General features: G+C 35.6%; 13 protein-coding genes and 4 long non-coding RNA genes across 22 annotated transcripts in view; 5 read left to right on the forward strand and 12 right to left on the reverse strand.

Moving 5' to 3' along the window:
* Positions 1 to 9,916: 9,916 nt before the first annotated feature.
* Positions 9,917 to 11,363, reverse strand: LOC140038616 (uncharacterized). The gene is made up of 3 exons (XR_011842190.1): positions 11,291 to 11,363; positions 10,043 to 10,106; positions 9,917 to 9,966 (listed from the first exon to the last, which is right to left on the reverse strand). It is a non-coding gene; the product is annotated as an uncharacterized lncRNA (long non-coding RNA).
* A 4,536-nt stretch (positions 11,364 to 15,899) lies between these two features.
* LOC140038617 (uncharacterized) lies at positions 15,900 to 16,299 on the forward strand. The gene is made up of 2 exons (XR_011842191.1): positions 15,900 to 15,972; positions 16,204 to 16,299. It is a non-coding gene; the product is annotated as an uncharacterized lncRNA (long non-coding RNA).
* Positions 16,300 to 20,078: 3,779 nt separating this feature from the next.
* On the reverse strand, positions 20,079 to 21,934 carry LOC140038929 (uncharacterized). Its single transcript, XR_011842432.1, has 2 exons — positions 21,142 to 21,934; positions 20,079 to 20,355 (listed from the first exon to the last, which is right to left on the reverse strand). It is a non-coding gene; the product is annotated as an uncharacterized lncRNA (long non-coding RNA).
* A 361-nt stretch (positions 21,935 to 22,295) lies between these two features.
* On the forward strand, positions 22,296 to 33,779 carry LOC113736267 (protein ROOT HAIR DEFECTIVE 3). Of its 3 annotated transcripts, none has more exons than XM_072084592.1 (18): positions 22,296 to 22,460; positions 22,663 to 22,794; positions 22,886 to 22,952; positions 23,114 to 23,219; positions 23,356 to 23,426; positions 24,595 to 24,658; positions 25,130 to 25,198; positions 25,285 to 25,332; positions 25,413 to 25,475; positions 26,251 to 26,307; positions 26,443 to 26,580; positions 26,760 to 26,828; positions 26,914 to 27,041; positions 27,640 to 27,718; positions 30,655 to 30,811; positions 31,416 to 31,537; positions 32,266 to 32,496; positions 32,836 to 33,779. In XM_072084592.1, exons 1-17 carry the CDS (start codon positions 22,451 to 22,453, stop codon positions 32,491 to 32,493), a joined length of 1,608 nt encoding a protein of 535 aa, XP_071940693.1. In that variant the 5' UTR covers positions 22,296 to 22,450; the 3' UTR covers positions 32,494 to 32,496; positions 32,836 to 33,779. The 3 variants fall into 3 exon arrangements, with proteins under 3 accessions (XP_071940693.1, XP_027118960.1, XP_071940694.1); XM_027263159.2 differs by having other exon boundaries at positions 32,906 to 33,779; XM_072084593.1 differs by lacking the exon at positions 32,836 to 33,779 and having other exon boundaries at positions 32,270 to 32,493.
* Positions 33,780 to 41,628: 7,849 nt separating this feature from the next.
* Positions 41,629 to 43,885, forward strand: LOC113736268 (GATA transcription factor 1-like). The gene is made up of 2 exons (XM_027263161.2): positions 41,629 to 42,026; positions 43,011 to 43,885. The coding sequence occupies exons 1-2, from the start codon at positions 41,808 to 41,810 to the stop codon at positions 43,665 to 43,667; spliced, it is 876 nt and encodes a 291-aa protein (XP_027118962.1). The 5' UTR covers positions 41,629 to 41,807; the 3' UTR covers positions 43,668 to 43,885.
* An 11,518-nt stretch (positions 43,886 to 55,403) lies between these two features.
* On the forward strand, positions 55,404 to 61,955 carry LOC113736269 (uncharacterized). Its single transcript, XM_027263162.2, has 3 exons — positions 55,404 to 59,206; positions 60,409 to 60,790; positions 61,653 to 61,955. Exons 1-2 carry the CDS (start codon positions 56,263 to 56,265, stop codon positions 60,786 to 60,788), a joined length of 3,324 nt encoding a protein of 1,107 aa, XP_027118963.2. The 5' UTR covers positions 55,404 to 56,262; the 3' UTR covers positions 60,789 to 60,790; positions 61,653 to 61,955.
* A 4,903-nt stretch (positions 61,956 to 66,858) lies between these two features.
* On the reverse strand, positions 66,859 to 68,127 carry LOC113737970 (F-box/kelch-repeat protein At3g23880-like). Its single transcript, XM_027265102.2, has one exon. It carries the CDS (start codon positions 68,125 to 68,127, stop codon positions 66,859 to 66,861), a length of 1,269 nt encoding a protein of 422 aa, XP_027120903.2.
* An 8,917-nt stretch (positions 68,128 to 77,044) lies between these two features.
* Positions 77,045 to 78,250, reverse strand: LOC113737971 (F-box/kelch-repeat protein At3g23880-like). Its single transcript, XM_027265103.1, has one exon. The coding sequence runs from the start codon at positions 78,248 to 78,250 to the stop codon at positions 77,045 to 77,047; it is 1,206 nt and encodes a 401-aa protein (XP_027120904.1).
* Positions 78,251 to 78,912: 662 nt separating this feature from the next.
* Positions 78,913 to 79,569, reverse strand: LOC113737972 (F-box/kelch-repeat protein At3g23880-like). The gene has a single exon (XM_027265104.1). The coding sequence runs from the start codon at positions 79,567 to 79,569 to the stop codon at positions 78,913 to 78,915; it is 657 nt and encodes a 218-aa protein (XP_027120905.1).
* Positions 79,570 to 82,207: 2,638 nt separating this feature from the next.
* On the reverse strand, positions 82,208 to 83,491 carry LOC113737973 (F-box/kelch-repeat protein At3g23880-like). Its single transcript, XM_027265106.1, has one exon. It carries the CDS (start codon positions 83,489 to 83,491, stop codon positions 82,208 to 82,210), a length of 1,284 nt encoding a protein of 427 aa, XP_027120907.1.
* Positions 83,492 to 87,204: 3,713 nt separating this feature from the next.
* LOC113737102 (uncharacterized) lies at positions 87,205 to 94,460 on the reverse strand. 2 transcript variants are annotated; one of them, XM_027264352.2, is made up of 7 exons: positions 93,802 to 94,460; positions 92,444 to 92,536; positions 91,841 to 91,962; positions 91,631 to 91,720; positions 90,606 to 90,755; positions 88,558 to 90,146; positions 87,205 to 88,323 (listed from the first exon to the last, which is right to left on the reverse strand). In XM_027264352.2, exons 4-7 carry the CDS (start codon positions 91,688 to 91,690, stop codon positions 87,417 to 87,419), a joined length of 2,706 nt encoding a protein of 901 aa, XP_027120153.1. In that variant the 5' UTR covers positions 91,691 to 91,720; positions 91,841 to 91,962; positions 92,444 to 92,536; positions 93,802 to 94,460; the 3' UTR covers positions 87,205 to 87,416. The 2 variants fall into 2 exon arrangements, with proteins under 2 accessions (XP_027120153.1, XP_071940695.1); XM_072084594.1 differs by having other exon boundaries at positions 91,841 to 92,536.
* A 4,172-nt stretch (positions 94,461 to 98,632) lies between these two features.
* Positions 98,633 to 102,104, reverse strand: LOC113736465 (uncharacterized). Of its 3 annotated transcripts, XR_011842433.1 has the most exons (4): positions 101,850 to 102,104; positions 101,344 to 101,760; positions 99,030 to 99,400; positions 98,633 to 98,918 (listed from the first exon to the last, which is right to left on the reverse strand). It is a non-coding gene; the product is annotated as an uncharacterized lncRNA (long non-coding RNA). The 3 variants fall into 3 exon arrangements; XR_011842434.1 differs by lacking the exon at positions 99,030 to 99,400 and having other exon boundaries at positions 101,344 to 101,775; positions 101,850 to 102,099; XR_003459717.2 differs by lacking the exon at positions 99,030 to 99,400 and having other exon boundaries at positions 101,850 to 102,097.
* Positions 102,105 to 104,769: 2,665 nt separating this feature from the next.
* LOC113738180 (uncharacterized) lies at positions 104,770 to 105,595 on the reverse strand. The gene has a single exon (XM_027265403.2). It carries the CDS (start codon positions 105,455 to 105,457, stop codon positions 104,966 to 104,968), a length of 492 nt encoding a protein of 163 aa, XP_027121204.1. The 5' UTR covers positions 105,458 to 105,595; the 3' UTR covers positions 104,770 to 104,965.
* Positions 105,596 to 108,390: 2,795 nt separating this feature from the next.
* On the reverse strand, positions 108,391 to 112,038 carry LOC113737974 (putative disease resistance protein At1g50180). Its single transcript, XM_027265107.2, has 2 exons — positions 111,003 to 112,038; positions 108,391 to 110,287 (listed from the first exon to the last, which is right to left on the reverse strand). The coding sequence occupies exons 1-2, from the start codon at positions 112,036 to 112,038 to the stop codon at positions 108,489 to 108,491; spliced, it is 2,835 nt and encodes a 944-aa protein (XP_027120908.1). The 3' UTR covers positions 108,391 to 108,488.
* Positions 112,039 to 118,036: 5,998 nt separating this feature from the next.
* LOC113737975 (uncharacterized) lies at positions 118,037 to 122,730 on the reverse strand. Its single transcript, XM_027265108.2, has 2 exons — positions 118,966 to 122,730; positions 118,037 to 118,758 (listed from the first exon to the last, which is right to left on the reverse strand). Exons 1-2 carry the CDS (start codon positions 121,922 to 121,924, stop codon positions 118,250 to 118,252), a joined length of 3,468 nt encoding a protein of 1,155 aa, XP_027120909.2. The 5' UTR covers positions 121,925 to 122,730; the 3' UTR covers positions 118,037 to 118,249.
* Positions 122,731 to 134,676: 11,946 nt separating this feature from the next.
* LOC113736706 (inosine triphosphate pyrophosphatase) lies at positions 134,677 to 137,750 on the forward strand. Its single transcript, XM_027263781.2, has 8 exons — positions 134,677 to 134,886; positions 134,989 to 135,053; positions 135,439 to 135,502; positions 135,609 to 135,618; positions 136,285 to 136,316; positions 136,430 to 136,542; positions 137,202 to 137,278; positions 137,364 to 137,750. The coding sequence occupies exons 1-8, from the start codon at positions 134,748 to 134,750 to the stop codon at positions 137,488 to 137,490; spliced, it is 627 nt and encodes a 208-aa protein (XP_027119582.1). The 5' UTR covers positions 134,677 to 134,747; the 3' UTR covers positions 137,491 to 137,750.
* Positions 137,751 to 140,862: 3,112 nt separating this feature from the next.
* LOC113736272 (probable pectate lyase 8) overlaps positions 140,863 to 142,910 on the reverse strand; it is a 5,295-nt gene continuing 3,247 nt past the window's right edge. The window contains exons 4-7 of the mRNA XM_027263165.2: positions 142,325 to 142,910; positions 142,121 to 142,224; positions 141,828 to 141,966; positions 140,863 to 141,721 (exon numbers count right to left, since the gene is read on the reverse strand). The exon at positions 142,325 to 142,910 is cut by the window's right edge and continues 57 nt beyond it. Coding sequence (XP_027118966.1) covers positions 141,500 to 141,721; positions 141,828 to 141,966; positions 142,121 to 142,224; positions 142,325 to 142,910 — 1,051 coding nt within the window. The 3' untranslated portion in view covers positions 140,863 to 141,499. The remainder of the gene's footprint in view (positions 141,722 to 141,827; positions 141,967 to 142,120; positions 142,225 to 142,324) is intronic.

The following is a 142,910-nucleotide window of genomic DNA, read 5'->3' on the forward strand; positions in this document are numbered from 1 at the left end:
ACTATGGATCACAATTCACAGACCTCACAAGTTAAGAATTGTCCGATTCAAACTCGTCGATAAAATTCTTTTATGTTTTGTTGTAAAATCATACAAATCGAGTGTAAAGTTGAATTTGTCAACTTATATAACTAAATTTGTATAAAATACAAGATTACACTAAAACTGTACTAATTTATATCCAATGTACTAGTAATTACATAAATCGGTTTGAACTGAACAATTTTACAACTTGTGATCAGACCTTCATCACCGTAACATTCTTGTTGCTGCAATCGTTTATCGAATTCATTAATTGATTCTGCATGATATGCATAAAGATTATATTAAAAGTACAAGTTATATTCGTCATAGTATTTTTTGGCGATTAGCATATATACTTTGTCACAATGTTCTAGGTATGATAAAGAAACTCTAAGATACGACGAAACAATAAGGAATGAAAGAAGAGAGCAGCTGATCGAGAAATTGTTGAAGGTATGCTCTTAAGTGCAAGTGTTTTGCCTATTTGCCTATTTGTGTAACCTCAATAATTCCATTTTACACACAAAATCTTATACCACGTTCTTATTTTATTCTCCAAACTTCAATTTTGAACGCTTTACACCTTAATCTCTCTTAGAATTATCCCATTTACCTAACCGTGCACATAATGTACACCTCATCCACTCTACTAGATGGTAGTGTATTATCATCATCTCATAATCCCTATCAATCATGTAAAAAATGTGTTGTATGCACAGTATGCTATTCCTTTAATTAACCCTATACATTGGTTGAATTTAAGTGAGACAAAGCTAAAAGATTAGCATACGAAGTTAGAATGGCGTACAAGTTTGAACTGCAAAGTAAAATTAGTCCTTAATTTTATACCCTTTCTTTTCTGTTGAATTCTTTTTACAAAGAAGTGGATGCATAGAGATGTTGTTGATTGCTTTATCCTCTTAAAACTATTAGGTTATTAAGCCAACCTACCTGACTACGCTGGAACACATAAGGAACGCAGCTCTAGAAAATTTCAAGCATGCAGATTACACCAATGATTTCCTCGTCCAACTCGATGACAAATTCGCAGGTATTGCTAAATCTTTTATATGTTTGTTCACCTTCTTTGAGTGATTCATTTTTCCATTTTCATCTAGTTTGATTTTGAGGTATACAATCAACATGCACGATTTGCAAGCAACATTCTGATTATTTTTAGTGGGAAGTAAAATAAAGTCCGTGCCAATACCAACTATTTGTTTAAATAATTTATCTTGGATACAATGTCAATTTAGGAATTGGCAACCAACTGTTTGTTTAAATAATTTATCTTGGATACACTGTCAATTTAGGAATTCTTACATCTTTAACATGTATGCACGGTGTAAGTCAACATTTAATTGCAGTCCAAATTTTCTTTTAGTAACAGTAAGCAATAGAAGCCACATTTTTTTTCTGTCTTTGCAGATGTTGCTATTGAGCAAGCTAACTGGAATCACACAGCTAAACAACGTCAAATATTACTGCATGATATGAATGTTTACAAAGACAGGGTTGATGTCAGTGAAATTTTTGACCCCCTAAAGGTACAAAGACAGGTTATAACTGCTCCCTAGTCAAACAATTAGCTTTGCTTCTCTCCAAAAACTCCATATGTGAAACTGGTAAAAGTAAGACATACATCCAAGGTAAGGTCCATTGGTTATTAGATTTTTTTAACAGGCATTGTTAATAAATCTAACTTACCACGTATATATACATATTAACAATTATTACCTTTCCTTGCATTTATATACTTTTTCTATTTAATCTTACCTACCCTTCATTATATTTATTTATTTTCCGTAATTAATCTTACATTTCTGAAAATATGACACCTGAAATATATTTTTGCGAGTACCTTTTAAACAGACCCTTAATTATTGCATTTAAGAATCTACCAAATTGTCTCAAATCTTGTTAAGGTATTTAAAAAAGAAGCCAATTAACTATAATTTATGAATTGTTGTTGTTTACTTTTATGGGGAGAGAAATTCTCTCCCTAGAATCTAGAATAGGCCGATTTTATTTTATTTACTTTATTTATTATTTGGCAAAGAATAGCTCGATTTACTATTTAAGAGTTGATAGGGTAGTAGGAAAATCTACAGTCAATTTTCTTTCATTGCTTAAAGTTTAGCACATCATAGTTCAAGCTAGAAGGGTCATTGAACATGCGACTGACAAGATCTATCAAATGTTTTGGGACCAAACTATCTTATTTTAAATGATGGGACTAATATTTGTCAAAAATACGAGAGAAATGCCATTCTATCCTACTTTTTGAAGTTACTCTATCTGGTATCTGATTAGTGGCAACAAATTTATTTAATATTCTAACTACATTGCTGAAGAAATTAAAAGCTATTTACAAGTTTGCAAATATCATATATCAATCTTGACCACTTCATATATGTTGAAGCAGAGATGAATCAGGTATATATATTTTGCAATTGGCACGCAATAGGCTGAGTTATATCATAAATCTGACTTAAGTAATAAGGTTAAATGACATTATCAATTTGCAATTGCCATATAAATAGGTTGACTGTATTGCCTAATTGGATTCAATTCTCTGACTTTTCAGCTGGGAGCTAAGCAGAAGTTCTCATGGTGGGATCTGGCATTTTCCATGGTTAATTTGCTCTGGTTAGTGAGGTTAACCTTTGCAATACTTCCTGTTATTGGTGAGTTTATCAAGAATTTATTCATGAAAAAATAGTATTATTAATATTTCCAAGAAATGTCTGGAACAAATTTATAGCTTAATTATGATTGTTGTATTTTGCCTATTGTTCTTAGAACAAATAACTTGACATTTTTTCCCATTTGGATACTATTATTGTGCCTAAGCCCATAAAGGGTTCATGTTTCACATAGAAAGATCATCAATTTTTCTTTCTAACTGAGAAGTATCTTGCAAGTTATACTAGCAGTCAAAAGTTTTCTTAATTGAGCCGATCAAGAGACATCGGATGGTATGAGAAGAACAAGAAAACTCTTGGTAAATCTGCCATTCATTCTTCCTAAATGAAATTTCGATTGTAGCAGTGGAATGAGGATCCGCAGTTGGCAGGATTATTCATGAAAGAATTTGGGGGTCATAATTTAATTGAAAAGACAGATTTTAAGAATTCTAGGGGAGGCAATCGTTAAATAATAATAATATTTGTTAAATTGATACATTTTACAATTCTTTGGTTTCAACCAATCATGTTTTCTATATCATCAATAACAATTCGTCTGCTATAACTTTTCTCTTTTATTTTTTCAGAAGGCGATTTCATTTGACCGAAATATTACTATTCCATATGCTGTGTGAATTCTTTTCTTTTGGAGTCCATGATTTCCTTTTTCCCAAGAGGAGTAATTAATTTTTTTTGTATAAATTACATTATCTTATTTTATTGCATCAATACTAATGATCCAAAATACATCAACAATGCCATAAGATATAAACCAAAATACACATAGCAGTGTTATACTCAATGCTTAATCATACTTAATCATCTAAAAGATTAGAGAAGCATAAATAGTCACTTGCCATAAACTTCGGTCTGACAAGTGATAATGTGGGAGACCAAAAAGTGGGGTATATATATTAACAATGAGAGGGAGATCTTAGTCTCAAGCCAAGACCTCCCTCCCTTTGTTTTTATTTTATTTTTGAAGAGATAGAACTAACAAAGAAAATACTAAAGAAAATGAAAAAATAAATTAATAAAAAACTTTAATTTAAAGAATCTCTAAATTTCTTTATTTTTCTCAATATCATGAACAAGATTTAATAATAACATTAATTATTAATGGAACAAACGAGGGGTTAGGTTTGAGGGTCGATTGGGGGTGAGAGAGGTCCCCTTTTTCAAAAAAGGGAGGGGTGCCTCCTCACAAAGGGGTCACAGTGACTAAGCTCGGGCGACTGTTTACCAAAAACATAAGTCTCCGCAAAGTTGTAAGACTATGTATAGGGGCTGACGCTTGCCCAGTGCCGGAAGGTCAAGGAAGTTGGTGACCTGATAACAGGGGAGCCGGTGACCGAAGCCCCGATGAACGGCAGTCGTAACTATAACGGTCCTAAGGTAGTGAAATTCCTTACTTTCATTTGTTTATTCATTCAATTCACAGTCAAAAAGAGACAGAAAGGGAAGGGCTTATATTCGAATCCCCATATAAATTCATAGAAGTATGACAAATGAAATATAGCCTTATTTCATAAATATCCAATCAATATCTAATATCACATATACATGCCTTTATTCCATAATGTAAACCAAGCACCCATCTTAGATTCAATCGAATTCGAGAATCAATTGTCGAAACATCTACAGGAGTTTACTTATTTATAGCCATTCAATTACGTATACCTAACCTATCTGAACCAACCTATTTTTATGAATTCTGTTTTTTGTAAACTCTTTTCCCCCTTCCCCCTTCCCCCTTCTTTATCATTATTCCGCCGGATCCAATTTAAATGGACAAACAAATTGGTTAGTCCAAATCAAAATATTTTAGTGAAAGTTTTTCCTCTTCTAGTATTTATTAGCAAGGGTTTTCCTCTTTTGTAGGGTTATTTAGTGAGAATTTTCTTCCAAACGATATTCTAATGGGATTTTTTTAAAGCGTTTGTCATTTTTTTATTAGATTCAACTGTTTTCTCGTATCTATGTGTAAAAATATATATAAAAACTAGGGCAAATTATATTTTACCCCCTATGATTTAGCATTTTTTTTACATAACCCTCCTATGGTTTCAAAAGCTATACATAACCCCCTCATGATTTTGATTAAAGTGTCAAAGTGACGGAAATAGTCATTCGTAACGAAACTTCTAAAAATGTCGAAATTACCCTTATAAATACATGACACACTAATTCCATATGATTTTTATATTTTACCATAAAATCCTCTTATGGTTTAATACTTTATCATATAACTCCTTTATGGTTTTCAAAATATACACATAACCCCCCTTGGTTAATAAATAATTTTCAACGTTACATAAGGGTATTTTTGGCATTTTAGGTGACTCCGTTACAAATGATCATTTCCGTCACTTTGACACTTTAATCCAAATCATGAGGGGGTTATGTATAACTTTTGTAACAATAGGGAAATTATGTAAAAAAATGCTAAACTACAGGGGGATAAAGTGGAATTTGCCCTAAAAACTATGGAATATATTGAACATTGGGTGATGAATATATAACGCGATCAACTGTTTCTTTTTACCCGTCAGCCATAAGTTATGCATAAATGGAGAAGAAAACTGAATCCAACTTCATACCATCACCGACATGACCAAACCATTACAGTTTTAGAGGTATTCTCCTAATCATATTCAAGGTCCGAATTTTGAACATGATAACTGAGATTAGAAAAGGTGTGGATTAAACTTTTAGAGGGTCTTCACTTAGTCGGATTTAAATTGTAGACTCAATATTTTATGCCCTACCCAGTGGCGGATAGAGGATATGTCCTTCCAGTAGGGCCACAAAGCGACGAACTTGCCCTTCTCAAACCCATCAATGCAATAAGTAGGAAGGGACCTGGCTGGGGCAGAAGTTAGGTCCGTACTTATTGTTTGCCCGCTATATTCAATTATGGAGCAAGTCCCGGAGAAAGACATGGAATGTCCGAATTCTTTGCCCTTGCGCACTCGACTTCAATTTACAAGAACCCCTTTACTTAATTGCTAATTGCAGTTTGCTCATGATAAACTTTTCAATCACCATTTAAACCAGTTCTCAAGCTCTTGTGCGCAAAAGCAGACACAAATTTTTAGCTAAAAAACTGTTCAAGCGCTATACTATTTCTTTCAACATCTATTTTGGTCAAATAGTACATAAAAAATTCTCTATCTAACAACCATAAAATCCATCATAATACTAGTTTCTCCACTAAAAATTACCTGTTACGTGTTGTAATACAAAAAATGATGAACTTAACTTCGATCGAATAGACATTTTAGGCTAATTGAAGTAATTAAATAAGTTTCTACAAGCTATAGAGCTAATTATATATGAATCTGTAACTATTAGCAAAAAGTAAAAATTTAGAAGATTCAAGCAAAAATTGGGATGTAAAACAAATAAAAGATTATGTTCCAATTTTTTAGTAACAAAAGCAGAAAGGAGGAAGTATTAACATGAAAGAATGACTGAAATTTAAAATTAGACCTGAATTAAATATGAGTCTCGGGTCTCATTAGACTCAAACCCGATATAGGTCCGACTCTTAAATTACCTATATATATAATGATATAAATATATATAATATTTATATATTGATATATTGATATTATATATAATAATATATCCAAATATATTATTAATAAATACTAAATATACACAAATTATAAAACACAAAAATACATTTGAAGATTCCTCTACTAGCTTTCTTGAGAGCCAATATTAGTAATGCATAATTGAAACTTCAACTTTTTTTATTGGTTGAGTAAATTTTTGTGTTGCCATAATAATGGTAGATTTCTTTTTTGTCTAGAAATACAAATCATCAAAATATATTTGGATTCAAGTCACAAAGTTATGAAGAAGTTCCAATCTTTGAAAATGTATTGGATTTGAAAAATTCTTAGGTTATATGCTTTTTAAGAACTATTACTTGTTCATGATTAGTTTTAATGTTATTGTCCTATGAATATTAAATTAGTTTTACAACTCAATAGTTGTAGTAATTATATTAAAAAAATTGAAAAGCAATAAGTGAGATTGGACTAAACCTGAATAAGATTCAAAACTAGGATATTTTGTGAACTAAGATGATCATCACATTTATTAACTCAAAACTCACGGCCCGAAACCTGAATGTGTTACAAATTAAATGAATTGAATCTGAACTCATAAAAACGCGGAGCATATGATCCAATTGAGAGGCCTATTCATAGTGGAAGGAAATAAAACAAAACAAAAAATTTACGGCAATTCATAAAAGACCAGAAATTTCCATCAATTCCTAGTACACATTGAACCATTTTCTGAAACTGCTTAGAAACTTGAATTCATCTATCCTTGGTTTCTTAGATTTTCCTAGTTTTGTTTAATTTATTTTATGAGGAAGGTTATGTTGAAATGATTTTGAAACAGAACAAGGATGTTAGAGGATAGGTGGATATAAATATCATGATCCTTCGGTGCTATTCAAATCAAAGTTTGATGAAATTGGTATGCATGAAACGGTGATGAACATCTTGAATGCGAATCATGGTATAGTAAATAACGAGTTTGTCTTGATCTGGCTTTGATCAACATGTTTTTTCTAATTACTCGACGATGTAAAGGGTGGTGAACCTAAAAATGTTTTCTTTTGACGGTTTTTTTTTTATATCAGTGCAAGTTAAAAAATCCGATTTATACTCGTTTCACTGCAAGTATACAGGTCAACTAGTAGTTTAGGGTATATATTGGGTCGATCCCACGAGAAAGATTTAACAATTACCGGTACTACTAAAACTTCTTTATTATTTAGACTATCAATGAATTATAGGAAATGAAACCTACTGAACTTATACAAGAAAATAACAAATGAAAGCTCCTTAGGTTGTGATATCCCTAATTACTCATGCAAGTGCTATATTTGGATCATTGAATACTACTATCTAGGCTAGTTATGGTGTTTCCTTATGCAATGAATCCTACTTTCGTAGTGAATCAACTATACTTATAACTAATCCATACCTATTCTTATGGTTATGAAATTAACTACAAGTTCATTTTTTCAATGAAATTACATGAAATTAATCACCAAAACCACATAAGTGCACCTTTACTCTCGTGAGTGTACTCCCAATGTTTAGCACTTCTTGAACCAGTGTTAAATCTCAATTTTCATTGCAGAAACAACACTTTAGATAATCATTCCTAGATGATTTTTACCTTATGACGTGCGCGGAGTATACATATACAATTAAGCTCATCCTAATCAAGTTTTACATTTATAAACTCCTAAATACCCCACACGCGATTTATCGCAAGTATACGAATCGTGAGCGAGTATAGGGTATTAAGGGTCGATCCCACAAGGAAGATTGCAATTACCGGTACTACTAAAGCTTCTCTATTATTTAGACTATCAATTAATGATAAGAAATTTAACCTACTGCACTTATACAAGAAATTAACAAATGAAAGTTCCTTAGGTTGTGGTATCCCTAACTACTCATGCAAGTGCTATATTTGGATCATTGAGTACTACATTTAGGCTAATTATGGTGTAATTTCCTTATGCATTTGAATCCTACTTTCGTAGTGAATCAATTATACCTATAACTAATCCATACCTATTTTCATGGTTATGAAATTAGCTACAAGTTCATTTCTTCAATGAAATTACATGATATGAATCACCAAAAACCACATAAGTGCACCTCTACTTTCGTGAGTGTACTCCTTATGTTTAGCACTTCTTGAACTAGTGTTAAATCTCAATTTTCATTGCAGAAATAACACCTTAGATCATCACAATCAATGGTACCAGATTAATCATGATTTAAAGAGCTAAAATGCTAAATAACTTGCTCAAATCATAGCAGTCAAATAGCCAAATAATAAGCACTAACAATCATAGAAAGTTCAACCAAACCCAAGGTATAAACTTTAGAAACACATAATGAACACAAAATCCAGAACTTGTATATTAACTAAACATGGAATCAAATACAAAAGATAAAGAGTTTGGAAGGAATACAACCCTTGTCACATGAGCTTTCTTCCTTGCCTTCTTCATCCTCCATCTTCATCCTAATCTAGATAATAAACAAGAATGGAAAGCTACACTACTCTATACTAAGCTAAACTAACACTAGGGAGATGAAAGAGCTACATTTCTGCAACTTCAAGCTTCTCCCGTATGTCTCTCTATTTTTCTGCTATGAACTCCCCATCTCCTTTTTTGCAATGAATTTGGCTATTTTATGATGAAAGGTGGTCAAGAAATGAGGATTACATCTCCCTTTTACAGCTGGGAATGTTTCTCACATGTCTAGCATCCAATGTGAGTTGGTGGAGGTGAAATTGAGTTTTACGCGTACAGAGCAGCCTTTTCTGACCAGTGATCCGAGCTGCTACAGTACCTCGGATCCGTATGGATCCGAGCTCGGATCCACTAACCCAGAAACAACCGAGGGTTCGGATGAATAGTGGATCCGAGTGTGGATCACTTGCTCTGTTTTTGGCCCAACTTCAACCAATCTTTTCTTGATGTTAGAGGTTGAACCAGCTCATGTCTAAAACACGAAAGTTGTAGCCTTTTGAGTTATCTTTCTAATGCATCAAGAATCACCTCATTTGGATCTGTGTAGGCTGAGATATGACTGAAATACCCTTGCCTGCTCATTGCCCTGTTCCAGCTTCGACCAGTAGAAATTTGCTATTGTAATTCGGCATTTTGACCTGGAAAACCTTCAAACTGGATTTAGATGTCTTCACCAAAGTTGTAGATCTATCTCTGATCTTCAAATGGGTTCAAGAATCATCCCAATCCGATCATTGTAACTCAAGTTATAGCCGAAATACGAAAATGTGTCAAAACTGTCAAAATACACAAAATCCAAGTAAAAAGTGATAAAAACCTCATTTAATCACTTAAAAACATTTATTCACCAATTATAGCCAAAATGATTCATATTCTTCCAATAATATAACCAAAGTGACTAAAAATAATATAAAATGTCATACAATTATTACGTAAATTAGTCACTTATCACCTTATACATTCCTTCTTTCAACTGTTCTTCCAACTTATGCAGAGGGCACTAGATTCAAAACAATTTATAAGATGAATTGTTGTGATTAAGCACTAGTTAATCAATCAACGGAATATCAAGAAAATATAAAAGGATTTAATAATCTATACCTTGTTTTTGTCACGGAGAACAAACACTAGATTCACTTTCCGCGGGGTACGTAATTTTCTAATCATTACCTGAGGGGTACAGTGTTATAGAGATAATACTATACCACAAACACCAACAAATTATTGAGCCATGAAAATTGCTTACCTCAAATACAGTTCGTAAGAGTGGCTGATTCCCTCCATTATTAAGATTAACAGTATAACACTTCCTGTTTGATTAACAAAAAGTTGTCTTAATACGCTGTATGAACTATGAAGCACCTCCTTCGATGGGTAGATTTTACGGAGAATATATGTACACAAAAATTAACAACTTCAGCTACATTTAATGAAATTGAATTAGTAATTTAAAAGTATGAACATTTATGATACCTTGAGTTAATTAATCGTATGAAAGCAGTGGACAATTGCTAATAAAATTACTGAATAACGTACTTGAAATTTTGCATAGTGAAACTGTTAAAAATGTGGAGTTAACTTCATTAAAAAAATAATAATAGAGACAACCGTCATCCTGGTTGGGAAGGGAGGATATATATAAGGGTAAATCACATATAACCTCCTGTGATTTCTTCTATTGCCACATGACTTTCTTACATTTCAAAAAATTCATTTTGTGCCCCTATGATTTTATTTAAAATGAAAAATTGATGATAAATAGCCTATGTAATATCTTTAATTGAAATACCAATAGTGTCCTTATTTAAATGTTAAATCAATTAGTAGCTCAACTACTTTGTATAAAAGTATAGAAAGATTACGTGGATAAATAAAAAAATTACAATGGGATAAAGTGGATATTTATACAAATTAAAAGAGATTTACATGGAGATTAAGATGTTAACACATGTATTTTTAGAGCGCATTTGACAAAAATGCTATAACTGATTGTGCATTCCGTCCATTTTTCACTTTACATAAATTCCTAGGAGATTTAATTTGAAACCTTAGTAAGGTTATTTGACATTACGTAAAATCACAGGGGTTATAAGTAATTTATCTTATACATAAGAGTAAAAATTGTCCTATTCTGGATAAGCCATGGAAGTATGTGACTCGATGTGCTTCCGATCCCCTACCTCATTTTAGCATATATATATTTCTCTCAAAAATACGTGTGAACCCTTTAGCTTATGGTAAAGTGTATATCAATCCATACCAATCAACTACCAAATTGCTTTGTTTATTGACCTTAACAAGATAAAAAAAAGGGAGAAGTGATGGATGAATTTTTTAAACTATTCCCTTTTGGATGCTTACCTCTTAAGAATTTCAATAATTTTACTTGATTAGCTTTAACTTTTAAAGCTGTTTATCTTTTCTCAAATTTAGGGACATCATGAGAAGGAAATTTTAAGGTTATGGAGTTGTGGTGTCTCAAAACCAAGCTTACATGTTGACTATGACTGTGTTTGAAACAGCCAAGCAAAATAGTGCAGTTTGTTTCTCAAACTTCGTATCATCCTAAAAAGAGACAAAGGAAAACTGAATCAGAAAGTGAATTCAATCTAATTTGGACAACTTAACCAGCAAAGTACTCTTTCCAGTAATTACTAATTAAGGTACGGTTTTCTAAGACATGTTAACTCTGTCATTTGAAGACAATAAATTTGAAAACTACCCCTCGCTCTGATCCATCACTTCCTTCCGGACAATAATTCAGGACTTCACCTACCCTTTATGTTGTAGTCCACTTGCACTTCCATCCGTTCCCATCCAAAATAAGGGAACAACATTCAAGGCAGCAAAACAAACGCAAGCTTCTCCTTCCACCAGCCATGTGACAGCATAGAAAGCAACTACAGCAACAAGCAACTCGTTCTTATATTATCTTGATGGTTGGAAGCACATGACTCTTGAATGATTTTTGCCCTACCCACTGGTGGAGAGAGAATATGTTCTTCCAGTAAGGCCACAAAATGACGAACTTGTCCTTCTCAAATCCATCAATCCAATAAGTGGAAGGGACCTCATATCCAAGCCCAAAGGGACCTCATAAGTGGAAGTGGAAGGGACCTTGCTGAGTAGAAGTTAGGTCTGTACTTATTGTTTGCGGACTATCAATTATGCAGCAAGTCCTGGAGAAAGACTTGGAATGTTCAAAGTCTTTGCTCTTGCACGCTTGACTTCAATTTACACGAACCCCTTTACTTAATTGCTAATTAGGCACATCAACTCAAACAAAGAAAGTTGATTCGCAATTTAAAAAGACTTCTTAACAAAAAGGAAAAAAAAAGACTTGACTTTCGAACTTGAAAGATACATTGCACCTATTCTGGAAATTCAGTTGACAAACAAAGAACCAGATGAAGTCGGCACTTTATATAGTGTAGTCTCTCGCGTTTTGAGAGCCAAAGGATGAGAAAATAATTATTTGCATGTAGTTTCTATTCATCTACCTTCAAATTTAGAAATCTTGATGTCACTTTCTTGGTTTGGCGTGTATTTTGAGAGATTCTAAAAGTCTAGTTACACAAATTAGCAACATCTAAAAGGAAATGAACATGAAGGTAGAATGTAAGAAAGAAGTTTTATTCTCCTTCTTTTTTTTGAGAGAGAGAGAGAGAGTTTACCTCATGAGTCATGGTTTTCAGTACTCTTGACTCGTACAATTATCATCATTGTGTGGGCCGTTTACTTGGTGAAACCGCAGCCGGCTATGGCCAATATCTCTTTTTGCAAGCACTAAAATAGCATCCAATCATCTAAAAAAACACAAGGGTTACACTATGGAGGAGTATGGAAAAGATGTGAAAATCGTTCAAAAGGGAGAAAAAAGATATAGAAAATTATTAGATAGAGAATATTAGATTGTTTAATTAGATAAGAATTTTGAACATAATTAACAAACAAGGGTAGATTTGGTAGATAAGATAAGGTAATTGAAGTAATTCTATTGATTCTTATCAGAATTAAGCATTCAGTTAGGATTTTTGTGCTGAAAAAAATACACACAAGTTCAGCAAATGGATTTTCATTTATCAAACACTCAAAACATTTGAATGTCAGAAAAAATTCAGATTCAGCATTTTTTTATGTTATCAAATAGACCCTTAGTCCGTAATTGGTTTATTCCCTAAAAAAAGAACGTTTTGTAAACAATGTTTTCAGGGCTCAAACGACAAAGGGAATTTGGATGACAAAATGCCCATCACCAAGGGGTGGCTCTCCAATTCTTGTTATTGACACAAAGGGTAGTGATGGATATGAGCGAGAGGTGATTCCATTCTATTGTCTTGCCAATGAATTTTAGTGTCTAATTTGCGAAAGCCTTAGTAATTATTGGTTATAACTTATGAATGTGATACAAGAGGGTGCATTCCTTTCCTTATTTATTTTGGATCTTTTGCAGGAGGATGTCACATTTGAGAAACAAACAGCGCTTTTTTCCTTGGCTGTCTCAACCACAGTTATAATGAACATGTGAGTTTACTTAAAATTTAAAAGCACATATAATGCTTGGTTTTTACAATATAATAATATGCTTAAAAGAAAACAATAAACCAAATGTGATTGGGGGTTTTCTCTCTTTTTTTTTTTTTTGGTTCTCCATGTTGAATTCTGCCTGCAGAAGTTTTTACCCCCTCCAAATTTATTAGAGTTAAGGGCTCATCTCGAATTATCTTGTTGTATAAAAGCAAATGCATCCACTTTTGTGCATATAAATGAAAGTTTACATATGAACTAAAATTTCTTAGGAAAAAGTAAAGAAAACTACTATTTAATTAGCTGAAATGTCTAATTAATAACTTCCTTACTGGTTACTACTATTTAGCTGGAAGTGCTAATAATAATTTCCTTTCTTCATATTTTGAAGGAAAAAAAAAATCTTTCCTTATGCATTACCTTTTTACCGTATTATCATTCCACAACTTTCTTTCAAGTTATGTGTACAGTAATTTTGGAATTATTAAATTCATCCCACAAAAATGAAAATGAAAATGTTTTTTTTTTTTAACCTTAGGTGGGAGTTTAATTCCCTGACCACTAGCCCCCACGACTAATGGTTCAAAATGAAAGTGTTTACTTGTATCCTCATGAGATTCACACTTTGCCTCCACAAATTTGTGAGTAACCACAGCAAAGTGTTGTCGGCATAGAAGTACCTTTGGATTGCATTTTTTTTAAGAAATATTTGTACAAAAATAATACTCTACCGCATTCATATGTGATGTATATAAAATAAAGAGCTGGTTGGAAGCATGAAAAGGTGATAAACAAACTTTTTTTGAGGATAATCCAATCTTTCTTGTTTTCCACCAAAAATGCCGAATCCAACATAGGCATGTTGGGTTTTTGGCATAAAATGTGAGGGGAAAGGAAGAGGCAAGTGATTGAGGAAAGAAGGATGGTAGTCTTTTGCTTTCCTACTATTAATTGGAACCGTTCTACCCTTAATCAGCAGTCGTAGCAAGCGAAATTGATTTAGAGCATTATTTTGGAGTAGCAAAATACTAATACAAATATTATCAGTCCTGGATCTGGAGCTGGAGGCAACTACACTGAAGAAGACCTGGAGCTAAATACAGCAGACCAATATTCTGGGAGAAGGCGAACTGATCATGATAAGTGGAAATAAAAGGACCGACAAATGCGTCATTATTGATTCTAATCTGACTTGATTAGGACAACAATTTTATCATATTTCATGTTTCTATTCTACGCCTTTTTTTTCCTTCTATTTTTTAAGGTATTTTCTAGCCTATGTTGCTCCAACACTTGTACGAAGTCGATTGCTCTGAAAGTCCAGTTTGAAACTAGCCAAATTAAACAGACATTTTATTTGAATTTTTCATTATTGCAGCAGCCGATCGAGTACTTTATATTATGATATTATTTTGATCTGAAAAAAAAAGGGTTCTGTGGACTATTGTCTGGCATAGCTAACCAAATTAAACTTGAAGTGACCAACATATTAATTGAAGCATTTGCCCGTCAGTGTTTAAATTCTGTGTCTGACAGTTGAGGGTGAAAAGAGTGTGAGCTGATGAAATACATAATTCTTCCAACTAAGTTCACGTTCAAGGATTAACAAATATTACGTGCGTCCGCAAATTTTGGTCAAACTGTGCATTGATCACACCATCACTTTATTCTGGGCTTGTCCTCAATGTCACCGGCAATCCTAACCACTTCTACGGTGATTTTGGCGGTTGGAGAGCACAAATCAACCTGAGCCACTCGACTTGCTTTGCCTAATTCATTGGGTTGGATTGATTCTAAAGTGGGAATTGCACTACCATTGTATAGGGTCCCAATTCTCCAAAGCTGAGGATACTATGCTTGCTAATTGTTGAAGACACAATATCGAAATGAGAACAAGTAATTCTGTATTGATGTAGTTTTTTGACTTTTTGAATCTATTTGATTGTAAAAAGTTGATTGCCAACCTTCTTCTTCTTCCAGTTGATTAGTAATACCAGGTAGCCTCTGTGTCAAGTCTGTACCCAGTCCAAAGTTAAATTTAGATTATCTAAATAAGTGACGAGAGATGGAGGGTGGGATTAAGCATCTCATACATGTGGACTATTATATTCTTCTCTGCAATGCAGGTGGTACCTACGGTGTACACTGATGTAAATGGACACAATATCCAATCAAATTAGGTGTGACTAACTGCAAAGATTTTCAGTTTTATGCTGACATCATTTAATTCATCATGGAATGAGATATAACATCATCTGCCTATTGCAGTTCTCTGTAACTGAACATTTTAAGGGAGCGGAAATAGGCCGTCTTCAGTCTATTCCTGGAGTTTTCTTCTTCTATGACCTTTCACCAATCAAGGTCCGTTATGATGTTGAAAATTGAAAAAAAAAATGATGTATTATTTCTATATAGATGTTGAATTAAGGGCACCCAATCCAAACTCTTCTAAACAATTAGAAAGTCAAAAATCTATCCAGACAATTTGACTGTGTCCAAGGCAGTTTGCCATGGGCTATCTGGAGAAGTAATTCGTGCATGTTTACTCGTGCTTTATTTCCTGCAATTTTTTACTTGTGTAGGTAACTTTCACGGAGCAGCACGTATCATTTTTACACTTCCTCACAAATGTCTGTGCTATAGTTGGAGGTAATTTCCCTTTCCCTTGTCAAAAATCATAATGTTGCAGTATTCACCTTTTCTGATTTACTCTTTCTTTTTTATTTTATTTTTGTCCACAAAGGCTGATGGGATCTAAATCCTTCCTTTCTTTTCACTGGGGACTTGAACCTAAATTCTTCTGCATGTCGTTTTTGGTTGCCATTCTAAATTTCGCTCATCTTTTTATGGTAACGGCCCAAATTCTGGTTATCCTCTCAGGCGTTTTCACGGTTTCGGGGATTATTGATTCTTTCGTTTATCACGGGCAGAAAGCAATAAAGAAGAAGATGGAAATTGGTAAATTCAGCTAGCGAATGATAATGTGTACAGTGCTGTTTGTTGGTGCTGCCTTTCCTTCTATCAATGAAGATGTCTTCTTCAAGAGAGCCAAGCCAAAATCGTGCACTAACTGTGGAAACGGCGTGGTTGGCAGACTCTGTCACATCTGTGGCTCTTCTTTTGTCTGTTTTACAATGGATTAGATTAGTTCAACTAGACTTTTTGTAATGGCCAACTCTTATCCTAGTTTTCCAGCATTGTGTATTTATCAATGATTGGTGCGGTTGTTCCAAAGGTAGTGAGGTTATTTGTCATCTCAGCAGGGAACTTTTGGTACACCTCAGAGAAATTATACTGAGCAGCAGTCCGGACGGGTTAGTAACTTGAAAATTGAAAGCATTTACTTGTAGTGCTGAAGCAGTTGTTCGGCACATCCTCCTCATACTTTTGTTTCGAGCTGTCTCTTTACTTGGCTCTTAGTACACATGAATCGCATGTTTGATTCTTAGCATTTGACCATTGGCGCATTGAATCTGAGACCTCTAGGAATCATGCGTACCTTTTCTCCTGTGGAAACTCGAGAACATATTCCAGTTAAACCTTGGGGGCGTGGGATCATCAAACCAATGGCAGTCTTCCAAAACTCAAATTCAAATATTATGAACTAGCCATGTAATTCCTCTGCTATAAATTGAACCACCCAACCGAAAAAGGAGGTAATTTTTCGCTGAGCTTTCCTTTCACGGCCACCACTTTGGTCTTGTGACTGTTCTAGCCTCTTATTTATTTTTTTTTTCAGACACAGAGGGTATCCGGGTCTTCGGCACGACAAATTCCCCTGTGGCCAGAGAAGGGAGGCCCTATCGCCTCGAACACGGTAGCCTCAGGCAAGACTCGAAACCTGATAAGCGTGACTTGAAGAGGCGCTTGCTACCGGATGAGATAACACAGGGAGGGCCTGTTCTAGCCTCTTGGGTTTTACCATTTAAGTGATACTTTTACGGCGCTCAATTGTGGTCAATCTTTTTAGTTTTTACTTGATATAATTAGCAAATGGATGCCGCTTGCATTTCAGAACCTAGGACGTCTAGGATGGTTCGATCGTGTATATTATGTGGCCGAGAAAGTGCAACTTGTTTACTCCTACTCCCGTTTCAGGGTACTTCCCGTTTCTCTTATTATGCCCATTTCAATGATGCTTGTAACTAGTCAAAAAGGTTACGCTACGATGCATGTTTACTTGTAGACAATGATGGATCTGTTCTGAGCCAAATGTAAGTTAGTGGCTTAGTGCTGGGGTTACTAGCTTTGCCCGCTATAAAGACAAAAAGTAATCCTATCTTGCTTGCTGAGCATTGGTTGACGGGATTCCCCCCTATCGATATCCAATTCCATTGGAAATCATCATGCTGGCTTAGATGGTGACAAAACAATGAGCACTTTCGCTGTTGTTTCCTTGTTTTCACCCTCAATAATTTGTGCGGCCGATTCCTAACTTCTTATCCACAAACCAATTTAAAGAAGACTTTGTTACAAGGACAAAAAAAAAAAAAGAAGAGAATTTCAAGAAATGCTATCCAAATGAAAACAATATTAATAGTTTTCTCTTTTCTTCCTTAGAAAGGATAAAGATTAAGAAAAAATCCCAATCAATTTAATAATACACTATTCCTATAAATGCACTTCAGTTAAGTGCAACCCGAGTGGTTGAACTCTCAATTCCTCCTTTTCTGCGTATTTTCTGATTGCAGTTTGCCACCCAACTAACCAATCAAACATAGTAGTAAGATGCAATTGGAGAGGGGTTCCGTGTTGTAATTTGCAATTGGAGAGAGAGCAGCGACGCGTCGATTGCAATATCAATACCACACTATGACTTGTCTCTCTCACTTTGACTTAGTTCCGCGTTGTAATTTGCTCAAAGTGAGTGAGATTGTAATTGAATTGCTGGAAATAATATATGTTATTGTTGCATATAGTTCTGATATATAGTCCTTATTTCCCAAATTAAAATGACAAAAAAAAAACGACGACAAAAAAAAAGGGTTTAGCTTATTTTGAATTTCCCCAATCTTGATTTCAAGCAAATATGATTGTTATTTCTCTAAAAACGAATAACAAAGATGCGTTCGGATAGCAGATTATTTGAAATTTTTTTTGAAATGATTAGAATAGTAATTTTTGTAATACAATATATATAAAATAAAAAGATAGTTGCTGAAACCAAGGAAAAAAAAAGTAAACGAATAATAATATAATTGTAAAATAATTTTTTTACGATTAATTGTAATTTTATTGATTTAATTAGTAGTTGTAGATGCAACAAACTAAAAAGGATCGAAGTGAAAACAAAAAACTTTTCGAAACTTCATCTCCAACCTCAAGTAATCTTTGTGGGCCAAGGAACACGTTGCATTCCTTTATTTTGTTGGTCGGTGTTCCTCTGGGGCACGCGTTTTCTTGCTTTCATATTGTACTAGGAGGGGAACACCGTGCGATGCGCGGTGTAATTTTCAAGTTTACCCAGAAATATTCAATTATTCAAACTGAGATATTCAATATAAAAAGTTACGTGAAAGTGCATCCAAATGTTTGTGATTATTTTTTGTAATTTTATTAAGCAATGAAGAGAGCCACAATTTCAGTCTGGTTGCTAAATGACAGTCATTTTTGGTATGCTGACTGATTTGGACAGCAATGGCAATGTCATTAGTTTGAAAATAATATAACACTGTGCAATGCTGCCTTATATTTTTTATGTGCACCAAAATCTGTGACTTTGTAGCTCAAAAAAAAAAAAAAAAAGAGAGCAGTGTAGTATTGCAGCAAGGCTTAGCCTTATTTTTAGACTCTGATACAACCAATCCACTATTTTCGTAATTGCATCAAATTAACCCAAAGACTGAAAGAAAGACCCATTACTTTGTAGTACAATAACCAAAATGGCTTCATTAGCTTGTAACTTCAAGAAATCTATGGAAAGCAAAAGAATTGTGCTCGCATATCAACCGTAGTGAGATAAACTGCATTTGACCAAAAATGGAGGAGGATTACCTAATGCAGGTGTATCTTCTCAATACATCAATAGCATAGGGGATGGTCAACTACTCAATACACACAAAAAAAAAAGGAAGTTTCACAGGTCTCGATGCAATTCTACCCTTGATCATTTGATGCATGTCAACAGCCAGAATCCCGTAAAAGGAAAGACAAGCACATGAGATAATGTAAAAGCCTGCATTTATGAAACTTACGACCAGTAGACTGCATTCCAGAGGTTCTCATTACACATCAAAGCTGTTCCAGCTCATAAAGGAATATAAGAAAAAGAAGAAAAAAGAAATGCACAGTCAATGACGGAGCCAAGGGGGGGCAGAGGGGGGCCATGGCCCCCCCTAAGTTTTGAGAATTTTAATTCATAATATGTAAATATGTGTGTAAAATAAAATTGGCCCCCCCTAAATTTTTTCAATTTTAGTTTATATTATGAGAGTTGATATATATATATATATATATATATATATATATATATATATGAATTAGTCATCTTTGAATGGAATTTCAATTTTGGCCCCCCCAAAAAAAAAATCCTGGCTCCGTCACTGTGCACAGTGTAGTATTGCATCAAGCCTTTTCCTTGTTATTAGAATCATACACTTCAAACTAACCGAAAGACCGAAAAATGTATTACTTTGTAGTACAATAACTAAAAGGTTTTCATTAGCATATAACTTCAAGAAATCTAATGAAAAGAAATTGTGCTTACATAACAACCTTAGTGGGATAAATTGCATTTGATCAAAAAAGGAGGAGGATTATTAATATAGGCCATACTTCTATCCTCTCAATACATCAGTAGCAAAAGGGATGGTCAAACTCTTGGCACAAAATAACTCATCCAGTTACACAAGATTTTAAACCAAATAAAAATATTATGATAACACCATCCACGTGAGATATAATGCATCAAGAGCTGACATACATATACAGCATGTAATGCAAAGATCAGATAGCTAGTTAGTGCAAAATCTAGTATCCAGGGTCATATGCTTCAAGGCTTTGATCTTGATAAAGCTTCAAGGGTGGCCGATTCTGCTTCCCACATAAATAAACACGTAGTTTTGTTAATCAAATGGCAAAGGCATTCTTGAGTGGTACTGTAAAAATCCACTTCATACAGTTAAATATTAGTAACAATTACCATATTCTCCAAAAATATATCATAGATTTTTTTCTTTTATCATTGTCACTTCCATTTTAATCTAACTTTTTTCACTTACAGGAACATCAACATTAGCGCCTATCTATGCAATTACCTATATGGCAGACAAGTTTTTTCCATATAATTATCCCTGAAGGCAAAAGTATGGGGCAAAGGATTTTGTACAATTCATAGGTCGGGCCATACTGCACCAGTGTAGCCAAAGAATAAATGAACAATCTTCAATTACAATATAAAACATGCAATAACTACAAATGAACAATTTTCCATTACATTATTATATACACAATATAGACACTGTTGTAAAAAAAAAATTCCATTCATAGAGATGGTTATATTAAACCGAAAGGTGAAAGAAAAAAGGTTAGAATCAGCATCTTAAAAGTAGTAGAAGGCCATTATTTGCTTTATTATATGCCGACAATTTTAATACCTAATTCCATCATGAAGAGCCCGGTATCCATCTAATTTAACACCAAATAAGGACACAAAGAAATGGTTCGCAAGTTAAATAGTAGAAAAGATAATTAACAGAAACTTAATCATTTTCTCATAATTAACAGAAACATAATCAACAGAGACATCTACTAATTATTAGTATACAAGCACATCTATTTGACTAAGATATTTTTTTAAATAAAGTGTAAACAGCTTACTTGTCTAAAGCTGAACTATGCTAAAAGGCCAAAGCTTGGGTTTAGACTGACTGGTACTAAACGAAGCATTACCCCTATAAAATTCAACCCAAAAGTTAACAACAATAAACAGGAGCAAAAATAAATTGTTCATATGCAAAATGGAAACAAGTAGAAAAAAAGAAGGCTATAAAATGTTACACAAAGATAATCACCAAGTTTTTAGCCAAAGACATTGTGCTAAAATTTAAACAACCCATGAATCCAAAACTATATGGTCAAAGAAGGAAAAGAGATCTAAGGATTTTTTCTTCTAAATAATAGGTTTTTTGGTAAACATACACCTTTCGTAACAGCATTTGTGGCCAAAGTGTTATCTACCAACCAATCTAACAAATTTTGCCACTTTAACCTCCTTTCCCACAATTAGTTGAAAATTATTCAAAACTATAATTAAAAACTTCAAACTAAAGTCATCAAAAGATGAAATAAGTTCAATTCCATTGGAAATTGACAATGGCAGAGACATGAAAAAGAAACAAAGAAAATGGACAATTTAAGTTATTTTGAAAATCCCAAGCAACAACTAAACAAGAGCTGGGAAATTTGAGCATATAACATCTCGAGTGATAACCAATGCAATCTTGATTTTGAGCTCCAAGACTCCAAATGATCAAGTAATATAGTACAGCATAAACTGAAAAGCATGAAACTTTTGCACTAAAAGCCAAAGCCAACAGATGAGATAACTTATTTATGGCTTGGTTCCTAAGCTTAAATGACACCACAAATACAGCAATAATAAAAAAGGACCAAATAAAGAACAATAAAAAGGAACAAAGGAACAAAGAAAAGAAAGGAAAAATGGAAGGGGAGAGGAGAGGAGCTCTGGAGAGCAACGAAGCGGCGGAGATGAATGAGGGGAAAGAAAACAAGGGAAGCCCTAAAACAAATTTTTTGGCACGTGAGAAACGCATGAGTGACGACCATCCTCCAACCAATAAACAACAGCCACATCAGCACAACAACCACCATCCTTAACAGATCCGTTCGTGCTTTTACTATATAGGTTGATAAAAGGTTCATGTGCACCTTTTAATCAATCAATCAAATTCCCGCAGGAACCTCTTCCGCCGACTCAAGATGACCTTTCCTTTTTTTTTTTTTTTTTTTGGTCGACGGAGTGGGTGGGTCAAGTCCGTAAAGGCGGCCGGACTAATCCCAAGATGACCTTTTCTTGCTATGAATAGAATTGCTTTGCCATTGAGAATCAAGAGAAAAAACTTGTCTGGTTCTTTCCTCGTCTCTTCTCAGCTGATATCCCCATCTCATGGATATGGGTAAGAACTTGCTTTCTTTCTGTTTGAATATCCAATTTTCACGTAGCTCTAACTTGCTTAATCAAGGAAGGTAGATGTTTAAAGAAAAGGGTTGCTTTTTCTAGCAAAAGATTCTCTTGTAATCTAAAAAGATTCTCTTGTAATCTATTTTTTGACACTCAAAACTTTCACCAATAATTGGAGATGAAAATGCTTTCTACAGAAAGACCCTCTAAGCCGGCTTTGCTCATCAGTAGAAACGGGAATTTCAAAACAGATATTGAGCAGCATCTGAATCTGACCACTGATAGTAGTAAGGCTGCTGTCGTGTCCATCATCGGCATACAAAGTACCGGTAATTTACCTAACATCTTAAGTTTATCTTAGATTCATTTCGCAATTCTATGTTTCCTTTTCTACTAGTTACAAGTTCGTGGTCCATGCAGGAAAGAGTACGCTTTCGAATTGTGTGTTCAAAACTGCCTTTGAAGTGATGGATGAGAACAAGGGAATGTATGAAAATTGAAAACCCCCTAGTCCCCTACACACACACGCTGAGAGAGTTTTTTTTTTTTTTTTCCCTTCATTCTTCTGTTTTGAGCACAGAAACAAGTTTTAGTCCGTAATTGGTTTATTCCCTAAAAAAAAAAACGTTTTGTAAACAATGTTTTCAGGGCTCAAACGACAAAGGGAATTTGGATGACAAAATGCCCATCACCAAGTGGTGGCTCTCCAATTCTTGTTATTGACACAGAGGGTAGTGATGGATGTGAGCGAGAGGTGATTTCCAATCTATTGTCTTGATAATGAATTTTAGTGTCTAATTTGTGAAAGCCTTAGTAATTATTGGTTATAACTTATGAATGTGATACAAGAGGGTCCATTCCTTTCCTTATTTATTTTGGATCTTTTGCAGGAGGATGTCACATTTGAGAAACAAACAGCGCTTTTTTCCTTGGTTGTCTCAAACACAGTTATAATGAACATGTGAGTTTACTTAAAATTTAAAAGCACATATAATGCTTGGTTTTTACAATATAATAATATGCTTAAAAGAAAACAATAAACCAAAAGTGATTGGGGGTTTTCTCTCTCTCTCTCTTTTTGGTTCTCCATGTTGAATTCTGCCTGCAGAAGTTTTTACCCCATTGAAATTTATTAGAGTTAAGGGCTCATCTGGAATTATCTTGTTGTATAAAAGCAAATGCATCCACTTTTGTGCATACAATTGAAAGTTTACCTATGAACTAAAATTTCTTAGGAAAAAGTAAAGAAAACTACTATTTAATTAGCTGAAATGTCTAATTAATAACTTCCTTACTGGTTACTACTATTTAGCTGGAAGTGCTAATAATAATTTCCTTTCTTCATATTTTGAAGGAAAAAAAAATCTTTCCTTATGCATTACCTTTTTACCGTATTATCATTCCACAACTTTCTTTCAAGTTATGTGTACAGTAATTTTGGAATTATTAAATTCATCCCACAAAAATGAAAATGAAAATGTTTTTTTTTTTTAACCTTAGGTGGGAGTTTAATTCCCTGACCACTAGCCCCCACGACTAATGGTTCAAAATGAAAGTGTTTACTTGTATCCTCATGAGATTCACACTTTGCCTCCACAAATTTGTGAGTAACCACAGCAAAGTGTTGTCGGCATAGAAGTACCTTTGGATTGCATTTTTTTTAAGAAATATTTGTACAAAAATAATACTCTACCGCATTCATATGTGATGTATATAAAATAAAGAGCTGGTTGGAAGCATGAAAAGGTGATAAACAAACTTTTTTTGAGGATAATCCAATCTTTCTTGTTTTCCACCAAAAATGCCGAATCCAACATAGGCATGTTGGGTTTTTGGCATAAAATGTGAGGGGAAAGGAAGAGGCAAGTGATTGAGGAAAGAAGGATGGTTTTCTTTTGCTTTCTTACTGTTAAATCACTTGCATGGAGCTCATATGATTTCCGCTTGTTAATAGAACTGCACCGCTGGAGAACATTTTAAAACCTAATGTCTTAGTTTATAAGTTAACCATCTTGTAAAATTCAGGGTCCAGATAGAGTCTTGAGTAGCAGTTATTAAAGTTAAAGAAACTAATGAATTGATTCCCCATATTGGATACCTTTGCTGAGGAACTTCTCTTTACCAAGCAGGAAATGTGACAATGTTAATCTTCATAACGGCGGGGGATGGTCACTTTTACGAACTGTATTCGAGGTACGTTATACACATGACTCGATGATAATTTGCTTTCCGGGAAATTAATTCCAGCGATCTATTCAAATTTGTGTCATTCACTGCTATATATCATATCCTAAAATTAGTATATAAAGCTTTATTATCGATTCTCCTAATTAATTGAATATTGGTAAGTTACCAAAGTTTTCTCCTCATCAGTTTGTGTTCTGTATTGTCCAATTTGATGAATCAACCCCTTAAATTTTCAATAATCTTCCACCGCGAGCGGAAACATTCAACCCGGGAAGACAGCATACAGACTAGAGGAAATTGATCCAAAGATTCCAAACAAACACTAATTAAGAGGGGTAAAGTGGAAATCATGGATTGTTTCCAGGGTGTTATTTGTAATTAATCCTGAAAGATTTTCACAAATTCCTGGCGTTGCATTGCCCTAAAATATGTCTTTTGCACGTATTTGTTTTTCAATATTCATGCTAACCTTTTCAGGTGATGATTCGAAAATGTAAAACTCGAAGAAAAGTGAATCTAGTCTTTGTCCTTCGTGATAAAAACGGGGTATAGATCTCATCTCTATCATCCTATCCTTCTTCCTTGACAAAGTAAATCATAATCACAAGTTTGATTGATTAATATGGAACTAGGTCCCATTGCACGTGTTGGAAAAGCAGTTGGTGGATGGACTTAAAAAGGTAAAACTCATGTTTGATTGTTGTGTCCTCTGACCTGAGTTTTTGAGGATCCTGATGACCCGAATTATATATTCTTGCAGATATGGGAAGAAACGTTCAAGCGCCAAGCTCTACCGAAAGCTGCACTAGAAAAATACTTCCAAGTGAGAGCTACAAGATTATTGCAAATACTTTCTGGGAACCATCTCTTATTTGGTGCTAAATATCGTCTTCTTTCTTTTTAATCCAAACATTTCTCGCAGTTAGGTTTTATCTACAGAAAATTGATTTTACTTCTTCAAAGTTTTTCCCTCCAATATTTAATTGTTAATGAATGCCAATTCATGCTTCCTCCCTTAAAAATTAAAACAAAGTCAATGCATCCATCTTTTTAAAATCAAACATCAATGACTTATTGACTCGAAAGAAACTAAACATCAAAACTTTATCATATACTTTACACCCTTCTTATAGTTAACCTCTTTTTTTTTTTTTGGGGGGGAGGTGGGAGGGCTCTTTTGGTACATTTGTCAGAATAGATTAGAGTCGGACCAAGTTTACAAGTAATCCTCTCACGATTAGGTTCACTTGCTTGTTATAAAAAGTTTGAAAGCAAGATAACCTCAAAATAACAAACAGGCTATTGAGTTGTTGGCCACCACAATGGCTTTTACGTGCCTTTGTAGGATGGGAGATTAAAGATTCGAACTTTATCTCCCATCCATTACTACTAATATGTGGTTTTTACTAAAAATTCAGCAGCTTTACTAAGTACCTGTTTAGTCCGACGGTGGTTCAGTCTCCGTCGACCTAAGAATCCACTTGGACCTATCCCTGTCAGCCCCCACTTGATTTTGAGATGATTAATGTCCCTATAGACCAAGTTCATATTGGGCTTATGTTAAGTGCTACCCTGCTATCTTCTTGGTGATTGCCCAGATTAAAGTGGAAACATTGCCTCATTATGTGCACCAGGAGGATGCGTTCCGTGAAGAGGTATCTATAGTTTGTTTCATATCTAATTACTTCCTATACATTAGGATCTAAGTAAATAATGCACGATTAAAAGTTTGCTGCTTGATTGGTCAAAAGTGTTATCAACGTTAATGATTTGCATTTTCCATTCAAAAGGTGGGTCGCCTTAAAGACCGGATTATGCACTGGACTAGATCTGGTGAGAAGATTCCAGCTTCAGGTTTTGTTGGTCTTGCCCAAAAAATCTGGTGTGACATTAAGCAGGAGAAGGACCTTGACTTACCACAACTCAGAGTAAAAAAAAAAAAATCTAGTCATCTATATATTCCATTTACCCCCTTTACCTGTTATTGACATATTGTCGACATTCCATTCTATCCATATAACATATATTCACTCTGTTGTTTTCTTGCAAACATGACTATTTCGTTTTTTTTTTCCTTTGCCTCCAATCCACCCCAACAAATTTGTAGATCATGGTTTCTGGAGTACGCTGCGAAGAAATTGCTGACGAGAAGTATAAGAGTTTTCGTAAGGATGAGGTAACCGACTGGATGATTCTTGCAATTTGGAAGTGATAGAAATGACAATCCTGTTCATATTCATTTCACTTCAAAATCAACGCAGTCCTGGACTAAGATAAAGGAGCAGGTTGAAGAGAGGACTAAGATAGAGAAGCAGGTTGGAGTGTCTCCTGAACTCGAACTACACTTTGGAAAGAATGTCAGTAAAATTTGGATGAAGTATTTATCCAAGTAAGTATATCAAAAATTATATAAAGTCTCAGCTTTTAGTTAGTTACTGGTAAGTGATACCCTTGTCTCATAGGTGATGGCTGTGATGAAAATTTTTAGTATTATTCCAGAACTGGTTTGTCCTGAGCCTCATTAGTTAATAGTTATTAGATAACTGTAAATTAAGTCGAACCAGTTAACCCAAAATCTACTGGCTAGCTGGGACTTACTCTAAACTGTTTTCATCCAATTGATAAATATTCAAAAGGGTCAATTTAACGGGTGCCCAATAAGATTATATTTTAGATGTCATATTTTTTAACATGTAAAATTAATTAGGAAAAATAAATAAGTATAAGGGAGGGTAGGTAAGGTTAGATAGAGAAAGTAGATAAAAATGATAATAATTATTAGTATATATACACATCTACATGGCAAATTATGTGAATTTTAAGTGTGTTAACAAATGTCCAATAGGCACTCGTTGGAAAAATCCATACTCAAAGTGTTTACTAAAATACTGGATAGCTATGTCTTTCACAAGAAGGATTGCTGATTATACCTTGTTTATATATCACAAGAATGATTGCTGATTATACCTTCTTCTTCTTTTTTTAAGGTATGATGCTGATACTCAACATTATCATCAAACTAAAAGGGATGAATATAAGCGGCGACTGACTGACAATTTATTGAAGGTATGTATTGTGATTAAGTTTCTTTATAGAAAATTACCCAACAATTGGATTGGGTTGGTACCCAAGGACTCCAATTGCTCAAGGGAAAACTTCAATTTTATACGTAGAAATCTCTCTCTCTCTTTCTCTCTCTCTCTCTCTCTATATATATATATATATACATATAACAGATGTGCACTCATTGATCGAAAAAAAAATTGCCATAATAATTTGTAGAACGTCTATATTATTAGTAGGATTTTCACAAGTATGATCAGTAATATTAGTAGGAGTTTTACACCTTTGAACTTGTACTACATTATTACTTTACATCTCAACCTTCAACTTGACACACTTTGCACACTAGTCTTTCATTTTGGACTAATTGGGTAAATTTATTTGGTGTCTGAGCACTTAAAAGTTAAAAAGCACATGATTTAAAGTCCAAATGACTGATATATACTACTAACCATGTTTCGTGGTTGCGTCGCGGTCTCGGTTGTTCCACATCCATCGCGGCATATCAGTTGAATATCGGGTGATACACACATTATAGCACATGAAAGTTTCCCAAAATTTTTAAAAATTTACTAAAATTAGAAAATATCAAAAAAGAAACAATTTAAAAAAATAAATATCTGAGTCGACTTCGAGTGGACTAAGATATATCAGCCGATATCATGCATCACGGATTCGAATCGGTCAATATTAGCTGAGTCAAAGCGAGTCGTCGTTGATATGGTAATATCTGCGATTCAGGAATTGGTATCGTACCGATCCCCTCTGTTCCGATTACGACTCGGCCGATACGTATCGATAACGGCTGATATTACGAACCATGCTACTGACCTTGAAAGATACTATTGGACGATTCACGTTCGTTCAATTAAGAGATTGAGAAGAATGAAGGTAGTTTTTTTTTTTTTTGTCCAAAGCAATTATATTTCATTTCTAGCTTGATAATACAAGATTAGTTACAAAAGGTAACTATCCGAATGATCAGTCTGTGCACTCTAATGGAGCCGCATGGGAAAGGCTCCTTCCCAGCTAAAATTTCTAACAAGCTTAACTACAACTTTTACTAACTTATGTGTACATTTGTTTCCTACTCTACTAACAAAAGAGAATGTACATTTCTCAAACAAATCTCTTATTTTCTCAATGTCTTCCAGTATAACTGCTATCTTGGACTCCTTATCACCTTCTTCCCTGAGCACGTCCTATAGTTTTACAGTCAGATTGGATTTCCACTGTATTCCAGTGTGCATCTTAGGCCATCATCATCCCTATTCTTACTGCTGCCGCTTCTTCCACTAGTGGTTCACTTGTTTTCACCTCAGCTTTTGCACTCAGCTTTCAGAATTTTCCCTGTCCAGTCCCTTGCCACTGCTCCCAAACTTGTTCTATCCATTCCTTTTGAGAAGGCCGCATCTGCATTGATCTTTATTACACCTCTATCTGGTGGTGTCCAGATTGCAGTGCTAGGTGCTTGCCTTGTTTGCTGAATGTACCCTCCTTCCCCACTATTATGTGCCTCTATATATTCTGTCCATTCTATCTGTGCTTTTTTTAATGTATTCCATGCTTCCACCATGTCCCCTGAGAATATTCTCCTATTCTTTGCTTTCCATATCTGTCACAAAATATTTACAGTTAATGAAATATGTTCCAGCCCCATCTCTCTCTTTCTTGCTTCTAGTAATCCTTCCCACCATCTCACAAAGTTGCTTCTCATGTCATTTAGGCCATCCCATTGTAGTGGTGTTATTTTCCAAGTGAGTGCAGCACTTGCGCAGAAGAATAGCATATGTTCCACTGTTTCCACCTCCTCTCCACAACAGTCACACATTCCACTTCTTTGGCCTGTTCTTTGATGAATCTGCTCGTTTACTGGTAGGCTGTGCAGCAGGCATCTCCACACAAAATGTTTCAGTTTATGCTTCATTTGTAGGGACCATGAGCTTTTCCAAATTTTTGACTGGTTTTGTGGGTAGCTGGTACTTTCATAGTGTCCCCTTGCTCCTATTCTCTGCTTTTGTTGTCCCTCGTCCTTTTCCACTGCATAAGCTGATTTTATAGTAAACTGGCCAGATTGGTATACTTCCAAAACATTCTGTCCTTAGCTCCCAGTAAGCTCAGAGGAATTGCTAGTATCTTTCCCAAGTCTTCCTTTAGGAACCACCTATTTAGTGGTTCTTGATTCCATTTCCCTTCCCTAATTAGCTCCTCAAGTCTTGCCAGTTTACATTCCTGTTTTCTTATTGTTGTCACTTTCCCATCCTCATATCTTGGTATCCATCTGTCACTCCAAATCTGTATCATTATTCCATCCCCCACTCTATGTCTCATTCCTCTCTTCAATAGCTGTCTTGCACATGGTTCAAAGTCGCGGTCGCGGTCCGAACCGTTCCACATCGGTCTGGGCAAGACGCGAATTTTTGAAATATTTAATATTCTAAAAATTGTAAAAAATATGATAAACAAAAATAATTAAAAAATTAGTAAAAATAATAAAAATTCAAGTTGATTCGGGATAATTTGGAGTAATTCGGTGTGACTCGGCCATTTCAACCCTTTACGGTGACATCTCGATGAGTCAAGTATCTCGGAATCGTATCGTCCCGGTATCGTATCGGAAGGGCCCGAGACGACTCGGCCGAGTCTTTGAACCATGGTCTTGCTCCTATTATGCTTTTCCATACCCAAGAAGCTGTCTTTGGAGGTTCATTGTTCAAGCTCTGTTCTCTATTTAGATACCTGGCTTTTAAAACTCTCCTAACCAGCAAGTTTGGATGAGTGATAATTCTCCAAATCTGCTTAGCTAGCAAGGCTTTATTGAAGGTAGTTAACTAGCCTTATCCTGTAATTACATAATCATATCAGGAAATTCTTTCAGGCATGAAATTGCCTTTGCAGCTGTTTTTCATCAGATAAATTTGTGCTTTGAAATCTGTCAGGAAATTGAGCCAATCTACCAGTCTCTGGTGAAGCACATGTACCAGGCAACTCTACAAATGTTCACGGAAGCCGCTCTAAAAGAGATAGAAAAGACGCATGCCCTGTCTACTCTGCAAGCCCACAATTTCATCACTAAATTCAAGAATCAGCTCAAAGGTATACCTCCATAGATGTATAGATACATAATATTCCACACCTCACAAAATATCAACTAAGACTATGAACAGATACAAATCTGACTTTAGGCCACAATATTCCTCACCTCAAGACACAATCTGATAGGCATACGCTATCTTTCCAGGCACAGCTCTTGCAGACTTGAAAACAACATTATTCCTCAGTCTCCATATGTACTGAACTGTTACTTTCAAATCAATTTTCCTGAATTTTGCTTGAAAGAATACTGCATCCAAGTACAATGACATAACCATTTCTGAATCCTGCTCCTCACTCCAGATCAAAGGGTATTCATAGACGAAACACAACTCCTTTCTCCTCCAAATAGTAGCTGGTATCTGACACTCATGAAAGAGATGGCCATGAGATTTTTCTTTTTGTGCACGAAACACACACACAGTATCTCGAGTCAAAACACGCCAGCTCTTCAATAGATTGGCATTGATTCAGCAATTATCTTCCTCTGCAAAGCAAATCTTGATACAAGAATCCTAGCTCCCCTGATGAAAACCACACCACAAAATTCATTACTTTAGCCTAGAGTGTATCACCAGTTTTACAATCATAATTTTGTCTTTTGCAGATGCTGCCATCAGACCAGCAAACTTGGATTACAAAATCAAACTAGTTGCCGAAATAAAGTCAGAAATGGATAAAAGCATAAGAAGTTTTCAAGCAATTATTGAAATGCTTAAACAGCCAAAGGTAACCAAAACTTTTCGTAGAATACGTTCCTATACTTTGAAGCTTCTTGAAAGCTCAAGTTACAAGTAAGTATTAGAAAAAAACTAAAACTAAAAAAAGAATGAACTTTATTTTTTAATTTTGGGACTCATGATCTGGATTCTACAGTGGTTTTATTTGGTGTATTTTGAAATGCACTAATCAGGTTTTTCAACTAACTTTTTTTCTTACATACAACTCAGTAAATAGTCAAATTTGTGTTTATTAATCCCTAAAAAATTAATATTGACCTAGCATTAGAAAAAGTAACATGTACTACATCGTAAGAGATTTCGTGTTCAAGACCTCAAACTTACCAAAAAAAAAAAAAGTACTTAATGCAAAACGCACGTGCTTGTGTGCTAGTTTACTTAAAAAACTCCTGCATACAATAATTTTAAAAAATAATTTATGCAACTCTCTACAGGTGCACTTGATTTCTCATTTTCCAAGAGTTGATTAACTTTTTTTTTTCGAACATGTATACAACTTTAATTTCTAGTTAATACTAAACCTAATCATAAATCTGTAAAATTTCTTTAATGTTGTTTTAAGATGGCATACATCTTGGCTCCTACATGCATATATTCAGCAATGGTTAGCTTCATGAATCATCATAATAAGGGCGAATGTATCACATATGTATGCTGACTTAGTTCCAAATCTAACTAGATTGATAATTTTCTGTGACTTTTCTTGTATCCAATTAGAAAGACCGACAAAAATTCTGGGAAAAAGTTGTGAAGATTGGGGCTCATACGTTGAATGTTGCCGTCAGCGCAACTGTAATGGCTTTGGTACCTGGAATTGGAACAGCCGTAGGCGTTTCACCACTCAGCGCTTCCGCTTTGTCGATCATTTCAATTCTAATGGGAAAGAATTCAGAGAGCTCAGAAGGTCATGTTACCGCTATGACTTCTACACTGAAAGAAGCATAACAGGTAAGAGGTGCATCGCTTCTATGGCCATTTTGGTCGATTTATAGGTCTGAGAATAATTTGTTACATGAATCTGTCTCCAAATGGATTAGTGCCGCAATCATCCAGTAAAGCATTCTAGTGTATGCTTACTCATGATTAGTGTAGCAAATTAATTAGCTATGAACGTTGCGATTGCAAGTGGGCAAATTCAAAAGATCATATGTATAACGTAAAAGTAATCATTTTATTGAATATAGCATGAAAGTACACAATAGCATAGAGCTACTCCACAAGTGCTCTGTATACAGTATTATGTTCAAGCTGCAACTATCTATTTCTATGAGTTCTATTTTTTTTCAGAGAAATGGTTCGAGGACAAAGCTCATATCCTGAATCTGAATTAAGTTTGCGAATGGGTTTCTTGTGCCAGGTTTGCGACGCCGATTGCTATCCGAGAATGGCCAAGACCATGTTGTGGTTGTCCATCCGCTTGATTTGCTCAGTTTTAAGCTATGTTTTCAGAACCGGACCGGATATCGACTCGGCCGAGGTCAGGGGTCAGGGGTCAATGGGTTCGACCGGGGGTCGATAGGGGTCGAATCGGATGACGTCATAAATAAAAATTATTTAAAAATTAAATTATTGTATATAAAATATCCAATAATATATTGATATTAATAAAGGTATATTCATATATATTTGATATTTCAAATATATTTAACAAGAAAATACAAAGAAATTAGAACAATCAAGTAACAATTTATATTATTTAATAAACATTAGCAAGTTTAGAATTAAAATTATGGATTTAATTGAAAAATAACATCAAATTTTAGGACAATATTTATAAAGTATGAAATATTTGAGGTATATTAATAAATTTTCACAATTTAGGGGGCCAAAATATAATATTAAAAAAGTTTGAACTTTTTTTACAAAAGCTACTGTTGGACCGGTTTTTCCGGTTCTGTACCGGTCAAACCCGGGTTTTGACCGGAGTTGACCGGGTTTTGAATCTTTTCGGTTTTGATGATCAACTCGGACCGGACACTTGACCGGTTCCCGGTTCAACCGGTCGGACCGGCCGGTCCGGTCCAAGTTTGAAAACACAGGTTTTAAGTACTACTTACTTTTCAAGACATCGACATTCTTGGTTTTGACTAGTTTGGGAAGTTGGGCAATACAGGAGAGTTTGAACTAGCTTTTGCTATTATTCAGGCTGTACATTTATTTCCTGATTATGTCCATTTGTTCTTCGGTTCAATGCAAACCACACGAGACAATTAAACTTGCAATTATTTTGAGTCCAGTGTGTTTGGATTGTAAATTATTTGAGATATTTTTACTATAGCACTTTTTGTGATGTGATGTATGTGAAATAAAAAAATATATTGAAAATTGTAATGATAATGTAAGCAAATAAATTTGGGCGAATAATCTCCTATCCAAACACACTGAATTCTTAGGCAGACATTTGAATGATTAGGCGACAGACCAAAACCTAGTGATTTGATGTAATTAAAAATAAAAAAGAGAGTCGTTGAGAAAAATAGGAAGGTTACACCGAATTTGAAAGTTACGTACTATGGTCAGCCATTAATTTTTTTCGATTATATAGCTATTCTATCATAAAATAATAGGAATGTTACACTCGTCGTGATTTTGAAGGTTAAAATTGCGAGTAGTTTATTGTTATTCTTTTGCTTTATCCTGTATTTCAAATATTTCATCCCACCCGCGATTTTATGAATACATTCACGAATCTTTAGAATTCCAAATGATATAAAATCAATTGAGAGAGTTTTAGTATATTTGCAACTTTGAAATTTACAATATCCATAACGCTGTTTGAATCCTGTAATTTATATTGTAATAAAAGCACAAATTGCTCTCAAAAAATTTGAATTACCATTATGACTATTTTTTTTTTCCAACAACGATAACAATTGTATAACGTATTCTATCCTAATTTATAGGAGAGGAGAGCCTAAGGAGACTTGTGTGTTAGGAACTAATAGATATGCAAATCTGACTAGATCAAGGAGATACTATGGCATCATTCTTGAATTTTTTTTTTGCTGTAAGTGAAATTTGAACCCTCATCTATAACCCAAGGAGGGACTTAAATCTCTTCCCCGTGGCCACTGAGCTCAGTGGTTCCACCATTATGACTATTCTCATTCTGCAAAAATTTGAATAACCATAATGAGATGCTTAAAATGTGGCATAAGGAACCAGAATGACTATTCTCATTCTGCAAAACGAACCTATATAACAAAACTTCCAACCATAAGCTTATGCATAAGGATATAACTTATACCAAAACTTGCAACAATAACCGGTATTCTAAAGAGCCATAAGCTTTCATACGAAGGTTCTGAACTTGATTTCAATGTAAGCTTCTCATTTTGATCACTACACCATGGTCTCCAACAAGCTTTTCACCTGGTAAATTATAAGTTAATTAATTGTGTAAGCAAAAAAAATGTAGAATAATATGAAAAATCCATACTATAATCACACACCAATCACGTGTGTAAAAATGTCATTAACTTGATTCATAGTGAATTATTCCGAAACAAGTTTACCAAGGGATTTTTCACAAAAAAAATTCTATGTTTTCTATGAACACATTTTCCAATCATCTTTTTATCTCACATATATAAAATCCCTACAGTACATTTTCTTCAAAAAAAATTGCAATCCAAACACATATTTTATATGTGCATGTACCTCTATCGATTACAATACTATTTTCTTTTCTTCTTTTATGAGTCTCTCGGCATTTTTGCAGTTCAAACTCTTTTTGTTCCTCAATCAGTAAAGCATACTTTTACCATGCTTTTGCATCATGTTGCTCCTCCAACTTGCTTGCTTTATTTTAGTGTGGTCATTTTAGACTACGATAACCAGAGATCCTAACCAATCACCTGAGAATAAAATTATTTTCATAGTGTTTGCTAACATAATTCAGAATTGGCTTTAACCATTCAATCATGCATAACCTACTCAATTAGTTCCACTAAAAAACTAATCAAATATACAAACTAATATGTCAATCGATCAATCAACTTTCTTAGAAGGTGAAATAATAGATAGATAAAGAAGCAACTACCACCAAAATCAATTATGCTACTAAATACATGTATATCAAACAATCTATAATATTCAACACTAATAATGAAGAGTTGCACATGTTATTCCAAATACTCCCAGTAAATCTTCTTTTTTTTTTTTAACAGATGCCTCGTCCCTATTCAAGCAAAACCATACAATTTAAATTATAAAAACTAACTTAGTTTGTTCAGAAACAGTAATTTAGAACTTAAATTAGAGTAAAATATCACATGTGGTTTGGAATGAAAGGATACAATCTAGAACAAAAACTATGCTTTAACAAAATAAATCATATCAGAAACCAAAAAAAAAATGGGGAAGAAAATGCACATCAATGTGAACAACCAAGCATAGATTAGGCCAAACATGGTGAGACAGGGAGTAAAGCAATAACAATAAAAAAAAACTGCACATATACTGGAAGCCGAAAAGAACCTAACAGAAAAAAGCAAGAATGTGCTGTTGGGACATAAAACTTATATTAATTAAATCACTAATTTTCCTACCAAGAAACAAAATAATAATTGCTAGTTTAACTCCTCCTCCTTATACAAAATGACCCCACAATGTTTAATTGAATCAAAAGACTTTTGAGTAATTATAGCAAAACTAAAGCTCTAAATAGTAATACTCTCTGAACATTCTCACATTCTCAAAATACCTGTAAAGGAACATCGATTATTTGGTCAAGCACACGTGGCCAATTGAAGAAGCCCAATTGAAGCTCAGTTCAGTGGATCCAGTCTCTGAAAGGTTTTATTGATAGGCCCAAGGGCTTAATAGGAAATGAAACTCACTGATGTCGCTCTCAGCATGAACGTATAAAGAAAGGCTTCCAACTGGTCTCAACTCTAAGCTCACTCTCAGCTCTTGCAGTCTCCTTCATATTGTGGGACGTATGATTTGCGGGCTTGGGTTCAATTGGGTAATGGGTCACTCTATACAGCTAGACTGATCTTCTCCAAAAATTCCTAATTTCTAGCGAAGGTATCTGAAAATTAGTACCCAGAAATGATTAAGGCTCATTTTTTTACTTTTTTTTTTAAAGAGTAAATCTTATATACACTGACAGTGTATACATTATCACCATTTGATTCATGACATGTGTGCAAATATTGAACTTCAAATTCAATTTGTGTAGTTATCATTCATCCAATGCTGATAGTGTATACACTGTGTCAGTGTAGGAAAGATTAATCCTTTTTTTAATAGTTTTCACTCACTGACTTACTAATGACAATTCGATCTAGTGACGAGAGGAGGGTCGTTAAAGGCTTCCGTTACTATCAAATTCAATGTTTAAATTCAATATCTAACTGTTGGAGATAGAAAACTTGTAAACAAAGATAAGAGAGTTAAAAAATAAATGATAATGCATGCCGAGTGTGGTGGGAGAGGGGGAACATTTTGATATGATCACAAAATTAGATCACAAAGTTAGCGTCCAATACATGATCAAATCTAAAATTCTTGCTTTTTGGCTTATTGCAGGCGAAAATAAGATGCAGTTCTTGCTCTTAGTAGTGTTTTCTCAAGCAGAAGCGATTTAATGTTTTAAGACAATATCACTATCTCAATATTCGGCCTTATGGAAGTAACAATTGGCCTTATAAATCTACTATTTTGGTCTGACTTGGCTTCGTTTGTACTGTCAGCAAATCCTAACAATTTCATGATTTGTTAAAAAACTGACGATGGCATTGTAAACAAGGGTTAGCATCTTTGTCAATCTGATTATTTTCCCCTATTTTATTGCTAAAAAGATAGATGTTAAGGGACATGATCTCCCCGTTTCAGGAGAATCCAAGAAAATTGTTTCTCAAAGCCTAATCGGGGAAACAATTCTGCATCTCCACGATATGAAATTTGATCGTTTTGATGTCAAAACTTTTACATAGTCAAATGAGGCTGTAGTTCACCTAATTTAGTGGAAATTAAGGATATTCACTCATTGTTTCTTCAATCATTAACAAATCATCGCTCAACATGTCCAAATTGTATTGGAGGGAGGAAAAACTGATTGCATATGAACACGGCACAGGGCACATGTCAACGAATATAATCAGTCCGAATTCTCACACCAAAACCTTGTAAAATTGTGCGTAGATGATTGACTTGGATGGTAAAATGTGAGAGATTGTAAAAAAGAGATTCTGAATTCAAGATTTCTACTTATTAGAAAAAAAAAACCTTGTAAAACCCTTTTTTTTTTTATTGTGTGTTGGGTTGATACACATCAACAGCCTCGTAAAACCCTATTTTTTAACCTTACATTTAAATGTGATTTTGGATCTGTCGAAGGCGAAAGCAAGCAAACAAGCCGATTACGTAGATTGGACCAAGTGCAATGAAATGTACACATGCATCGATATTGCAAGATTTTGCGCAATCACATTTAGGTAACATGAATGCCAACTCTTGTACTCTGGTGAAAACCACACATTCAAGAATCCCAGCATTAAGCTTTTATGTGTTACCTGTGTGAACCAATGACTAGATTTATACATAATGGGATTAGGCACATTGCAAGTATCCAATTCCAATTACGAACAGGATCATTTCCTTCAATTATACTGGCTTTAGATAGCTTTTGAAACTATTAAACATGATGTTCAAGCTTCAGCACCTTCTCAAGTGCTCCAAGTTTTCTCTCTGTCGCCAAATTTAGCAAATAAATGAGTTAAGAAAGTGGTAATAGAAATAGGGCAGTGCCGTCCCATTATTGATTTTCTTTTTCTCTATTTTTAAACAGAAAAGGATGAACATGAAAAGAATTGTGACTTAAATATGCTCAATTTTTTCAGAACTTAATTCCTTCGAGCCTCAACCCGTGGACAAGTTCTTTCTTTCCCGATCTGCTTTAGAAGGAATCTATACTAGGGGTGCAACTCAATCGAGAAGTTTGACTCGAGCTCACGAGTAGCTTAGTCAACTACTTGATTTGAATTATAAGCTCGACTTACTCAAGTGAGTTTTTGAATCAAACTCGAGTATGTATATCATACACTCAAAAAGCTCGTGGAGCTTTGTCAAATACTTAATATAATATCTAATTAATATATTATAAATAGTTAAATTACTCGAGCACGTAATATTTACTACCCTAATCATTTGTTGGGTTCGACTATCAAAGTCGCCGACTTTCTCGAACTCTATTGAGTAGAATTTGAGTCCTCCTAATATTATGTCAAATCGAGCTCGAGTTTCATTCAAGCAACTCGCTCGAGTTCGAGTATTGTCACTAGACATCATACTCAAACTCAACTCGGTATCACCGCTATCCTATACTTTATATTTGAGAAAAAAGGTTATTAAAAAAAGGAACAAGTAAACAAAGGAAAAAAAAAAGTTGCTTGAGTGATTATGTAGCCTACACTCCGGGCACATGTGCAAACAAGATCTACGTGATTAATCTATAAAGGCAATTGATACAGCCGGTGGAAGAGACCTATTTTGTATCCTTTTCCTTTCTTTTCATCTAGTCACATTTAATAACCATCAACTTTATATACTTTTTCTTTCTAAATTACTTTTTTTTAATAACCATCGACTTTATATACTTTTTCTTTCTAAATTGCTTTTTTCTTCTAAATTTTTCTAACGGGTGTTCAATGGGCACTTGTTAGTATACCTAGATTACACCTAACACATCATATGAATTCAAATATTAACAATTGTTACCCTATTTTGCATTTATATACTTTCTGTAATTAACATTAGTTTTCTAAAAGAGTTCGCCCACAAAAAGCAACACCTAACATATCATATGAATTCAAATGCTAACAATTATTACCCTATTTTGCATTTTATATACTTTTTGTAATTAACATTAGTTTTCCAAAAGAGTCCACCTACAAAAAGAAATTCTAAATCACGATATTTCTAAATGATAGATACAAACATAGGAATCTGTAAAATTAAAGAGGAGGTAGATATATTTCAAAGCGATAGACACAAATATGAGAATTTCTTGGGTTATCCATGGACTCTTTTAAGTGATAGACATAAACATGAAAATTCCTAAAAATTATTTTTTCAAAAGAGTTCGTCTAAAAAAAATGATTCTAAATCACGACATTTAGACACAATCATGAGAATCCTTTAGATTATCCATTAATGTGTTTTGTGTGGCTTGTTTCTATCCCTTAAATCGCATTTCGTTTAATATAGAATTTTCCTTTTAAAAATATAGAGACATAAACTCCATCTTATACACCTCACAAGCACTCCAAACAGTGTATTATATAGTATACTACTTTACACAATACCTTTACTCCTGTTGCATGTGACGGTCACATGCCAATTGGAGTGGTTACAACTTGCAATTGCATCTGCCCCAACCCCAAGCCAGCTAGCAGTCCTCAACTACTTCTCCAACTTGTGACAATACTGAAAACGTGGGTGGACCCAAGCAACATGCGACCCGTGGGCCCCGTCAAAGAGAAAATTCAATTCATGCATTGATGAATAAATACCAGACAAACAAAAGCATCAAAGCAACAAATTAAATCATAAATCTTTTTTTTTTTTTAAATTTTCAAACTTTGCAAAATCACCGCCGCCACGTGCGGTGTCGAGATAGTCAAAGATTATTCAAAACATTTAATGCGTGACACGTGTTGGGAAGTCATTCGTTCGAATGACGTGTGAATTGGGAGTTTTATTGGGAGATGGGGTTTAGCTATTCGCATCGGTGTGGTCGTCCGACCGTTGCGTAAGCGGCCCGCGCCCTCTTTATCGCGTTGGGGACTCCATCAAATTGACGATAATGGCCTCAATATTTTCTCATATTTGCGGTCATACCCTTTAGTATTATACTACTAGCCACTAGGTAGAGATGTTAGATTATACCATTAGGAAGTGTACAGGAAAAATTGGTTTTCACTCTTTTGTTGTACTTCTTTGGTACTCCAAAAAAGTGTAGTTGTCGTTCAAGAGTTTGGTGTTCTTTCACTACCCTTTTCACATCTAGTTTTCTTTTCAATTTTTTTTTGGTGTTCGGTCCCTTGTTGTTTTTTTATGCCCTACCTATATACCAAACCAAAATAAATCATGATGGGTAGGTTTAGAGGTTGATTTGAAGTGAAGTGAAAACATATAAAATCAAGTGGAGGTGCTTAAGGAGAAATAAAATTGAAGGTTGAATACAAAGTACTACACTATCTCCTAATAAAATGAATTTAGGAATTAATTGTGCAAATTATATCGTTCTTGAGGAAGAAAAAACTAATACAAAGAATTATAAATATATTTTTTAATAATTTTTTTCATCTCACGTACATTATATCAAAAAAATGTGTTATAGTATTTTTTTTTCAAAAATTAGCCCAAAAAATTTTTTTATCCGAACACACTTATTCAGCTGAAAAGTCTTCCCTTTAGCTTGTTCAATATTCTCTATTTTCACTATTTTGTTACAAAATTAGTTGACATTTTATGTATTTTGTAATTGTTGAAATGAATTTGTACTTGAAGGAAAAAAAAAAAGAGGAGAAAAATGAATTGGTACTTGTTCTATGGTTACTTATAGAGTAGGTTTTGAGATGTGTTTGATATCATATAATGCAAGGGAATTGGTTGAAATATAACAAAAATTAAATTGAAACCATTAACCTCTATAAACAAAATAGGGCGCAAATGAAATGGTCAATGTAAAATTTTGGTAATCTAACAAATCCAAGTTGGACTCAGATTTTGAAACAAAGGATTAATAATAAATAACATAAAAAATGCACTTATAATTTACTCACCTTTTTTATAAGAATAATTACATTATTTTTTCATGATAAATGTTAAAAAGAAAAGAACAAATAAATATAAACCACCACTTCTCAAGTCCCCCCTATATTCAACAACGTTAAATATCAAGAAAATCCCAAGCCCCAACTTGCTTCCAAAGTACCAAAGCCGTCAACACATTTCCTCGAAGCCCATAAAATAAAACAAAATAAAAAGGAAAAAAAAAGGCCATACCATACTTAGAAAATTACAGCAAAAAAATAAAAGAAAAGGAAGCCCCCAACCCCTCAACAAACCATAGTAAAAACAGAGCCACCCCACCTCTCTCTTTCTCTCTCTCACAATACAAACCTAACTCAAACCAAACTCCTTTGCCCCCATTTGTGGGTATCATCAGTTTCGTTCCATCTTCTCTCCCTATTCTCTGCAAACCCTCAAAGAAAAAATAGAAAAAATCTCCAGAAATTAGAAAAAGAATGGATGCTTTGCACAACCCAGATGTTGCAGGAGCAGCAGCAGGTTGTTTCATGTTGGATGGTGAAGACGACCTTCTCAACTTCTCCTTGGACGACGGTGAAGAAGAGAAAGAAAATAAAAATCCTTCCCCTTTTCTAAAAGACCCTTATTCTTTTTCTCCTTCAAATACCCTCATTAGCCATCAAGATGATGATCTCAGCCGTTCACCTTCCTTCCCTGTAAGTCTTAATTGATGCCTGTGCTATGCTATGCTTTTGTTAAAGGTTATGTTCTTGGAGCCCAGAAAGTCTTTTGCTGAGTTTGCCATGAACTCGGCCGAGTCTGGGCGGTTTGCATGAACTTGGTGCTGGAAATGCTGTGACTCGGTTTTGCCACTGAGTTGACTCGGGCGAGTTTTGACTGAGTTGTATTCCGAGTCTGGCGGTTTTGGACGGCTTCTGTGTATATATATATATGCTCTAAAATACACGAGTGAGTTGAAATGCTTTGAGACGTTAAGGGTATTTTGGTAATTTTGTGAGGTAACGCGTGATGGGGGCTCCTTTGACTGAGAAGAGTCCGAGTTTTTGACTCGGTGGAACTGGAAAATGGGAAACCACGAAATTGGACAAAGGATGGCGGCCAAGGGTATTTTGGTAATTCTGTTTCTGGACGATTTGCCCTTAGAAACCCTGAGCATGGAATTGGACAAAGGATGGCGGCCAAGGGTATTTTGGGAAAGAAATAGTTTTTACGCGTCTTTATTAGTGAAGCATGGGCTGTCACTTGGGATTTTTCTGAGCTGGACTAATTAAATGAGCATATAACCGGACGAATATTTTCGGTGCCTGTTTTAGTATTAAAAGACAACTTTGCCCCCACGGAATATCCTGTCCCCCTGTCTGAGTGAGGGTTACCTTCTTTGGAATTTTTGACGTTGTCGGTACCCTTTACAGAAATTTGATTTCCCATGATAATCAAAATTCCTTAGTAGTGCTGCAACTAAATAAGTGGAAATATAAAAAAAAAAATTTACATAATTTCTGTGAAACTGAAAATCGAAAATTGTTCATTTGTTGGAACCTTTTGATGGATGTATTACACTGAGTTGATTCTGTGGGTTGACTAATGAGCTGACTTAACTTAGTCCTTTTGGGTCTGCTCAGTTTCTTGAGGGATGGAGATGTAGTTCTGATTATATATTGTTGTCCCATTTTATTCAGGAGTTTGAGGAAGAACTGGAATGGTTATCGAACAAGGACGCATTCCCGGCAGTGGAGACATGCTTCGACCTTCTATCTGAGACCCCGGATTTTGATGGATTGAACCACCAGAGCCCGGTATCCGTGCTTGAAAACAGCAGTAGTAGCAGCAATAGCAATGGTAGCAACAGCAGCAATGGCAGCGCGGTAATGAGCTGCTGTGGGAACCTTAAGGTGCCCAGTAGTTTCCCTGTTCGCCCGCGTAGCCAGAGAAGGAGGAGAAAGCGAAGATCAGGTTTTGGGGACTTGCCGAGCCAGGAATGGCAGTGGTGGAATCATGTGAATATTAAGAGTAACAGGCAGGAAGTGGCATTACCACCAGTGCCAGTGAAGGCAAATACTAGTGCTACTATTGGGAGGAGATGCCTGCATTGCCAAGCTGATCAGACCCCACAATGGCGCGCAGGCCCAATGGGGCCGAAAACTCTTTGCAATGCCTGTGGGGTGCGGTATAAGTCCGGGCGTCTTGTGCCTGAGTATCGCCCTGCTAGTAGTCCTACATTTTCGGCTGCATTGCATTCGAATTCTCATAGGAAGATAGTTGAGATGAGGAGGCAGAAGCAACCAGGAATGGGAGGAATCATGGCGAACGGGAGTTGTGGATATAGGGTAGGATAGGGATGGAGTAATGCATTAAATTTTTTTTCTGCTTTCTTCCTTTATTTTTTTTTTAACATATAGTTAGGTTAGAGCTTAGGGTCTGTTGTAATAGCGCTAGACGGTTAGAACCATTTTTATTTTGCTTCCATCAAAATCCAGTAGGGAATTTTGACTTTAGTGTGCTTGGTTATGAATTAGACTAGAAATGAAAATTAAGATGTTATGGTTTTGGTTTTTGCCATAGTTTATACCTTTCATTGGCTTGCTTGCTTGCGTCGAGATCATGAGTAAGTTCTCATTCTCAAGGAATTGGTGATGCTTTAATAGGGAGGAACATGTTTATCAGAATCAACTCCTCAGTCTGTTTTGTAAATTTGCTCGAGGTTATTGATCTTGTTTGCCTTTTGGAAATACTGAATTTAGATAGGCAGTGAAGCTGAAGTTTGTAATTGGTGTCAATTTTGTAGCATGTTTTGTGACTTGAATGATGAATCCTAATACATGTTGTGATAAGTTGATCAAATACTTTTAGTCTTTACCATTCTTAGTAGTCCAGCCTAATGTCAATTTTGGGAGGCTTCTTGCTCATATTATGAATTGTTTCCGACCTTGATAGCTCAGATGATTGTGGTAAATGAGTCTAAGAAACTCTTCCGTCTGTTGCATGGGCATGACTCTCATTCTCAAATCGGCGTTTCAAGTTGAGTTGCCTTACATTTGTTCAGTCTGTTTTTGTAGTATTAGGCTCTGCTGTTCACCGAAACGCCAGGACGAAGGGTTTAGATATTTCCCAGGTTTCCTGCCGCTAGGTAGAAAGTTGTTGATCACTGGATCATGCTGGTGGGATGCACCTCTGTCTTTATCCTTTGCGTCATGCAATGCTTTATGGGTATGCCTGGTTTGACTGCAAAATTGTCGTAGATGATACGTTGATTTGAGTATTGGAACAATTCACCGAGTCATAGAGAGCAAGTCTCATCCACTCTAAGACACATTTTTTATTCTGTAAGAAGAAACAAACATTCAATAATGTGTTGTTGTTATCCTTTTGAACGATTCTTTAAACTCGGACCCGAAAGGTGAATCAAAAGAGCTTGTGGCTTGCGGTTCAATTAGTTCGATCGGTTCAATCTCGGTTTAAAAGGTTTTATCATTTTAAAAATTTTAATAATATTGAAATATTTTTTAAGAATAAACAAGGGTTAAAAACAAAAAAAGGTGATATATCTAATATACAGAAAAGTCTCTTGTGGTTTCAAAACATACAAAACGACATCTCATATTTTGAACTAAATTGTAAACTAACAAAATTCGTTAAAGTTAACGAAAATGACGGTTTTGGCCGTTAAATTTATCGAATTCCGTTAAGTTTACCGGATTCCGTTAAATTTAACGAATTCTGTTAGTTTATAATTTAGTTCAAAACATGAGGTGCCATTTTGTATGTTTTGAAATCATGAGGGGCTTTTCTGTGTATTAGGTATACCGCAAGTGATTTTTTTATTATTAATCCAATAAAAAAATTAGTAAAATTCGAGAGGTTCAAAACCAGAGATATACTTGAATTTTTGACCGTATTTTACTAGAGAGGTTCAAAACCGTATTTTACCGACTCAACTGATTGATTTTGACCAGATTTGATCGATTTGCTTGAATTTTTGAATTGACGATTGAATTAGACCAGAGATATGACCGGTCTTTCAAAACATTACAAATGTATGGAGTCCACTGTGTATGGTTCAATTTTGCCATATTTGAGGAATTTTTTTTTTTTTGTTGTTGCAACAAGTAGCCGGGCTGATGGTTAGATAGGAAAATAATTTGGATAAAGCCAAATTGCATACTACATATGTTCAGATCTAGAAATGGCAATATTGTCTCTAGAGTAGCATTTTCCTCTATCACAGCAATCATATCTACACCTCCAAAGAAGTCATATTTTTAGTCTTTGTCGTAATATACCTAAATAATTAGCAAAAATCTTTATGCCACGAACAAGTGTCCGACGGAAACTTGATAATTTACACCTCCAAAGATTATCCTAATATGGAAGGTCGGCTTGATTGGTTTGTTAAATTGTTTAAATGTGCGATTGCAAAGTGAGGAGATCAGCACTCAGCAGCCGTCCTTGGCATTAAAGTGTGAAACTCTTTTATGCTGAGCCGGTCTTTGTGGCAACAGAACCACTATCAAGAATATAACACTGTGGTAAGTTGTCTTCTTTCTAGCCAAATTGAGGCGATGGGAATCTGTTTCATTGCCAGATTTCAATAATGTTATAATGCAAATCATGTTTTGTTGTTTATGAAGTATCTGTGGTGGTGGGCATTAGGAGTTGGGCCAAGAAAATGCTCAGTGGTCAGTAGTTGATTTACAATCTTCTGAGAATATACTGTGGGTACCATAGGAGACTCAGACAGGCTTGTAGCTTTCTGTCTTAATAATGTGTTTGCTATTGTTGTTCAGACAGATATATTTCAACTTTGTGGGTGGCATATTACACTTGAATCATGGGGTGCTGGGGCTACATTTACGTCCCCATCGTATTTATAAACCTCGATTGTGATATTAGTATATAATCTCTACCTTTCTTCCACCAAATTTACTTCTTCTCTTTAATTTACCCAACAACATGAAACAAACCCTCTTTCTATCATTGTTTGGATGACCTACTTTTAGCCTGTTTTGGAGAAATATTTGTTTAAAACACCATCTACGGACATAGTAACACTCTAAAACATCCATGAGTTAAAAAAAAAAAAGTCAAAAAAAAAAACATTAAATGGGGTACCAATGATGGAGGTGAGTATTGATGGTGAGTGACGGAAGTTGTCGGTGGTGGGTGACGGGTAGTGGGGGAGGGAGAAGGTAGTTTTTTTTTTTTTTGAGAAAATAGAAGATGTTTTCAGTGTTTTAGATAAACACTAGTAATTTTTTTCTCAATATAACTACATTATAAGTTACAGTAAAATTTTAGATAAATATCCAAAAAAAACACATCATCCAAAGGCTTCGTTCTTGAATGACCTGAACTCCTTGGTTGTGAGATCTGATACGGTGCCGGTCCAATAAAATTTTATGTTAACTTCCTTAATACAGCATCTTTTCTTTTTTTGTTTTTTTCAAAAAAAAGATATCCAGGCTTAGGAAAAAGAAAAACAAGAATATTTCTTGAGAGTGGGAAAAATATATACTCACTCAATGCATTTTATTCTCTTGGTTTGTATACTCTATTCACTATTCAGCTCAAAAGAATGCCTTACATGCTTACCTTAGCTTAATGATAAAAGAAACCCTTTTTTGGCAAAAAAAAAAAAAGAAAAAAAAATTACAAATGCCCTTTTAAATACCTTAATTTTGGTTATTTCCACTATAATAGCAACCAAATGATGACCTTTTGCACCTGTGAAAATGCAATATCATGGTGGGAGAAATTTTTGGTAATTGCTGTATTTGTACAAATGCAATATAATAGTCGAAGTCGATTAACCAAAAACGTGCAATCCATGTGGCTTCAACATGGACAGCATATTCAGCACTAGCAAATCGCATCACAAGTTGAAAGATATGAACATTCCCAATTGGCAACTAATCATTTGTACATTGAAATGTTGACGGCACTTATTACAAAATTAAAGGGACGATAATTAGGCCTAATAGCTGCAATGTCTACAAATAATCATGACATGTTAATAAGATTTTAGGAGACAAGTTGTCTCTTTGTTGATTAAAATTTGGAACATTGATACTATTAGCTTTTGAGGGTTAAAACATGGGCCCAAGAGGTTGATATATGGAAAGGTTTACCATGGTAAGATTAGGTATCTCCCAGAGGTTTGTGCTTGCTGTATAATTCAAAATCTTGAAGGTTGCAAAATCACAAGTTTTTTTATGAATTGTATAGCTTTTCAATTTTCATGATGCTTTGTGCATTGTTTCTGCGATTGCTGATTGGTTCCTTTAGCTTCCAATTATCAGACACTAAGCTCTTTGGCATAATCTGAGGGAATGTTTAATTGAAGCCCAAAATGTCTGGAAACATCGTTCAAAATGTTGTCAAATGAATCTTTTCGTTCTTTACTTTTAAAATGTTAATTTTACATCTCTTACAAATTCAAGTCAATAAATTTTAGTTCTAATTAAGGTTTTCAATCACTTTTTACCCTAAATTCATCATATAACTTACATGTGGTCATTTTTAAGAGTAAAAACAATTAGATACCATCTGTAATTAAAAATAGAACCTGACCAGAACTATATTCGTTTTTTTCCTTAAAAAAAGATCTGATCCAATTTATATTTAGCTTTGCACCAAAATCGGTGGGGTCTGACTTTTTTTTTTTAATCTAAAAAATAATTATATGTGAGTTACATGGCGATTTTAAACTAAAAAATGATCAAAAAAACTTAGTTTGGACTAAATTTTGTTGACTTGAATTTGTAAGTGACGTAAAATTAATAATTTAAAAGTGAGGGACGAGAAACATTTGAAAAAATGTAAGGGACGTTTTGAACCTTTTTTTTCCAAAATATTTTACATGTGTATACTTTTAAATCATATTTCTTTGTAATTTTCACTTAGTTTTCAATTTCAAATTATTCTAAAATTCATCTGACAAGATAACTGAAGATTAAAGTTGATGCAGATTTGACCATGAATGCTTAGGCAATTGACTAGTTGAAGACCACGGGTTCCTTGCAATGCAACAATATCTGTTGTTGTTGGTGGATCAGTTGCACCAAGCGTGAGAAAGATCGCAAAGCTCACAGCTTAAAGCATAAGCTTATGACTTTTCGTCATATTTTCCATGGAGATTGTGACTTGATTAGTGCACAAAGATTCATTTGAATCTGCTCCCTCCTAATCCCACAACAGTCAAAATTTCCATTTGGGTCGTACTCAAATTAATTTCTTTTTCGTGAGTACATAAAGAAGATTCTTTTAACAGTTGAGTATTGCTTGTATTTAGTACCTTAATTTGGTGAAGGCCAATAGATCGTATTAACAAAGCTTGGTAAAATAGTGAATTTTGTTTTTTAGTGACAAAGGATAAGACTTTAGGACTTAAAAGAGTTCTTGATTCAAATTCTTCTACCCTTCTTCATTTTCTAAATCCCACATTTCGCCTGCTAGAAATTAAAAAAAAAAAAGTAGCAATTTTCACTTTTGCTTGATCTCAATACAGTTTATCCAAAAACCATGCATTGTAATACACATATGGGATTTATATACATCAGAATATTTATAGCTCTAAGGATTGTCATGATTATATGAGCATCATCTAGCACATTGCTTTAAAGAAAAACCAAAATAGAAATAGAGGAAACTGAACTTGACACATTCTAACTCTACACTTGTGAGAAAAAATTATGCCAGCATAATGTTATGTTGGTCTTTCTCTGGTCGGAAAAGCTGAAGTCATAAACACATGTCCCCTTCAACCTCAAAACCATCAATTAAGAGTTGGAAAAGCCTTGAAATTCGTTGCTTAAAGCGATGGCATTTGCAGGGTTTTCGAGAGAAACTTTTTCCTTTACAAGCAAGGCAGCACACTCCTTTTTCTTGGACTGCAAAGTTTATAGCAACTTTACACAACATGTTCATTGGGCTTCTGAAGCTTCCCATGACCCATTGATAATGTTTCTGGTCTTTTATGAATAACAAAGTCTAAACAATAGAAACGAAAAAGACTCATTGAAAAGTTTCGTGTCCTTAGACCTTTTTCTGCGTCTTGCATCATTCCGCACTAGTAATTCTGGATAATTACAACTTTTCTGAGGTTAGTCATCAATTCTCTGAAAGATTAAGATGTAGATACTTTCCTTAAATCATCCCTTTTGAACTAGTTGATATCTTCCCTGTTCCTATATGTTTTAGATTAGTTTGATTCTAGAGCAGTCGATCCTTTATGTTTATCCTAGGAAATTCATTTTCATTATTTCTAAACCAGATATATTACCAGATATCTTTATACAAATTAGGGGATGAAATTTAGTAGATAGACTGCAGGGGAGAGGAGAAATGGAGGATAAAGAGCAGAATCCGCATCTTTTCTTATCAATTTAGTAGGAAGGTTGTAGTCCTACTTAAAATGCCTTCTACTTTACCATCCAACTCAATCCTTTTCAAGATGGATTGTAGTCGGGTAATCGTAATCTTGTAATTTATCACTTTTCTTGTACTTAAAATGTGTTTTCGATCATGCTTATAGATCAAACAGTTCGAACTGAGTATAAAACATATAACTTGATGATTTAGATGGTTTGACACCATCTTGATACGTGCATCTCAGTTTATGCGTATACATTAATGCATAATTTATGTAAAAATGCCCTTTGAGTGCACGACACTAAAAATCTAGGGCAGCATTCCACAAAAATCTCTCCATTTTGTAGCTTTTGCTTCCAACAACTTTCTTTTCCCCCAAAAAAAAACAAAGAAAAAAAAAAGAAAAAAGTTGCATTTTCTTGATGATATGGTATGACTCACAAGTGGTCCATGTGGGATGGTCCGACTTATTAGGATTTCCACCTTAGCTTTGATTTCTTTAAGGACCACTTGGTCTTGAAGTCATAAACAATTTGGTTCCTTTACACGTAAAGCAGAAAATTTATTGGTGAAATTTATTAGGACAATTTAGCATTCATGAATTTGATCACTTCTATGAGATTTATAATTCTAGAACGAATAAAATAGGTTGAGTTTTGACCAGATTGATACAGTACATCTTGATCTGTGTGTTGAGGATTGACGGTGCAGTCAACAACAGCAGCTGCTCAAATTGGTTATTTTGATCCTTTGATTAGGGTTAATACGTTATTTTATAATCTGACATTTATAGAAAAAAAAAGAAATACATGATGATATATGTTTTATTTGTTCATAAGCACTTTTAACAGGGTTTATTATTTTTATTATAACAAAGTATATATGTTCAATGCACTTGTTCGCAGCATCACACAACATTCTTTTAAAATGACAAGTTGCTCCAATGGATACTTGACTTTTTCTTTTTTTTTTTTTTAGTCTGTTAGGTTGGTTTCCTTTAAAAAAGAAAATTAAATAATTATAAGGGGGAATATATCGTACATAGAGGATAAAATATTTATATCAAGAAGCACAACAATCACAACAACCAACGTTTTATTGATTTCTCAATATAGTGTGTGTATAATGTAATATGACATGAAATCCCAAAAGAAAGAAAGAAAGAAAGAAAGAAATGTCAATTTAATGAGGTTTTAAACAATTTGCCACACTTTTAATTTTTTCATCAAGTTAAAACTAAAAGAGGAAATAAAAGCAACTCTTGCTTTTATTTAGTGGATTTACATTGTTTGATATCCTATTAAAATTAGATTTAAATTCTTTAATATCCTACTGAAATTTAGAAAGGTAATATAAGAATGGATTGCTAAAAGAAAATAATGCCAAGAGATGCTAAAATTACTAATGCTCATTTGCTTTGGATTATCTTCTTCTTCGTCTTCTCATTTGAAGGAATGTCAAGAAGAAAAATCTAAACGAAGAAGCCATCAAGTAGGTCGAACCTAGCCAGTTTTTTCCTTGGCTATGATGGACAATATTCTTCTTGATCTACGTACCGCCTTGTACTACAAGGGTTTTACTTTGATCATTAAACTATGTAGAATTCCTTGATTTGATCATTTAACTTTTTGTTTGTATAAAATAGTCATTCAACTAAATATAGCTTAAATATTTTTGACCAAAAAATATACGTTTTCATTAGTTGAACGAGTAATAAAAGTTCTACGTTGTTTTCATCGATCGAGTGATAAACAATTTATCTCTGATAGAGATAAGTGACCCTTTGACTAGATACAAATATTATTGATAAAATAGGATATTTTAAATAGTTTATTCATGATTTATGCCATTTACTTTGATTCTTCAATTCAAACTTTCGATGGTTAAGTGCATTTTTCCACCAAAAAAGTCTAAACTTATCAATTAATCTTATCTATTGCCTCTTCTCACCCATAAGTCATTATCCTGCTCACAAATTCCACTGCCTTAATATATATAATCCCATTTGAACTCCTCAACATTGCAGCAACCAACTAACAATTTAGACCCATTCAGTTTAATCTTTCTTGAAAAATGAAAAGTGGTTGGCATCTTAATGACAGCTTAGGATTTCAACGTTTGACATTGATATATAGTTGTAGTTTTTCATATTGCCATTTTCAACGAAAAACAAAATGTACAAATTCAACCCCAAAATGTGTACTCGGCCGTACTGGATGACTTGCTGTTTGAATGAGATCAAAATGTACCTTTGTTTGCAATTAAAAGAAAAATTCCACTTGCATTACCATCTTGCTTCATGAGGTCAATTAGATTCTTTTAAGTATTCATAAATTATGATTGGTCTGAAGTAGATGCATAGGAAGATCTATTGAAGAAGGAAGCAATTGTAATTTCACATTTTTAAGGAGTACAATACTCACACATATTTTTCCCAAGTGAATTGTCAATGTTACAACTCTCGTTTCCAAAATTTACTATTTGTGATAAAAGACTCAGATTTTTTTTCCTCTCTTTGTTTGGCTCTTGTTTTCTCTATTTCCTTCCGTTAAAAATGGGTATAACTCACCACGAGAAGATTGAAAAGAAAACACAACTTTTAATTTTACTCCATTATCGAAATAGCGAGTTTTTTTTTTTGTCAAATTTTCAGATGTGCTCAATTAACAACTTTCTTTCGCTGTGAACAAGGGAATCAAGAGAATGCATCGATCCACTTTTGTTTGATCAATCATACAAGTACTTCTCCTTAGTTATCAAAATAGTTTAATTATATGCTCAATTTTATTGTTTAATTTTATTTGATGGGTTCACCATGCATGCATGCAATTTCAATTGATCCATCTTCAAGCTCCCTTAACAATAATATTAAACCGCTACTTCTCAAAATGATCCAGCATTTACAAGTACTTTTGAACCCAATAGCCTCCTATAGGTACAATTTATATAATTTATATCTACTGGCTTTTAAAAACTATGTAACATTCTTGATTTAACAACTTATGTTTAATTTATACCCGACCAGCCAGCCACCTCCACCCTCTACCTCTCCACTAGCTCCCTTCTCCTCTCAGCCCCCACAACACCCCCCACACACAGAGAAAACCCCCCGCCCCCGAGGGGGGGGGGGGTAAGGAGAATGTATGAGACACATTACTTTTCATAGATCAAGTGTGCAAGAAAACTAGCTAGTTTACAATACGGGAAGCCATCAGAAGTTATATTTCAACTCCTTTTGGGACAAAGAATTAACCATATATTAGTTAAGACTCTTAAAATTGGAAGATAGTACTGATATGAATGTCAAAAACTGTAGAAGCTTTAGCCATATGGGAATGGGATAGTGGAGTTGAACCAAACCCAATGAAAATTTCCGCATTGGGTGGGGAACTAGGGCCCCCCCGGGAGGGTTGGGTGTTGAGAGAGGAGTGCTCGGGCGTGCAACCACTAACAAGGTGGGAGAATGTCTACTTCAGAGACACACAAAAATGGAAATCAGACATGGGGTGACAAGTGCTTCCACCCATTTCAACCAACCAATTCTCTAATGTACAGTTTTATATATGGTACATACATATTGAGTTTTCAACTATTTCATTCACCGGGGCTCCACCATATAAGTATACCTTTTTAGGGAGGACTTATATATGTGCCTATCTTTCAAGAACAAATCATTAGTGCTAAGACTAACACCTGCAGGTAGGAATTATTGATTTAGACTGGAACTAAAAACTAAGTGGTTTGGGCAGCTTGGGGAGCTATCAGCTTCTGTGTAAGGGTCCATGGCATTCGAATTGGTGGGGGCAAGTGCTTGATATTGGTAGGCCAACAAGTTGGGTCATTTGAACTTCTTGCCATGTGTTTAAATAGCACGTTCCATTATCGACTTGCCATGATCATGTCAAGAAGAAAGGAGAAAGAAAGTATGGCATAAAGGCAATTGAAAGTATATTTGTTTATGAACCCAAGAATTTGCAGTAATCTGGTTACCGAATCCATAACTTTTTTTGGCTGAATAAACTACTATATCACCTTTTTTTTTTTGTTTTTAATGATAAGATGGCACGTTAGGTATGTTCGTACAAAGTTGTAGATTAGATCAATTTGGTAAAAAGGTGATTTTTCAAGAATTAACTTTGAAAAATATTCTGATTCTAAAGATTCCGCTATTATACTCCTTTTTTGCTTTTAAAGTAAAATTCTCTCGATATTATATATCGCTTATTGATTGTAATTTCTTGTTACAATTAGAGTAGATAAGACAAAGAAAAGATTTATTTCAAGACTTCAGTTTTCACACTTCAACAAATTTCAGTAAGCATAATTATCCACAGTTATCCAAGTGACTATTTTCTTCATTTTAAAGCTTAAGTGCCCTATTCGGAATGAATGAAAGTTCAGCGAAAGAGAATAGATTTTGAAAAGAAGTCTAAGACATTATGCTAATACCTGTTCTTCTTTCTAAATTCTTACCAAAGATTTGTCTATTTTCCTTCAAATTGAAGTTTATCTAAATGCATACCATTGTAAACGAAAGAGGCAAAATTATGCTCTTTCTATTTTTTCATCGGATTTGTTACAGTGTATGCTTTTTCCTCCATTAATTGTATAGGCTTAACTAAGTATAAAATATTTTCTCTTAATATATACAATCATAGCAAGAGGGCCCTGAGGAGAGTTTCACAGTACATTTTGCTACTACTAAGTAGTAACTACATCAGCTATATTTTTTGCCTTCGCCATCAAAACTCTTTAAGCAAAAAAAAAAAAGACAAAGTAACCCAAAATAACAAGCCAAGAAAATATATATTGGTGCTTGTCTATACCTAATTCAAATAAAGAAGAGCAAATATTTATATATGTGTGTTTATACAGACAAATTATGTTCAAAACATAAGAAAAACTTGTATAGATTTGGTCGATAATTCACTTGTAGACCCATTATATATGCAGCAGCAACATGATTATATAGGAGATAACATTCTCATATCCACAATCATAGATGTTGGAAATTTTATGGATTAAAGTCCCTTGGCATTTTCATAATTGGGAAAATTCATACTCTTTTAGATGATAATAAGAGATTATTTGAAAAAAAATTATTAGGAATAATACTATAATATATTTTGTGATATGATATATGTGAGATAAAAAGATAGTTAAAAATTATATTTATGATGCAAGTTAAATAATATTTAGAATTCTTTTGCAAAATCATGCTAACCAAACTGGTCCATTGTAGCTGAGAGAATATAATCCTCTCAAGTAAGAAAGAATGTAGAAGGTAAAATGTTTGGTTCATATAAGACATTATATTTATACAAGGGACAAATTGCAATTTGAATACAGCAAAAGTACAAGAACATAAATTCCAATCTAGCGCACAAACCGACATTTTAAGTTGGCATCATCTGTGACTTCACTATGAATGGATGATATGCATTTCTTGGCACTTACCTACCATATAAACTGTCTCGGTCTAGAGAAATCCCAGTAAGTATTCTCCAAAATAAAATACTGCCAGATGAACTTTTCTAGCTTGGCCAAGACCCAAAAAGGTCACGGTTGCTCATTTTTCATCAAGCACTTAAAAAGAGCAACTTTTTGATGAGAGAGAAAGATGGAAAAGAGATTGAGATGGATAGAGTGAAAGGGAATCTAGATTATATGGCGAGATTCACTCATTTTGTTCTTCCTTTTAAATTAAGTCCAAAAATTCGTAAGCAGTAGTAGAAGAAGAGAGGAGAGAAGAAAAAAAACTAAAGAAAAAGAGAGAGGGATAAATATATTGTGAAAGCATGCTTTGTCTGCCACTAAAGCTTCAATGAGCAATTCATCTCAAGATCCTTTACTATCATTGCCATTCACAAGAACCCTTTTGATAATTTCACCAGAAACCGAGAAGTGGGCTTGTGTTTCTTTTGCTTCCCCAACAATACTTCCATCAATAAAATAAGAGAAACTTTGATTCATTCCATTTGATACTCATTCTAATATCTTTTTTGGCTTCTTTTTCAATGAAGGGTTGAATTTCTTTTTCTTGTTTCCCTCCTGAATCCTTGATTTAGATTGGGAAGATCCCATCTTTGTGGATAAAGTTTGGAACTTTATTGGTTTTCTACTTCTATTCCAGTTCATGAATTCCACGGTTTATGCTGTTTTATCATCCCAAGGAATCACTTGAATTTTGGTGGTTTTGCTGCTCTTTTGCTGAGTAATGGGCTCAAGAGGTATGCCAAAGCTTTGAATCTGTTGTGGGGCTTCTTTCACTGTTTTGGTTATTCATCAATATATTCTGCTCGCTGTTCTTTATTTTCTTGATCATTGCTGCAGTATCCTAATTGTTTTAATGGGATTTTTGGTTCCTTGACTGATTGATTCATCAGTCTCTTGTGTTACAATTTGGAACTCATTAGGCCTTATTGTAATTTATGAGTTCCTACTGAGGTTGACTTTATTAGATCATTGAAGTTGTGGAATCGCTGTTGATTTCCAAGAGTAATTCATAGCGGTGATTCGTTATCAGTTCAAGCTGTAATTTTGGACTTGTTTAAGGTTGAAATCATGTGTGAAGTTGTTGTAGTGTCAAGAAGAGGTTTATGTTTGTGTTGGATAATAACTTTTGCAGCTGTTCTGCTTCTGGTTTGTCCTTCAGAGGGGTTGAATGCAGAAGGCATTCACCTCCTAGAGATTAAGGCAAATATTGTTGATGAGTTTAAAAACCTAGGAAATTGGAATCCTAGTGATCAGACACCGTGTGGATGGGTTGGTGTGAATTGCACGTCTGATTATCATCCAGTTGTGTGGTCTCTTGATTTGAATTCATTTAACCTTTCTGGTACCTTAAGCCCTAGTATTGGTAACCTATCTAACCTTATTTATCTTGACCTTTCTTATAATGGACTCACTGGAAAAATTCCAAAGGAGATTGCAAAGTTATCAAGGTTAAAGTCTCTCTATTTGAACAATAATGAGTTTGAAGGGCCAATTCCAGTTGAAGTAGGAAATCTTTCCTTTTTGATGGAGTTGAATATGTGCAACAACAAAATTTCTGGTAACATACCAGAGGAGTTTGGGAAGCTTTCATCTCTCGTTGAATTTGTTGCTTACACAAACAATATATCAGGCCCCTTGCCTCTGTCCATTGGTAATCTGAAAAATTTGGAAAAGATTCGAGTAGGCCAAAATTCAATTTCAGGAAGCTTACCTGCAGAAATAGGTGGCTGTCAGAACTTGAAATATCTTGGTCTTGCTCAGAATAAATTGGGAGGTAGTCTACCTAAGGAGCTTGGCATGCTTGACCAATTGACAGATGTAATCCTCTGGGACAATCAGTTGACTGGTTCAGTTCCAAAGGAGATTGGCAATTGTACAAATCTTCAAACGCTTGCTTTGTACCAGAACAATCTTGTTGGAGAGATTCCTACTGAAATTGGGAACCTTAAGGCGATGCAGAAGTTATATATTTACCGGAATGGATTGAATGGGACGATTCCAAAGGAGATTGGGAATCTTTCTTTAGCGGTGGAAATTGATTTCTCCGAAAACAATTTGATAGGTGAAATCCCACCTGAGTTGAGCCAAATCAATGGTCTACATTTACTCTACCTGTTTCAGAACCAGCTTACAGGCGTCATACCAACTGTGCTCAGTGACTTGAAAAACTTGACAAAGCTTGATCTTTCAATCAATTTTCTGACAGGCCCTATTCCGTTTGGATTTCAGTATCTACCAGCAATGAGCCAGCTACAGCTTTTCACTAATTCCTTAAGTGGTAGCATCCCTCAAGGACTTGGGCTATATAGTCCACTTTGGGTGGTTGATTTTTCAGACAACTACCTGACGGGTAGAATTCCTCCGCAACTTTGTCGCCTGTCCAATTTGATGTTGCTCAATCTCGAGTCCAATCGACTGCATGGGGAAATTCCAGCTGGTGTCACTAATTGCATTTCCTTAGTGCAACTTCGTCTTGATGATAACGGGCTAACTGGGAGCTTTCCCTCTGATTTGTGCAATCTCGTGAATCTCTCCGCGGTTGAATTGGGTGAGAACATGTTCAGTGGCCCTATTCCTTCACATATTGAAAACTGCCGAAAGTTGCAGAGGCTTGATATCTCAGGCAATTACTTCACGTCTGAGTTGCCAAGGGAGATCGGAAATCTTTCTCAGCTTGTTACTTTTAATGTATCATCTAATTTACTCACGGGACGGATACCAACAGAGATCCTCAATTGTAAGGCGCTACAGCGACTTGATCTCAGCTGGAATAGTTTTACTGGTGCCGTACCAATTGAGCTTGGAACTCTCTCACAGCTTGAACTTCTTATTCTTTCCCAGAATAACTTTTCTGGTAACATACCAGTTGCTTTTGGCAATTTATCTCATTTGACTGAGTTGCAGATGGGGGGAAATCTGCTTTCTGGTGGAATACCGTCGGAGTTGGGTGCACTTACAGGTTTGCAGATTGGACTAAATCTTAGTGACAATAACCTCTCTGGTCCTATACCACCTGAACTTGGAGATCTCATCTTATTAGAATACCTCTTTCTCAATAATAATCATTTAAGCGGTGAAATTCCAAGCACATTTGGCAACTTATCGAGCCTTCTTGGTTGCAACTTCTCATTCAATGACCTTACTGGGCCATTACCAGCTGTGCCATTGTTCCTGAACATGAGTATCAGCAGCTTCATTGGCAACAAAGGGCTCTGTGGTGGCCCTCTTGGTGATTGTAGTGGGTCAACATCACTTAATCCTTATCCTCCTGTGGAATCTGCAACTGCTTCCCGTGGGAAGATTGTCACAGTAGTTGCGGCTGTGGTTGGTGGGATCTCTCTTATTCTTATTGTGGTCATTTTGTATTTTATGAAACAGCGGCCAGATGAGATGATTGCATCCTTGCAAGATAAGGATATGTCATCGCAGGCTTCTGATATATATTTCCCTCCAAAGGAAGGATTCACTTTCCAAGACCTGATGGAGGCTACAAACAATTTTCATGACAGTTATGTTGTTGGAAGGGGAGCTGTTGGGACAGTTTACAAGGCAGTTATGAGATCTGGGCAAACAGTTGCTGTTAAGAAGCTTTCATCTAACAGAGAAGGTAATAGTATTGAGCATAGTTTTCGAGCTGAGATTCTAACTCTAGGGAAGATTAGGCACCGGAATATTGTGAAATTATATGGATTTTGCTATCATCAAGGTTCCAATCTGCTTCTTTATGAGTATATGGAAAAGGGTAGTCTGGGTGAAATGCTTCATGGGGGATCTTGTTGCTTGGAGTGGCCTACACGCTTTACTATTGCAATGGGTGCTGCTCAAGGCCTTGCTTATCTGCATCATGATTGCAAGCCCAGGATCATACACCGCGACATAAAATCCAATAACATCCTGATAGATGAGAAGTTTGAAGCACATGTTGGCGATTTTGGTTTGGCAAAAGTGATTGACATGCCTCAGTCAAAGTCCATGTCTGCAGTTGCTGGATCGTATGGTTATATTGCTCCTGGTGAGTGCTTTCTGCTTTTTGTATCAATATGTACTGTTTGCTTATCATGTTTCCATACTTGCCATGTGCTTGCGTGGTTTATTATCTACAAACATGTCAAGCTATGGGACCAATTTACCTTGACAGCTCATTATAGAACTTTGAAGGTTCTTTGAGAAAATTGCTTATGCAATCACTTCCATAGTTTTCTGTTCTGGTGGCCAGTTCAACGGGAAATTTGACTCTTGTTGTTGGTTGACATTTTTTAATAGTGTACTAGAGCCTATGCTTCTGCATGCAAGTTTCTTGCTGATTAGACGCCAAGTTAATTTTTTGACGAGCCTTCATAGTACTATTGCTCTTGCAACTCTTTTCCCTATGCTAGTTTGTCAAAATCCATGCCCCTAGCATATTGAGGTGAAAGCTGTTTTGAGGTGTTCTTCTATGCTTTTGGCTTAGCTGAAAAAAAGCTGATTTGGTGAAGTAGACTCAGAACAACATTTGGCTTTTCATACATGTTACACCATAAACGAGCTTTCCATTTGTCTAATAGATCTTTCAACATTAACTTTACTTTAAGCAACTTTAAGAAAGTTGAAACAAACGAAACATGCCTCATGTCAATTATTGATATTGGCAAAGGTTTCCAACCGTTACATCTTTGTATAGATTTCAAGTGAGAGCTAACTTGATCTTCATCTATGGATACCAGTTTGTAAAGGTGTTTGAATCCTAACAAAAATACGCTGCATTTTCAGTCTTAAAATTGAACTGGGAATTGCAAAATCAAAAAATTTCCTCGCAACCATTCACATTTGGCACACCAGGACTGGAAGTATCAGCAGTCATCACACAGTCAAAATAATGTATTATATTGTAAATCAAATAAATTATGCAATGCATGCATTTATGAATGTGGTGTGCTGATCTTTAATGCTGCACTTCTTGCATATCCAATTCTACTAGTAACTTGGTTTTAGAATACACACTTGACCATTGTTTTTACATTATGCTGCAAGACTTGCACGACCGTTGAAGCTGATCCTTGTGATCTCTGACTGCTAACATTTGCTCATCTCTTGCCTTCTTAGGCACCTAATACTTGAGAATCTCAGAACAGATTCTGTCTATGTGCTTACATTGGGTAACGGTCAAGAAGACCTTCTGTACACTAATTTACATTATTTTAAATGTGATATCTGATTGTATATTCTTTTTGCCAGAATATGCATACACAATGAAGGTTACAGAAAAATGTGATATTTACAGTTATGGAGTAGTCTTGTTGGAGTTGATAACTGGAAGAACTCCGGTACAGCCATTAGATCATGGAGGTGATCTTGTCACTTGGGCCAGGAATTATATTCGGAACAACTCCCTGACATCTGGGATACTTGATAGCCGAATCGACCTGAAAGATGAAACTACTGTCAACCACATGATAACTGTTTTAAAAATTGCTTTGATCTGCACTAGTACGTCTCCTTCGGAGCGCCCATCAATGCGGGAGGTTGTGCTAATGCTAATTGAGTCCAATGAGAGAGAGGGACACTTCATTTCCTCTCCTGAATATGATTATTCTCAGAAAGATGACAACTTATGAGAGTATGCCCTTGTCTTCTTTACAGAAAGTAGAAATGAAAATTCTTTTACTGCTTATTCTTCTTTGTATTATTTACCATAGGAAGTTATAGAAGTTATCTTGTACATTTCGTCCAAAGAAATATCAGTACTTGCATTCCTCGGGGGAACTTCACTCTCGAACTCACTTTAGTTCTAAAAGAATTCGCGACAGCTTATAGATTTTGAGTCTTGCTGCTGAAAGCATTTTTTGTATATCTTGTGATTAGCTTTGATGTCAGAGGTGATAAATTTACTTCTACTGATGATGGCAACTCTATTCTAAGATTTTTTGTTCCCTACCCCATTTTTATGAGCAGTCTTGCTGCTATCTTCATATTAAACTTGTTTAGGTCTTTCAGAACTAATCACTACGCCATAGTTTCTTTTTTCAACTTGCTCCTTTGAGTTTCATAGTTTGTAATTGACCAGTGATTTCAGAATTATTTGCTTGACCTCCATATCTATGAACTTCAAGGATCTATATCTTTTTGTGTATGTGCATTTATATACTAGAAGATTGACAAGGTCCTGGAACACTTACTGGATAGTCATACAGTTCTGTCAAATCCTCATGTTTTTCGTATGAGTTAATCTTATATGCACTGACAATGTATATATTATTACGGTTTGATGCATGATATATATGCAAAATTTGGGTTTCAAATTCAAATTTAGATTACGTGTCATGAATCTAATAGTGAAAGTGTATATCACAAACTCTTAATATGATTGTTTATCAACTTGTGATGTGAAGACAGATAACATGGTGTAGTTTTAATCTATAACGGATCTTTCAACTTGTAGTTCGGTTTGGTTTTCTAAAGCGTGCATTTTTTTTTTCCAGCTGTTTACGAAGAGAGGTGCTGTCTTTGAGTCTTCTGCAGGTACAGAGAAAACTAACATTTGCAGCTTTTGCTCTAAATTCCAAACTTGGGGATAAAAAAAGAGGAGTGGTTTGTGTTAAAGCAAGTAAACAGCAATGTCATTGCCATACTATTTCATTCCTCCCAGAGAAAGAGTAATTATGGACTGAAGTATTTTTGGTTTCCCTTGTATATGTGTATCACGAATCAAATTTATTGGTTCTATTTGATCCAATTACTCTTAATTGCCTCAAATGAATTGACATTGTCACCTTGGTCTCAAACATATTTTTCACAAATATATATATATATATATATATATATATATATATATATATATATATATATATATATATATTGACGAAATCAAGAAATTTGAATCTTCATCTCTTAATTAAAGCTCCAAAAAAACAAGTAAGAAATTTTTTCCAAGCCAATTAATCCAAATTATTCTTGGTAACTGCTAAACATGGTGGAGGACCGATGACGCTGCATAAAATGCAAGGACAAGTGACAAAAATAAGGTTCCGAGATAACATTGATGGAGCAGTAAGTACATTTTTAAACAAATTGCAAACGAGGACAATCTGTCCAGAAATTCAAGAATTTAAAACAATAGTTTATTTTGCTTGTTCGTTTGTAGATTTTAGGAATTTGAAACAAATTCTGTTACCAAGAGTTTTGTTTACTTGTTGACTTCTTGTAGTTTGATTAGCTATTTGGAGGGATACATATATACATATATATATATATATATATGTAGTGGAAAATAGGAGGTCTTGAATTCTCTTCTTACCCGGTTTCCAGCCGTTTCCCTGAGAGAAGCGTAGGTGCAATAGAGTAGCCCGTTAGCTGAAAAGACAAGCAGTAAGTAATATTTTCTAATTACTGGGCAGAAGGGACTTACATTGTTCATGTGGAATTGCCTGAATCAGAAACTGAGTTTTCCACCTCAAAAGTTCTTCAATGCCTAATGAAGTTCTCGAGAGTTGGTACAATTCTTTTCTCCCAACAACAACAACTGAAAGCTCAAATGAAGCACGTACCTCGAATAATATATCCTTATCACCATGTTTTCAAATGGTTTTGCAGCCAAACTATCAGAGCAGGATGTCAAAGAAATGGAGCAGAAGCCTGCAGGCTTTCTATCCGCTAATCCCCAGAAGGTTCTGTCTCTGCATACCATGCATTCTCCTAGTTTTTTGGAGTTGCATAGGAGTTTGGAATGAATCAAATTATGGTAAGGCTGTGTCATTGTTGGAGTCATACACAGCGGGATACATAACACCGGATCACCGGTCATTTGGTGAAGAAGGAATGCCTGCGCCACCTGCTCAATGCTTATAGGAAGGGAAAGTGCGAGTTCACTACCACAGCATGCAATAACAAATTGATCAGGGCAAGGTCTTTCAGTTATTTGAATGGTGGCGGTGGGAAAGGTGTAGAGGATCATAATGGCCATGGCACTCGATGAAAACTGCTAGCACAGCTGCTCGAAACTTTGGTAAAAGCCTGCAACTCGAGATGTTTCATGAAGAAACTAACGTTGTCTGCAGAACAAACATGGGCTTGATATGCATATGTAAATATCGCCAGCTGGATGGTTTTTTTTTTTTTTTTTTTTTTTTTTTGCTGCTAATATCCTCGCTCTTTTTATGCATATGTAAATGGTTTACCTAATAAGTCTGCAGCACTATATGTAATAAAGAAAGGCAAGAAAATCAAAGTAAGGATTAAAGAAAAATGATCATTTAGGTCCCTTATCTTTGGAGTCTCAGCTAATCTGGTCTCTTAGTTATTAATCTCTCCAATTTAGTTCCTCATCATTATAAAATAAACCTGATGTAGGACTTGTAATGAAAAATTAGAAAATTCTGATGGAATTGATTACATACAGGGCATGTGGACCTTTAAAAATGACAAAGTTAGTCCCTCATCTTGGAGGTCAAATCTAATTTGATCCCTTATATGCCTTCACCTATCAATTTAAACTCCCATTCCTATAAAATAAAGTCTGTGGGACTTTTAATGGAGAATTAGAGACCCTTAAAGGAATTGGTCTTATAACATGGTATAATAGGTATTTGTGCCTTTGATATAAAAAGGTCAGAACCTGAAAAATCATACAAGTCACTATCCTAATTTTGCCATTTTCTCTCTCCCATTTTTTCTTTAAAATCCCTACTTAGAACCTCTAATTCATAGCTTACATCAAATGCCAGTAATGCCAAAATTATGGATGTTTAAATTGTAAAGATAATGAGATAGACAAAAATTGTTTGCTTTTCTATCTCCACAATTAAAATATCCACAATTTTTGTTTACCAGCATGAGATGAAAATCTATGAATAAGTGGGCGAATTTCTAATTAAAAGTTTGAGCTCGGTTTTATTTTATGAAAATGAGGACTTTAAATTAGTAGACGGTGATATATAAATGACCAAATTGGAGTGACTTGAAAATAAGGGATCAAAATGGTAATTTTCCAAGGTCCACATGCCATGCAAGTGACTAGTTGCTTTAATTTTTTTAATTTTTTTCATTTGAGGTCTGTGATTGACTTTAATTTATAGAAATGAGGGTTTCAATCAATAAATTTGATAAATAAGAGACCAAATTGGCTAAAACCCTTAAGCTAAAAGTCATTATTGGTCGTTTTCCCCCAGGATTAAAGCCCCGGACCTTATTGCATAATATACAATATATGACTTTATTGTAGCACCATTTGAAAGCTCATTTCGAGACATATTACTTGACTAATGATCTAATACGTAATTTTAGATTTAAACATACATACATATAGACAGAGAGACGGATATATATATATATATATATATATATATATATATAGTAGGATTTTAAATTTCTACAACTACAGATTTTCTGCAGAAATATAAAAGCAACCGTTTTCATGAATTAAATCTTTTTTTTTTTAAATTTTTTTTCTTTGTGCTGTTGGAACTATTCCCTGTGTACGACGTAGCATGTTCGAGACTTGGGCCTGTAGAGGTAGCCCATGACTAGTTGCCTTCCTGGCTTGCCGTTGTGCCAAGAGTTCGGCCCATCACGGTTGTAAGCCCATTGCTAGATGCGCATGCAAGTTTTCTTTTTGGATGTAAGTCACTAGCCGCTGCAGCATCTAATACGCTATTTTGCTTTTAATCCTCATGAATTTTAAGAAATATAGTACATGCTAATTTTTATATCCTAAATCATTTTTATGTGCTCTACCCATTTCAGTCTACAAAATTGTACACTGATAGTCTATTGCATCTCATCCATTCAACTTTCTAATCACTGTTAAGTTTTAATAACTTAATTAAGAACTTGATATTAAATAGTAAATGAAGACAAGTGACAAAAGGAAAAAATCATATATTTTCTCTTTCTTAGTATCACTTTTTAATTGCTGGTTGAACCTAACTATTACAAGATAATAAATCTCAAAAGAGGTTAATGTAATTTTTAAAATCTAAAAGGAGGCCAGTGAAATAATCAGAAACCTCAAGGGAGATCTCTGAAATTATCCCTTGAATTTTTTCTCTCTTTAGAATTCAACTAGCTTTGAGAGGTTTTCAAAGGGTTTTGTTTTGTTTTTCAAGTCTATCATTATTTTATATGTCTATCTTTTAATCTTTTAGGCTCGATTGTTTAATATCCCAATAGATATAAACAATCGCGAATGTTTTGGTGGAAGATGAAAAACACTTGCAGATATAACAAAGGTCTCTTCATGTTCTATGTTTTATACAGGTCATTTTTTTTTTTGTTTAAACATCTTTAAATCGATGCCCAACAACCACATGGTACTTGAACTCAGTGGAATAGCGATTGCAGAAGGCATATGCGATTCTCCAGCAATTCATATTCTTATTACAGTTTTATTTATTTAAAAAAAAAAGGAAAAACCCTTTGAAAATACTAGGAAATATTCCGTCTTCAGAAGCCATACAGAACTCTCCAAATCTAGCGACGAAGTAGCCAATGAGCTTCAAAGGTGAAATCAATATTGTTCCAACTCATCAAGACTCCTTCTTCAGAAATGAACCAAAATAAAGTGGAGTGGAGTCCATGTTTATGTTTTGCAGGGCAAAAGGCTTCGAATTCAGCTCCATAACGAGTCCAATCTGCGCCGCAAGTATAAACACCCTTGTGGGTGATTTTGATACTCAGCATATCTCCTCCATGCAATTCTTCGCCTTCGAAAATATTCTGTCCGGCAACCATACAATCGAGAAACACCGGTGCGGTGTTGTTCTCCATCATCATCTTAATGTGGACATTGGCATAGGAGTGCTCAGTTATAGTGCTGCTATTTTCAAATGCGGCTGATGAGGAGGCTGCTAAGGTTAGCATGGAGATAAACAGAAGAATGTGGGTAGCGGAGACCGCCATTTCTTAAGCAGATAATGGCTCTATGGTGAAGGGGAGAGACGCTGCACCTGTACCTGTTTTTATAGCCAGCCACTTGGGATCTGGTGATGGAAACATTTGCTGAATTTTTCAACACACGTCAGACCCAGTTCCGGGACTCTAAGATCAAAACCCGTAAAATATACGAGTCGGATCGAAGTCTACTACGTTAAAAGGGGTCTGAATTCGAAATTTTCAAATCCGGCCTAAACTCGACCTGTTATGTAGTTACCGGTGTTTTATTAGTTAATTTCTTGTGATAGTAATTCTTGTCTAGTAAATTATATATGGACCATTAATTGAAAATTCCCTAGAGAGTCTACTGAAGAGTCCAGCTGAGCTGTATTAAAGTCTTTATTGTCATAAGAAATTCTCATTTTTTGAATCGTCAATCAATCTTCTTGTTAAAACATGAGAGTTCAAATTCTATGCTAAATATATGAAATGTCTCTACACAAAAATATGCATATATAGTATCAGAAATGTTTTGAGATATCTACATACAAAACTTAAGGCTGTACCTGGATCAATGTAACAAATCACATGATTCATACTTGGCTGCCCAGACTTGCATATGCAAACACTAGCTTGTATGAAATCGAAAACAGCGTAGGACTTTTGGCCAAATGCACATGAAAAAGCTTAATTGATAACATTATGATAATGCTAACTGATAATTATTCACTAAAACCAAATCCTCTTGCAAATTACAAAAATCAATCCACTTGAATTCTTAGGTACTGAAAGTAAAGCCCCATAAGGCAAGAAGCTATTTTATCCATCATGGCCATCAAGCAAAACTAAACTTTCATCATACATGTCCACCCTAAGATCACCCTCTACATCTGGGAAATTATAATTGATGTCAAGATCCTTGTATGAACCATCTTCTGGATTATAAAGCACTAACCTCGATCCGAGCTTTAGCAATAATTCACTCCCATTTAGTAAGAACACAGGTTGGAAACGAATGTCGAATCGAAATCCACGTCCAGGATCTTCAGGATAGCGAATCAAAAACATTTTTGTCCAAGATTGTCTAATGCCACACTCAGTCAAAATCCAGATATCCACTTCCAGATGCTTCAAGTCATCATGAAGCCAAAGCAGGCCAAGACACCCTTCCCCCAAAACTCCTATATTCCATCCCCAAAAGCTCACCTTCTCCATATGATTTTCTGGCAGTTGAATATCTCCGTAAGTCTCATCAACCAAATCAAAACTAACGATTTTATTTGCAGGACGGTCGTCTCCATACCCGTTAGAGATTGCAGCCCAATAAAGCTTCCCATTTACAAAATGGCCGCCACGAGTATCTTGCAAAGACCAATTGTCTAGGGGTAAATGTTTTTGGAAATCCTCATCCATCTTCCAAGAAGCTGTCCTTTGACTATAAATTCCAACAACTTTTCTTCTCAAATTCTTTCGCAAGTTATTAGATAAAAGTGTGAAAACTTTGTAATCGTCATGCAACCCATCATACCCGAACCCATATGTTACAACACCAGAATATTCCTCGAAGTCAAATCCCCAATGGGGTAGCCTCCTGTATTTCCTGATCGATGGATTCCACAAAAATAAACACATGTCATCTGTAGAATTGAAGAAAGTCCAGCCCCGGGTCTCCCTGATAGCAATGCAAACCAACCCGTTACACGAGCCCACAATTTCAATTGATTTTTGTGCTGGATGTTGAATATTTGTAGCTTCAGTCACGGATGATGCAAAGATTGGATCAGTTATCATGTTAGTTGCCTCAGCCGTTGGTGAATACAACACAGAGTAAAGACTACATTCTGTGAGGCAATCATAGACTGGGGGACAGGAAATAGAGAAAATTAGCTTCCGTTGAGCAGTATCACAGGCGTTGGATGATGTTTTACGATAGTTTTTGATGAATTCCGGGCTTGAGATTAAAGATTTCCAAGCTTTCGACACGCACATGAGTGTCAAAAGGGACTGGATTGGGAGCCGTAGGAGGATATCAAAGACGAGTTCGACAGGGAGTTGATCACAGAAAACCTTGGGAGCGTTGCTTTCCATTATTGGAGGAACTTAAAGTTGGCCGCAACCACAAAAAATATACTTTCAATAATAACACAAAAGCCTCAAAATATTAGAAAAGGTAACAACAGAGGGTGACAGACTGGGGAAGAAGATACAGCGTCAAGGATCGAATAAATTAAGGAGCTAAAACCGAATTCTGATGAAAATTTGGAAACAAGACTGGATCCAGAAAGCCCTATTTGTTTCCTAAACTAATTTAACAACGAAACAAATTATACTAGGGTACGTTTTATCCCGCTTAACTCATTTTTATAGCATCTTACCCCTTTCCTATAAAGTAACTAATACCTTCCTTTTTTTTTGGGCAAAAGATCAGTTTTTATTTCTATTGCCGATAAATTCAATAGCAAAAGAATCAATAAAATTTTTTTGGTAGAAAAAGGGGTTTGAATGGATTTAATTTCGATCATCACCACAGGTCAAGACATACCCCAAATTATGGTAACTTATAGGAATTCTTACAAATAAGCCACAAATACCGTTCTCATATTACACAAAAAAAGGGAAAAAAAAACCGTTTTTTTAAAGAAGTGATTCATCCTTATTAACTGAATGCACTTATATTGACAAAGAATAGGTAGGTTTCGCTAAGAAAAGGCTCCTTGTACATCCACAACTTGGTTAAAGTTTAAAGCATGATTTTTAAAAAGAATAAATCTTATATACATTGACGATATATATATTATTACGATTAGATATACGACACATATGTAAAATTTGAGTTTTAAATTTAAATTTGAATTAGGTGTCATACATATAATGGTGAAAGTGTATATATTGTCAGTGTATAGAAAATTAATCCTTTTAAAAATTCTAAGGCTAAGGAAACTATTCAAAAACTACTTATGTCATAACTAATCTTAATGAGAAAAAAAAAAAACTAAATAGAGCCTTTAACTCAAGTAGCATGTACAAACAGGAGAAAACATGTTATGCATAAGAATCCCTTTAATAGGATTTTTTGTAAAATTTTAATATTATACCCTTGGAAGAGTTATATATAGTTAACTTACAAAATTTATTGTTACATATTTTTAATTTGGTGTGAGCAAAAACCAATGAATCAAGCCATACTACAACTTCATTTGGGATTATAATAATTTATAAAGAAGCACTTTCTGAGAAATTTTTTTTTGAGGATATCGACATACAAAAATAATGCTGTACTAGGAACTTACATGATTTGTACATGACTAGCAACCTTTGCACTAGCAAAAAGTAGCTTGCATTAAATCTAAACATTTTGCTAAAATCACATGACAAAACTCAGTTTGTAACACCTTATAATAATACTAATTGGTAATTATAATCATTCACTAATACTAAATCATCTAGCAAATTACGAAAATCAAGGCACTGGAAATTCCTAATTTAGGCACTCAAAGTAAAGGAACAATAAGCTATTTTATCCATCATGGGCATCCAGCAAAACTAAATTTTCATCATACATATTGATAGGGTATAATTTGTTAGTAATTTTATTATTAATTTCCTCTTTTATCCCTGCCAAATATTGTGTTAATTGTCGATATCTACTTAGATTTGGTATCTGGATTTAATTTCAGGGAATGAAGCAAAAAATTACCAAAAAGGAGGGACTTGCTCCATAAGTGGGAGACTTAAGAAGAAAGTCCCATGGACTTGGCCCACAAGAGGAGACGGATTGCCTTGGTCTTTGCTCCTGGCTGACTAGTAGCCGCGGACCAAGAGTCCTAAAACATCAACGGAGCTTTCTTCTTGTATTTCTTTTAGCTTCCCAATTTCGGTGGGGACCACGAGAGGAGAAAAGGCTTTTTCTTCATTTGGCCTTTAAGAGAAGTAACGTACAGAGATGGGAAACAAGAAGCAATTCGGCAGAGTTTCCTTCTTGGACTTTGACTCTCAATTCGGCGGGATCCACGCACTAGGAGAGGCATTAGTCCTCTTTGGCTTTAAAAACAAGTACACGGATGGAGATCAGGGGATGAATACTTTTTATCTTTAGTTCTTATCGAAGCTTTAGGATAGTTTTAGTTTTTTCGTTTCTTTCTTGGCTCTTTTGATGGCCTGGACCTCAGTGGAATTACTTGAAGATTTTCTCATGAGGCGTGGCTAAGTTTGTCTAGTCAAGAACAACGGAGGATTTGGTTCTACTAAATTTGTGAGATCGAATTAGTTTTTATTTATTCCCATTATTCACTGGTATTTGTCTATCTTCTGCTTTATGTTCATATGGTTGTTTTATTATTCGATTATCCAGGGCCCGGATTCTAGATTAATTCAATAACCTGAAGCCAATTAGGGTAGTTAAATCCGTAATTGTTTAATTATTCTAAACTGGTGGCAACTGGCATGATTGGATTTGTGTCAGGGAGATAGGCAGGCTAACTTAAAGAGACCCTCGTAGCATGTTGATTGGTTAGAATTAGGCTCTTCTAATTATTCATGCAATTAGGGAATTGAACTTCTATAGTCGTACCTAGGGTTATTTCCTGATTAAAGAAATAGTCAACGGTCGTACCTTGGCTATCGACAAATTGAGGAAGAGTTGGTTGTTTATCGCGTGTATGACAACTATAACTAATTTATCAGATAGTAACTGGAATAATCCTTGCATCTGTGATCGAATTAAGTGAACCATCTCCGAAGTTGTCTCTTGGCTAGAGTTCGTCCATTATTATTTTTATTGTGATAATTAGTTATTTGAGTTGTAGTTATTTTATTTTAATTAATTTATTCCAAGTAATTTAGTTACTATCATTTTCAAAACCCCCCCATATCTGGAACTTGAGAAGAAATTAAATTATCCCCAGTCCCTGTGGATTCGACCCTGCTTACCGCTATATACAGAATTTGTATTTTATTTAAGCAGGTATTTATTATTGCACAGGTTTGACGCCTGTCAATTTTTGGCGCCGTTGCCGGGGACTGGTGCCAGATTAAATTGTTTCTTTTTGAGTTCATCTTGTTTTTATTTTTTATTTATTTTTCTCTTATTTTTTTTATTATAGTTTATGGCTTCTAACACTCCGTATTTTGGTGATAGACTGGATTTTGTTTCCGGGGAAGGCGATGAGACTAGTTTTTTTGCTAAGTTTGCATATTCAGTGGCAGTAAACTCTATTAGAGAAAGAATGGCTGCTGCAACCTGTAAAATTTGTTATGCCAGGGATCATTCGACCGGTATGTGCCCCGAATATCAAGATAATCTGAGTGTCCCACTCAATAATTATGGAGATTTTTCACCATGGTCTCAAACGTGGTATAACCCTAATCCAAACGGGTATGATCAAGGATGGTGGGATAACTCCAGTTATAATTATACAACAGGGCCACTAGATTTTCAACAGCTAGAGTCTCAAGAACCGTCATCCATGTCAGGTATGTCTCTTGAAGAAATGGTTGAATTAATAGCTACTAACACATATCAAATTCAACAGGAGGTATATCAACTTCAACAGGAGACACAAAAGATGAGTGAAGAGATGAAAGAAGCAAGGCTTGAATGGGCATTTAAAACGAGCAAATTGATTTCTCCAGTTTTTAAAGAATTGTCCTCACCGACTATTATCGACCATGAGGAAGATGAGAGTGCAATTATTCTGACAAATGACATGGTACTGCAAGAGTCTCGAGAAGAAGAATCTAAAGATGTAGTTGAAAAGAAAGTTGAAGAGCAAGAATTGAGACCCCAACATCAAATGGTTCAAGTGAATGAATCCAGTGAACTATCTCCAAATGCGGTGACATCTCCTCCATTCCTTGATCAATATTTTCCTGACTCTTATTCTTTAATTCTTGTTAGTGAGATTGATTTTATTATACCAGACGATTTTGAATTTCATGCCAGGAATAAATTAAGAGTCATGATGGCAAAATATCTCGAACCAATAAGTGCTCTTGATGGAGGAGTGAGTGAAGATTTAAGATCATCACTTGTTTGTTTGGTGCCATTTACTAGTCCATGGAAGCCCGTAGCTCGTGTGCCCAAGAATTACTCTATTTACGAGGGCTATCAGGATTACATAGAAGATGAAGCACTGAAACGAGCCACAAGATTTTATCCTCCATGAATACACATGAAAATGTCTAGCCAAAAACATTAAAGAAAGGCGCTACTTGGGAGGCAACCCAAGACTATTTGTTTCAGTTTTCATGCATTTTTGAAGTTTTAGTTAGGTGTTGGTAGCAATTAATAGTTTGATGTTTGGTGACAGGGAATTGGCATTTAGGCGTGCCCACGCCAGGTGGTCACGCCTGAGGGAAAGAAATTTTCGTTCAGGATCTGCGAACTCTATAGCAGTTAGACGTGCCCACGCTAGGTGGTCACGCTAACGGTGCGAGAAATTTCGCCGGATGGTCAAAAGATGAGGGAGCGGTTAGGCGTGCCCACGCCTAAGACTGGGTTTCTTTGTAAAAAAAAAAAAAAAAAAAAAAGTTAAAAAATTTCACATTGAGAAAATTCAAAAACTCAAAAAAAAAAAACATTTTTTTCTTTTTTCTTCAAAAATTCAAATTTTGAAATTTCAAATTCGGGAAGAAAATTTGGAAAAAAACATTGAAAAAAAAAACCCAAAAACTATTTTTTTTTTCTCCTTCTTTTCTTTTTCTTTCTTTCTTTCTTTTTTTTTTTTCCTTTCTTTCTTTTCTTTCTTCCTTCTTCCCCGCTACTTTCCCTTTTTCCCTTTTCTTTTCTTCTTCCCCTGCCCACGGCCGTCCACCCACAGCTCGCCGAGCTCCGCCGCGTCTCGCCGTCCGCCACCTTCACACCACCACCGCATCACTCCGCCTCCACGCTCCAAGCTCCAAGCTCCATCAGCCGCCACTCATTTCTCTCCCACAGCCCGTGACCGCCGCTAACCCGCTATCTCCACCAGCGGCTGCAACCTCGCACGCCACCAATTCCACCCTTTCTCTGCTGTCTTGCGCGCACCACCAGGCGCGACAGCCGCGGGCCTCACCTTTCCCCCTACTGTCTACCATCCTCAGCCGCACGCCACAGCCAGCCCATCGCCACGCGCAGCCCAGCGAGCACGCCGTCCGCCGCAGCTTCACAAGCCACCTCCAAGCTCGCCGCGCCTCGGCCGCGTCACCATCCTCAGCCGCCTACCTCCAGCTCGCTTCCACCCCAGCACCAGCTCCAACCCTCTCGCGGCCGTCCACCCCAGCACGTTACCACCTGTCAATTTTTGACAGGTGGAGGTATTGCAATTCCTGCCTCAATTTGTCTTATTCTGAACCCTAAATTGCGAAATTTTGTACCCTTGCTTGGGCTTCTTGTTGGAAAACAGCAGGCAGTGATTTTAGACATTTTCTGGGGTTAATTTTGGGTAGAGCTGAGTTAAACTGCTGCGATATTTGGGGGTACTTTGGGAGTAAGTTGCCCATTGCTTCTGGCTTTAATTTCCGCTCATTTTTTGCGTTGCTGGGTGTTAGAATCCATGTTGTTCACTAGGTTGGTTATTTGCTTTAATTTCTCCCTATACACTCACCAGTGGTACTGGTGATGGTAGTTGTTTAACATCTGCTAATCGTGTGTTCTGGATTGCCTAATAAAGCGAGTTGTGACTACTGGGCATTTATGATTGAGTCGTTCCTGACCACCCTGTGATTGAGTGTTTGGATAAAGCAGGGGGTGAGTTAGGCAATTTCTAGGGTAAAATTTTGGACGGAATTGGGTTTAATTGCTGCCATACGTGGGGATATTTTTCTGATATTTATTGAGTTGCTGCTGTTTGATTTAAATCCTCCCTGTGTGTACACCAGTGGTACTGGTTGCATTGTTGCTTACAGTTTCTTGATCCTTAGTGCTTAAATTGTTTTTCGAATCCTGAACTGTGGTTGCTGGAATTGCCAATTTCTGTGGTCAATTGCTAATTTTAGCAGGTTGAATTGGGTAATTAACTGTCCAATTGGAGACAGTTGTTACGATTTTGGGTCCATTTGTGTCTAAATTGTATAATTTGTGTCGAGTTGTGGGTAATTTGCTACGGCTGTTGGTTAAATTAAGAGGTGCCTGTTACGCTTAAATTTGCTTATTGAAGTGGTTACCTCTAATTGTCTTGCTCAGGAGCATTTTATCCTTTTGGTTTCCTTTACTAAGCTCTTTGGAACACTTGTTGCATTTTGGACTGTCTTGATTCTGAATTTGACTACGTTTGGACCATAGGTGCTTATTGATTGCAATTGCTATAAGTGTTGGGGTATTTGTATGTCCTCTGGGTGGTTGAATTGTGCTTTTTATTCGTTGGGTTGGCTTTAAAATTGTTATTGCTTTGAATTTTCGGCTTCCATTATTTGTTGGCAATTGTAGTCTCTTGTTGCTTAGAGTGATATCTAGAGTCCATGGTGAAGCCACGATTGGCACCAGCTTCAGATGCGAGTTGGTCCACAATTTCCACCTGAACCGCCCCTATTTTGATGACTTCAGGGAAGTGCCGTCGCCCCTCTCCTTCCTTCTGCTTTTACATTATCACATTGAGGGCAATGTGTCACATAGGTGTGGGGAGGGACAGCTGTGGTACAGCTAGTATTTCTAATTTTTAGTTTTTACATGTTTTCCTTTATTTTTGTTATTTGTTCTATTTTTCGTTTATTTTCTTTTCTTTCTTTTTAGTGGTCAGTCTTCATATGAATACCAAGTTTGATGCTGGATTATTATCTCTAAATCTGCTATTGCCAAGTTTATTAATAAAAAGGTATCAAGTTGATGTGGTTGAGCTCAGGAACATCCCTCTGGTGAATATCAGTAATTGCTTGACTTTTCTAATTTTTGGTTAACTTTTCTAGGCATAAAGAATGATAGTTGGCATTTTTCATGTGAATTGGTCCAGTTATTAATTTTAGTTCTCTATATTTGGAAATTTGAGGCTGGCTGCTGTTATTTTTTATTTTTAGTTATTGTGTTGTATGGTTGTAAATAAGAGTTGACTGTACTCCGCTAGTGATTACTACTGAGTAATCGGGAATCTTCACCTAAAGTGTCGATTTTCGCGTCAAAAGGTAGTAGTTGCTATGAGTGTGTGGTCCTGTAGCGATTGGAGCTGAGTAACCGGGCTCTTTCATCTGTCAAATGTTGGAGTTCGCGTCAAAAGGCTCTAAGGGCTATAGACTAAGTCTTTTGTTACTCAAAAAAAAAAAAAAAGAGAAAAAAATAAAATAAAGATTGTGTTAATATGTGAACAAGTCAGCTTGCCGGTTTGTGATCTTAATGTCGAGATTTTGATTAATGGTTGGACCATTTACTGATAGATGTGAGCAACCATTCCTTTTCCTTAGATTAGTTTGCTTTAAATTGGAGGAGTTGGTGATTGGGAAGCTAACCGGGTGGTTTTTCTTTGATTTTAACCTGTGATGCTTGATATATGTTTTTCTGGGTACCTTGGCAATACGGTAATTGGAGCAATAGCCATTATTAAATTTCGGTGTTCAATTGTTGTTCTCATGCTTGAGGGCAAGCATGGTTCAGGTGTGGGGGGAATTGATAGGGTATAATTTGTTAGTAATTTTATTATTAATTTCCTCTTTTATCCCTGCCAAATATTGTGTTAATTGTCGATATCTACTTAGATTTGGTATCTGGATTTAATTTCAGGGAATGAAGCAAAAAATTACCAAAAAGGAGGGACTTGCTCCATAAGTGGGAGACTTAAGAAGAAAGTCCCATGGACTTGGCCCACAAGAGGAGACGGATTGCCTTGGTCTTTGCTCCTGGCTGACTAGTAGCCGCGGACCAAGAGTCCTAAAACATCAACGGAGCTTTCTTCTTGTATTTCTTTTAGCTTCCCAATTTCGGTGGGGACCACGAGAGGAGAAAAGGCTTTTTCTTCATTTGGCCTTTAAGAGAAGTAACGTACAGAGATGGGAAACAAGAAGCAATTCGGCAGAGTTTCCTTCTTGGACTTTGACTCTCAATTCGGCGGGATCCACGCACTAGGAGAGGCATTAGTCCTCTTTGGCTTTAAAAACAAGTACACGGATGGAGATCAGGGGATGAATACTTTTTATCTTTAGTTCTTATCGAAGCTTTAGGATAGTTTTAGTTTTTTCGTTTCTTTCTTGGCTCTTTTGATGGCCTGGACCTCAGTGGAATTACTTGAAGATTTTCTCATGAGGCGTGGCTAAGTTTGTCTAGTCAAGAACAACGGAGGATTTGGTTCTACTAAATTTGTGAGATCGAATTAGTTTTTATTTATTCCCATTATTCACTGGTATTTGTCTATCTTCTGCTTTATGTTCATATGGTTGTTTTATTATTCGATTATCCAGGGCCCGGATTCTAGATTAATTCAATAACCTGAAGCCAATTAGGGTAGTTAAATCCGTAATTGTTTAATTATTCTAAACTGGTGGCAACTGGCATGATTGGGTTTGTGTCAGGGAGATAGGCAGGCTAACTTAAAGAGACCCTCGTAGCGTGTTGATTGGTTAGAATTAGGCTCTTCTAATTATTCATGCAATTAGGGAATTGAACTTCTATGGTCGTACCTAGGGTTATTTCCTGATTAGAGAAATAGTCAACGGTCGTACATTGGCTATCGACAAATTGAGGAAGAGTTGGTTGTTTATCACATGTATGACAACTATAACTAATTTATCAGATAGTAACTGGAATAATCCTTGCATCTGTGATCGAATTAAGTGAACCATCTCCGAAGTTGTCTCTTGGCTAGAGTTCGTCCATTATTATTTTTATTGTGATAATTAGTTATTTGAGTTGTAGTTATTTTATTTTAATTAATTTATTCCAAGTAATTTAGTTACTATCATTTTCAAAACCCCCCCATATCTGGAACTTGAGAAGAAATTAAATTATCCCCAATCCCTGTGCGTGGATTCGACCCTGCTTACCGCTGTATACAGAATTTGTATTTTATTTAAGCAGGTATTTATTATTGCACAGGTTTGACGCCTATCACATATCCACCTTAAGAATACCACGAAAACCCCGCAATTTAGATCTCACTTCGAGAATCTTGTATGCACCATCTTCTAGATTATAAAGTAGTAAAAGGGACTTAACTTTCAGCAATAACTCCCCCCTCTTTGATAAGAACACAGGGTGGACATTAAGGTGGAATCCAAGCCGACATTGAAGATCTTTAGGATAGCGAATCGAGCACATTTTGGTCCAGGATTGTGTAGCTCCATAGTCAGTCATAATCCAGACATCTAGGTCGGGAGTATGAAGCCAAAAGAAAGCAAGGCGTCCTTCCCCTAAAACTCCTATACTCCATCTCAAAGCATTCGACTTTCTCTTATAATTTTCTGGAAGTTCTATCTCCCCATAAGTCTCGTCAGCCAAATCAAAACTAACAATTTTGTATGAAGGATAGTGATCTTCCTCCTCGTGATGAAAGGTTCCGCTCCAATGGAGCTTTCCATCAACAAAATATCCCCCTTGAAATGGCAGAAAGCAATATTTTTTGAAAACCTCATTCGTCTTCCAGGAATTAGTCCTTTGACTATAAATTTCAACATCATAATCCTCAGCAATTTTCTCAGGCGAGCGGACACGTAAAAATGCGATAAATTTGTAATCATCATGCAACTCATCATACCCGAACCCATATGCTGCCACATCAGAATTCTCGAAATCAAAACCAAAACTGCATTGAGGCAGTTTCCTGTATTTCCTGATCGATGGGTTCCATAAAAAAAAACATAGGTCACGGATAGAATCTGAAGCAAACGGATTGAATGTGTATTCCATTGCAATGCAAACCAACCCGTTACATGAACCCACAATATCAATTGATTTTTTCGCGGGATGTTGAATTTTTGTAGCCTCAGTCATGGATGATGCAACCATATGTGTTACCATGTCGGTTGCCTCGATCGTGGGAGAATATAACACAGAGTCAAAATTACATTCTGTGAGGAAATCAAGGACAGGGGAAAAAGTACTAGAGAAAATCAGCTTACGGTGAGCAGTATTGCGGGCGTTAGATGTTTCCTTGAGATGGGTTTTGATGAATTCAGGGCTTGAGATTAAAGAATTCCAAGATTTCGAAACGCACGTGAATCTCAAAAGGGACTTAACTAGGAGCCGTAAGAGGATATCAAAGATGAGTTCAGGAGGGAGATGACCATGGGGAACCTTGGGAGCTGTGCTTTCCATTATTTGAGGAATTGATTTTAGGTTTGCCTGCCACCACACATGTTAAATAAATTAAATAAAACAAAAGTCTCAAAAGATTGGTAAAGGAAGAAACGACAGGGGGCTAAACGGAGAAGAAGAAGATAAATAGTAATGGAGCTAAAATCAAATTTTGATTAAGAAAAATGAGCTAAAAAGCCAATTTCACCAGTTGGAGGTCGGACTAAGAAAGCACTATTTGTTGGTTTCCCAATCTCATTTGACAACAGGTTAAATAATCAGTCCACCTCAAAGTTTTCTCCGTGTTGCATTTTATCCTACTGACCTAACTTATTAGTTCATATGAGGGAATTTTTCTTTGGTTGACTAAAAAAAAAATCGAGCTATTTAGAATTTTAGTAGTGTTAGGAGTTGATTTGTTATTTAAATGAAGCTATTTAGAATTTTAGTGGTTTTAGAAATTGATTTGTTATTTGGTAACTAGAATTAGAATTAGTATCAAAGTTGAATTGGGTTTAGATGTTAATATTGGAATAGGTTGTATTTCTGTTTAAGGGCTTGGAGTTAGATTGAGGTAAAATTAGGAAAACCGTCCGCAAATTTGGAGTTTTGAATATGTGATAGATTAAAAGCTTTAGTTTCTCCTGTACCATACTTTTCTTTGTTGCCATCCTTATTTTATGTTACAATTCTCGACTTTGGCTTATCCTGATTATGACCACAAAACAGGCAAGACACCTTTCTCTAAAACCTCCTATAGTCCATCTATAGAAATGATCCCTTGGATATTTCGGCTGTCCCATATGATCTGTGAGTTCAACCTCCCCAGAGCTCTCATTAGCCAAATCCAAACTAACAATTTCCTTTTCACAACGGTGGTAATAACTGCCTGAATTCGGGGTCCAATGAAGCTTGTCATTTGAAAATGTACCACCAGTTTTAGTAGTTACACGCCAATCTTGTAGAACAAGAATATGTTTGGCACCCTGATTCCTCTCCCAAGAATTAGTCCTTTGAGTAAAAACTTTAACCACTTGCTCACCTGGATCAAGAACCAAGCATAGAACTAAGTTAGCAACAACTTTGTAATCATCGTGCAATTCATCATGCCCAAACCCGTATGTAAGAAGACAGCTATGTACGGCAGTAGAATCCGTGTATCGGAATTCAAGACCAGAATCAGGCAGTCTCTTGTATTTCCTGTTGGATGGGTTCCACAAAAATAAGTGTCGCTTCTGGGTAGCAATGCAAACCCAATACGTTAACTGCTCTTGGATATGTTTCTTCAAATCTTCAGAATTGATTGGTCGAGGTATTGAATCGTAGGTGGAATAATTCATGTTTGTTGCCTCAGTGATGGGTGCGCATGCATAATGCTGAGTTAAGATCACATCCTTCGAGTTCAGGATTGGGTACTATATACATGAAACTAGAGAAAATTAGCTTGTGGGGAGGAAATGATGCTTTGAGATGGGCTTTGATGAATTGTGAGCTTGAGATTAACGAATGCCAAGATTTGGAACCGCATATGAATCTGACAAGGGATTTGACTGGGAGCCATGAGATTATATAGTAAATAAAGTTCAGAAGGGAGTTGATCATTGGGAGCCTTGTTGGTAAGCCTGGCTTTCCATTATTTGCATGATTTGGAGTTGGCTGCTGACACCCAAAAAAGAAACCAGTCAACAGATGCACAAAACTTTGTGTTTCATTGTGCTACTACTTACTCAGGAATTTGCGGCAACCAAAGGAAACATGAAGAACAATTGCAACTTGGACTTTAAGCTTTTTTTTTTTTTTCTGGTACCCAGAAAACATAGGCCATAAAGGCTTAATTGCTTGCCACCGCCTTCAGCTGGTATCCTGAGTGAATTAGATAGATAGTACTAATTTAGTTACTAGAGACTCGAGGATACAAATGCCATAAAATCTGAGGTATGCCTTTTTAGGAAGTAATGCCAAACGCCAGCAATCAAGAACTCTTAATATCCCACAATTTGAGACTTGAGATAGGTTTGGATGAATTTACAATGTTGTACATAGGTCTTGTTCCCAATGGCGTCTGAATTTGTAAAATGCTAATTTTAGAAAATCAGAACAAAAAAAAAAATCCAAGATAGGTGTTTCTTATTAATTTTCAGCTTTTTTTTTACTCAAAAAATTTATTGAGGATTTGAAAATCAATTGAAAACACAACAAAACAGCATTTCTAGAATCTAAAATCAAGTGTTGAAAATTAATTGAGAACAAGATCTTAGATTCAAGCTTTGAAATTATATGTGAGGCAGGTGGGAAAAGTTACTTTTTGATCAAATGACAAAATGGAAAAGCTAATTCAATGTGGTGCCAACTAGGGGTGGCAATTTTCGACACGACCTGAAAACACGACACGAATCTAACACGAAATTAATGGGTTTGGATTGAGGTTTCGGGAATTCGGGTCAGAATCGGGTTGGACCCGATGAACCCGAAAAGAAAACAGGTCGATTTCGGGTCAACCCGTGGTGACCTGATATGACCCGATATGACCCGTTTACGAATTAAAAATAATTTAATAAACATAAAAATAATTTTATCTAACTAAACTAAGTTATTCTTTTTTTCAAAGGCATTAATTACTTAATCGAATTTATTTAATTTGTGTGAAGTTGAAATTATTATATTTGGACAAATAATATATTATATTATTTTTTACTTTTATATTGTTTTAATTTATTTTATATTTTGTTTGGGATAAAACACTTTTACGGTGTTTAATTTATTTTAGATTTGGTTTGAAATTATTTATTTAAATTTTTATTACTTGATTATGTAATTAGTTTTGTGAGAAATTGATTTTATTAGAAATTACAATGATAAATTAATAAATTAAAATTAAATTTCGGGTCATTTCGGGTCGACCCGCCAACCCGTCAACCTGAAATTTTCGGGTTCGGGTCAGCATACCTGACCCGTCACGGGTTGACAGGTCGGGTTCGGGTCAACAGATTTTCTGGCGAGTTGACCCGAACCCGACCCGCCAACCTGATTTGGACCCGAATTGCCACCCCTAGTGCCAACTTTTAGAAATTGTCTCTCATTTTAGACATTCAAAAAGTGGAAATATAAAATTGACTATGGGATGGAGAGAATAATATTCTTACATCAAGCCATTTAATTATCGATTATTTGGTACTCAAAAATTCATGTTTCCAGCTGCACAATTTTCTTTTAACAAATTGTAATTATTCAGTCTCTAATTGTTTCAGAATGAATGATGGAAACAATAACAATCGTTATAGGATAACATTATAATCAACATAGTCGAGAAAGTCTTGATCTAATAGTTAAACCTGACATTCTAGGATTTAGAGATTTTGAATTTAAATCCTCTTTCATCTTCTCGTTTCTTAAATTTCACTCCCCTCCTACTAAAAAAAAAATTAAAACGAATAACATAATCAACATATATAGAGTTAAGACTCAAAAAGAAGCTTTGGTACATGTGATCTTTTTTTTTTTTTTTCAAAGGGAGACTCCGACTCCATATATACGTACAGATAGCAAAAAGAAAATGGAAGCTTTGAGAGTAGAACCATGAATCTTATATAGTTAATTTATACGTACATACATATATACACACACATATATATATATTGAAGTGTGTGCATGTGTGTAAAATGGAAAAGATTCTACTAAATAACATGGAAATTCTTGATGGACATCAAAAAAATTAAAGCCTTATAAGACCAAAAGTTTTACATTGTTTAATAAATAGAAACACATATTTCGTATGGTGCAAACACTACTTTGCATAAGAACAAATACTTTGGCAGAGAGCACAGGACCAAATTACAAACCACGTGTGAATACCATCCACTCCACCAATACAAAATCATGTTGCAAACTACACAAATTCATGAACTCAGTTTTAAACCATTTTGCCCTCAATTGAGTACTCAAAAGTAAGGCGACATAAGATAATCGGATCTTTTAGTTTTATCCATCGTTGGCATCAAGCAAAACCAAACTTTCGTCATAGATATCCACCTTAAGAAAACCTGACTCATCTGGCATGTTACTAATGTGAAGTTCCCTCCAAGAATTATCTTGTGGATTGTAAAGCACCAACTTGGATCCAAGCTTCAGCAAGATTTCACCCTTTTTCGATGAGAACACAGGTTGAACAAGGATGTCGAATTTACACATATATTCACGATATTCAGCATAGCGAACCGAAACCACTTTCTTCCAAGATTGTCTAACTCCATACTCCATCATAATCCAAACATCCAAATCAGTCTTTTCCTGATTATGATCACAAAGCAGAATAAGACACCCTCCCCTTAAACCTCCTATAGTCCATCTATAGAAAGGATCCTCTGGATATATTGGCTGTCCCATATTTTCCGGAAGTTCTACCTCCCCAAATGTCTCAGAAGCCAAATCAAAACTAATTATTTTCTTTTCGGAACGGTGGTAATGACTGCCAAAGGTTGCAGTCCAATGAAGCTTCCCATTTAACAATGTGCCACCGATAATATTATTAACGCACCAATCTTTTAGGGGAAGACAGTTTTTCGAATCCTCAATCCTCTTCCAAGAATTAGTCCTTTGACTATAGACTTTAACCACTTCCTCATCCGGATCCAGAGCCAAGCAGTGACCTAAAATTGCAACAACTTTGTAATCATCATGCAACTCATCATACCCGAATCCATACGCAGGAACACAATTGTAGACACTCTTGGAATCCGAATACTCAAATTCAAGACCAGAATCAGGTAGTTTCTTATATTTTCCAATCGATGGGTTCCACAAAAATAAATCTCGCTCTGGGGTAGCAATGCAAACCAATCCATTACACGAACCCAACACCTTAACTGCTTTTGCCTCGTACATTTCAAAATTTTGCTGGAAATCCTCAGAGTTGGTTGGACTGGGGCAGCAGTTGGTTGGATGAGGAATGGATTCATAGGTGGGATATTCCATGTTGGTTGCCTCAGTCAAGGGTAAATATAATGCAGAGTTAAGATCACATTCTTTGAGTTCAGGATTGAATACTATGTACATGGAAGTAGAGAAAATTAGCCGCTGGTGAGCAGTATCACTTGTTTGGGATGACTTTTGAAGATGACATTTGATGAATTCCCGGCTTGAGATTAACGAATGCCAATATTTCGAGACGCACATGAACCTCACAAGGGATTTGACTGGGAGTCTTGTGAGGATTTCAAAGATCAGTTCAACTGGGAGTTTATCACTGACAGCCTTGGTTTCCATTCTTGGCTGATTTAGAGTTGGCTGCTGAAACCCAAAAATTTATTTGGTCTTTCTGTCCCACTTCTTGTACCAATCTTTTTCTCGCACGAGTGTGAATATCCCCAGCAGTGTATTGACACCTTGCCAGAAAATAAAGGGTGAGATAGAAATTGGCACAACTGATGAATATCTAGAGCCCTCGAAGAACAAGAGAAAGACCAAGCAACAATACTTGGCCTCAGGAACAAAAAGGAAAGAAATGTCACAAGATCAAAGGGAGATGCACAACACTTTTAAGATGCAGAAAGCTTAAATTTCTTTTTTATTTTCAGTAGGAAAAAAAAACACGTAGAAATCGTACTGCTACGTATATAAGAGTAGGACGTGGCTGGAATCAAAGAAAGTAAAAAGCAAGACTAACTAATTCAAACTTAATGACACCAAAGGAAAGTACCGAAAGAAATTTACGAAATTGGTTTGCATTAGTTAAAATAATTCATGGGTTTGGATCAATTTGTGACATGTGACATATCAATGGTGTCATAAGAGGGTGACAACTTTGTAATAATCATGCACTCAACACATCCAAACCTGTAATTTTGTAGACCAGAAATCTGAAACTGAAAACCCCAATTAGGCAGTTTCCTCCCTTTTCTAATCGTGGGGTTTCCAATGCAATCCAACCAGTTACATCGCTTCTGGCTAGAAATGCAAACCAGCCACTTACATGAACCCAAAATTGTCACCTTATGCCCTCTAGGTATCGAATATTGACCTCAATCACCAATAATGCATAGACGAGATATAGTATCACGTTGGTTGTCTCAGTTACAAGTGCATTCAATGCAAAGTTAAGATTACATCCTGTGAGGTGATCAAACAATGAGGGAGGAAAACCAGAGAAGATTAGCTTATGGTGAGCGGTGTCGACGCTGGTTTGAGACGATGTTTTAGGATAGATTTTGATGAATTCTGTGCTTGAGATTGAAGAATCGCAAGATTTCGAAATGCACATGAATTTCATAAGGAAATTTATTAGGAGCTGTGAGAGGATATCATAGATGAGTGGAAGAAGAGAGTAGGTAATAGGAGCCTCCTTTCAATTACTCGAGGAATTTATAGTTGGCTGTCACCATGAAAAAATTATAATGATGATAAATCAAAATGCAATAGTGGCCTCAGAGTTAGCCGAAAAAGGATTAGAAAAAGGAAGAAGAGGAAGAATTTTCGATGTAGGATTTTGCTGCTGTAGCGCCATCATCACCTTACCCGCCAATGAATGGCAGTCGACGAGCACTTTTCCACATTTACCGGACATAATACAACAAATTTGTGTGCTTATTTGAAAAACAAACCAATGGTCTCTTGGGCTGTCGGTCACCACAAAGGTTTCAAATATTCAAATCTTGCCTCTTCCTATCAATTGTCACTAATACGTGACTTCTATTAAAAGATTGTATAATAGTCTACTTATCGATTACACCATTTTGATCTAGAGGTGGGAATTTTTTCCTCTAATCCTCCTAACCCAGTTAGGCCCTCCTTTAGATAAGTTAAAATAGGAGTAGAATTAGTGTCGAAGTTGCCAATTGACAAGGTTGAGAACAAACCAAATAAAAAAAAGAAAAAGAAAGATAGAACACTCATTAAGAGGGGTCACGCTTACCTAGGATATTTCCCTATTGTCACTTTGAGAGTTACTTTTTCTTCTTGTTAAAAATTAGGGTTAATGTCACTTATTCCGCTTTAGTCCTTAAATTATAAAATTATTTCTATTATAGTCCCTAAAGTATATTCACTTAAATAAAAAAGTCTATTCCACCTCCTCAACAATCTTAATTAAATGGAACAAAATTACAGTTTAGAGATTAAAGTGTCTCATTTTAAAATTTAAGGACCAAAGTAAAACTTTTGATATAGTTAAAAGGGTGCAAAGTGGAATTAACCATAAAAAATATTATCCAATTATCACTGAAAACTTCTTTTTTTTTTATCTATTGTTAAAGTTTTGTTTGTGTTGGTAGGTAAGGTTTCAGTAAGTAACAAAAAAGAGTCGGGTCCCAAGAGTAAAGTCATGACTTTTTCTTCAGTCAAATGGAGGCCAAGTTAGACTTCAAAGGAATCAAAGGTTTAATTTTTTATTTTTCACCTAAAAGAATGGGAAAGTCGAAGTGGAAAGGGTAAATAGGATTGTTAAGAATCGAGGAACAAAGATAAACAGCTAACAAAGGATTATTAGCGTACACCAAAAAATTTATTATTGTTTTAGCAAAAAAAAAAAAGAAAAAAAAGGGGAAGGCTATGTTTGTTTTAACAAAATCTTGCTAATATTTAGCAGGAGTTATCTATTTATTTGTAAACCTTACTCCTCTTTTGTTAACAGCAGCCATTAGCAAATTCCATGACTTTCTAGGACAATCTCAATCAGTTATTAGCAAAGTTTAGTATCTTTTAAGCAAACTAATTTAGCACATTAACTCTCTCCAACTTTCATTCTTCATTAATGTCTAACACGCTAATTTGGAGGTAACATAGAGATTGAAATTTGGTTTAATTAACGGGTGCCTAATGGGCACTCATTAAGAGGGACTCGGCAATTACTTGTTTGAAAAAATATAATTAATTTAATAAAGTATCATAATATAAGGCGTGTAATAAATGTGAATATGCATATTTATATGATAACTTAGGTGTGATTTAGGTATCTATATTCATTGAACACTTGTTGAAAAAATCATTAAAATTGAAATTTCATTTTCTGCCTCCGGTTTACGTCAAAAGCCGTAGTATCTCCACAAATAGTCTGAAACAAGGACGAAACTCGTTCAGATGACCACAATCAACTTATAGAAAAACCATGAACTTTCAGATTTTTTGGGTCAACTAAATTCAGATGTAGGAGTTGTTGCCCGAAACAATAATCCTCTTTCTGGTTATTTCTTGCAAGAACAAACATTAGGATTCAAGATATAAAAGACTATACTTGGGACCAAATTTATGGCAATATATTTATGGATAATTAATTAAAATAAGGATTTGTTTAGCGGATATCCATTGGACACTCATTAAAATATATTTTAGATGTCATATTTTTTAAAATATAAAATTGATTAGGAAAAGTGAATAAATATAAGGGAGGGCAGGTATATAAGATTAAATAGAAAAAGTATATAAATATAAGAAAGGGTAATAATTATTAGTATCTATATATACATGATAGGTTAGGTGAATTTTAGGATTAATCTTTCCTACACTGACAATGTATACACGGTCAGATTGGATGAATGACAATTATGTAAAATTTGAATTTATAATTCAATTTTTGCACACATGTCATGAATCAAACGATGACAGTGCAAAATGAGCTTCTGTGTAATGGATTGTGCAAAATTTCCCAACTTGTGATTGTTAATGCTTTGCACTGAGCATGAATATAAGTTCCCTACACACAAAAAAAAATGAATATTATAGTTTCCACCATTACATAAGAATGCAACGCATTTTACTATGTGCTGTGGGGAAACCTTTTTTGCATAACTTATTAGACCAAAGTGATCAAAATTAAAAATACAAGGGACTAAATTAGTTTTTTTTTCCTCTTGAAGTATTTGTTATGAAACCTGGAGGGACTAAATTAGTTTCTTCTCCTAGAGGTATTGTTATGAAACCTCGAGGCGAATTGGTGAGCAAGGCAGCCGTCTCTCAATGATGTCGATGAAAAAAAAAAAAATTTTTTTTTAAACTAGCATTGAGTCCTCCTCATGTGCAGGTCGTATTTCTTTTACCTCACTAGTAAGGGAAAAGTAAGGTACATGTCTAGCTATTCAGTCAAAAGAATGGAACTCTCTTTAACTTATTGGGGCTCGATGCTTCTCTGCAGAGGAAAACATATCACTGCTTTTGCTTCTCAGTAAGAGCTAAAACATCAGTGGAGTATTACGATCTCTCAGGTATCACCAGTTAGTCTAACTAAGTGAGAGATAACATCTTCAAGACGAGAAAAATGTGTCAAAATTTTGTCATGAATTTCTTTCAATCCGGTCTGATTATGCTGCCAATGCGAAAGTCCATCACCCATGACTTTCAAACCGCTCTCCAATAATTCAACTCCTTTGCCTATCTCATCAGGGAATTTCCTTTTCTTATTACCATGGTTGTGTGCATCAACCTCCATGGCATCATCACCAATTGCAGCTTCCTCATTGATGGCCAAGTTTCTGTTAAGCATTTCCTTGAGCTTCAAGCCTTCTTTTAGGAGCATCCCAGTGTGATCAGGGGTAGGCTTTGTTAAAATGGAAGCCGATTCCTTATCTAGAAATCCTTTCAACTCGGCCATGAATCTGTCCTCATCTGCTTCATTTCCTGACTCCAAATCAAATGAAAGAGCCGCATCTTGTGGAACAAATCTCCACAGTTGGACGCAAGGTGTACGAGCAGCGAAATATCCAAATGCTGTCAATGCTAGGTGAATGAAGGCCCAGTGCTGCTCTCTCAATAACATGTGATACAATTCCCAAACGGCTGAAGTCCTTGCATTATCATCACTCTCTGCCAACTCAACATGACCAAGACCAGCCATAAAGTTTGCTAGATTAGGTTTGCATTGAAACAGTAGACTATCTTCTGCTGATAAAGCTGGTTTGGGGATAAAGAGGTTTCTAAGTTCTAGGATGGCTCCCTCTATTCCATCACAGGAGTACAAATGCTTCATGTTAGAGGTGATGGTTAAAACTTCAGTAAGGAGCCTGCAGTAGATGTCCTTCAATTTGCTGTCATTGCATTTTCTGTACTTGTCAATGATAGCAACCAGAAACTTTAAGGTCTTCATTTCTGGATCAGATATGCTAACCTGTCTACAGGACACGTGAACCAGCATAAGGCATATTTTGCTGAACGTAAATGAAGCTGGTACAATAAGCATCTAAATTATATCATTAGGGAAGGACACGGCCACCAAGTAACAACTTCTGAACTCTGGCGTATCATTCCATCCAGACAGGTAATCAACCAAAGAGAATTTGGATATGAAAAAGTAAAAACTACATCAAAATTCTAAACTACGTACTTTAAGAAAAGAAAATACTTACTGAGACAGCAATGTAGCGGATAGAGCATCTACTGGAGCACCATAAATTTCAAAACCACTTGTTTTTGGTAATTCACTACCAAAGCTCTCCACAAAGCAGAAATATTCTGTTAAGACTCTGGCTTTTGCTGTACTTCTTGTCCTTTGTGAAAGTATAGTTAATGGGAAACCTTCCATGAGAAGAGCTGTGTAGATCATTGATGAATCTTGAGATTTGTTATCTCCTGTAACGGCATCGTAAACTTGATCTGCTACTGCTTGTGAACAGCAAGTAACAATTAGACAAATAGACCTTGCTATCTTTCGAAGAGCACTACCAGGACTGAAAACTGCTTCTGGAAAAGCTGTGTACCCTAGTAATGCACAAAGCTTGTCAATAATGTCTTTCACCAAACTGGTCTCAGCATGACGTAGCAGAAAACACCATAATTCAGTAACAATCTCCCAGCAAAGAATGTGTGGGTGCAACAAATTTTCCAGAAGGAAAGATTCTATCTCACCCCATACTGGATTCGAAGACATAACTACCATGAATGTTTCTAGTGAATTGACTATAGTATGAAAAAAAGGCTGGTATATGAACTCCTGGTTTTTACGTGAGACGGGAACTTGCAGGGTAAGACTGGCAGCATATACATGCTCATCGACAAGAATATCCAAAAGCCACTGAAGCTTCCTGGCCATCCAGAATTTGACATCATCTTCAAGATCAGCAGAGCTTTTCAGAAGTTCAAGAAACAGGTTTACTCGACCAAGAAAAAATGTTTGGACTGCCATAGCAGCACAACTTGAAAAGTGGATTCCATCCACTGTATAAGGCAAATTTTCGCCATTAGATACCCTAGGAACAGGATTCAGATTACTTTCATCGCTGAACAACCAGTTCAAAACTTGAAACTTCTCCTCTTGTTTTACTTGGATAGAATTCAGGAGAGAGTTGAGTAAATGGAAGGATGTAGGCTGTAGAATTTCTACCAAAGCTTCAGTTGCAGATTTTAGATGTTCCTCCTTGCTCAAAAAAAATTTTAAGGATGAGATCATAACAACACATCCTACCATCTCCTTGTAAACAGAAAAAGCTTGGGTTGTATATTGAGAGACAATTCTTACTGCATTAATCAGATAAAACTTCACGGGAAGGAAAATCCTTTTAGCTTCTGTCATAGTGAGAGTCTCTTTCAGTTGCAATGACCAAGTCTCAGCTGCACATCGCAAAGATTGCTGGGCAAGTGAAATTAGACTGACAACAACACTTGCTACATCTACCCTTGCAGCTAAAGCACCCTTTCCGAGCTGAAGTAAGGTAACAACTCCTTTCCAAGAGAGATTAAGTACACTTACAAGACTGCCTCCATCATTAGCTGCAAGAATGCCTACTTCACACAGCTTATCTATTGTACATTTTGTTATATTAATAACATGATCTGCATCACTAGCCCCTTCAATAACTAAGACCTTCTTATCCTCGTTCATTTTCAAACTGTCAAAATCCCAATTTACACCATTGCAATATACCTTACATAATCGGATAACAGCATCAAGAACCACTTGAGATTCCTTCTGAACTTCTGAACCAAATCCATGTATCCTCTGTCAAGGAATGACAAAAGCAAATGTCAACAATGATTTAGACATTTCCTTGAGATGATTACTTACTGTGCAAACTGGTTTGAAACTTAATAGAGATTCCTAAAAGCACATAGATAAGAACAAAGATTACATGAGAGAGACACAATTCTTACTGAAAAAAGTCTGAAGAATGACCAAATGCAATTGAGGTGACAAAGACAAAAACGACAAGAGCAATTGCCCAACTTTACAAAAAGTCACCATTACATGCAATAGGAACATTTTGCTATGCCAATTAGTATTATTGCTTCTTCATTTGAAGTGCAATTCAGTAAACACCAGCAGATTTAAACCTATAGAATACCATGCATAGTTAACGAAACAAGACTGATTAAAACTGTAGTGACCAACTATAGCAGAATACCTTTATCTCTGACAGTGCGTCTTTTGTCAAGTTTAGTTGTTCTGAAATAAATATACCTTTATCTCTGACAATGCATCTTTTGTCAAGTTCAGTTGTTCTGAAATAAAATTTTTAATTGTAAGAATGAACTCCTTGCTGCTGGAGATGGGATATCTTGCCATAGCTGAAAAGCTAGCAGCTGAGTAGCTCAGCAAATTCAAGAGCAACTGCAAAAAAGTCAAGAGAGTATAAATAAGGCAACCACAGAATTGGTGGCATCTTGTGTTGTAAGTCAATTCACATTCATGTCAAAGAATTTACAAAAACACAAGGTACATTAAATTACTCTCTTGAAATTATCTAATAGTTGATTTTTACATAGCACAGTACATTTTGTGCAGCAGAAATTGAAGCTAAGTTAAACAAACTATCACAAAAGGTGGAAGTTGTCTGAAATAAAATATATACTTACATATGAACCTATTATCATATGACAAGTTATAGAACCACCACTGACAAGAACTTAGCAACAGAAGCATATGATTGCACCAAATGAAGTTTAGGCAGGCAGATGTATGAGATTTTAGTGTTGCTAAAACATACCAATGCATGATATTCAACATTCAGATGTGATGTAGTCCACACAAGTTATAATCAAGACCATTCACAGGTCAATGGATACCTTCAATAAAACTAAATTTTCAGACAGAATAAAAGAAAATCTCTAACCAATTGAAATAAATCAGATCTTCTGAACAAGCTCTATGAAACTAAAGCCTTTCCAGAACAATCAAGGATTGCTTAACTACTGTATCTTGTACTCACAAAGAGAGTGTATCATCTCTTTTGAATTTGATGAAACTTCTTTTGAATGTGATAGGAAGTTAGGAAAATACTTTCATAAAGCAGAACATAACATAGAATAAGTACAAAGTTGGAATCCAGTCCCCATTCCTCAATCCTATTCAGGACATAAAGACGAATTTCTTGTCGAATTTCATCAATCTAAGTGCTATTTTTGTCACTGAGGAGGATAACTAGCAATGACATATCTCTTTGTGAAAAATCTAACTCACTTGAATTTAACTTGCCAACATGTTACCTCAAAAAACAAGTCGCTGTGTTCTTCTTCTGGAGATTCTTCAGTTGACATTAATGTCATTTTTAGATGCTTGCGACACCATGCACTTGCCTAATGATTACAGAACAAATTAAACACATATATTGTTGGTGAGTTGCAAGAAAATCACCCCTTGTCTAGAAGAATATTATAAATCAAAAACATATTTACAATAAATTGAAGGAAACAAACCTTTATCCCTAGGCCCAGAAACTCTCCTTGGCATCCAGAAATGTCTAGGTCTAGATATTTTGCAGCAATGTTCAATATCGTCTTGTTCAATATGCATTGAGAAATGTCCAAACAAGTAAAGTCTTCCCAGAATACCCAATCAAATGTTAAGGTACATGGCAAATAGACAGTATTGTAACAGATGTGTATTAGAAGTTAACTCGCAAACAGAATAAAAACTCTTGGCTGGAAGGTTGTAAAATGGTCACACGTGGAGTTACCCAGATAAGCTAGCAGAAAAAAATCCAACAACTGGAAGTGGAGCATTGAAGTCTCAATGACATCTTACAGTTGCATACAGAATTGATTCAAGCACAATAAAACTAGAACTGAAGATCAATAAATGCAGAGAAAATTGATTATAATATAGCACTTTAGGTGTGAGCATAGTTTGCTGCTTTTTATGTGCATTTAATGGAAATTAGTCCGCCATTGAGCATGAGGATCTAGAAGACACCAAAACTCATGCAAAATTTGACCCCTCAAACCAAGCCTGTAATAACAAAAGCCATGGATTTTGGTGTATTAGCATGCAGGATAAAATGCAGAAGAATGATAGGATACTGTTAAAGCTTCAATTATTGAAGTCAATTCAGATGTCTCGCTTATAATTAACTTCTTGAGTTCAGTAAGCAGTTGAACACGGTTTTCAACAACCTGCAGACACAATGGCGATAATCCAAGCGTGTGTCAGGTACTGCCTTATGAGACTTATCATTTGAATCATGAAGTCATGATGCAGAATGGAAGAAAAATTGGCAAGAAGCACAGCATCAGCAAGCACAATTGACAAAACAATATGGAAAAACATCCATGATTTTCAGAAAGTTAGTAGAGGAGAAGACAACCACCAAGCTGCTTACTGAGATAAGTATATATCCTTTGGACAAGACCAATAAGATCTGTTGAGCATATTACCCATTTTTCTGTATGGTTTAGCAACTAGTTTTATCAACAACACACAGTAAATAGCCAAATGTGCAAGAAAAACAGCTGAAACAGACAAAAGTAGAATACTGTCAATACAGGGCACAGCATGTGAACCCATTCACGGCTGCTAGTTGACCCATAGAAAGCTGCTAGTGAATGCAGAATACACGTTGCTTCATATCCCAGGACTATCAGCTGATGCTTAATTACTTATTATGTATCCATGCAGCACAGGCAACACAAATCCACAATGCGAGTTCCTTTTTTGACAGTCATTTGACAAAGAAGAGACAAAGTAAATCTTTGAAAAAGAAACAATGTTCAATCATCTGTTCCTGATGTATCGAATAGCTGGTTTTTAGTAATTCTTGTTCTAATCACACATTCTAGATTCAAACTAAAAGAATCAGTATTTTCTTATATTGTTACTTGCTGTCCACAATCGTGCAGGCTAACTTGACCTTCTCAAGGATATTATTTTCTGCTATAAAGCATGTGCAATCTTATCCCTAAGCTCAGAAATCACAACCACAATCTCAACAAACCATGGAATTTTTTTTTCATTGTTTTAAAGGAATGATAGACAAAATGTCATTAATTCACCTAAATGCTTCCCTGTCCCCACAAATGAAAATTCACTAAGTCAAGCTGGAATTTCATTAAATTTCTTAAGCGTCTAAGAAATTGAAGCTCAACAGATGAAAAGCTTGAGCTCAAACATAGAATTTAGTGACAATTATTAACCACTTAATAATGCATATATAACCCTAATCAAACACTAATAAACGGGAACTTAGAGAAATCAAACAAGAAATTCACCAAATTTAGTAGCTTAACTTCATTAAAACTTTAATTAGGAGAGAAAACAGAATTTAAATCGGAAGTTCGTAAAAATTGAACGAAACGAAATGCACAAAAGAATAAATTCTAGAGTCGAAATGAAATCTGCAAGACTTATTTTACCGATTCAAAAATCGAAACAGAAAGCTTACATCAGAAGCTTTAATGGCGGCGAGCAAGCTCTGTAGATCTCTGGTTGAGCTCGATTCCTTCATTTTTGTCTCTCTCTAGAACAAACACCCGAAACACGCACCAGCTACGTGTATTTTTGGTTTCTCTCTTTTTTTTCCCGCCTTTTAAGAAAAGTAGTAGAGGGAAATTTTATATTTGAACAAAATTTCATATATGCCCTTGTAATTTGATTTACATTGGAAAACCACCCAACTAAATTGTGCCTTCTCTTTTTCTTCTTTTTTTCTTTCTTTTTCTATGATTCTATCTCTCTCTCTCTCTCTCTCTTTCTCTTTTTTCCGTTTTCACTTACTTGTTGTTAGTGTTTTATAATGCTGGGAAACGGCTTAATGTACTGTTTCTGCTTTATGATGCTCATAAGTGATCGATTATCAAAAGTTAAAGAAATTTCTCATTTTTACAATGAATTTAATGATATATATTCAATTTGATTTGTTCTTTCTAAAGTAGAGTTATAAGGTAAACTACAACATCATAATCAATTTGGTATGGTGAGTCTCGAAGGACATGTGAAATTTGAGCCCTTTATTATCGAGCAAGACCTTGTCACAAAGTAAAATCTTAAGTGACTTAAAATGTAGCCGTGATCAACATGTTAGAAGATTAAGAATTAAAGCATATCAAACTTGAAGAAATACAACAACACTTTCTTTAGAACAGCACAAGCCACTTCAGCCTGTAAAGGCTTGGATATAAAACATCAAACTCTATAGCTCAAATATACAAATACAATTACTGGAATTGTAAACAAGCGTGTGCGCGCTATATATATTCACACACGCACACACACACACATATATATATTCTGCATTATCTACATAAAGATGATTTTGTACTCCTATTTCAGAATATCTAACGAATTTTGTAAAATCCACGATTTTTGGGCTCATTTTTATCTTGGCCAATTTAATTAAATGGTAATTTATTATGGGTAAAAGCAAAAATAATTGCAGGTTAGGATAAATGGTTAATTAAGGGATAAGATGAGATAAGATAGGGTGAAAGTTCACCATAGTTAAAACTCCTATCTAAACTACCTACTAGTGGGTGGTTATTAGGGTTTAGCATACTTATCAAAACAACAAAGAAAAAAAAAAAACCTATTCCCTACCTTTTATTGTCTGTCTCCCCTTAGAGCAAGAGCCGTTAGAGAGTAGAGAAGGAGAAACAAGCGTCGCCGTCAATCAATCAAACGACTAGGCCCCTAAACCTGTAAGTCTCAAATTCACGTGAAACTTCTCTTTTAAGTTCTAGTAATCGAATTAATTATTCTAAAGATTTTGCGGATATGAATTATGCCATATATATAGAGATATATGATTGTATACGAGGTTTAGGAGGATTCGTATCTAGATTAGTAGGATTGAGGTATTAAATTTTATTATGAAATGAATAGGGTTTACCCAAATCGATTGAAAAGTTATTAAAAGGGAAAAAAAAAGAGGAGAAGAAAAGAACTCGTCGTGGCTGTTCTCTGCCATTGCTGAAGCCAAGCTTCAGCGATGCAAAAAAAAAAAGTCAAAAGTCGCTCGCAAGTGCGGCGACTTTGGTACGGAGGAAAGGTTGGCCGACAATTGAAAAAAAAGAAAAAAAAAAAAGGGTGATGATGTCGCCAGCACTTGCTGGCGACAATAGACATAGGAATTGGTTGGCCTTCTCGGCCAACCGATGGAAGGAATGGGTCGCCAGAAAGGGTCAAGCAAATGGTTGGCCTTTTGGCCAACCATGGGCTCAAGCCGAGAAAGGAAAAAAAAAAGGGGCAATTCAGATGTGGACCAAAATATAGTATAAATTTAGTAAGTGTTTAATAAATAAATTTTAAATATAACTAGTCCATTTTCATAGTATATCGTGAATATTAAAAATTCAAGACTCAATTTAAGGCAATTGTTAGAATGGAAGGGTTATTCATGTAAAGTTATGCTTAGTTAAATTACGTATAAGATATTTTAATGGAGACCTAAAACATCTTAATCTAGCTGTATTAAGTCAAATTAAACGAGGTAAGATAAGTGCTAAATTGTTAAGCGAAATGTTTAAAACCGCAATAATAATAATAATAATAATAATAATAATAATGCTAGTAATAATACCATAAGGATAACAATAATAATAATAAATAATAAGGCTGACGAGAACATTAATAATAATAATAATAAATAATTACCTTCTTTTAAATTAGGAAACGTTACAAAAAGGAGAACCTTCTCAATTAAGAAACTTTCTAAAAATAAAAACTTTCCAAATTAGGAAACTTTCCAAAAATAGAGATCGTTCAATTTGAGGGGAACGCTATTAGGGCTCATATAATAGCCTAGACATGAATCTTCGACTTACTCAGAATTGTATACTATGTACTTATAGGGAATAACAACTAATTAGGAAACCTATGCATTGATAGGTACGGTACCAATTAAGAGACCTAAGGTAGTTCCATTCGAGCAGCTAAACAAAGGTAGGTGGTACTTACCCTTCTGAGATTTCAAATGTGCAAAATGAAATTCTTGTTTTCAATCCTATTTTGTTGTGTTGACTCGAAAGGTGTTTGATTAAATGCTTTACTTGGATACTTATGAAAGCTATATTTTACTATACAAAAGGGGTCATGTGACTTATTTGAAATGTTTTGATATGTTATTATATACAAGATGAGCTGAATCCTTTATGAAAGCAAAGATTTATGTATATGATATATGAAATGAATTTTGACCAGTAAAACTCAGAGCAGTCATGGAATAGACGGTAGGGGCTATAGTCCTGTCTAATCGCCATGGTAGCCTGGTATAAAGTCTGACCGATTGGTAAGGTCATGGTAGCCTGGTATAGAGTCCGGCCGATTGACAAAACCATGGTAGCCTGGTATAAAATCCGGCCGATTGGCAAAGTCATGGTAGTCTGGTATAAAGTCCGGCCGATTGACCCAAGAATGAAATGAGATCAATCGATAGTCGCGAAATCTATTGGTCGCCCACCTAGAAGGGGTTTAATCTCAAGGCTGAGTATTCAGTAGCCGGTCATTGCATGTACTTGTTATGAGCTGATATGGAATGATTTATGAACTGATTTGAAATGAGACTTATGAGCTGATTTGAAATGATCTATGAACTGATATGCAACGTTTTACAGGATCATTTATGAATGGATATGAAGAGACTTATGAATTGTTATAAAGTGATTTATGACATTACAATTTCTCATGTATAATTATCAATAAGATGCCTTTTGAACTGCTTGTCATTTCTTTACTAATGATTGTTTTATAAATGACGTTACTTTCAAAATTATGGATGTGAATGATTTGTAAACGATTTGAGTTGTACTTATATATATATGTATCTATAAAACTAAGAGTGCATGGTCCAACAGAGGGGTAAATATTATCTACTGAGCGATGTGTCGCTCAACCCACTTCTTACCATTTTTGCATATTTGTAGATTCTGAAGAGTATGAATTGGTTTACGTAAAAAGACCCTGAGGATGACTTTTATTAGTTTTAGATGAAAAGAAATTGGCAAGCTAGCTACTTCTAATTGTTAGTTTTATTTACTTTTATTTCCACTGTTTCAATCAGAGAATAAATGTACAAATGCCTTGAACATTTGTAGACTTTCTTTTATACGTGATTTGTACCGCACATTATTTAGTTAAATTATTTAGTACCTTTAAAGTTAAATTAGTTAATGTAGCCTTGTATTCTTAAGTGGGACTTGGGAGTACGGTAGATGTCATGTGACGGGCACGCGCGAGCTCGAGGCGTGACAAATTTAGTACATATCATCTAGGCATAATGTGATTCTTATGAATGTGAATTTAAGTCATCCGTAGCTTTACTTGTGATGCCAAATTAACTTGCCATTACATTTAAAGCACATCTATATGCAATGTGTGATTCCTGTATTTGCTGTCGGATATCTCCTCTGGTTTCATTATTCAAGAGCATCTGGTATGGAAATGTTTTTTAAAGTCTTGAATCGAGGAGACATGTAGTATTATGACTTAGTCCTTAGCAAGTTCCTCTCTAATCTTCCATATAACGAATTTCGCATGTCCAATTCCGTAGGACATAAGATAGCAAAATTTTCACCGTCTATAAAAACATTGGAATGAAAACTAAGAACCTACCGAGGAGAGTTTGATTCATAAAATTCAATATTACAGAAACATGGCTACCATATATTAATGTATGCTTATTTAAAAGAATAAAAGAAACAATTCTCCATGTAAAATACATTCTATTATTTTTTTTGTATGTACTAAATTTGTTCTATGAATCAGAATGTGATGCTTCCACTACAAGAAAATTGCGTTTCTGTGACAGGCGAAAGTCGTCACTAAAAATTCAGAAGTTGTCACAAAAAAAGCTTGTGACGACTTTTACTACTGTCACAGAGCTGTCACTAGTTCTATGTCACAAAAGGGGGTCCATGTGACGACTATTGTAAGTCGTCACAAACGATTTCGCTTTTGTGATGACTCTTGTCGTCACTCATTGTTGTACATTGTGTGACGACTTTTATTGTCACTAAACTGGCTAAATTCTTGTCATAGTCAACCCTTGGAGTTGTCACATTATGCTTCCGTTCAGTGACGACTTTTATTGTCATTGTTTTCCATCCATAAAAAGTGACGACTTTCTAGTGTCACTAGTAAAACTTGTTGGCAGTGACAACTTTTTTATTGTCATTTATTTTTTTGTAAAAAGCAATAAGCTAATGTTAATTACGCAACATAGCTACCAACAATCACAAAACGTTCATTGAGTAGCAAGGAGAAAAAAAAGCCAACCTACGAAAAGAAAACCAACATTCATTTCCAATAGAAGATCAACCGAAATACATATATATATAAATGTTGCCTCAAATGAGTCATAAACCATGCACCATCCAAAATAAGCCATTCAGTTACAATACTAGTGATTTCCCATCCACAATAGAGAGTAGTAAAGTTCTATACAAAAATATGAGCACGATTCCCATCTAGAACAAAACATGAGCACGATAGGCCTTGTAGTCTTCAATTCAAAAACCATCTTCACAGCAATGACTGGCTTCTTCTTCTTGGGAATCGTGTTAGAACCTACACGTTACCAAAATTGAAGCAATGAGCACTGGTGTTAAAACTGGAACTATACTTCTAGATAGGCACCATATTATAAAAACTAATGTACACTGTTCAAATGACACTAACCAAAGAAAAGGTCATCGCCATCTAAAATGCCTTGACAGTACGTTATGGCTAGATTAGTGTTATACCATCAATTCTGGTTTGACATCCTCCTCTCCATCCCCATGTTTAGTACTATCCCCACAATTTTGGTGTCGAAATTGTTCCCCATGGTGTATCCATCTTGTGTAGCTTTTACGAATGCCTTGAGTCAATAAGTGATCCTCCACAACTGTTTTAGTTTGGTTACAAAAATTATTGCATTGTGTACATGGGCATGGGATTTTCTGAGTGTCAACTTTTTGAGAATATGCAAACTTGAGGAAATTTTTGACTCCGAGTTCATAAGCCTTGTCCTTCCTATTGCTAATCTTCATCCAAGTTTTATCCATGTCCTAGATATACACACATCAGCCTTTAGTACAAAATACTTTTCTAATATCAAACTAAAGAGAATAATTTGTTAACTAGCCTTTTCAAAAATTAAGGCTACAAGTCATATGAAAAGCAGCCATAAAAGTAATATGAAAATTCATATGAAAAGCCATGAAATCAGTATCATATATCAAGAAAAGTAATATGTATAGCAGCCACGAAATGAACATGAAATTAACCATGAAAAGCTCGGATTGAATTGAAGCCTGTGGCATTTGTCAGATTACAAATTTCTCAGATAGCAGACGTGGCATATGAAATTGAGGGAGCTACAAATCAACGTATATAGCTTTAGTATACGAGCTAATGCTAGAGTCATGTAGAAAGCTGAAAGAAAAACCCCAAGAGAGCAAGGTCAGCTTCATTCAGAACAAATTTAGCTTGATGATCTAATAGCCTAACAGAATGTATCTGCGACAACAAAGACACTCAGAAGCCACATGCGTGCACTTGCTCATAAACACAAGGCATGAAATTTATCTTGCTATATTAACTAACCAATTGCTTTACCTTTCCTCTCTTTTTTTTTCCTTTTTCCGACAATGAAACCCACACTTCAACTCGGATTCCGGGGGGGAGGGGGGGGAATAGGGATCGATGCATGTTTTCCGCAGACCTCACTTTTTTGCATTAAATGAGAAGTGTCACTTTTGTTTCTTGGGGTTTTACTTATTCAAAGACCAGAAATAAAGGCAGACATACACATTTTATTGCCTGCCCCTTTCTGCTGAAACAGCAGGGCCAATTAATGGGGTAGGAACCGAAAACGAAAAGGAGAACTTAGATCCCAATATGTTAATGCCAGGGAGTCCGGGAATCGACATTGTTGACTTGCACATTTCTTTAGGCAAATGCTAAACAGTAAACACACAGAAGCCACAAACTCTTACCAGTCCACATCTCCAAAGTCCAAACCATTCCTTGCATCCACATTGCACTGGCTTTTAACAAAAAGACTTGGAAGAGGTGAAAGAAAAACATAAAAACTTTCGTGACTTCATCATATGCATTTATGCTTGTGCACCTCCATTCATTGTATTCTAACTACCCAAAATAAATGAAGTAACTAAACACAAGCATTTTTTGTCACTAGTATTGATTCGCATTCTACAGGTGGGACAAAGATTAAGGTGATAGAAACATAAAGACCAAAAGATAAAACATAAATGAGAAAAATAAGAAAGTACTAGAAACTTTAGAGTTGAGATTATGCTGTAACATTTTTTTTATGTGATATATGATAGATAAAAAGATAATTAAAAAAATAAAAAAATAATTAAGAAGAATACATGTGATGAAACGTAAAATTTAAATTTAAAAAAAAAAAAAAAAACAGGACCTATCCAAACATAGTCAATTGTTGAGCATTTCAACGAACAACTTCACATGATACCATACTACTATTAGTAAATAGGACTTGTATTTTTTTCCCCCTCTCATAACATCAATTCGGACTCAAACATAGGGCAGCATAAAAACAGAAAAAGTGCAAAAACCAGCACGTCAGAGCCTCTCAAGACTCTGTTTTCTACCATGAAAAATTAGCTATCATGTTCGGACAAACACTGAACTAGCCGAATGTTCCTTTTTCTCACACGCAAAACGCAAGCAAAATCATCTTCAAGTAGAACTCTCAACTGGGCATTTCATCGAACAGGTCAGGGGTATAAAGAATTTCGCCAATCCTTTGCTCAATTTGAAGTTAATCAGCCCCAAAATTTACAGCATCCCAATCAAATTTCTCACACAACAGAAATTATAGCCCCACATGAATACATAGACGTCAGAAAAGGATAAAAGTTTTACTAAAAAGAAGAAAGGAAGAGAAAATCAGGTCAATACCTCTCATTTTCACCCATCCGCTAACAAAATTAAAGAGAGGAATGGAGAAAGGGAACCTTACCAAGCTTTTGCGGTGAGGACTTGCAGGTGGTGGTGGTGGATTCTGGTGGCAGCAGCGGCAACAGCAACTCCTTGCTGATTCCTTCGATTCTTGGTTTTCCTTTGCTCTGTTTTCTTGTCGAAGCTCTTCCCTTTTTCCACCCCTCTTTTTTCAATTTTTCTTCCGTCTACTCTCTGGCTCTCTCTCTCTCTTTTTGCTCTGTTTTCTTTTTCCTTTCTCCAAACCTCCTCCCTTTTTCCGTTCAGCCGAAGACCTCCTCTCCTTTTTTTCTTTCATCCAACCAAATTAATGCAGTCAAAATATGTTCGCATTTCATAGCTCCTCAAAGAAAGCCGGTTCTGACCATCCCTAACACTGTTAATACTCCAGATCGCAAGTGTTTCGGATGCGATTTGGCCAAGAGTATTATCTTCCCCACTGCTAATTAACAATCTAATTCATAAATTAGTCTTTACAATAGAAGGCTGAGCAGCTTTTGAAAGCAAAAAAAAAAAAAAAACACATACCGCACAATTAGCTGAAAAGGGGGTCGGAGAAAAGTCTAAACTAAAGTCGCGGAACGAGGAGGGAGCTTGGAAGTGTTCTGACTTCGCTTCTTCGGCGAGCTTGACCTGAAGATTGGCACTCGTCAATGGTGCTTTAGAGGAGCATTTTGCGGAAGCAGAAGGTGTTAGAGGTCCAGAGTTTTTCGGTGTTCACCATAGGAAGGAAAGATTGAGAATGAAATTTGTCTAAGTGTTGGAAGAGAGAAGCGGCGAGACTTTTGTTTGTCTGTGAACAACCAAAAACGACGTCTTTTTGTAGAGATTTCAGCCACAAGCTTCGCGACTCTTTCAGATTTCAGACTGGCGCTCTTTTTTTTTTGCATCTAAACACGTCTTTGAGATTCCAGGATTCACGCCTTTAGCTTCATACATCTTTTTTCTTTTTTTTTTTCCCTGGTAAAATTTTTTTTTTCAGGTTTCTTTTTTCATACTTAATCTCTTTTTTTTTTTCTTAATCTCATCTATAAATATCAAATAAATTATTTGATATTGGTTTCTTTTTTGTGCATGTGTATATATGTGTGCTTGTTTGTGTCTATATACATCTTTTTGGGTTTGGACAACTCAATATACAAATTATTTATGAAATTACCTTACAATAAAACTTACACAATAAAATATGTTTCAAAAATTTAACATGCATAGAATTGCTTATATACAGTATAGCACTTCTTACTCATGCTTATCATACTCTTTGTCTATTACTTAGTTTTTATAATAAATTAAAAGAAACATGTAATCAAATATTCTGTTAAATGTGTTACAACTCTCAATCTTATTGCACGACAGATATTTTACTGAATAATTTTAATTTCGTATATACCCATTCCATATGAAAATAATTATTACTTATGATGTATTACACGTTATACTAATCTTTCACAATGCTAACATTAGACTACAAATTATATTCAATTACACTTTTTCAAATTATTTCAGTTATTGATTTTTGGGGGTTGTTATAAGTAATAATAAACAATTCATGAAAAAAATTTTATGCTCAGACATGTCTATTATGTCAACTTAGCAAAAATTACAAATATCTAAAACTAGTTTGTTATTATATCATTTGCATTTTGCTAATACGTAATGAATAGGGGCTAAATTATAAAATTAGGGTGTCATATCTTCTGTGCTTTTGCTCATATAAAAGAATTGGGGGCTAAATAATAAAATTAGGGTGTCATAGTAGAATTAGTGAAATTTGATGAAAATACTATAGAATTGCTTATATACATTATAGCACTTCTTACTCATGCTATCCTACTCTTTGTCTCTTACTTAGTTTTTATAATAAATTAAAAGAAACATGTAATCAAATATTCTGTTAAATGTGTTACAACTCTCAATCTTATTGCACGACAGATATTTTACTGAATAATTTTAATTTCGTATATACCCATTCCATATGAAAATAATTATTACTTATGATGTATTACACGTTATACTAATCTTTCACAGTGCTAACATTAGACTACAAATTATATTCAATTACACTTTTTCAAATTATTTCAGTTATTGATTTTTGGGGGTTGTTATAAGTAATAATAAACAATTCATGAAAAAAATTTTATGCTCAGACATGTCTATTATGTCAACTTAGCAAAAATTACAAATATCTAAAACTAGTTTGTTATTATATCATTTGCATTTTGCTAATACGTAATGAATAGGGGCTAAATTATAAAATTAGGGTGTCATATCTTCTGTGCTTTTGCTCATATAAAAGAATTGGGGGCTAAATAATAAAATTAGGGTGCCATAGTAGAATTAGTGAAATTTGATGAAAATACTATAGAATTGCTTATATACATTATAGCACTTCTTACTCATGCTATCCTACTCTTTGTCTCTTACTTAGTTTTTATAATAAATTAAAAGAAACATGTAATCAAATATTCTGTTAAATGTGTTACAACTCTCAATCTTATTGCACGACAGATATTTTACTGAATAATTTTAATTTCGTATATACCCATTCCATATGAAAATAATTATTACTTATGATGTATTACACGTTATACTAATCTTTCACAGTGCTAACATTAGACTACAAATTATATTCAATTACACTTTTCCAAATTATTTTAGTTATTGATTTTTGGGGGTTGTTATAAGTAATAATAAACAATTCATGAAAAAATTTTTATGCTCAGACATGTCTATTATGTCAACTTAGCAAAAATTACAAATATCTAAAAATAGTTTGTTATTATATCATTTGCATTTTGTTAATACATAATGAATAGGGGTTAAATTATAAAATTAGGGTGTCATATCTTCGGTGATTTTGCTAATATAAAAGAATTGGGGGCTAAAAAATAAAATTAGGGTGTCATAGTAGAATTAGTGAAAGTTGATGAAAATACTGTAGTATACAGTGATGCAAAACGTTGTCACAAAATTGGAACCAGGTAGACTTTCAATGACAACAAGTTATGTTGTCACTGTAGAGAGAGCGTTTGTGACGACTTTACTTGAGTTGTCATAAAATCATTTCCCGCGGCATCAAATGAGATGCGCGCCAACTATTTCGTGACGAGTTGAGAATGACAACTTCCAATGTTGTCACTGATTATGCTTGTGCTGTACTCATCTGTGATGACACCTAATGTCGTCACTGAATTAGGTTATCTGTGACAAGATTTTTGTTGTCACATAAATTTTTGTCACTGAAAAACATATTTCTTGTAGTGTTCATTAATCATTGTGTTGAAGTTTCCAGTATTAGAACTTCATTTTCATTAGCTCCACTTTCTTAAACAAAGTACTGATGATCAAGAGTTAACTTGATCAATAACAATTGTTGTAGCCTTTCTGCTGCAAGATAGTGTAAGCGTCGGATGGCAAGGACAGTTCAAAAGGAATAGAACAAAAAACCTACACTTAAACAAGTTCACTAAATTAGGAAATTAAAGAGGATTACAATGACTTCAAAACAAGCTGAAAAGGACAGCCTATGCAGATTGCATGCTACAAATGACATCCAAGAAACACTAAAACAGTACTTGTTGAACTCAAAGAAAGCCCTAACATTGCAAGATCAGAAGTAAAATAACAACCTAGACTCATCTCATTTAGGGAATAATTTTACCACCTCCAATGCCACCACCAACTCCGACTCCGCCCACTCCTCCTGCACCGCCTACTCCACCAACACCGCCAACACCACCTGCACCACCTCCACCACCAACGCCACCTAGGCCACCAACTCCGCCGAGGCCGCCAAGTCCACCAACACCACCAAGTCCCCCAACCCCACCACCAGCTCCACCAACCCCACCACCAACTCCACCAATGCCACCAAGTGTTGGAATCAAGCCAGCATATCCAACTCCAGCCCATCCCCCAATGCCACCATAGGTGATGAAGTTCTTCTTGTCCTTAACGCCAGCACCACTTGGAGATGGAGCTGCAGCAGTTCTCACATTCAGTGTATTTTCAGTTTGAGTTTCGTTAGGCTTCGCTGTTGTAGCGATAGTAGTACTAGGAATGTTTCTTGCTGCTGCTGCATGCACAAATATTACTGCAGCAAGTACAACCATCACGTACACTATCAACCTGGCCATGACTAGCCCTTTTCCTCCCTCTCTCCCTCACACAAAACCTAACAGAAAAAAGCAGAAAATAAAGAGATGTTATAATCAGGAAGTGGGGTGTTCGTGAATGTGGACAAGAAGGCCTATTTATATTTGGAGAGATTGAGAAACGCAATCCAATTAGCTAAGGTAAAAAATAAAAAGAAAACAAAATTAAAGGAGTACGGTTAGATAGGGGATATTTAAAGAGAATAATAAATGAGGGTTGCATTAAAATTTGCATGCAGAATCTCGAGAGGAGTAGCGGTATATCTATAAGGGGGCAGAGTTAGGTGAATCGAAAGAAGAGAGCATTTAGTTAGAAATGTCAACCCCTCCAGTAAACACTAAAGCCAAACCACAATTGCCTAGTACGCACTACGCAGTAGTAATGTATATCACGCATTCATCACACACACACACACACACACACACAGATGCTACTACAGCCAGATTTCTTGTGTCTTGGATTTTTCTAGGTCATGTACTGTAGTTTTGGGCATTTAAGGTTAAATGGACATAAATATAAGATTTTAAATCACTTCTAAAGCTAAAAGTTGTGAATATTATATGTAGCTTTAGAAGTAAACGTATGATGTAAACTTTATGTAAACTTTATGTGAATATTATGTGAAAATTTTACTTTATGTAAACGTGAACAATGTCTAGGATCAATATTTCGTATGATGTAAATGTATCTATGTGTACAAATATTCAACATCTGGAGAAAAAAGTTTAATAGCGGCGACGAGTCTAAAACTCATGTTACAAACCCCAAAAAAGAACAGAAATTAAAAAAAATTTTAGTAGATGATATACAAACAGATTTTGAGAGTCATATGTTGTTTCCAGATGTTTGTTTCCTCATTGGTACCTGTGTTCAGATTATAGTACACCTCAATTTGGATGGCCCTTTTCAATTTTTGACTTATACAACATATTAATTGAGCATTGGGAAGTGGGAACCGAAGATGCCTGAGCTCTGTATCATCTATCCTTCATCATTATCAGGTCTATGAATTGACTATGAAGAAGAGAGAAGAAAAGAAAAAAAACTAAAGTAGATATGAAGAGTAAAGACTACAAAAGTAGTCTGCAACTGTATACATTGACTCGAAAACTATCGAAGAATTTAAGTCTTGGCCCCTGCATGCTTCACAAATGTATTCTGGGGCAGCTCAAACAATTAACAGATTTATTATGAAGAGTATAACACGCGTAATTGTATATAGATGGGCTTTAATTAATGAAAGGGGAGGTGGTATAGGTTAATCCGCCTTTAGCAAGCCCCTAGAATGTAGGATTGGGCAATACCATCTTGAATTTTGATCATTTTAGTCAATTCCAATTGCCAAGGCTTTGATTTTTGAAAAAGAATACCATATGAGAAATTGCCGTTGCTCCAATCCCTTGCGAGTATCAAGTTTAAAAGGACTGAAGGCGTGAACAAAGATAGGAAAAATCGTAACCCGTCGGAGGAAGGCGTGGTTAATTGTCACCTTTTAGAGTCGGAGAAGACGCGATTGCTGCTGTTTAAAATACCACGACTTTAGAGGCCTAATGAGAGGTCTCAAGAAATTCTACATATGTATAGAAAAAATTCTGCTCTTGCGTTCAATTTCAATTGAAATGGCGTGATTTTTAACAAACCTTCCAAGTCTAAAGGAGTGGAGTCTTGACAGCAAACTTGAAGGCGTGGTAAATGCATAGCTAGAGCTTCATCTTTTGGAATTGAAGAAGGCGTGATTGTTGTTGTTTGAATTTGAACTACAGCGATTTTAAGTGGCCTAATGGAGGAGGTCACAAGAGGTTCTATATGGATGTCAAACATACGTGATTCTCAGTATGATATCTGTAAATGACTTTGCTTTTGAATTTAGTCATTCCAATCCTTTGATGGATTTTATTCCTTTACTTCTTTAATTTCCCCTTATGGCCCTTTTTAAGTAAACTTTGTAAATTCTTGAGACTATTAAAGATCATGCTCTGAAAGAAAACTATATAATGTGTATCAAAAGTGTACAGCATTTGAGAGAAAGACAAGGGAAGATGGATCAAAAAGCTTTCCCACGAAATTCTTGCAATCTAGACTACTTCCACATTTTGCTGCTATCCTCTAAGATTGGCTTGAAGAAATAGCACGGATTTGAAGTTCAGACAGCTTAGCATGAGTCAACCAAAGTAATTTCATTGGTGAGGGCTCGAAATAAATGACTATTTTGTTGTCCTTTAAGAAGTTATCAGCAACTTGCAAGAAAGTGTGATGGAACTCAGAAATTAGCAAACTGGTGGAGATTGATACTTATAACAGAAGAGAGATTGATACTTATAACAGAAGAATTTGAGGGAATGACACAGGAAAACAAAGGAAATGAAAATTGTTCGCTGTATTTTGAGAAAAAGAATTCAAGAATGCTGGAGCAATATTACAGAGCTACACAGCCAGTCAGTCTCTGGAAATGACCCATTGGAGCTAGTAACACTGAAAAGAATTGCTGCAGAAAACATCCAACTTTATTCACACACTTGATTTGTGCAAAAAAAGAAATGTCAATGAAAAAAAAAACTAAAATAGCTGGTAAGTTTACCAAAAGAAATATGAGTATCAGTTCCATTGAAACGTATGCGAGAAAAGAGGAATGCATAGACTAACGTAATGCCCACGAATCAATTTTCTATTAAGCTGAATGATGAAAAAACCAAAAACACAGAAATAATTGGAGGTTTATAAATTTAAATAGCTGCTAAGCCATCCTCTCAACTCAGAAGGATTTGAGAGAATTTCAAATATATCGTCAAACCCTTCAATCCAAATGCAGTCAGAAAGAATCAAGTTACTTAATGATTGCAAAATGCAGTGTAAGAATGAAAACAAGGGCAGTGCTGGAACCACCTCAATATCAAAGGGAAAATTTGAGGGAGACTTGAAAAAAGGAGAAGTTTCTTTGTTAAAAGAATGTAAGGTACCTGATTGCATAATTGCCCGTTAAGCGAAACAAACGATCAATTTTGCCGTGCTGAATCAGCTTATCAAAATGGACGGTACATGGCTTACTTTGTAAAAATCCTCTCCTTCTTGACCATCTATAACTCGAACCCTGTTGTTGAATGTGTCTGGCATTTCCTGAATTACAATTTCTTTCAATGTTGAAATAAACTTCAGACCATCAGGAATCATTTTCAACTCCGTGCATTCTCTGATTCTAAGATGAGAAAGGTGCGGCATGGCACCTTCCTCCACCCTCCAATCTTCTAACCTCTCCATAACATCTAGCCCCAGAAACCTCAGTCGAGGAAATCCCAACGAATGACAAGCCATCTCTGTACGGAAGGAAACATCAATCAGCCAGAGCTTTTGCAAATTGGGTAGCTTTTCTAGTGTTACCATTGGGTCTCTACGGAAACTTGAGTCGCGAAGCGACAGTTCATTGAGGTTTTTAAGGAAGTGGAGTTTGTAATCAGGCAAGACGCCAAAGCATCTATCAAGAGTCAGATGATGGAGATTGCTTTCAAACAACTTTTCTAAAAGATTTGAGCATTTTTCTAGGGTGAGAGAATTATTCTTGGCAAATCTGACGGTTGCCTCCTTCAAGTGCTGTAAACTTGAGATACACTTCATGATTTCTTCACCATCATTCTCCCCAATAACGATTGCTTTTAGCACCTGAAGACTAGTTAACTGTTGCAAATCTCTAACTTCACAATTAAATGCACTAAAGTTCTCCAATATCTCCAGTTTAATTAAACCCGCCAAACGTAACTTACACATGCGATTTATTAACGCCCATTCTTGAGGATTGGGAAGATATAGATGTCTTAGTCGTCTCAACTTCCACAGAACATTGGCAATCCAACCTACATTAAAACGATAGAGATCAAGGGTTTCCAGGTGGTCCAATTTTCCTATAGATGATTGAAGAATAATAGCATCCGAATTTCTCAGACTTAGGTATCGCAAGTGGATATGGCCCTCTATTGTTAATTTGAAAAAATCAAAAAGAATGCAAGTGTTATCCTTGCAGTTATTTCCACCTAAATAACTTAGGCCTTCAATATTCAATACTCTTAACATCCTGAAGTTACTAAACCTTGTCCTTGCCAATCGATGATAGTATGGATGGTCCCTTATGCAAAATGTAAGTGATCGGACATGCCTGATTGTTTTTTTCTTGTGGGGAACATACTTCGGGATTTCATCCCTGCTCAAAGAAATCACAAGCCTATCAGATTTACTTCCAGAAGATGTTGATTCTATTAACTCTAGATTATCATTGTGACGATAATCATTAACCTTCAAAAAATTTTCATCTCTTCCCTTGGCCAAGCATAGATCTCTCATAAGGTCATGAAGGCGACAAGACTCAAATTTTCTGTACCCAGGTTCGTCCTTTAACTTCACTTGGACCATGCACCGTTTCACAAATTCCCCTAAATAACGTTCTGCAACGTCCATCATTGATTCTCCTTCTATTTGATCTTCTTTGGATACCATTCCCTCAGCCATCCATATCTGATACAGACTATCGGTTCTGATGTCATGATCTTCAGGGTATATGCCAAGGTAAAGGAAACAGGGCTTCAATTGGTATGGCAAGTCATAATAGCTCAAAGCTAATATTCTTTGTATTTCTCCTTCTCTTTGTCCAATCCTCTCACCCCTACCAAGATAAAACTTAATATGCTGGTATACAAATTCCCACTCCGAAAAATGGTCCTTTGTTGAAAGAATTCCACCAAGAACAACTACAGCTAGTGGAAGACCGCCACAATGTTTAACCATTTCCATCCCTAACTCTTCCAATTTGACGATATCTTCATTACCTATAAATGAAGCAACAAAATGAGAAAGGTTTGTTCGTTTTATAGGCTACTATTACTGCATTCGTCACAGGCACAAAATGTTTGTGCTCTATAAGGCAACTTGCAAGGAGTTTTTCAGTTTGTTTTAATGGAAGAAGTTTCACGAGTAGATTTAATTTCCAAAAAAAAAAAAAAAAAAAGAAGAAAGAATACGCAACAAAGTTTCAGTTACCTCCTAAGTTCATTTAAGTAGGGAACTGAGCATGCATATTTTCGGCATCTAGCATTGTTTGAAAATTTTCCTCCTTTCTTATGTTCTTCATTCGTTTGTAAGTTTTCCTTATTCCTCATGTTTTTCTATATCTTGAATTTAACATTAGATTCCCAGCTATCAGTTCCCTAAAATCCTCAGGCGGAGTTGTTACATTTCGTTATTGAGATCTTCTCTGACATTCACAGGTTTAAATGGATCTCAAAATGTCATATCTAAGATAAAGAAGCCGCTAGATCAATTTTTGTTCTTCTCTCTTTGGTTTTTAACAGACAATATCAGAGGATAACTACTGAAAAGCATATATTGTATACAAGAGAGAGCATATGCATCTTACGGAATGATAAATGATGAATAAAAGCTATCATACAACTAGATAAAAAAGCATGTGAAAATTTGATGAATAAAAGCTATTATACAACTAGATAAAAAAGCATATGAAAATTTGTTTGCAAAATCACGTACCATGATTATATCTTTCTCTTAATGCTTTCTTTTGAAGCAGTTCCCAGCTCTCATCATAGGACAAAAGTCGAGGCTCATGGTGAAAACCATTAGGACCTATGTGTGTCGCCACATTTTTATTACGAGTGGTAAGCAATATTTTGCTTCCCTTCTCTCTAGTTGGGAAGGCATTTTTTATGCATTCCCAAGCATCAGTGGACCAAATGTCATCAAGAACAATCAGGCATCTTTTATTCTGCTGGATGTGGTAAAGTTGCCTGACTAGTTCGTCATCATTCCAGGATCTTACAATCTCCTCTTTCCTTTCAGGAATAAGTTTGACCAAGATCCCTTGCAAAATCTCTTTCGTTTGCCATTGTTGAGATATGCAAAGCCAGGCAAAGCTATCGAAATGACGCCTCACATTTGGGTGGTTATACACTTTCCTGGCAATAGTTGTCTTCCCCAGACCCCCCATCCCACAGAGAGAAACAACTCTATAGTGGCTTGTCCCGTCTTCACTTACCAGGTTCTGAACCAGCATTTTGACATCGCTTTCCAAGCCAACAAAATCGTCCTCCTCAACATGGGAATAAGTCCTCCTGATGGATTGCAGTTGCCTCGAACTTGGACCTTCCTTCTCCATTATTGTTCTTATCCCATAATCTCGAAAACGTTGGGTGAGTTTAGAGACTCTAGTGTTGAGGCCCTGAATATCTACTCCAACTCTGTGCCTCATGTAGCACTCTTTGAAAACGCAAGCGTATCGTTTAAGGACATTTACAAGACCACCTCTCCTTCTGGATCCAACTTTGAATGCAAATGTTTCGATCAAGTCTTCTGCTTCATATGCAAGATCTTTGCATTGTGAAATCCACTCACGAATTACAGCATCATCATGTTGCTTTGCATCAGCATCTCTTAACAGGGCTTGCATCAGCTTCAACTCTGACTGAAGTTGCTCAGCTTGATCGCTCACTCCACGTAGAAACTTGCCTTCCTCAATCAATAGATTACTCAGCCTTTCTATGATAAAAGACACGACAGGCTCTGCCATTTCGGCCATTAATTTGGATGGTACAACTATAGATGGGATGTATTTTATCAATTCAGGTTACAACTAAGTGCTGTGATATGTAGTTTCTTCCATAATTATGTAGATCTTTGTATACCTTGCTTACAGAAGCAACAAGGCATTTTACTTTCGATGTAATTCCCCATTCGCTAACTTTTGGATTTTTTTACTACTCCTCCTATCACTTTACTCTGTTTTTTTCCCAGTCATCAACATTTTGCCATGTGTCCTAGTTAAAGATAATAAGCCTTCAATCTTCTTCTTTTTTTTCAGTATGAAGGCAAGAATATCTTCCTAACGTTATTTAGTGGAATTATCAAATCTAATGTGACATATGATCCAAGTCCTGGATCTCTTAAAGTACTGAAAAGAATGCTCTGTTTGAGAGCGCTTAAATTTTCAGTGTTGTTAGAACCGGATCGAATCAGTCGGTTCGACTGGTTGGACCGTAAACCAGTCTTCTTTACGAGTTGGTTTGTAGTATAAAATCGCTTTGGTCAAAAATCATTTAAAATCGGCAAAAACCAACTAAATCAGTGACACAGTTCGACTAGTTAATCTGGTTCTCAATCTTTTCTTTTTTCTTTTTTCCAAACATAATTTGAATTACTTAAATTATAACACTTTTATTTATTAATAGAAATAAGAAAATACCACCCACTTAGTGTAAATACCAAAATCATTCGCTTTCTTGAATGATTTCTAAATCAAATTGTTTTCATCCCTATGAGCTTACCAATTTAGCACCGGTGATTCCAACTTGTATTAATTTGTTTTAATTTAGTTTTTGAAATAATTTTGGAGAATGGACATATTTTAGCCATGAATTTACATTTTTATATAGATATTTATTAGGTGTATATTTGATTGCAAGTGTAACATTTTTGGAACATTTTCTATGATTGGTCAAATATAACCAAGAAATTTATTTTAATATTTCTAAAACTTATAAAAATATAATATAATTATGACATCATGCTAATATCAACGAGTTTTTAAGAACGGTCCAACCGATTCAACCAGTTGATCCCTGACCCAATAGTGTAGGTGAGTCGCTATCCAGCCCGAATTTAATATCATTGATGTTTTTTTTTTATCAGTGCCTGAATGAACTTATTTACTCTAAATAAGACTAAGAGTTAAAGTTTTCTGTACCTTTTGCAATTTCTTTATTTTTTTTTTTTGAAAGGCCCTTTTGCATTTTCTAGATATCCTTTATCTTAGAATCAACTTTACTAGAATAAATTTGTGACTTGTGAGGGAGAGAACGATGGTTATGTTAACTAAGGAAATCTTTTCTTTGGAAAAAGTAGCTTTTTTTTTTTTGGCTTGGAAGCATGGATGGGGCAAAGTCCTAAACGTTATTTTTTTTATTAAAATTGATTTACCCTAATTTTGTCTTATCTTAAGATAACCGCTTGGTCTATACATTTCTACTTTCTTCTAAAATTTTTTTGAAAAAAAAAGACTGAATAAGGAAGGAGAAATTCTTGACTATTGCTCTATTTCCAATTTTCATTCACAATTTTATTTGTGCACCTATTTTATCCCTATTAAGTGACACCTTATATCAGAAAAATAAAAACATTCTTTTCGTAATTGCACTTTTATTTTTGCACCTATTTGGCAGATTAAAGTGACTTCTTCATATATATATATAAAAGAGCCCCTTCATTTTTCATATACTACTACATTGCTTCAAGGAAACTCTTCACTGAGGAAATTTCAATAACTTCCACTTTCCCTCCACGGAAGGCCGAGGAGTAAAGAAGAATTAGGGAAAAGCATACCTCCCTCAACAGAAAAGTTAAAACTGATGAAACTGAAGATTTTGGTTTAAGCATATATACCTTGCTTTTTATGTTGTGGAACCATTAACCATACTCTTCCTCTTGGCAGGATGACTTGAAGGTTTAAACCTCTATACAATCCTCTTTCATTTGCTTCCAAATCACATTTTCTTGATCTTGATCCCTTCAATAGATTGAGAATTCATCTGAAAAGATGAGGCCCCATGCATGCATTTTGGTCATGATTGAACTGTTCTCCCTTGATCATCTCTAGTTCAACTTTCAGCAGCCACTGTCAGAAGAGATAATTTTGAAACATCAGAGCTTAGAATCAAATCACCTATTGCTATCAAAAGCTGAAAATCAACTAGAGTTGCAATTAGTTGTCACAACCGAGTGGTTTATGCACAAAAAGATCATGGATGCAAATCTTTAGAAATTGATCTTTTTGGTTACTTTATAATTTTGAAAATTCTCCCCTTTGATAACTAAATTAAGAATCAATTTCGTTTTCCAGTATAAGAATTAGACGACTCTACTAAAATTTTTCCCTCTTGTTTTATTTGAGAAAGAAACCAAAAAAAAAAAAATGGAAATGGACCTATCAAATTCCCACCTTTATGTGTCAACCACCATATTTACAGGTGCTTTACTAGCCCAAATTTGTGCTTCGCAGCTCAAACGATAAAAGAAATTGTTCTCATCAACTTGAGCATTTAACTCCAAAAGGCCCAACAAATAAGTTTAAACGCTAAATGATTAACATTTTGAGACCATTTCTCGTTAACTTTATTTTTGCGCCAGAACCCAACCATCAATTTAACTGGAAAAAAAAATTGGTTGCTATTGTTTTGCAGTTATGCTTACCTTTTCTCCAAAACAATAAAAATTAACTAACATATATATACTTCGTGATCTATTGAATTCTCATACAATTTTTAGTGCTCTCATTCTCAAATTCAGTAATATCTAAACCAAGATTGGCCTAACTTGTATTCTTTTAATCCACCTATCTATGTTTTTCTGTAATTAATCAATGTTTTCCTTAATTATACACCTTTAAAATTTCAAGTCAGCCAAAAACTCTGCAGGTTTGCAAAAATTACTCAGCAGATGACGTGTGGCCACTTCTCTTGCAAGATTACATAACCAACAACAAAGATCAAGATCTAAGACAGTTTCATTCCTTGCTTAGAATTAGACTAAGAAACCTTCAATCGATTTTTTTTTCTTTTTGTCAAAAAGAAACCTTCAATTAAAAGAGCTGATTTCTGTACAAAAATTGTTAAGGCAAACATGGCAACCTCAAGACTAGCAGCCCAGATGTCGAAATGCATTTCTTCAGGAGGAATAAAGCCCGGAAGTACGTGGATTCTTAAGGCTTTTATCAGTTCCACAAGGCCTTCTGAAAAAGTACGTTCCATAGATTCATTCATTCTCTCAGCCTTTTTAAGACAATAGGGATGTGCTAGAAATTTAGGTGCTTTTGTTTATTTGGTACTTGTGATGTGTTATTCATGCTGTGTTCTTCTTCCAAGATTATTTTTCGTAGTCTTAACTGAAAGAGAGTGAAATCCCATCTTTCGGATTTACATCTTTTGGTTTGATTTGTATGAAGTCAGAAAGAATGAAGGTGCAAATTAGTGGTTTAGCAATTGCCATTTTCTACTTTGGGTGGGGTGGGATATTGGCGACGTGAATGAAGCATAACATAGACATAGTGACAGTTTCTAGTTGGGAGCTGTTATGGCTATCAGTGTTCTTGTAATCATTGTTAGCTAGCTGATTTAGGCACACAATAATGATAGATTTGAGAATAATATCCTTCTTATATATATATATATATATATATATATATATATATATATATATAGACACACACACACACCCCCCCCCCCCCCTTTGCCTTGTCTCAGTCTTCAAGAAGCTTGTTAAAATTTGTAGTAAAATTAATTGTATGATATTACTGTTTTGACTTTTATTGAGGATTACAGCAATATTTGGATAAAGAGGCGTGCCAAAAGCTAAAGGAAGCAGCAGAAGCCATCACAGAAGGAATCAAAGAAACCAGGCAAACTGGTCAATTTATTAAAGAAACAGTTTCTTCTAATGCTGGAACAGTAAACTCCTTAGCCATTTTGTTCAATTTTCGTCTTATGTTCTATCGCTCTATTCGTTAGTTTACTTAGTAAAATACTACTAAAATAGTAGTAAATGCATTGCTTTAGGAACTTGGAATTTTTTTTCTTTTTCATGTGTTAACCTTTTTAATGTTGTGGTTGCTCAGGTAATCTCTGAGATGGCCAAAAAGGCACTTGAAAAGGCAGTAGATGCTTCGGAAGATGAGAAGGAAAAAAGCGCATGGGAAAAGGTCAAGGAAGCTGTGAAGGGGAAAAAATAGTTAAAATGACAATTGAAACATTTTGAAATTAAGCCTTCTATAGAGTCCATTGTTTGATTCGTAGCAATCTTTGGTTGTTCTCTTTGAATCCCTTTTGTTGATTTATGGTACTCACACAAAAGGGTTTTCTCCTCAACTTTTCATATTTTGTTTAGTAAGCAGTTTCATCTCATACCATAAGATGGCTTGAAAGTTGAAACTAAGCAATTCTTATTAGTATTTGAGGTTAAGATAACTTCTATGATGAGTAATTCGAGAATCATTGATTTCTAATTTCTTTGTGTAACTAGTTTTCCTTCATCTTTTGAAAATTAAACACATTAATTTTATGCAAATATCGCCTCGAAAGAACTTTAATTGATGTTAGATAACTACGTAAGAAAAAACTATATTCACACGCGAGTCAATGAATTGTATATAGCATTAATTACATATATTCTTACTCTTAAAACTTATACAATATGTGGATTTAGAATGAACATGTGTCAATTTAGCTCCCCCAGTTTGTCCATTGTTACAATATCTTTTCTTCTTTTTCCTTTCTTTGGAAATTGTTACAGTAGCTTTATCAAGGGATAAAAACTAGTTCGTATCAAGTTAAAGCAGTCTAGCAGCTGTTAAAGGACCCAGCCTTACTAAATCATGCCGAGGTATTGAACTGTCTTCTCAACAACGGACTAAAACATTTCATCATTACCATTCCAAATATGAATCTAAGGCTATGAAAACCTGCAGGGCTTTCATCAAAGTCATGTTCTTTTGAGAAAGAGTTGTCATATGTAAATAGCAAAAAAGGAAGGAATAAAACTTAGGAAATTGAACTCATTCTAGCCAGGAATGAAACTGTTGCATGCTTGATTACCAAATAAGGAAAGAATCAGTAAAAGGCTGAAACATAAAACAGCCTAAATCATATAGGACCACATGCATGTCACAGGCCTCACTTATATGGTCTTGTCTGAAGAACCTCAAGGTGTGCTCTGTACATCATGGATCAAGACTCTCCATGTCTTGTATGAAATGGACGAATTGATTTGAAATTTCTGAGTGGAAAATTTTCTATACATTTCTACAATTTCATGCAAGGTTGTAATTTGTAAAGAATAAAGCTAGGTTGGCTTTGGAGTGACCATTAGTTTTTTAGTTGAAGAACTTTTGGCAATTGTCTTCTGATTCATAAGGAACAATTTTAGTTTTGCTTGGCTGATTTTCTCCTCTCCTCATTTTCGACTTTGTGAAACCCTTTTGAGCAACAAGAACAAATTTATCTTAACTAGTGTAGGTGGAACTTGAATCTTGGTCAAGGTGGCCTTAATGATTTCTTTGATTACATCCACAGAGACAGAATTGGTCAGTATAGTAAAATTATATTCTTAGACAGAGTACTCTTTCCAACTAGCTAGTAGCTAAGGCCAGCCCCTTATCTTGGTCTTGGCCCGTTTCCCCACACAGCATAAAAGGGAAAATAAAAGCAAAAACAGGACCTAGCTAGGAAGTTTTTGAAACAGAAATTCTCAGAGGTGTGTGTGTGTTTCTTAACTAAGGTATGAGAGGGGGGGGGGAATCAGATTTTGATGGGAGTCCACTGGACCAGGAAAGTAATGGAAATTTGTTGTATGCATGACTTTTTACACCATTTTCAGAAGTCAAAAACATTTTTTGTTCTGCCATGGCTATCCAAATTTCCTCATTTTCTTGGACATGTCTTTGGTGAGTCCCACAATATTTGTTTGCACTTTGCAAGCTGTAATTGAACCTTAAAACCTGGGGATAAAAGTTGATAGGTTGACCATTGCATGTAGATCATCAGTGACAAAAAGCCAAATTTGCAAACGTTGGCTTCATTCTTCACTCCGGCGTACATTTGTAACTATAGTAGCTATCTTCTCCTTCTTTACATCAGACTAAAGAACAAACAAAACCGCAAAAAGTAGATAGTAAATAGACAAGCATCTTCAATGCCACCTCTCTAGTTCTAACCACCCATTTATGATCACTTAAATCACATTTTGACATTAGAGGATGATGAATATAGTAATGAGGATGCTGAGAAACTGGTGTTATTGCTTTTGGGAAACAAGTTTCGATTTGCCTGTGCCGAAGAAGAAGTTGCTTGGACATTACTTGGCTTCTTAGTTCCTTTATCACCTGCTGCTGGAGAGCCCTTGATTAGAACATCAACTTTTGCATAGTCCTCTCTTTCATTCTTGATTTCCTTGAGCATTGCTGCCACATCTTTCATTGTAGGCCTTTCTTCAGGGGATGCGTTTACGCATAATAAGGCTATGCCTAATGTTTGTGTCATTTCATCAATCTCTGATTCAGGCCTGGATAGTAAGCTTGGATCAAGGATTTCCAAACTTTCATTTTTCTGTCTCACCCAATCTGCTATGTGGACTCCATCTGGAATTGTTGGATCAATTGGTTGTTTCCCAGTCAAGACCTCTAACATAACCACACCATAGCTATAAACATCGGTCTTTTCTGTGATCTTCATCATGTAGCCATATTCTACAACAAAATCCCATGAATTAGTTTAGTATGGCCGATGATAATGCAGCCGAAACAGATTTCAGTACATATGCAATGGAGGTCAAATATTCATTTAGAAGAAAATTCACAGATGTATCTGTATATCAAGTGAATTTACATAAAGTGTATTAAACATGAAATGTGACATACATTTTATTTACTACAAGAAGAAAGAAAGAAACTTACCTGGAGCAATATAGCCATAGGAACCTGCAACTGTATTGGATGAGCGAGCAAAATCGCTATCTTCAACAAGCTTTGCAAGGCCAAAATCAGCGATATAAGGCTCAAATTCAAGACCAATGAGAATGTTATTGGCCTTAATGTCTCTATGAACAATTGGAGGGACACAATCATGGTGTAAATAAGCCAGTCCTTGTGCAGCTCCTAAAAGAATTTGATATCTCAGTTCCCATTCCAGAGGACTTCCATTTCTCTCATGAAGAAGGCTGCCTAAGCTCCCATTAGGCATATAATCATACATGAGCAATCTAGTGCTTCGATTCCAACAATAGCCTAGGAATCTTACAATGTTTTTATGCCTGATTGCGCCAAGTGTTTTTATTTCTGCTGAGAAGGAATCACGAAGAGTACACTTCTCTTCGCTGCATCCGTTGGTTGAGCCCATTGAAGATGGCCACAGCTTCTTTACCGCAATAACCTCACCGTTATCCATAGCTGCCCTGTAGACAACTCCAGAACAACCTTTTCCAACCACATTTGACTCCACCAGGCATTTTAACACTTGATCAACAGAGAAATTTAGTTTCTGGAATGGAATGAATTGCCAAGGCCATGACTCTCCCATTTCTGAATCATCACCACCTTTCAAACTCCTACGTGCTCGGACAACTGCAAATGTTCCCATGACCACCATTGCAATTGTCAGGGTGACAAGCAATGCAATTGCCACTTTGAGTCTCCTTGACCTCGTCATATTATTCTCATTTTTGGCTACTTCAATGCCAGCCACATTGCCCTGGAAGCAGGAGTCCTGCCCAAAGGAGCACAGGCCTTGATTCCCTGCCAGGTCTGATACAGATAACTGCCGAAAGAACTTGTTGTCAGGAAGATAACCAGACAAATTATTGAATGACACATTCAGAGAGACGAGATTATCCAGCATTGCTAGTGGGGTCAAGTTTCCTTCAAGGTTATTGTGTGAAAGGTCTAGTATGGAAAGCTTGGAAAGTGAAGATATCTGGGCAGGAATTGGCCCAGCGAGCCCATTGCAGCTCAGGTTGAGAGTAATTTCAAGGGATTCAAGTTTGCTCAGCTCCAAAGGGATCGGACCAGAGAGCTTGTTGCTACTAAGATCTAGAAACTGAAGGCTTGAACAGAGGCCTAGTGAAGGAGGTATTGATCCAGAGAACTGATTTTCACTCAAGACTAACTTGTTCAGAGAAGCAAGACGACCAAAGCTCGCTGGTATAGGACCAGAAAATTGGTTCACTGAAACATCCAAGACTTGAAGCCCAGACAGAGATGACAATGCATTAGTCAGGGGACCTTCGAGCGTATTGTTGCTTAGGTCTACCATCTGTAGCTCTGTGCAACTTCCAATCTCATCAGGTACTGATCCAGAAAGGCGATTACCAGACAACTCAAGAAAGTTCAAGATTTTAAGGCCCCCAATTTCTTTAGGAATTTGACCTGTAATCCTGTTGCTTCCAAGCCTCAACCTTAGCAGAGAACTAGAATTTCCTATTTCGGGAGGTAATGTGCCCGAAATGTCATTAGAAACCAATAGAAGCTTTGTAAGGTTTTGCAATTGGAACAAGCCCGGAGGAATACTACCAGTAAGTGAATTGTGAGATAAATCTAGAGCCTGTAGGCTAGCACAACCAGTCAAACTTGCAGGTATGCTTCCTTCAAGCTGGTTTTCCCAAGCAAAAAACACTATGAGGTTAGATAACTTTCCCAGCTCAGGTGGTATCAAACCTGATATCTGGTTAGTATCAAGCTGCAACTGCATGAGATTTGTCGCATTTGACAGAACCGAAGGAATTGATCCAGACACATTATTGTCACTAATCATAAATTCTTCAAGCTCAACAAGGCCACCAATAGACCATGGTATAGTCCCGGACAAAGAGTTCAAAGATAAATCAATCATTGTCAATTTACTACAATTCCCAATCTCCTGTGGAATAACCCCAACTAGATTATTCTGCCACAACAACAATTTGTCTAGATTTTTGAGCTTGCCAAGCTCTGGTGGAATTGAACCAGAAAGGCTATTTTCATACAAGTACAAGTTGACAAGCTCGGAACAATCCCCTATTTCAGGAGGGATCTCTCCAGAAACCATTGTAGTATAAATAGACAACGTCTTCAGTTTGGTAAGCTTACCTAATGAAGCAGGCAGAGAACCGGAAATCCTGGTGTCTGCGAGGCCTAAATTAGTCATGTTACCACAGTTTCCAAGCTCATCAGGGATTTTTCCAGCGATGTCCTTATTGCCACCTGCTCTCAGAATTTCAAGATTTGGTAACAGACCTAATTCAGAAGGTATGCTCCCACCCAGACGGTTGTCAAACAGATAAAGGTTCTTCAGGCTTTGACAATTGCTCAACTCAGCTGGGATTTTCCCTGTCAGCTGATTAGAGTTCAAGAGCAAATCTTGGAGATTCTGAAGCTTGGCAATGCTTGTTGGGATGCTCCCCACAAGGGTATTTGAATTCAAGTCTATAGCTGTAAGTGCAGCACAATCCCCCAGTTCAGAGGGGATAGTTCCAGTAACATTTGCATCAGATATCACAAGCTTTTGGAGGTAAATGAATGAAGAAATATTTGAAGGCAAGGGAAGCTGAAGAGGGATGGATTGTATATTAATTTCAGAAACAAGTCCTTGTGAATTGCATGTTATGAAAGTCCATTTGCATGGATTTGAGTCACGCAAACTCCAGCTTGAAAAACCCTGAGGTGGTGAAGGAGAGGAATGCAGCCATGAGTACAGAGTTAAACCTTCATGATTGATGGCAAAAGCAGTTGGTGTAAGGAGATTGATCAAAAGGGCTGAAAGAATAGTGAAAGAAAGGAAGAATGGTGATAAACAGGTAGTAAAGAATGAAGGGAAGAAGTTGTTTTGGCTGAGGTTGTAGGAGTAGTAGTGCAGCTGCTGCCTCGAGCTGGGCATCGACATTTGCCTCAATTTCCAAACCTTTCTTCTCGGGTTTGCACCATTTACGTTTTGCTGTTCCTTTCTCTATCTCTGTGTTGTCTTGCAGCAATAACTTCTTTTTCTGGTTTTTGCTTCTTTCAAACTCAAACTCTTAAACAGAAAGTCTCAGGTTTTAACTCTTACCTAATTCCTTCGCATAAACAAACCACGAAAGTAACCATTAAACAAAAGAGTTTTGTCAAACCCAAGATAATAAAAAAGATGATTAAAGAAATAAAGGGCTGTAAAGCTAGCTAGCTACTACTATACTAAAGAAAAACAAAGACGAATAATGAAATCAAGAAGCAAGGAATACCTAGAGATTAGCAAGTTTCTGCAGAAGCACCACCACCCCCACTTCAACATGACTGACCATTTCTTTCGGTTTTTTAACTTCACCTAGGATCCCACTCCCTACTAGTGTGTGTTTGTGAGTGTGAACAAGTGTGTGAAAGATTTAGCAATTGTTTTTGTGGTGCTATGCAATATATTAATGCAGAAGGCTGGTCAGATAAGTGATGCATGGATTTGGTCACGCGCAGGTGCTAAGCAACAGCTGTCCCGTGACTTGATTTTTTCTGTTAATGAAATTGTTGATTTCTTGATTGTATGGCAGATTTCTCTATTGAGTTTTGCCTCTAGTATACATGATTCAGCACAGCTGTGTATAGGCTGAAATGAGTGTAAAAGGGCAGATAGCTTCATCCAGTTGAGAATTAATGCAGAGGTTGTCTTCTTTCTCCGTTTCTGTCTTCTCCCCAACTCCTTTTTCAGCCTGTTCATGGCACCATAATCGACCCTGAAACTGATTTTCAATTTTCAATAGTAGCAGTAACACATGCCGACTCTGAATACACAAAAAATGATGATATGCATACAACGAAAGATACTCATCATGATGGGCTGAAATAGTCTGAATTTTATATGTTTCTGTACTATATCCACCTCTCCTAGGAATCAAATCAACAAAAATGGCAAGTTTTATTTTAATTTTTACTCCTAGTGGTTGTGAAATTCGAAAGCAATTTAGAGTTGAATAATGGTAGTGAATCTTTATGGATGGATGAACAATGATGAATTACCATAACTGAGTATAGGCCATTTTCTGTTGGGGGAAAAAACAAAGTGTAGGCCATTTTCTTTTTTTATGTTTAACATATGTTGGAATTGTCAGGATTGAATCTCTGCAGGAAGATAAGGCTAAAATTCATTTCATCATAATCGTTTTACAATTAATCCATCAAACTTTTCCTCTTCTTCAAAAAAGAAATCCTTTTTATTCCAACAAAAACAAGAGTCAAATGGATCCATATGATGATGAAAAGCTCTTCCTATCTTAGAATTCAGTTTTGACTTGTCATCTTCATCCTCCCCTCTTAAACAAATGAAAGAACAAGACAAATTAGTAGTGATATATATATATAGGCACACACTTTTATTGGTCTAATTTTGATGGAAAAAAAATGTGATTATCCTACTAATCTACTTTTTTATTTATTTACCATCAAATGTCAAAAATTGCAGAGGATAACTGGAAGGAAGATGATTGAAGATTGCTAATGCCGCAAGCCTGCTAAACCCAAGGGAAAGGCCATGCGTAAAAGCATGATTTGTATGATAATGTAAGATTAATTTTGTAAAACAATCATTTTTCTCTAGAAATGTCAAAATTAATTCATTAAATATTTAGTTAATTATTTATGCACTTTACAGCGCGTCGACTGCACGTGTCATTACTGCTGGTGAAAGGGATGAAACTATCCCTAAACATTTTGAGCTGACAAAACACAACGGAGAGTACATAGGAATTAGCAATGGCCATTAGATCCGATGAAATTTGTGTTTTTTATTATGCATTAGGAGACAATTCTGAATGCAATTAATTTAAATCTACTTATTTTAATTTCCATGGCTCAGAGTAAGTATGACCTTTTTTTTTAATGAGCAAGTAAGGAGAGTCACCTTACTCACTATTTTTTTTTTTACATAAAATAGAATAAATCTGCAATGGCATAAAGAGCAAATATCTTGCTTGAATTGCTATTTTCTGAAATTTTTGTAAAAAAATGTACTGGATGAGATAAAAAGGTGATTGAAAAATGTAGAAATTTTTTAGCAAAAAAATGGCTTTCCAAATGAGGCCTAACGTTGGGGGCTCACAAAAATATAAATATTTACGCAAATCTATATGTATTTGCAGAACTGCTTATTAATAATACATTTTTTAACAAATTTCAGAGACGTATTTTGAATTACAGTCTTCTCCCTCTCTCTCTCTCTCTCTCTCTCACACACACACACATATATTTAAAAATTTTGTGTCATTGAATGCTAATTCATTAGTAGATATACTAATTAAATGACTTTAAATTTCTTTGTTCAACTCTCAAGCATTTTTCATTTTCTATTCTCGCTTGTAAGATTTTATAGTTTCTCTTGAATTGGAACATGTATCAACACGCAAGACTTTATAACAAAAAAAATGTAAATTTTATATACACTGATAGTATATATATTATCATCGATAATTTTCTGATACATGTGTAAAAGTTGAATTTTAAATTCAAATTTATATAATTATTATTTATCTAAAATTGACTGACAGTATATATGCTACGAGTATAAGAAAAATTAATCCAAAAAAATGAAGGAAATGAAAAGTTCAAATTGCCCCTTGCAACAAAATCTTAGAAATAAGAAGCATACAACAAAATCTGTAGGTCCACACGTGTTGACAATGATGGTAATTGGTAGATTGTAGTCAGAAAGGTCTTGTTGGCGAATCAAAACCCCAAAGGGTGGGACCATATGAAAGTGGGCTCAATCACCATTCTAAAATCCTAAAAAGAAGTACTAAAAGAATTTGGGCCCCAAAAAAACAAGAAAGTTGTCCAAAATTTGGAGTTAAGTGGATTGAGTGGACTGGAGACTGATACCTTTTACTTACAACATATTCCAGATTTTGAGGCCATATCACGTGAATAGAGGAATCAAATCGATATATATATATATATATATATATTAGTTTTGCCCACTAATCGTTGACTAACCCAAATCCCTTTTCAACATCATTATTGATCATGCCATTTGTGAATTTATCCTATCATTCCTTGTCAAAATAATTGCACGAACATGCATAGATTTGGAATAGCAAATCTTCTTCAAATGGTTATTACCACTTGCTAAACTCCTACTATCAGTCAACATCTTTTATTGACAACATTTACATAACGAGTACCTTTAAGGGAATCAGTTAAATGAGATTACAAGTGTTAAATTTTATGGATTTTTATAATCAGTGTTTTGAAGTATTCGTTAAAGGGCTTTTCTAATTGGTGTCAATCATTAATATACCTAAAATTTACCTAATCTACGTATATGTACATATACTAATTATTACCCGTCCTTACATTTACGTGACTGATAGGGTGTTAATTGTTAGCAATTTTATTGTTAATTTCCCCTGTTATCCTTGCCAAATATTGTTTTAATTATTAATATTTACTTATATTTGGTATTGGACCCAATTTCAGGAGTGAAGCAGAAAATTACCAAAAAGGAGGGACTTGTATGGAAAAATGCAGATTTCTAAGGGTTTCAATCCTTGGGCCCTTGAATTGGTGGGGGACCACAAGCTAGTGAAAGGCATTTGGTCATTTGGGCTTCAAAGAAAGCAACGTAGAGAGACTTGGAACAAGAAGTACTTGGGAGGCTTTGTCCACATGTGTGGGGACCACCTAGATAGCTTTTAGTCATCTTTCTTTTGTTGCTTTAAAAGGGGGACAACGTACAGAAGCAAGAGATATCTAGGGCTTTAGTTTTAGTTTTTTAGTTTAGTTCTAGTTTTCTTTCTTTGGACTGGCCTCTGACACACGCCAGGTATTCGACAATATTCCCCAACGGGGAGAGTTTCTCATGAGGCGTGGTTAAGCTTTTCTAGTCAAGGGGACAACTGACGATTTGGTTCGACAATTACTGTGAGATCGAATCTGTTTTAATTATTTTCTTCATTTATTGGTATTTATATGTTCCTTGATTTTAATTGCTATGGCCTAGTGTATGATTGATTAGTGCGCAATAATTAATTATTCATATAGGCTATTTTTGCTAAATAGGGGTAATTGAATCCGTAATTGTTCGTTATCTCTACCTCAGTAGCAACTGGCGTAATTGGGTTTATGTCAGGGGAGCATATGATCTAATTTAAACAAACCCTCGTAGCGTGTTTGTTGGTTAGGATTGAGCCTTTCTAATTATTAATGCAATCTAGAAATTAAATCCTACGGTCGTACCTAGGGTTATTTTTGGGTTAGAGAAATAGCTAACGGTCGTACCTTAGCTATCGAGAAATTAAGGAAGGGTTGGTTGTTTATCGCGTGCATGACAACTATAACTAATCTATTGCTAAATGTTGGAATTATTTCTGCATCAATTATCAGTGCATGAACCATTTCTGATGTGTACCCTTGGCTAGAGTTTACCCAATCATTTCTTTTAATTAATTATTTTCTGCAGTTAATTTATTTAGTTAAGCATTTAATCCAAAACCCCCCATACTTTGGACTCTAGAAGAAACAAATTATCCCCAATCCCTGTGGATTCGACCCTACTCACTACTATATACAAAATCTGTATTTTTCTCGAGTAGGTTTTTATTATTGTACAGGTTCGGCACCTGTCAATTTTTGGCGCCGTTGCCGGGGACTGGCGCTAGTTATTTGTTTCTTTTTAAGTTCATCTTGTTTTCATTTTTTTTTTTTTATAGTTTATGGCTGCTAGCATTCCATATTTTGATGATAGACCGGACTTTGTTCCTGAATGGGGTTATGAGACTCATGTTTTTCCTAATGATCAATGGGCTGTTGCAAATTGTGGAACTTATTTTGACTCAGGTTATTCAACTGACACATGCCCCGCATTTCAAGACAATCTAAGTGCTCCAATTGATATTTTCGGAGATTTTCCACCCCAATATCAAATGCAGTATGACCCTTATTCAAACGGGTATGATCAAGGATGGTGGGATAATTCCAGTTTTGATTATGCAACCGGGCCAATGGATTTTCAACAGCAAGAGTCTCAACAACCATCGTCCCTGTCAGGGTACCAGCAGCAATACCAACCCCGACCACCTCCGCCCCCTCAATCTGGTTCATCTACGGAGGAGTTGCTGAAACAAATGATGACAATCATGGCGCAAAATCAGCAAAGGACGGAGGCAGTTATTATGCAAAATCAGCAAAAGACAGACTCCGAAATGCAGGACATAAGGAATCAGATAGGTCAATTGGCCACCAGAATGAACCGTTTGGAGTCCCAGAACCAAGGGAAGCTGCCATCTCAACCGGAGTTGAATCCGAAGAACGTGAGCGCAATGATCATAAGGAGTGGGAAAGAAATTCAAGGGCCTGAGCCTGTGATCCCTATGGACAAGGATGACGAGCTGCAAGATTTTCAAGAAGAGAGATGTACAGATGCAGTTGAAAAAGAAGCTGAAAATGAAAAAATGAAACCCCAACCGCAACCCATTCAAGTGAAAGAATCCAGTGGAGAATCATCAAATGTGGTGACACCACCTCCATTCCCTAACCCGCATTTTCTTAACTCTTACTCCATGATTTCTGTTAATGAGATTGATTTTGTTATACCGGAAGTTCTTGAGTCTCATGGCAGGAATGAGTTAAGAGTAGCTATGGTCAAATATCTTGAACCGTCGAAGGCTCTTGATGGAGGAGTGGATGAAGAATTGCGATCAATGCTTGATTACTTGGCGCCATCAACTAGTTCATGGAAGACCGTAGCTCGTGTGTTCAAAGATTACTCCATCTATGAGGGCTATCAGGACTATGTAGAGGATGAAGCAATGAGACGAGCCACAAGATTTTATCCTCCATGAACAAAACATGATAATGTCTAGCCAAAGACATTAAAGAAAGGCGCTCATTGGGAGGCAACCCAATTGTTTCTTTTAGTTGTTTGTTGGTTTCGTGTCTTAGTTTAAATCTATTTTCCTTGAATTTGACTGATTTTGGGTGTTAGTTTTCGTTTTTGCTGCTTTATAGGTGCCATTCAGTCATGACGCGCCCGCGTGGTGACGAGCAGGAAGCTAACGATCAGAAACTTCAAACTTCTGGGAGCTCTCTCGCCCTCATGACGTGCCCGCGTGGTGATATGCAGGAAGCTCACGACCTGAACTTCTGGGAGCTCTCTTGCCCTCTTGACGTGCCCGCGTGGTGACGTGCAGAGAGCTCACGATCAGAAACTTCTGGGAGCTCTCTTGCTCTCTTGACGTGCCCGCGTCACGTTCGTGGGAAAGGTCAGGATTCAAAAAAAAAAAAGAGAAAAAAAAAAGAAGAAAAATTTTTATTTAAAAAAGTCGAAATCAATTTTTCGAAAAAAAAAAGGGGAAATATTTCCGTGGCTCAAAGAGCCTCATAATTGGAAGAAAAGAAAAGAAACATTTTTGCCAAAAACAAAAACAAAAAAAACTATTTTTTTTTCTTTTTCTTTCTTTCTTTCTTTCTTCTTTTTCTTTCTTCCTTTCTTTTCTTTCTTTTCTTTCCTTTTCTTCTTCTTCTCTGCCGTTCCCCTGTTTTTCCCTTTTCCTTCCTGTCCTTCATTCGTCCGCCGCCGTCGCTAGCTCCTCCTCCAAGCCCGCGAGCCGCGTCTCTGTCCCTCCACCAGACGCCGCCGCCACCTGCAGCCCACAGTGACGCGCGCCGTCCATCCCGCAGCTCCGCCTCTTGTCCAACCCAACCTCCCTGGTTCCAGAATGATGTCGAGAGTCCATGGTGAAGCCACGAATGGCACCAGCTCCAGCTGTGAGTTGCCCCACAACTTCCACCTGAACCGCCCCTATTTTGATGACTTCAGGGAAGTACCGTTGCCCCTCTCATTCCTTCTGCTTTTACATTATCACATTGAGGGCAATGTGTCATTTAGGTGTGGGGGGGAGATTAGTTGGAGTGCTAGTATTTTTGTTTTTAGTTTCTAAAGGCTTTTCCTTTGTTTTAGTTTGATATTTATCTCCTTTTTCGTTTATTTTCTTTTCTTTTTTCTTTCTAGTGGTCAGTCTTCATATGAATACCAAGTTTGATGCTGGATTGTTGTCTCTAATTCTGTTATTGCCAAGTTTATTAATAAAAAGGTATCAAGTTGATGTGGTTGAGTTCAGGAACATCTCTTTGGTGAATATCAATAATTGCTTAACTTTTCCAATTTTTGGTTAATTTTTCTAGGCATAGGGAATGATTGTTGGCATTTTTCATGTGAATTGGTCCAGTTATTAATTGTAGTTCTCCATGTCTAGAAATTTGAGGCTGGCTGCTGTTATTCTTGTGTTGCTTTTAGATATCGTGTTATATGATGTAAATAAGAATTGACTGTACTCCACTAGTAGTTACTACTGAGTAACCGGGGATCTTCACCTAAAGTGTCGATTCTCGCGTCAAAAGGTAGTAGTTACTATGAGTGCGTGGTCCCGTAGCGATTGGAGCTGAGTAACCGGGCTCCTCCATCTGTCAAATGTTGGAGTTCGCGTCAAAAGGTTCTAAGGGCTATAGACTAAGTCTTTTGTTATTCAAAAAAAAAAAAAGAGAAAAGGAAAAGAAACAAAAACAAAACAAAAAGAAAAAAATAAAATAAAGATTGTGTTAGTATGTGTATAAGTCAGCTTGCCTATTTGTGATCTTAATGTCGAGATTTTGGTTAATAGATGGACCATTTACTGATAAATATGAGCAACCATTCCTTTTTCTTAGATTAGTTTGCTTTAAAATTGGAGGAGTTGGTAGTTTAGATGCTAACCGGGGTTATTTTTCTTGGATCTTGACCTGTGTCGCTTGATATATGATTTTCTTGGTGTCTTGGCAATACGGTAGTTGGAGTAACCGCCATGGTCAAATTTGGGTGTTCAATTGTTGTTCCCATGCTTGAGGGCAAGCATGATTTAGGTGTGGGGGGAATTGATAGGGTGTTAATTGTTAGCAATTTTATTGTTAATTTCCCCTGTTATCCTTGCCAAATATTGTTTTAATTATTAATATTTACTTATATTTGGTATTGGACCCAATTTCAGGAGTGAAGCAGAAAATTACCAAAAAGGAGGGACTTGTATGGAAAAATGCAGATTTCTAAGGGCTTCAATCCTTGGGCCCTTGAATTGGTGGGGGACCACAAGATAGTGAAAGGCATTTGGTCATTTGGGATTCAAAGAAAGCAACGTAGAGAGACTTGGAACAAGAAGTACTTGGGAGGTTTTGTCCACATGTGTGGGGACCACCTAGATAGCTTTTAGTCATCTTTCTTTTGTTGCTTTAAAAGGGGGACAACGTACAGAAGCAAGAGATATCTAGGGCTTTAGTTTTAGTTTTTTAGTTTAGTTCTAGTTTTCTTTCTTTGGACTGGCCTCTGACACACGCCAGGTATTCGACAATATTCCCCAACGGGGAGAGTTTCTCATGAGGCGTGGTTAAGCTTTTCTAGTCAAGGGGACAACTGACGATTTGGTTCGACAATTACTGTGAGATCGAATCTGTTTTAATTATTTTCTTCATTTATTGGTATTTATATGTTCCTTGATTTTAATTGCTATGGCCTAGTGTATGATTGATTAGTGCGCAATAATTAATTATTCATATAGGCTATTTTTGCTAAATAGGGGTAATTGAATCCGTAATTGTTCGTTATCTCTACCTCAGTAGCAACTGGCGTAATTGGGTTTATGTCAGGGGAGCATATGATCTAATTTAAACAAACCCTCGTAGCGTGTTTGTTGGTTAGGATTGGGCCTTTCTAATTATTAATGCAATCTAGAAATTAAATCCTACGGTCGTACCTAGGGTTATTTTTGGGTTAGAGAAATAGCTAACGGTCGTACCTTAGCTATCAAGAAATTAAGGAAGGGTTGGTTGTTTATCGCGTGCATGACAACTATAACTAATCTATTGCTAAATGTTGGAATTATTTCTGCATCAATGATCAGTGCATGAACCATTTCTGATGTGTACCCTTGGCTAGAGTTTACCTAATCATTTCTTTTAATTAATTATTTTCTGCAGTTAATTTATTTAGTTAAGCATTTAATCCAAAACCCCCCATACTTTGGACTCTAGAAGAAACAAATTATCCCCAGTCCCTGTGGATTCGACCCTACTCACTACTATATACAAAATCTGTATTTTTCTCGAGTAGGTTTTTATTATTGTACAGGTTCGGCACCTTTTATTGACAACATTTACATAACGAGTACCTTTAAGGGAATCAGTTAAATGAGATTACAAGTGTTAAATTTTATGGATTTTTATAATCAGTGTTTTGAAGTATTCGTTAAAGGGCTTTTCTAATTGGTGTCAATCATTAATATACCTAAAATTTACCTAATCTACGTATATGTACATATACTAATTATTACCCGTCCTTACATTTACGTGACTTTCCCATTTAATTTTACCTACTCTCTTTTGTATTTACTTATTTTTTCTAATTAATTTTATATTTTCAAAAATATGACACCTGAATTATATTATAACGAGTGCCCAATGAACATTCGTTAGACATACCCTTCATTAAAATTCTTAAATTGTACTTGTGAATGTTACACGATTATATTTATTAGTGCCTTTTATTTTCATAAGTTGGTCTTGCTCTTATCAAATAATTTACATTTGAAACTATCTGAGGGCACTTGTTAATCAAACCCAATTTCTAGATAAATTTTTAAAATTTTATCAATGGAAGGGATATTGCATAAAAGTATTTGTGCCGTGTTTGAAAAGAGAAAGTCCTAATAATCTTGATATAACTAAAAAAATATAGGCACTTGTGGGTTTTATGTGAAAATTTTCCTTTTATTCATGATCTAGACATAGGTAGCAACCCATTCCATAATTCTTCTCATTACCTCTCGCGAGAAAATGATCCTATTAAAGAAATGAATTGTACAATACAAAATAACATAAAACCACATAAATTTAACCTTTCCTTTCTTCCAATTCTCCCTTTAAGTCTATATGGTGAGAGTTTCAATCGTTACAATATACATAAATAATATATGTATATTTATGTATAATGTATGTATGTATATAGTGCATTATTTGTGTGGTAGAGAACAAAAATATTCTTATAATTGTGGGAGTAAAAATGTAGATCGTAAAGTTCCCCTAAAAAATGTGGGACTATGGTCTATGGATGATACTATGGTCCAAAAATATAAAGCTAAACGGCGCAGCTCGCAGCCCCTATATTTAGGGTTGTGACCTTGGGAACCTCCCCAGTGGATCTAGCGACCTTTTTCTTCTGTCACCACCCTCACTTGCCCAACTAAAACCCTGATTTTATTTTTTCCATTTTTGACAGGACTTAGAAAATACCCTGAAATTTCTTCTTAGTTATAATAACCATGAAATGCTCATATAAGAAAACAGGTATGATTTCGCGTAAGAAGGTTAGTAATCATTGTTCATTGTTGATTTGGAGGCAAAAAATGTAGGGTAAGAAAATATAAGAAAGATATCTAAATCCTGACTAAACCTAAACTAAGTACGTGAGAATTATCCAAAAAGATGGTGCAAGCATTGCTTGAAGTTTGATGCATCATAGTCCATTTCTTGAAAATTAAACTCAAGACTATTTTTTCTTAGCATCTTCACACAAATCTTCTCGTAATCATTAAATTGACTTTAGGAGCTCTTCTCTTGCCTGATTATTGGACCGACAAGTTTTGCAATAAGCTTCTATTGCCTATATAGTTACTTCTCTTTGTATTAGGTCCTTTCTCAATTCTACAAGTATTACAGAAGAATCTGCAGATTTTTCAAAAAGTTGAAAAGTTTTATCGTGTCGTGTAAAGAAACTGCACTAAATTTTCTGAAACAGCTCTAAGATTACATTGAGCCCATAAATAGTTCGGTCAAAACTATCATTGATTCTTCCCAACTCAGAAAAAGAAAAAAGAACCAGGTACAAGATAATGAAAAAGGGTTAATACTAATCCGAAATATCCTTAGCTCGCAAATTATTGTTTAAGTTGATTGAGTTACATTTTGCGTTCTATATGGCCTTGCTTGGCAGACAAATTTTTTGTCAAATTTATCTGTTACAATTTTTTAAAACTTTAACTACAGTAATTTCAAAAAAATTTTCAAAATTTTTAAACTATACACATCAAAATATTAAAAAAACACACATTTCAAAAATTTTTTAAAAAACTTTTACAGTAAATCACAGTAAAATTTTAGAAAAATACCTAAAAAACTCACTTGCCAAACAGGCATCTCCATACACTACTTTGTAATGATTTCCTAGTCAAAAAGAAACAACCTAACATGGCTCATAGGACACCCTAGCTGTGGAAAATGCTTGGAGGAAAATGTGTGACAACTCATAAAGGACCAAACAGGACTAGCTCAACTCCCAAATATGATCACATCCAAACAGGAAAAAATGAAAGAAAATGGAACTCTGTCGTATTATAGTGAACTTGCCATGCATTTTGATGATTCCATGTGATTATTAGCTGACTTTATAGGAACTTGAATATGAGAGTTTGTTGTAACTGAGAGGGAGGCAAGAAGGGGCGTAATGAAGAGAAGCTGCTAACAAACATGGTAGAATAATTATGAAATTCTCGTACCTAAACTGGTAGCATCTTCAGAAGTTAGCGAAGCAAATAAATTTCAGTCAACAATAACTTCATTGTTGAAGTTAGCAAGATCGAACCTTGTCTTTTTTGCATGATGTCCACTTGGGAGTCCGCTAGTGTTGGAATAGTCAAAAACAAAAAAACCTAAAAACCAAAAAAAAAAAAAAAAAAAGAAGAAGATAATTTACCATGTCAAAGCAATTTGGGCAATCATGTGTGAAGCCAATAATTACGTGCTTTACAAAAATTCTTTGGAGTAAAATATTGACTGTCTTGTCTAGGTGTGTTTAGTTTTTCACCTTTTTCCTTCAAATGGTTTTATTTATGAATCGAGCCTCGGAAATGAAATTGTGGACAAATTGGTATTACCTGCCACGCACATCGTTTGGATTGAAGGAAAGGGACGAGAAAGAAAGGAGAGGATTCCGGTGAAAAGAAAAGGAAAAGAAAGTAGAGGAAAATGAAATCCATTGATCTTGTTTGTATTAAATATAAAAGGAAAATAAATGAAACCTTATTAATTTTTTATTTATTAGTATGAAATACCTATTTCTTCCTTGTTTAAAGTTATATAAAGTATAAATTTGTATTTCTTAAACTCAATTAGGCTCGATTGAGTTCGAATTAAGTTTGATTGAACTTGATTTACACAAGTTCAAACTCAAGTTCAAATAAGGCAAAATAAAATCGAGTTCAAACTTGAACTCTGACTTTCAAGAGCTCGAGTTTTAACTCAAATTGAACTCAAGTAACGAGTAATGCGTTACTCGAGTTTAACTCGATTCGATTACACCCTACTCTTTATCCTTTCCTTCCCTCCTTAGAAACCTCCGAACATTAAGAATCTTGTCCCTCCATTTTTCTTTATCATTCCCTTCCATTTCCCCAAACGCAAACTAGGCTTAAATGAATGAATGATAACCCCAGCATTAGTAGAATGACCCAAGCTTAGCCCAAGGGAAGTTTGGGCTGGTTCACTTCAAGATTGTCTGCTTTTGAGACCTTATAAGTAAGCTTTGATTGATTCTGGGCTCCGTGGTACGGCCTTCTGTTAGAAAGGCATTCTTACAGCGTTGATTTAGATTACCAAACCCATGACCATCGGTCCATCACAACAAAAACCCACCCAAAAAAAAAAAAAAGGAGAGAGAGAACCGCGGGAAAATGTCTGCGGCGACGGCTGTGGTGAAGGGATTGGTGCTGTCCCGGCCGGTGACTTTTGTAACCGGCAACGCCAAGAAGCTCGAGGAAGTTCGTACTATTCTCGGCAACTCGATTCCCTTTCAATCGCTCAAACTTGACTGTATGTAATTGTTTTGCAGCATATATATATTGGCACTTAATTCTTTATTTCCATATTTGATCTTTTTTTCCCTCGGTTTTTTGGTTTATGGTGGCTGCGCAGTGCCGGAGCGACAAGGTGAGCCTGAGGATATCTCCAAGGAAAAGGCTAAAATTGCTGCCAAAGAGGTATGTGCGTACAACTGTCGATGCATAAAGTACTACTCTTGCTCCATGCCGTACAACACTTTTTTGCATTGTTGCTCTGTCACTGGTTTGTTCCTATATATTAGCCTGTGTTACTGTTTTGTGTGCTTTATTTGAATTTTTTGTTGTTGAATCAAATGGAAACCCTTGAGTGCAAACTTCGAAGCATGGGGCACAAGTATTTCTGCACGGAGTACAGGTTTTAGTCCATCGGTAATTGTTGCGCTTAAGTTATTGTGTTGAAAAGAATATGCTCTGCCATTGATGCTCTGTCTCATAACACTATCTGTCTAGTGGATGCGTCTTTGTTTGTGCGTTGTTTTTATGCTTGGTGTTGAGTTTCATTGTTCTTAAATGGAATTGGAAGGTGAATGGACCGGTGCTGGTGGAAGATACTTGCCTCTGTTTCAATGCCCTTGAGGGTCTTCCAGGTAATTCCCTTAAAAGATGGAATTTTAGGTCTTCTTTTTTAATTTATCAACATGTTGTGAGCAATGTTTGGCAATTTTATGATTTTTTTTTAAAATGATTTTGCAGGGCCTTATGTGTAAGTTTTTCTACTTCAAGCTTCCGTGAGGTTAAGTTTATTTTTCTACTTTACTAGAATTTTCTTAGACTTACCATTACGTTCTTAAGCTGACTTGTTAATGGCACAAAAAATCAGGGTTCTTCTTTGTTATCTCTGGTGAAGAAATTGCAGTCGGAAGTGAACGAACCTGAAGCATGTTGTTAGGCCATAGATCAAAATTAACACTTAATAAGGTTGAAAAACAAATAGTCCAGTCTAGTTTCTAATGTGAAGAATGATTCCTCTCCGAATTGCTTAATGCAATATATTAAGGGCTTTTTCTTGTACATAAGGGTTGGTGTTTAGTACTACTACTTGAGTTTCATATAATAATAAGATTTACTGTCTTGTGATTTTGGAAAGAATGTGTAAAGAAAGATAAAGCTGAAAAACATCTTGCATAAGCTCTGGTTACAGAAAAAGAAACTATGGCTGGACTCTTTGAACTTCACGAGAGGTTTTATCATGTAACTGCTATAATGCATTTTACCACACCATAAAGTTCTCTCTTTTTACAAGCACATTATGTGCTTCTTTGGTAAATTGATTTATTATAGCTCTTGAAATGTCATTTTGGATTCATTTCAATTATGTGTTCCTGATTTTCTTTTGCTTTTTTATGGCAATCACAAACTAAATCTCTAGCAAGTGGTTTTTGCAGAAGATTGGACATGAAGGTATATTTTCTCTGTTGTTATGTTTCTTTTGATTCTTTGATATGCAATTATAAGAACTTCTTTTGGTCCTTCCAGTCATTTTCTTGTTTGTTAAGCTTGTTCTGCTATTGTAGGTCTGAACAACTTACTGATGGCATATGAAGATAAATCAGCCTATGCTCTTTGTATATTTTCTCTTGCTCTTGGGCCAAATATGGAGCCAATAACTTTTCTAGGAAAAACTGCGGTATGTCTTATTAACTGAATCAAATCAAGTATTATGTGTTTTTGCTTGTCAGTTTCATAGTTTGTAGCATTCATTTTTGCAAGCATGTATAAAGGTTTTGCTATTGGATAGAAGTCTTCAAGCTTTCCTACATACATTAATCTTTTGATTTTCAAGTTGTGCTGAGTTAGAAAACTGGCTAGAGAATGCTGGCCATCCTTTTGTTTCTGAGATACATTACTTCTCTTTTGGTTTACTTATTTGTGGTTTTTTTCCATTTTAAAAACATGAAAGGAGTTTGAATGAAGTTGGAGAGGCAATAATGGATTGATAAATACCGTTATCTGATTGGTGCATTGGATGGCCCCTCTTCTAAACAAATATTAACAGATTCCTTAATGGATTTGCGTTAGCAATATCTCTCAAGAAAATTCTTTTCGGAAGGAAAAAATTATTTAACTACTTGCATACATCTGAAAGTTGTAGTTTCTCCAAAGCTAATTTTGTGCGTCCTCATTTCCTTCTCTCCAAGAAAGTAGTAGGATTTTTTGGAGTAAATGTTTCACTTCATCTTTTTGCACTATTTTTGTTTTATCTTAATGGTAATCTCCCGCACCCGGTCATCTATGAGGGAGGAGGAAGGAGTAACCAATTGACTCTCGAATTTTTTGACATTTCAGGGCAAAATTGTTCCTGCCAAAGGACCCAATGACTTTGGATGGGATCCCGTCTTTCAACCTGATGGATATAATGAAACGTAATACCCATTCTCTATCTTGAGCAGCTCCTTTTTTTTCTTTTGCACGAAACCCTTCCAGATAATTGACATGTTCTTGCTGCAGGTATGCTGAGATGCCGAAGGAAGAAAAGAACAAGATCTCCCACCGCTCCAAAGCTCTTTCCCTGGTGAAATCCCATTTTGCTGAGGCTGGATATACATTTCAAACTGACATGACAATGGCAGAGTAAGCTATGAGGTCTTATCGAACCAAAAGTTTTAGGCAATTGCAAATCACAAGCTCTTGAAGACATGAATAGGACTGCAAAGAAACGATTATTATTCTGTTTATGATCACAGATAGGATCACGGAAATCTGATTTAGTGCTGTCAGCTAAATCTGTATCTTTCACTCATCATACTGCACACTGGAGTTGACTTGTAAAAGGAGATTATACGACTAAAGTTTCAAAAAAAAAACAACGTAAACTAACCAAAACTTTGCTAGATACACTGCTTTTGGTTGTTCCATCTAGCTGATAGTTCACAGGACGGACAAACTGCATTATCCGGTTTGGTTAGAATTTGTGCTCTCATTAACTTTTGTAGGTGAAATACAAATGTACTGTTTAACTTGAGAATGGCTGTTCATGTGGTGTTAATGTTAGTTTCTTGACGGATTTTTTTTTTTTTTGGTCAGACCTTGATGTATACTAATGAAGAGTAATTATGCAAGAAATTATTTGCTTAACGAAACAAAAAGCAATTCGATTACTCTAAGCTAGGCAATTATCTCTCATCATTAGCGGATCTTGAAAAGATTAAACCCAAATCCAGGTGGAGGCTTACATGCATCAAAAGCAATTTATTGTGCTTGTTCTATTAAGGAAGATATAGATGTCTTTTCCGCAATCCAGTCCATGAATAGTCATTCTGCCAATCGTCTTAACACTCAAAAATTGCCAACAATAATAGAGGATTAGCAAAGTTTACCTGTCATTTTTCAAGTTATTCTTCCAATATTAAAGAGCAACTGGATCTTTTAAAGAACCATATTTTGCTTTCTTCTTACGCTGAAGTTATATATATATATATATAAAAAAGAATCTAATCCTTTACAAAGAACGTAAACTTTCACTTCTTGTGATTCATTTTTCTTTCAACCAAATACTTTTGTTTCTTATCCACTTTGAATCTGCAAATTTTTTGTCTTGTCTTAAATTACGACTATTATTACGTTTGTGGCCTAAAAGTTTCATTTCTGGGCATATGATCATTGCTTGTTCGAATTCTTTCTCAAGAAATTATGCACATCCATTGTCAAACCAAGAAATGAATCTTTAACTGCTGTAGGTAGGGTCACAATTTGCTGCAAACTACTACACGAAATGAAAATTGATTTCTCTTTGGATTATTGCTGATACACACATAATTACATAACTAGTAAAAGAAGCTAGATCCAAAGCCATGACTATTTCTGCCCAGCTGTCGTATATTATCATCATTATCTAGTTATAATTAACTCCAAGAAGCACAATTATTAGATTAACCAATCAGTAAATCATGTCTGAGATCCACCAGCCATGTCAGTAAGAGTAGTAGAATCTGCTCTGTGTGAAATTTGGATTCGGAATCATTGAATCACGAGAGCAGCCTCCTATTCCCATTAATTCAAGTGTAAAAGTGATGAAAAACAAGAAAGACAACTGAAACAATAAGACGAGAAGAGACCCTAACGAGTAAAGACCCCATTTACTCTGCTGCGCCTCTGGATATTGGTGAGAGGGAGGGATGTAGCAACAATCAAAGGGAAAGTGAATGATAGCGAATATGAATTTGTTGCAAATTAGGCCTGTTTGGTTTGGAAAGTTACTATATGCAACATGCTAATTAATACATGTGCCGTTGGCTGTTGGGCGAATGCATCAGCATCAGCGAACAAGGCCCCAACCCCAAGTGTCCATTTGGGCAAAAGGATGGCTTCACATGCCCCCATGGACGATGGACCCAACCTCACATGCAGAGCTCTGTGGCTTTAGGCTTCTTGCACGTGGCTTAGATAGAGCACGGGATTCATTTTCCGATTTTGAGTCGCGACCGATCTTCTGTCCTACTTTTTTATTATATTGATATTTTTTTTTCATAAATATCATATTTTAATTTTTTTTAAATGTAACAGTTATTAACTGAGTAATATACAAAATTTAACAAATTCAAAAAATTAAAATACACAAAAGATGAGATTTTATGCTATATTTTTAATTTTCTATCGTATATCGCTTTTTTGAGACTGTTATATTTATTTTTTTACTCAATTAATAGTTATTGGATTTGGAGAAAATAAAAAAGAATTAAAATACGATATCTATGAAGGAGAAATATCAATATAATAAAAAGTGGGACGAGAATGGTAAGTGAGTGGAACAAAAGATTCGTTGCAATTTTTAGCATTAGTAGTCCATTGCTTAGGGGTTCATATACACCTAAAGCTACCTACATTTTCTAAAATTGATCGGATAAGAAGTAACTAAATTGGAATTTAGCTTTACTTCAAGTTAGAGATTCTATTGATGATGAGAATTTGGTGGAATGGAGATAACCCATTCTAGTAATTTGATTTTAATTTCATTTGCTTATGTTAATCGCGAATGAATTTGTTTAATTTAAAAGAAAAGTTGCATTAATTGAAAGCAAAGAGGGGAAGGACCTAAGTGAATGTTGTTGTGGTATGGAAGGTGTACTGTAAACCATAGGACGAAACTCATGAAAGTGAGAACAAGGTACTTTAGACAACAGCAGCACCCAACGTTGAAACAAACCTTAGATGTGAAACAAAGTACTTCAGAACAAAGTAGTATTTATTAGCATGGACCTCAGATGCTTACATGTGAATCGTTGGAATAAAACTTCCCTCCACAAAGAAAAGGAGGCTACCTTCTCATCAAAGCACATGTGCACTTTTCTTATATGGTTCTTTTGATTTTAAGATCAATGTATTTAGAAGGTGGGGAGGGAGGGGAATGCAAAGTCAATAGCAGAAGAAAATGAGGTAAAATTTCGATAAGAGGTTTTCTTTCCACTTCATATTGGTATGGACGAATTCCCATTCTCATGCAGTCAGTCATATATAGACTACTAATTGTTTAGGTCTTCTGTTGCATTCCATGACTTTCTACAATTGCAACGCATCATTTAATTTTCAACACCAAGAATGGTGAAAGTACTACTGAAAGTGAAAGTAAAAGGGCGCTCGATGCCCATCCATCCTGCCAATTGGAAATCATATGGATTTGGAGAATTTACAAGGATCTCTTTGCACAGTGGTGAAACAAGATTCCTCTCAAAGTTGAGACCACTTGGTTTCTTTTGTGTATACAAACATCATCATCCAGTAAAGTTGGTGCAAGAAATAAATCCCGTCAAGATCATAATCACAACAATAAAAGTCGATAGTAATGTAACTAATCTGTTAGATGATGGGGAATGAATAATCATTGATCATTAGTGTAAACACGGCAATCTTCACCATGTGCACATGGAATAATCATTGCAACCACGGGCAAGTAAAAGTAAGCAAACGGTGGATTAATATGATTGATAGCATAAAGCGGTAGTGATAATAATGAACAATCAAGAGACCAAGACTCTGCTTCCATTGACAAGACAAAGCAAGAAAAAAAAGGAATAAAGGTAAAGAACCTTGTTGCTATGCAATCGTCCATTACAAAAGCTTCGCTTTTTTGTTTTTTTTTTTTTCTTTCCCTTTTCCATCACTCAGGGGATTGACATTCACACTGTGGTATACGACTCCAAAAGGCTAAAAAGAAAAGGCAAGAAAAAAGAAATTACAAAATCATTTAGTTCCTATAAACCGGACACTTAGCAGATGGATAAAATGATGGTTAGAACAATGGACAGAAGACTGAGGAGGAAAAAGAAGATTTAAGAATATGAACAACGCTTCTGCGCCTGCTTCTGGAATGGGCGGTGGTTTCTTTCAATTGAAGCAGGCCGAGGTTGCCAATAACAATGGGAGACAAAGGCATACGAGAATATGGATGAGGATGAATGATTGACATGTGCAAAAAATGTACACTTGCCAATTGAAGTAAATGGATGGATGGATGACTCACAAACAATGGCAGTAATATCATGGAGATGGGGATACTACTAGTATAGAGGGGGAAAAAAGTAAAAAAAAAAAAAGAAAAAAAAACAGAAAAAGACTCTCTTTCATATTTGTGCAATTGGCACCAGCTGCTAACAAGTGCGGCCCCTGCGGCAATCAAGGACACCAGCACCAGAAGTCATTGTTGCGACCATGGAAGACGACTTGGCACCTAAACTTGAAGCTCTGGCATAGCTGGCCGAGGCCCCTGCTCCAGATGGAGTGAAATAGGCACCATTAAGCATCAGGTCGCCCTCTGATCTCCAGTTCCAACCCTTCCACTGGTATTCAGCAGTTTCGACCCTCTTTGTTACCTGTCAAAACCAGTCCATTTACATAAAAGGGGATCAGTTCAATGAGGTCATGGTTAATAAAAAGTCATCACCAGGTAGATGTTGAATGCTGGTAACTGTATATTACCTCCTTTGCAAAAGGATTGAGCGGGGCGAGGTAACGATTTCCCTGGCTATTAATTGTGGGACTAGCACTTCCACCTATGGCATACATCTCCCAATGAGTGTAGTCATTGTTAACCACATGGAAGTACCCGTGTCTGCACCTGCAATTTTGCAAATTGTCTCTGTTTTAGGTTTCCTATACAGAATGCTTGAACCCGAAGGCGTCGAGTGGAAGAATGTTTAAAAGATAATTCAGCTATTGAGTGTTTTGTGTTACTGGATTTTCATGTTAGATACAATTAGCAATAAAATTACCTTGGCATTCTCTGAATGAGACCCTCTCCAAAGTGGTTGTAGGCAATTGTCACTTGCATTTGCTTGTCTCTCACGTAGGAATCGCTGTGACCCAAGAGCATTACCTGTTTCCAAAAACATGAGACTTGATTAATTTATTATACACCATAAAAACAGAGGCTTAAGTTGGAGCAAGTTTGGAAATAGGGATTTCAAATTCCAGACCTCATTGTGGTGGGTAAAATAGTTGTTGGAAATGGTAATAGCAGTCGAGCCCATGACAGCATCAACAAGGCCATCAGCACAGTTAGAGAGGGAATTGTGATCTACCCAGATATGGCTCGAACCGAAGATGGAGATGGCATCACCATCAGCCATTGTCCTCCAGCCATAATGTGATGGAGAGCTTCTAACCATGGCATTCCCAGTGGGTTTACAATCATGGATGTGCAGTCCATGAATTATGATATTGGTAACAAATTGGATTGTGATGCACGCACGATTAGCAATGTGGACATTCACTCCACGGGCATCAATTGTTTTAAAGCTGTTCATGATTAATTCCTGCTTCAGTGTGATGACCATATCACGCTTAAACACAATCCAAAGGGGCTGATCCTGGATAACAGCATGGCGCAGGGTACCAGGCCGGGGGTTAACAGGGTCATCATCACTAGAGTCAGTCACAACATAATACCGGCCGTCACGGCCGCCAATGGCATTGCGTCCAAAACCAATTCCGCAATCAGCAAGGCGCTTGCGGTTCTTTTGCCAATTCGGATCACAGCGCCAGCAGTCATCAATAGGATTA

This window comes from Coffea arabica, chromosome 3e (assembly GCF_036785885.1).
Source record: "Coffea arabica cultivar ET-39 chromosome 3e, Coffea Arabica ET-39 HiFi, whole genome shotgun sequence".
Taxonomy (NCBI): domain Eukaryota; kingdom Viridiplantae; phylum Streptophyta; class Magnoliopsida; order Gentianales; family Rubiaceae; genus Coffea; species Coffea arabica.

What these genes read in the sequence shown, in the direction of transcription:
- LOC113736267 (XM_072084592.1), top strand. An exon ending in TTTTACGAACTGTATTCGAG is followed by an intron (nt 24,659 to 25,129) that starts GTACGTTATACA and finishes TAACCTTTTCAG; the next exon opens with GTGATGATTCGAAAATGTAA. An exon ending in CACTAGAAAAATACTTCCAA is followed by an intron (nt 25,476 to 26,250) that starts GTGAGAGCTACA and finishes GTGATTGCCCAG; the next exon opens with ATTAAAGTGGAAACATTGCC.
- LOC113736268 (XM_027263161.2), top strand. Translation starts at nt 41,808, where the DNA reads ATGGATGCTTTGCACAACCCAGATGTTGCAGGAGCAGCAGCAGGTTGT. An exon ending in GCCGTTCACCTTCCTTCCCT is followed by an intron (nt 42,027 to 43,010) that starts GTAAGTCTTAAT and finishes CATTTTATTCAG; the next exon opens with GAGTTTGAGGAAGAACTGGA.
- LOC113736269 (XM_027263162.2), top strand. Translation starts at nt 56,263, where the DNA reads ATGTGTGAAGTTGTTGTAGTGTCAAGAAGAGGTTTATGTTTGTGTTGG. An exon ending in GTATGGTTATATTGCTCCTG is followed by an intron (nt 59,207 to 60,408) that starts GTGAGTGCTTTC and finishes TCTTTTTGCCAG; the next exon opens with AATATGCATACACAATGAAG.
- LOC113737970 (XM_027265102.2), bottom strand. Translation starts at nt 68,127, where the DNA reads ATGGAAAGCAACGCTCCCAAGGTTTTCTGTGATCAACTCCCTGTCGAA.
- LOC113737971 (XM_027265103.1), bottom strand. Translation starts at nt 78,250, where the DNA reads ATGGAAAGCACAGCTCCCAAGGTTCCCCATGGTCATCTCCCTCCTGAA.
- LOC113737972 (XM_027265104.1), bottom strand. Translation starts at nt 79,569, where the DNA reads ATGAATTATTCCACCTACGATTCAATACCTCGACCAATCAATTCTGAA.
- LOC113737973 (XM_027265106.1), bottom strand. Translation starts at nt 83,491, where the DNA reads ATGGAAACCAAGGCTGTCAGTGATAAACTCCCAGTTGAACTGATCTTT.
- LOC113737102 (XM_027264352.2), bottom strand. Translation starts at nt 91,690, where the DNA reads ATGACATTAATGTCAACTGAAGAATCTCCAGAAGAAGAACACAGCGAC. An exon ending in ACAGCGACTTGTTTTTTGAG is followed by an intron (nt 90,756 to 91,630) that starts GTAACATGTTGG and finishes ACTTTTTTGCAG; the next exon opens with TTGCTCTTGAATTTGCTGAG. An exon ending in TCCGCTACATTGCTGTCTCA is followed by an intron (nt 88,324 to 88,557) that starts GTAAGTATTTTC and finishes CGTGTCCTGTAG; the next exon opens with ACAGGTTAGCATATCTGATC.
- LOC113738180 (XM_027265403.2), bottom strand. Translation starts at nt 105,457, where the DNA reads ATGGCCAGGTTGATAGTGTACGTGATGGTTGTACTTGCTGCAGTAATA.
- LOC113737974 (XM_027265107.2), bottom strand. Translation starts at nt 112,038, where the DNA reads ATGGCAGAGCCTGTCGTGTCTTTTATCATAGAAAGGCTGAGTAATCTA. An exon ending in AAGAGAAAGATATAATCATG is followed by an intron (nt 110,288 to 111,002) that starts GTACGTGATTTT and finishes CTTCATTTATAG; the next exon opens with GTAATGAAGATATCGTCAAA.
- LOC113737975 (XM_027265108.2), bottom strand. Translation starts at nt 121,924, where the DNA reads ATGTCGATGCCCAGCTCGAGGCAGCAGCTGCACTACTACTCCTACAAC. An exon ending in CTATGGCTATATTGCTCCAG is followed by an intron (nt 118,759 to 118,965) that starts GTAAGTTTCTTT and finishes ATTTTGTTGTAG; the next exon opens with AATATGGCTACATGATGAAG.
- LOC113736706 (XM_027263781.2), top strand. Translation starts at nt 134,748, where the DNA reads ATGTCTGCGGCGACGGCTGTGGTGAAGGGATTGGTGCTGTCCCGGCCG. An exon ending in GCAGAAGATTGGACATGAAG is followed by an intron (nt 136,317 to 136,429) that starts GTATATTTTCTC and finishes CTGCTATTGTAG; the next exon opens with GTCTGAACAACTTACTGATG. An exon ending in CTTTTCTAGGAAAAACTGCG is followed by an intron (nt 136,543 to 137,201) that starts GTATGTCTTATT and finishes TTGACATTTCAG; the next exon opens with GGCAAAATTGTTCCTGCCAA.